The 126,969-nt window shown below is 39.7% G+C and overlaps 1 protein-coding gene across 1 annotated transcript; it reads left to right on the top strand.

Annotated features, from left to right (window-relative positions):
* Window positions 1-56,877: 56,877 nt before the first annotated feature.
* On the top strand, window positions 56,878-125,026 carry LOC135462797 (uncharacterized). The gene is made up of 4 exons (XM_064740063.1): window positions 56,878-58,042; window positions 104,112-104,219; window positions 122,049-122,106; window positions 123,830-125,026. The coding sequence occupies exons 1-4, from the start codon at window positions 57,991-57,993 to the stop codon at window positions 123,933-123,935; spliced, it is 324 nt and encodes a 107-aa protein (XP_064596133.1). The 5' UTR covers window positions 56,878-57,990; the 3' UTR covers window positions 123,936-125,026.
* The last annotated feature ends 1,943 nt before the right edge of the window (window positions 125,027-126,969 follow it).

Here is a 126,969-nt window from a genome sequence, read left to right as displayed (position 1 = left end):
AGGCCACAAAGTACCGGTACTTTGATACTGTTTGATTACTGAATCTGTGGTGATTCTCAGGTGTATGTGTACCTGAAGGCCAGAAAGTACCGGTACTTTGATCCTGTTTGATTGCTGAATTTGTGATGATTCTCAAGTGTATGTGTACCTGAAGGCCAGAAAGTACCGGTACTTTGACACTGTTTGATTGCTGGATCTGTGATGATTCTGAGGTTTATGTGTACCTGAAGGCCACAAAGTACTGGTACTTTGACACTGTTTGATTGCTGAATCTGTGATGATTCTGAGGTGTATGTGTACGTGAAGGCCACAAAGTACCGATACTTCGATCCTGTTTGATTGCTGAATCTGTGATGATTCTCAGGTGTATGTGTACCTGAAGGCCACAAAGTACCGGTACTTTGATACTGTTTGATTTGCTGAAGTTGTGTTGATTCTGAGGTTTATGTGTACCTGAAGGCCACAAAGTACCGGTACTTTGATACTGTTTGATTGCTGAATCTGTGTTGATTCTCAGGTGTATGTGTACCTGAAGGCCACAAAGTACTGATACTTTGACACTGTTTGATTGCTGAATCTGTGTTGATTCTGAGGTTTATATGTACCTGAAGGCCACAAAGTACCGATACTTTGATACTGTTTGATTGCTGAATCTGTGATGATTCTCAGGTGTATGTGTACCTGAAGGCCACAAAGTACCAGTCCTTTGACACTGTTTGATTGCTGAATCTGTGTTGATTCTGAGGTTTATGTGTACCTGAAGACCACAAAGTACCGGTACTTTGACACTGTTTGATTGCTGAATCTGTGATGATTCTGAGGTGTATGTGTACATGAAGGCCACAAAGTACCGATACTTTGACACTGTTTGATTGCTGAACCTGTGATGATTCTCAGGTGTATGTGTACCTGAAGGCCACAAAGTACCGGTACTTTGACACTGTTTGATTGCTGAATCTGTGTTGATTCTGAGGTTTATGTGTACCTGAAGGCCACAAAGTACTGGTACTTTGACACTGTTTGATTGCTGAATCTGTGATGATTCTGAGGTGTATGTGTACCTGAAGGCCACAAAGTACCGGTACTTTGACACTGTTTGATTGCTGAATCTGTGTTGATTCTGAGGTGTATGTGTACATGAAGGCCACAAATTACCGATACTTTGATCCTGTTTGATTGCTGATACTGTAATGATTCTGAGGTGTATGTGTACCTGAAGGCCACAAAGTAGCAGTACTTTGACACTGTTTAATTACTGAATCTGTGATGATTCTGAGGTTTATGTGTACCTAAAGGCCACAAATTACCGGTACTTTGACACTGTTTGATTGCTGAATCTGTGTTGATTCTGAGGTTTATGTGTACGTGAAGGCCACAAAGTACCGATACTTTGATCCTGTTTGATTGCTGAATCTGTAATGATTCTCAGGTGTATGTGTACCTGAAGGCCACAAAGTAGCAGTACTTTGACACTGTTTAATTACTGAATCTGTGTTGATTCTGAGGTTTATGTGTACCTAAAGGCCACAAATTACTGATACTTTGACACTGTTTGATTGCTGAATCTGTGATGATTCTGAGGTTTATGTGTACCTAAAGGCCACAATGTACTGATACTTTGACACTGTTTGATTGCTGAATCTGTTTGTATTCTGAGGTTTATGTGTACGTGAAGGCCACAAAGTACCGATACTTTGATCCTGTTTGATTGCTGAATCTGTAATGATTCTCAGGTGTATGTGTACCTGAAGGCCACAAAGTAGCAGTACTTTGACACTGTTTAATTACTGAATCTGTGTTGGGTCTGAGGTTTATGTGTACCTAAAGGCCACAAATTACCGATACTTTGACACTGTTTGATTCCTGAATCTGTGTTGATTCTGAGGTTTACGTGTACGTGAAAGCCACAAAGTACCGATACTTTGATCCTGTTTGATTGCTGAATCTGTAATGATTCTGAGGTGTATGTGTACCTGAAGGCCACAAAGTAGCAGTACTTTGACACTGTTTAATTACTGAATCTGTGTTGATTCTGAGGTTTATGTGTACCTAAAGGCCACAAATTACTGATACTTTGACACTGTTTGATTGCTGAATCTGTTTGTATTCTGAGGTTTATGTGTACGTGAAGGCCACAAAGTACCGGTACTTTGACACTGTTTGATTGCTGAATCTGTGATGATTCTGAGGTTTATGTGTACCTAAAGGCCACAAAGTACTGATACTTTGACACTGTTTGATTGCTGAATCTGTTTGTATTCTGAGGTTTATGTGTACATGAAGGCCACAAAGTACCGGTACTTTGACACTGTTTGATTGCTGAATCTGTGATGATTCTGAGGTGTATGTGTACCTGAAGGCCACAAAGTACCAGTACTTTGATCCTGTTTGATTGCTGAATCTGTGATGATTCTCAGGTGTATGTGTACGTGAAGGCCACAAAGTAGCAGTACTTTGATACTGTTTAATTACTGTATCTGTGATGATTCTCAAGTGTATGTGTACCTGAAGGCCAGAAAGTACCGGTACTTTGACACTGTTTGATTGCTGAATCTGTGTTGATTCTCAGGTGTATGTGTACCTAAAGGCCACAAAGTACCGGTACTTTGATACTGTTTGATTGCTGAATCTGTGTTGATTCTGAGGTTTATGTGTACGTGAAGGCCACAAAGTACCGGTACTTTGACACTGTTTGATTGCTGAATCTGTGTTGATTCTGAGGTTTATGTGTACGTGAAGGCCACAAAGTACCAGTACTTTGATACTGTTTAATTGCTGAATCTGTGATGATTCTCAAGTGTATGTGTACCTGAAGGCCAGAAAGTACCGGTACTTTGACACTGTTTGATTGCTGGATCTGTGATGATTCTGAGGTTTATGTGTACCTAAAGGCCACAAAGTACCGGTACTTTGACACTGTGTGATTGCTGAATCTGTGTTGATTCTGAGGTTTATGTGTACGTGACGGCAACAAAGTACCAGTACTTTGACACTGTTTAATTGCTGAATCTGTGTTGATTCTGAGGTGTATATGTTTTTTATGAGTTATACATGATTTTTTCATGTATTATTTTATATGTCAAGTTATACAAAACAGATAATCATTTTATAACAAGGGAACAAAACAAGGTCATGACTGTGCAAGTCACCAGGATACAACTTTTCATACATATATTATACTTGTACAAAATACCAGTGGAAAAGTTGAAAATGCTGTTTGAAGTGCAAAAATTAGCAGAAAATGCTGTTTAAAGTGCAAAAGATAGCAGAAAATGCTGTTTGAAGTGCAAAAGTTAGCAGAAAGTGCTGTTTGAAGTGCAAAAGTTAGCAGAAAATGCTGTTTGAAGTGCTGTTTGCAGTGCAGAAGTTAGCGGAAATGTTGTTTGAAGTGCAACAGTTAGCAGAAAATGCTGTTTGAAGTGCAAAAGTTAGCAAAAAGTGCTGTTTGAAGTGCAAAAGATTACTGCAATTTACAGTATGTGATATAACTTGCAGGTGAAATTTTGTTTTTACGTTGATTTTTGGTTTACCTTGTCATACTTACTGAGCTCTATCATGAAATATAATGTGTACATTAATGCTAATTTAAAGACACAAGAAGTTGTAGAGAATTGTCTTTTTTTATTTTAACTGATCATTCCAGCAACTACTGTATTAATTAATATTATTTATTACGTTTTCAAAAAAATCTTGATGGATTTAGAAATGACTATAGCAGAACAGATTTTTAAACAGATTTCAGTGAAGAAAGTTTGTAAATCTTTGCTGATTGTATATATTAAGAAAAGTGTTGCATTGTTTGTTTAATTGTTAAGAGTAATACATGCCAAATTATATTATTGATTAATTGTATTACTGTGAACAGAATCAATGGTGTTTTTGTTTACAATTTACAGGCTAATTTTTGTTTTACAAAGTTAAAACCTTGCAACATATGTATGTCTATATAAACCTGATGAAAATGGGGCATTTTAGTTATAATTTTGAAAAACGAAACTGTCTGAAATTGTTGAATATTGTTTTTTGTTCAGTCTTACAAATATAGTGCTTTTTTTTTTAAAGATTCTATTGTTTGAGGATGTTATTAAATAGGCTCTCAATGGAACCGGTTTTTCTGCGTAAATCTTCATGATAAAACTGATCAAAATATGTGTGAAAAGCATTCTGTGGAAGTCTTTTTTGTTGTAGGTCCAAACCTGGCCGAAAGTGCTCATTGGAGCACTTCATTTGAGTGACTCAACGCCCACTGGTGTGATCATATCTTACTTGAGTGACCCAATCCTTACGCTGGTATGATCACATCTTACTTGAGTGACCCAATCCTCACACTGGTGTGATCACATCTTACTTGAGTAACCCAATCCTCACTCTGGTATGATCACATCTTACTTGAGTGACCCAATCCTCACACTGGTGTGATCACATCTTACTTGAGTGACCCAATCCTCACACTGGTATGATCACATCTTACTTGAGTGACCCAATCCTTACCCTGGTATGATCACATCTTACTTGAGTAACCCAATCCTTACGCTGGTATGATCACATCTCACTTCACTGACCCAATCCTCACACTGGTATGATCACATCTTACTTGATTGACCCAATCGTCACTGTGGTATGATCACATCTTACTTGATTGACCCAATCCTCACGCTGGTATGATCACATCTTACTTGATTGACCCAATCCTCACGCTGGTATGATCACATCTTACTTGAGTGACCCAATCCTTCTGCTGGTATGATCACATCTTACTTGAGTAACCCAATCCTTATGCTGGTATGATCACATCTCACTTCACTGACCCAATCCTCATTCTAGTATGATCACATCTTACTTGATTGACCCAATCCTCACACTGGTATGATCACATCTTACTTGAGTAACCCAATCCTCACACTGGTATGATCACATCTTACTTGAGTGACCCAATCCTTACGCTGGTATGATCACATCTTACTTGAGTAACCCAATCTTTACACTGGTATGATCACATCGTACTTGATTGACCCAATCCTCACTCTGGTATGATCACATCTTACTTGATTGACCCAATCCTCACTCTGGTGTGATCACATCTTATATGATTGACCCAATCCTCACACTGGTATGATCACATCTTACTTGAGTAACCCAATTCTCACTCTGGTATGATCACATCTCACTTCACTGACCCAATCCTCATGCTGGTATGATCACATCTTGCTTGATTGACCCAATCCTCACTCTGGTGTGATCACATCTTACTTGAGTAACCCAATCCTCATGCTGGTATGATCACATATTACTTGAGTGACCCAATCCTTGCTCTGGTATGATCACATATTACTTGATTGACCCAATCCTCACTCTGGTATGATCACATCTTACTTGAGTGACCCAATCCTCACACTGGTATGATCACATATTACTTGAGCGACCCAGTCCTCATGCTGGTATGATCACATCTTACTTAAGTGACCCAATCCTCACTCTGGTATGATCACATCTTACTTGAGTGGCCCGATCCTCACTCTGGTGTGATCACATCTTACTCGAGTGACCCAATCCTTGTGCTGGTATGATCACATCTTACTTGATTGACCCAATCCTTACGCTTGTATTATCACATCTTACTTGAGTGGCCCAATCCTCGCACTGGTATGATCACATATTACTTGAGTGACCTAGCCCTCATGCTGGTATGATCACATCTTACTTGAGTGGCCCAATCCTCACACTGGTATGATCACATCTTACTTGAGTGGCCCAATCCTCACACTGGTATGATCACATCTTACTTGAATGACTCAATCGTCACTGTGGTATGATCACATCTTGCTTGAGTGGCCCAATCCTCATGGTGGTATGATCACATCTTACTCGAGTGACCCAATCCTCGTGCTGGTATGATCACATCTTACTTGATTGACCCAATCCTTACGCTTGTATTATCACATCTTACTTGAGTGACCCAATCCTCGCACTGGTATGATCACATCGTACTTCAGTGACCCAATCCTCATGCTGGTATGATCACATCTTACTTGAGTGACCCAATTCTCAAGCTGATATGATCACATATTACTTGAGTGACCCAGTCCTCATCCTGTTATGATCACATCTTACTTGAGTGACACAATCCTCACACTGGTATGATCACATCTTACTTGATTGACCCAATCGTCACTGTGGTATGATCACATCTTACTTGATTGACCCAATCCTCACGCTGGTATGATCACATCTTACTTGAGTGACCCAATCCTCATGCTGGTATGATCACATCTTACTTGATTGACCCAATCGTCACTGTGGTATGATCACATCTTACTTGAGTGACCCAATCCTTACGCTGGTATGATTATATCATACTTGGGTGAGCCAATCCTTATGCTGGTATGATCACATCTTACTTGAGTGACCCAATCCTTTTGCTGGTATGATCACATCTTACTTGAGTGACTCAATCCTCACACTGTTATGATCCTATCTTATGTGAATGACCCAATCCTTACGCTGGGATGATCACATCTTATTTGAGTGACCCAATCCTCACTCTGGTATGATTACATCTTACTTGAGTGACCCAATCCTCACACTGGTATGATCACATCTTGCTTGAGTGACCCAATCCTTATGCTGGTATGATCACATCTTTCTTGAGTGACCCAATCCTCATGCTGGTATGATCACATCTTACTTGATTGACCCAATCGTCACTGTGGTATGATCACATCTTACTTGAGTGACCCAATCCTTACGCTGGTATGATTATATCATACTTGGGTGAGCCAATCCTTATGCTGGTATGATCACATCTTACTTGAGTGACCCAATCCTTTTGCTGGTATGATCACATCTTACTTGAGTGACTCAATCCTCACACTGTTATGATCCTATCTTATGTGAATGACCCATTCCTTACGCTGGGATGATCACATCTTATTTGAGTGACCCAATCCTCACTCTGGTATGATTACATCTTACTTGAGTGACCCAATCCTCACACTGGTATGATCACATCTTGCTTGAGTGACCCAATCCTTACGCTGGTATGATCACATCTTTCTTGAGTGACCCAATCCTCACGCTTGTATGATCACATCTTACTTGATTGACCCAATCCTTACGCTTGTATTATCACATCTTACTTGAGTGGCCCAATCATCGCACTGGTATGATCACATCTTACTTGAGTGACCCAATCCTTATGCTTGTATTATCACATCTTACTTGAGTACCCAATCCTCACACTGGTATGATCACATCTTACTTGAGTGACCCAATCCTTACGCTTGTATTATCACATCTTACTTGAGTACCCAATCCTCGCACTGGTATGATCACATCTTACTTGAGTGACCCAATCCTTACGCTTGTATTATCACATCTTACTTGAGTACCCAATCCTCGCATTGGTATGATCACATCTTACTTAAGTGACCCAATCCTTACACTGGTATGATCACATCTTACTTGAGTGAGCCAATCCTCATGCTGGTATGATCACATCTTACTTGATTGACCCAATCGTCACTGTGGTATGATCACATCTTACTTGAGTACCCAATCCTCGCACAGGTATGATCACATATTACTTGAGTGACCCAGTCCTCATGCTGGGATGATCACATCTTACTTGAGTGACCCAATCCTTACTCTGGTATGATCACATCTTACTTGAGTGGCCCAATCCTTACTCTGGTGTGATCACATCTTACTTGATTGACCCAATCATCACTGTGGTATGACCACATCTTACTTGAGTGACCCAATCCTCACTCTGGTATGATCACATCTTACTTGATTGACCCAATCGTCACTGTGGTATGATCACATCTTACTTGAGTGACCCAATCCTTACGCTGGTATGATCACATCATACTTGGGTGAGCCAATCCTTATGCTGGTATGATCACATCTTACTTGAGTGACCCAATCCTTTTGCTGGTATGATCACATCTTACTTGAGTGACTCAATCCTCACACTGTTATGATCCTATCTTATGTGAATGACCCAATCCTTACACTGGGATGATCACATCTTATTTGAGTGACCTAATCCTCACTCTGGTATGATTACATCTTACTTGAGTGACCCAATCCTCACACTGGTATGATCACATCTTGCTTGAGTGACCCAATCCTTACGCTGGTATGATCACATCTTTCTTGAGTGACCCAATCCTCACGCTTGTATGATCACATCTTACTTGATTGACCCAATCCTTACGCATGTATTATCACATCTTACTTGAGTGGCCCAATCCTCGTACTGGTATGATCACATCTTACTTGAGTGACCCAATCCTTATGCTTGTATTATCACATCTTACTTGAGTACCCAATCCTCGCACTGGTATGATCACATCTTACTTGAGTGACCCAATCCTTACGCTTGTATTATCACATCTTACTTGAGTACCCAATCCTCGCACTGGTATGATCACATCTTACTTGAGTGACCCAATCCTTATGCTTGTATTATCACATCTTACTTGAGTACCCAATCCTCGCATTGGTATGATCACATCTTACCTTAGTGACCCAATCCTTACACTGGTATGATCACATCTTACTTGAGTGAGCCAATCCTCATGCTGGTATGATCACATCTTATTTGATTGACCCAATCGTCACTGTGGTATGATCACATCTTACTTGAGTACCCAATCCTCGCACAGATATGATCACATATTACTTGAGTGACCCAGTCCTCATGCTGGGATGATCACATCTTACTTGAGTGACCCAATCCTTACTCTGGTATGATCACATCTTACTTGAGTGGCCCAATTCTTACTCTGGTGTGATCACATCTTACTTGATTGACCCAATAGTCACTGTGGTATGACCACATTTTACTTGAGTGACCCAATCCTCACTCTGGTATGATCACATCTTACTTGAGTGACCCAATCCTCACTCTGTTATGATCACATCTTACTTGAGTGACCCAATCCTTATGCTGGTATGATCACATCATACTTGGGTGAGCCAATCCTTATGCTGGTATGATCACATCTTACTTGATTGACCCAATCCTTCTGCTGGTATGATCACATCTTACTTGAGTGACCCAATCCTCACACTGTTATGATCCTATCTTATGTGAGTGACCCAATCCTTACACTGGGATGATCACATCTTACTTGAGTGACCCAATCCTCACTCTGGTATGATTACATTTTACTTGAGTGACCCAGTCCTCATGCTGGGATGATCACATCTTACTTGAGTGACCCAATCCTTACTCTGGTATGATCACATCTTACTTGAGTAGCCCAATCCTTACTCTGGTATGATCACATCTTACTTGATTGACCCAATTGTCACTGTGGTACGACCACATCTTACTTGAGTGACCCAATCCTCACTCTGGTATGATCACATCTTACTTGATTGACCCAATCGTCACTGTGGTATGATCACATTTTACTTGAGTGACCCAATCCTTACGCTGGTATGATCACATCATACTTGGGTGAGCCAATCCTTATGCTGGTATGATCACATCTTACTTGAGTGACCCAATCCTTTTGCTGGTATGATCACATCTTACTTGAGTGACTCAATCCTCACACTGTTATGATTCTATCTTATGTGAATGACCCAATCCTTACACTGGGATGATCACATCTTATTTGAGTGACCCAATCCTCACTCTGGTATGATTACATCTTACTTGAGTGACCCAATCCTCACACTGGTATGATCACATCTTGCTTGAGTGACCCAATCCTCGCACTGGTGTGATCACATCTTACTTGAGTGACCCAATCCTTACACTTGTATTATCACATCTTACTTGAGTACCCAATCCTCGCACTGGTATGATCACATCTTACTTGAGTGACCCAATCCTTCTGCTGGTATGATCACATATTACTTGAGTGACCCAGTCCTCATGCTGGTATGATCACATCTTACTTAAGTGACCCAATCCTCACTCTGGTATGATCACATCTTACTTGAGTGGCCCAATCCTCACTCTGGTGTGATCACATCTTACTCGAGTGACCCAATCCTCGCACTGGTATGATCACATCTTACTTGATTGACCCAATCCTTACGCTTGTATTATCACATCTTACTTGAATGACTCAATCGTCGCTGTGGTATGATCATATCTTTCTTAAGTGGCCCAATCCTCATGCTGGTATGATCACATCTTACTCGAGTGACCCAATCCTCGTGCTGGTATGATCACATCTTACTTGATTGACCCAATCCTCACTCTGGTATGATCACATCTTACTTGAATGGCCCAATCCTGGCACTGGTATGATTACATCGTACTTCAGTGACCCAATCCTCATGCTGGTATGATCACATCTTACTTGAGTGACTCAATCCTCAAGCTGATATGATCACATATTACTTGAGTGACCCAGTCCTCATGCTGGTATGATCACATCTTACTTGAGTGGCCCAATCCTCACACTGGTGTGATCACATCTTACTTGATTGACCCAATCGTCACTGGTATGATCACATCTTACTTGAGTGACCCAATCCTCACACTGGTATGATCACATCTTACTTGATTGACTGAATCCTCATGCTGGTATGATCACATCTTACTTGATTGACCCAATTATCACTGTGGTATGATCACATCTTTCTTGAGTGACCCAATCCTTACGCTGGTATGATCACATCCTACTTGGGTGAGCCAATCCTTATGCTGGTATGATCACATCTTTCTTGGGTGAGCCAATCCTTATGCTGGTATGATCACATCTTACTTGAGTGACCCAATCCTTCTGCTGGTATGATCACATCTTACTTGAGTGACCCAATCCTCATACTGTTATGATCCTATCTTTCGTGAATGAACCAATCCTTACACTGGGATGATCACATCTTATTTGAGTGACCCAATCCTCACTCTGGTATGATTACATCTTACTTGAGTGACCCAATCCTCTCACTGGTATGATCACATCTTGCTTGAGTGACCCAATCCTTACGCTTGTATGATTACATCTTACTTGATTAACCTAATCCTTACACTTGTATTATCACATCTTACTTGAGTACCCAATCCTCGCACTGGTATGATCACATCTTACTTGAGTGACCCAATCCTCGCACTGGTATGATCACATCTTACTTGAATGACTCAATCGTCACTGTGGTATGATCACATCTTGCTTGAGTGGCCCAATCCTCATGCTGGTATGATCACATCTTATTTGAGTGACCCAATCCTTATGCTTGTATTATCACATCTTACTTGAGTACCCAATCCTCGCACTGGTATGATCACATCTTACTTGAGTGACCCAATCCTTACACTTGTATTATCACATCTTACTTGAGTACCCAGTCCTCGCACTGGTATGATCACATCTTACTTGAGTGACCCAATCCTTACGCTTGTATTATCACATCTTACTTGAGTGACCCAATCCTTGCATTGGTATGATCACATCTTACTTCAGTGACCCAATCCTCACACTGGTATGATCACATCTTATTTGAGTGACCCAATCCTCATGCTGGTATGATCACATCTTACTTGATTGACCCAGTCGTCACTGTTGTATGATCACATCTTACTTGAGTGACCCAATCCTTACGCTTGTATTATCACATCTTACTTGAGTACCCAATCCTCGCACAGGTATGATCACATATTACTTGAGTGACCCAGTCCTCATGCTGGTATGATCACATCTTACTTGAGTGGCCCAATCCTTACTCTGGTATGGTCACATCTTACTTGAGTGGCCCAATCCTCACTTTGGTGTGATCACATCTTACTTGATTGACCCAATCCTCACTCTGTTATGATCACATCTTACTTGAGTGACCCAATCCTTGCGCTGGTATGATCACATCATTCTTGGGTGAGCCAATCCTTATGCTGGTATGATCACATCTTACTTGGGTGAGCCAATCCTTGTGCTGGTATGATCACATCTTACTTGAGTGACCCAATCCTTCTGCTGGTATGATCACATCTTACTTGAGTGACCCAATCCTCACACTGTTATGATTCTATCTTATGTGAGTGACCCAATCCTTACACTGGGATGATCACATCTTTTTTGAGTGACCCAATCCTCACACTGGTATGATCACATCTTGCTTGAGTGACCCAATCCTCAAGCTGGTATGATCACATCTTACTTGAGTGACCCAATCCTCACGCTGGTATGATTACATCTTACATGAATGACCCAGTCCTTACGCTTGTATGATCACATCTTACTTGATTGACCCAATCCTTACGCTGGTATTATCACATCTTACTTGAGTACCCAATCCTCGCACTGGTATGATCACATCTTACTTGAGTGACCCAATCCTTACACTTGTATTATCACATCTTACTTGAGTACCCAATCCTTGCACTGGTATGATCACATCTTACTTGAGTGACCCAATCCTTATGCTTGTATTATTACATCTTACTTGAGTACCCAATCCTCGCATTGGTATGATCACATCTTACTTCAGTGACCCAATCCTCACACTGGTATGATGACATCTTACTTGAGTGACCCAATCCTCATGCTGGTATGATCACATCTTACTTGACTGACCCAATCGTCACTGTTGTATGATCACATCTTTCTTGAGTGACCCAATCCTTTTGCTTGTATTATCACATCTTACTTGAGTACCCAATCCTCGCACAGGTATGATCACATCTTACTTGAGTGACCCAGTCCTCATGCTCGTATGATCACATCTTACTTGAGTGGCCCAATCCTCACTCTGGTATGATCACATCTTACTTGAGTGGCCCAATCCTCACTCTGGTGTGATCACATCTTACTTGATTGACCCAATCCTCACTCTGTTATGATCACATCTTACTTGAGTGACCCAATCCTTACGCTGGTATGATCACATCATTCTTGGGTGAGCCACTCCTTATGCTGGTATGATCACATCTTACTTGGGTGAGCCAATCCTTATGCTGGTATGATCACATCTTACTTGAGTGACCCAATCCTTCTGCTGGTATGATCACATCTTACTTGAGTGACCCAATCCTCACACTGTTATGATCCTATCTTATGTGAGTGACCCAATCCTTACACTGGGATGATCACATCTTACTTGAGTGACCCAATCCTCACTCTGGTATGATTACATCTTACTTGAGTGACCCAATCCTCACACTGGTATGATCACATCTTGCTTGAGTGACCTAATCCTCAAGCTGGTATGATCACATCTTTCTTGAGTGACCCAATCCTCACGCTGGTATGATTACATCTGACATGAATGACCCAGTCCTTACGCTTGTATGATCACATCTTACTTGATTGACCCAATCCTTATGCTTGTATTATCACATCTTACTTGAGTGGCCCAATCCTCGCACTGGTATGATCACATCTTACTTGAGTGACCCAATCCTTACACTTGTATAACATCTTACTTGAGTACCCAATCCTCGCACTGGTATGATCACATCTTATTTGAGTGACCCAATCCTTACGCTTGTATGATCACATCTTACTTGAGTACCCAATCCTTATGCTTGTATTATCACATCTTACTTGAGTACCCAATCCTCGCACTGGTATGATCACATCATACTTGAGTACCCAATCCTCGCACCGGTATGATCACATCTTACTTGAGTGAGAGCTGTATTGCGAGATTTCACCTGAAGGAATCTCCAACAAATCCATTGTGTTGCCTGAAAGTACTAGTCAGTCCTTTGCGAATTCATCACCTCACACTGCGCCAGTGTCCATCTTTTCAGCATGAACTGGACTTATAGCGACCACATTTGTAAGAGACTCTTGGGCCATTGTCCTGCACCAGCACGTTAACCATTGGGCCACGGATGATCTGTTCGATATGAAGGAAGAAGGGACACAACTCACATTTGGATAAAACATGAGTTATCTTTCTTTACTAGGAGAATCGGCATGACTTCCACAATTTTCTTCGAGATACATTTCGCTTCCTTTACCCAAAAGTTGAATTTTAACTACAAATTATCTGTTAACATTTGGATGATCTGGAACTCCTTAACATGTAGTTGGTAACAATGCTAAACCTCTACAAGGGTCGTACTTTACACCCTGTTGACGTGTCCAGCGTTACTGAAATGGCAAGTAAGTCTCACGTCGGACTTCTGCCGATACCCCATTATAAAAGACAACAGCACAGAGCGTAAAACTAAGGCAGTGACGAACAATGATCACTCGTAACCGGTGAAGTACGGCCTCCTGTCACTTTATTCTAAATGTTCACGCAAATTCTTAAATAGCAATTCAGACAGGCAAGAAATACAGTAATGCTATTTACAGTCTATTAGACCGTCACTGCTGTGGGATTGTTTTATTGTTGTCATGGCTGAAATATTGCCAATGACGTTAAGCCATAATCATTTATTCTTCCTGACAGGGGAGTTTCGACTTCGAACTCTTTTATTGTTTGAGGTAGAAAGAGTCCAACTGTATCATGTGACCTGTCAAAAATCTTAGGCAACTATATTTGATCACATTTGCTAAAATATGGACGTTTGAAAAAGTCTCATAAAAAGTACTTTAGAGTGGAGGAATGATAGGGAAGATTGAGAATCTGAATGTTTGTGATTTTGAGAAGTTGCTATAGGAAAGAGGCGTCATTGAGAAACTGGAAAAGATGTCAACAAAGGTTACCTAACATTTTTCACCATTCCCATGACGCAGTAGGACTGTTTTTACCTGTGATGACAAAAGAGTTCCAATTCGAAACTCCCTGTTGTTGTCTGGCCGGGGTGGGTAGTGTACCACCGGGGCGCTAGGTGCCCTCGCTAATGCAGTCGCTGCCGAGTTCAAGTTCAGCTCATACTGGCTTTCTCCACATAATGCCACCATAATGCTGACCGACGTTGCATAAGTGAAATATTCTTGAGCACAGCGCAAAACATCAATCAAATTGATAAATAAGCAAATAAATTGTTGAAAGCTCTGAACAAAACCTGTTGGAATGTGTCTATAAACCCCTCTCCCGGTTAAGTTTTTGTTAACATGTATGTAATCTGGGCGTCAAAATAAACAGCCTTCAACTAAAATGACCGGCCCGGATAGCACAGTTGGTAGAGCGTCCGCTTCGGGACCGGTAGATCCAGGATCAATCCTTGATCGAGTCACACCTAAGACTTTAAAAGAGGAAGTTGTAACTTCCTCGCTTGGCGTTCAGCATGAAGGGGATAGTGCAACGACTGGTTGACCCGTATCAGTATAATGGCTCGGGCGGGGCAGCTTACTTGCCTTCGGTAAGTCGTCTCAGTGAAGCAGTACTAAATAAAAGAGCGGTGGAAATCCGTCCTGCAACAAGGAGGCACATTATACGTACATGCACCCTAATGATTCCTTCGTCGTCATATGACTGAAAAATTGTTGAGTACGACGTTAAAGCCCAAGCACTCACTCACTCACTCAACTAAAATGGATATTCCCGGTCTAGAATTTTAAGGCCAATTCCCAAGCGAAGGTTCAACCCAAACCACCAAAGAACTAAAAAAGTATATAAAGTACGGAATTAAAACAAATTCATGCAAAGAGAACCACTCAACAGTTTTCAGTGATGTTGGAAAGACGCAAGGAATATTCTAGGCGAATGAATGAAATCAATATCCAAATATTGTACCACGCATGCGCCTAATACATGAGTTGTGGATAATCAAAGTATGTATCACGGTGGTGCTTTGATTGCAACTGTTCATATATCAAATCTAATTCAACACGACGAATGAAGGGCCCTAGCTCCAGGATAAGCGGAATTAAACGCAGCTATGGATCAGAAATTTTGGAAGCTCTTTCCATATTTACATACAAGAGAAGTTTTACTCATTGCAAAACTTAAGAAACTTAAGAGTGAAGACGTTTGGTGAAATTTTCTTGCCACACCACTTTTTGCGGAAATAACTTGTGAGGTTGATTGAAATCGTCACGTGTCACACAGGATTGACAAGACAGGATATGTACACGCCATATGCGCCGCCTGTGGGTATATTGCTATTCAAGTAAGTCTGATTTACAGTGTCACCGCGGGAAACGGTTTTGATCTTTGCACAAACCCAAAAGTAGAACAGGTGTACTCTCTGCAGAGTCTGTCCAGCGAAGGCGAATATATATATATATATGTCCTTTGCTATCTGTGGGTTGTTTGAAGATAGCAAGTCATCAATATATACTGTTCAGTACCCCGTTAAACCCTAAGCACTCAGTTAGTCGCTAGTGAATGAGAAAGGTCTAGCCTGAGGGATTTTTTAAAAAAAATTGCTGCATGTATTCGTACAGATTCTTGACCTCACAATAAAGCATGCAGTAAGTTGTTGTCTCTCCGTGTGATAGGATTTATGTATTTGATATTTCACTTAATGAAAACTTAATTTTTATAATTGCAAGCATTATGGTGGGGGCAGAGCCACGTCCATCCGCAGGTTGCTGCAGGACCTTCCCACTTAAGAAAGTGGAGAGAAAGCCAGCATGAGCGACTCACAGCGACCGTATTGGTGAGAGACTCCTGTGGAATTACGCTGCCCTAGCGCGCTAACCAACTGAGCCACGGAGGCCCCTGGTGTGATAGGAGCTTACAGATAAACTCCATTCCTTGAGAAAGCACTGATGTTTTTTCGAATAGCTTCTCAGGTGTGCATGTCGTTGGAGATTACATTAGCGTTGTGACAGTTGTTGGAGTGATATTTAGCTCCTGTACAAGAACTTGATAGTTATAATTCCTGCAGACAAATATAATATTGTGAGGCGCTTTGTCTGCAGGAATAATAACATATTCTATCTGAAGGTCATACAGTACCTTTTGAATGGTAGGTTCCTTCAGAGCGTGTTTGGCTGTTACATAAGCATTAGTATTTATATGGTAGAATACAATACAGTCCTATGTCTTTACTACCTCAAGCAAAGTGTCAAGCAAGGTATATACTGCCTTTTCCTGCTGTGATCATTTCTTTCCCAAGTTTTCAAGAGCTGAAAGCACAATTTTCTTATTAGCTCTCATACGTATATTTCTCCATACTTCGGACCTCTCACAAGCAGATTTCGCAAATCATGCCTTTTTTTTGCAATATTAAGGTTACCAGTCATCACATGTTTACACAGATGGTAAGTGCAGTCTTAGGATTTACAGCCACAGCTACAAATATCCACCAGAAGTGTATTCTGACATCTCAAAATCTTCAACTGCTGTTCGTAATTACAGATTTCTTTTGCTTCAAATCTGGCATAGCACGGGGAATTCGTAGATTTTCCACCATGACATGTGTTTCGCCGTAAGTGGTAAGGTCTGCTAGCAACCTGCCGATGATCGTGGCCCTGCCCGGTTTCCACCCACCATAATGCTGGCCGCCGTCGTATTAGTGAAATATTCTTGAGTACGGCGTAAAACACCAATGAAATAAATAAATAGATAAATAAATGACATGTGTTTCAGTGTACACATCAGTCCGGATAGTGCATTTTGGCCACAATACTGTGGAAGAAAAGAATACAAGGCACCCCAGTTCAACTTTTAAATTTCCACACTGCAGTCAAAGGTGCGATATATACTCTGCATTTGTGTCCTGTCTGCAGATGATGAGTAATGGGTTAAAACATTCCTGGATCCGGATCCTGATTACCACAAAACAGAAATGGATTGTTTCTTGTGCCAAAGGCGTTCTGCTGTAGATTTTCTGACAATATTATTCTCAGTTAATTTATGAGAATTAGTCGTGAAGTATAAAGGATATGTCAAGCTAAACGGGATGTATAAAGCATCCAGTTACACGACATATAAAGCCCGCTAAAGCGTTGTTCTCATCGAGCGCTGATCAGGATCGGATCCAGGTCTCGCTGGTTGGGCTATGACTTTCATTCACGATATTTGTCAGTTATTCCAGACTAATGACAGAACCGCATTCTGGGTATAGTTTCTGTCCCTTCCACGCATAAACCTGGACGACAGCGTATAGTTGAAACAGTTTTGATTATGGCGTTGAACACCAATCAAATGAATGACATAAAAGGATGGGGATTAGTAATCAACATGATTTATTTATTTATTTATTTGATTGGTGTTTTACACCGTACTCAAGAAAATTTCACTTATACGACGGCTGCCAGCATTATGGTGGGTGGAAACCGGGCAGAGCCCGGGAAAAATCCACGACCATCCGCAGGTTGCTGCAGACCTTCCCACGTACGGCTGGAGAGGAAGCCAACATGAGCTGGACTTGAACTCACACTTCAACTCACTCGCATTGGAGAGAGACTCCTGGGTCATTACGCTGTGCTAGCGCGCTAACCGAAGTAATCGACATGAAGACACCACCAATAAAAGGAAAACTCCCTCCCGACTCAATGCGGTCCAAATATATATATATATATATCTTGCTGCGGAAACCCATGTGCTTTTGTTACAGTGTGGCTGGTCAGTTTCTCTTGTGAAATGTGTTACATTTTCCACTACTGCACTGCCATTCTTGTCGACGTAGGGCAGTTTATCTTGGTAACTTCGTAACATTTGTTTTGTTGTTGACATTGTAAATGTTGTTCTCTTTTTAGTAGCTTGGATATGGGAGGAATCGTTCCTGGGAAAGCAAAACAGAACCTTTCAGTTGACCTCAGACGGTTAGTTCTACGGAAGGATGTTGTTCACTGATTTTGTTCAAGGCGATGCTCCTTTTATTCTTGATTGTGGGCTGCATATATGATTTATGCGCATGCGTCATAGTTTGTGACCATACATCGGTCGTTTATCGCCAGAAGAACTAGAAAGGAACTAGCTTATCTCGGGGAAAACTCAGATCTTATAAGGCATAAATAACCGACCTTTGGCAAGTTACTGACGAACTTTCCTACGTGTGACGTAAAGATATTTGCACGCCGTAGTGCTGGCAAATGTGCGCTTGGCGAAATGATAGGAGCTGGGCAGCCGGTCTCACGAGCACCATCGACCGACCAGTGCCACAGAGGAAATCTACAAATTCAAGTTTTCTAAGGCGGGGATTGAACCCCTGACTCATGTCCATCGTGGTTAGGAGTCGCGCACTTTAATCACTGATCAACCTTCCGCCCCCGAATATATTCAATAATACTTCTAACATGATGCAAAATGCATTTACACTGAAGTAATCGCCGTACCATAATTGCACAGCAGTACACCGCTTAATGTAAAAGAAAAAAAACCCAACAAGCCTTTTATCTTGTAAGAACAAATCGCCTTTATAGCTTTTACTGCGAGAGTCAATTACTGGATATATCCAATTACGATCTAATCTCGATTCAATCCATACTACATTCTGAGCAATATCCTGTGCATGGGATCAAACACAACAGTATATTTATTTACAGTTATACAAGTCCAATGATCCGCAGGGTAAACACTTATACATGTATACTTCAAAAGTTATAGAGAATTTAGAAAAAAACATAAGTCTTACTGTATTAAATGTGATTAATTTTTTCCCTCACATGTGGATCTCAAATGTCATGCTGCATTCTGTCCGCGTTATGTTTTGGAATGTTTGTTTTACCATGGTGAATGGCGACATAATTTGTTACATTATGTAAGAAATTTATCAAATTGTTTACGGTTAACCAGCTAGACGTTTTGTTCTCCACAGGCCCGCGGGATGGCCCTGTTTCCATTCATCCATGATTTAAAATAGCCTTACATAAGTGATGTGTTCTTCATAGTTCTGCAAAACACAAATGTAACATAACGCTAATGGAGCCTATTTATGTATTGCTTGCAGCGTCTTCTCTAGATTCGATGCTCGCTTGATTGCTTTCTACTGTTTAAAAGCATTTTAAAAAAGAAACATACAGAGGTTTATTTCATTCATAGTCACAGTTTAACATTTTTCCTCTTACATTTTGATGATCGCATTCATACTCAATTTTAAAAGTTCCATGCAGACAAAAACACACAAGAAAATACCACCGGCAAGAAAACGTTGTTGTGCCATTAATAAATTTATAATGCTATACACTGAATAAAAGCTAAGAAAACGTTTGAAATTATATTTTTGTTCAATAAAAATGAATTCCAGTTTAATTTTCTATTATTTAACAATAGTAGTAGAGTTCCTATAAATATCCTCATTAGTTGCCAATCAGAAAACGAAGCCCTTCCAAAATGAGGTGGTACCATTTGGAGTCAATATGAGTTAATCAAAGAAACAGCACATATAAAATGAGGTGGTGTCATTTGGCGTCAATATGAGGTAGTCAAAGAAACAGCACATATAAAATGAGGTGGGGTCATTTGACGTCATTATGGTCAGAATAACACTTTATGTAAAACGAGCTGGAGTCATTTTGGCCTCATCATTATTTTTATTTAAAATTAGGTGTCAACCCTGGAAACACTTCATGCAGAGTGAGGTGGTGTCACTGAACGTCGTTATGTGTCAACCATTTATGTAAAATTAGAAGTTGACGTATCATTAAGGGCCAACAAGTGTACAATTTTGTTTTTGGTTATCTGATCAGTTGTCTAACGCCAAAATGTCTATACAATGTCTATATAATTGTCTTTACTTTCGTTTTTTTCTTTTGCAGGCTTTATAATTCGTTATGGATAAAATATAAGGTTAACATAGGTAGATTATCAATTCACCTTCAAGAGGTTAGCAATTCCCTATTAGAAGGTTTTGAATTCAGCTTAAAATTGCGAAATCGCCTTAGGTCGTCATGTCATCTTTAGTGGGTTCAAATTTTGCTTTTATACAGGGTTTTCAATTCACCTTAATTAGGTTATCCGTTTAAAATGCATCTGTCTACGTAGGTATATTCTCTACCTTAAAACTGAACAGATTTGGCCCTGTCTCCTTACAGGTCAGGAAGTGCACTCTGTGACATCTATTTTTAAGGAAGATATAAGGTTTATTTTGTTTCCTATAGTACATTCCCTGCTTCTTGACACGCGAAGTCTAACGTCCTGTTTTGATAGCCCACAATCTATCCTTTGCCAGTCACGTAATGTGGTTTGTTATTAATTGGAAAGGGCAGCACTTTGTCTATCATTTATGCGTTTCGTCAGATGCCTGACGTAGTGTAGGACTTTATCGCTGGCGCATCTCATTTAAGCCGAGGCGGGGAGCGTTTCCTTACTGGAGTCATTCCGCTGAATGATTGAACAATGGTGCAGCCTTTTATCACCACCAGACAAAGCGAACGCTAACCACATGTTCAAAGCATTCACCTTCATCACTCACAAAAATACAAGAAAACGTTAAATCAATTCGCCGTAAAACAGAAAAAATAAGTAGAAAGATGACAGCCAAGCTTGACCTTATCATTGTGTGTAGGGATATTAACTGGTTACGAGAAGCAGTGGAGCACGATCGCGTGGGGGTTAACGCTGTCTAACATTTGTTGACAATCACTTGTCTTCCACCAATATGGTGAGTTTATTTCACGGAAGGAAAATAACCAAAACCAATCGCTGAATCAGTTAATCTATCAGTCTTGATATCTAATCAAAGGCTATAGGGGATTTTTTCTTGTTTGAGGTTTTGTTCCGACTGTTCATGACAAAGTACTCCAGAATTCTTCACGTGTACAAGGGCGGTCAGGTTGATGGGTGGGGGCCACATGAGTGCTCGTAGTAGACTACCGCCTTTCTTAAGATATCTGAGAATCCTACTGAATTAAAACCGCAGACGAGACAGCGAGAGCTGGATTCGAACAACCGCTAAAGGCCGGACAGCCTTATTACCTGAACTAGTGAGGGAGAGGGATATCCGTGGCCTCGTGGCGAGCGCGATAGAGCAACGTAATGACCCAGGAGCCTTTCCCCAGTGCGATGACTGTGAACTCCTCTCCGGGCATTCACCGGACATCTGCTAACAGCCTGCTGGTTGTACCTCGGGTTCTGTCCGGTTTCCTGCCACCATAATGTTGTAAAAGTAAAATATGATTGAGTACAGCGTAAAACACGATCAAATAAATAACTACATAAACCCGGGAGGGACCCAGATATGACACTGACGTGAGAAATGTTTCTTTGGTGTAGGTTAAGTGTATGAAACGAATCCTTGCCAGACACAAATGATATATACATGGCAACGCAGTAGGAAACCAAAGACATAAATAAAACTAATAAATAATAATTTTGTGTTTTGGTATTCCAGAAAAATTGTTTTTCTAAGGTGCAATTACATCTACAACACGATTACCCGCGTTCTAACTAAAAATATCTTAACTTGTCTCTTTAGTTTTTTTCGTTTTGTCGTTTTAGGATTTTCCAAAAGTGATATTAATTTATTGTATGACCAATTGTATTGTCTAAAAGAGAGACACAGACATGTAAATTAACGGTTTCGGTGAGAAAAGTTGACAACTAAAAGAAGAGAAACAATAAAACTAACGGCATATGTCATGTGGTGTCTAGCGGTGTGATGTAAATCGTGACAAAGTCACACAGAGAAAAAGAACGTCTGTTTCGCCATGCTCACACGACAGGCAGATTTAAAAAAACATGGCATTTAGCTCAGTGAATCTCCAGATAACACACTTCCGACAAGTTGATTGAGCGGAGCTCGCCAGATCTGAAAAGCAATGCCCATCACGTCGTAATCCGAGTTAAGTCTAGGCGTGAATGACCTGTAACATACATTCTCATGAAGGTAGTTATTTCTAGAAAAGGTTCGAAGCATATATCATTTTATTGGAAGACTTTCACGCCCTTATTTTAAATTTAAGATGATGAATTTTTATAATTCTCACATTTAGTGAATATGGATATGTATGATTTCAAACAAACCGAGATTTTATTATAAACCGAGATAGGCATTTCAGGATTTGCGGTAGTTCAGGAAGGTTGAGCTGAGACCAATGGGGGCTCTCGCGAACTAACGCGATTAAAAGGCGTGATTTTACGGCAGCTGCAACGGCGCCGGTGGGCGGACAGACCCGGCTTTGCGACATGTGTATTCAGTGTAATAAGCACCGTAAAATCTCCTCGTTTAGCTGCGTTAGTTTATGAGAGCCCCTATCCTGTCTCGTCCATATCTGCGTGAACTCGTTGGACTTGGCTTATGAGAGTGCCGAATCTGCTTATTAGAGTGCCAAGTCGGCTTACCGGTATTAGAGTGCTTGTGGATATGTTTTAATCAAATAAGTGGGTGAACAGTGTTCCGTCATCAGGTGTCTCTGTATTATTGGTAAACTGATTATCTTAATAAAGATATCGAATATTAGTCATGGAAGCGTGCCTGCTTGTATTTCTATCTATGGTACACTGCATGGTGGTGCTGGGCTCTCGAGATCTCACTGCTTGCCGGGCCTTGGTGATTACAAGAGGTCAGCGTTGCTCGTTTTGCCTTTGTGCAGTCTAACGTTCATTGAGGACCACTTGTCTTCCATCAATAACATGCATGTCACATACAGGTGGTAAAGCTCGTCAGAATCTTGCTAAAGGTCGGTGGACTACCCCGAACGTTCGGGTTTTCTCCACCCGTAAAAATCGATGGCAAATGTATAAGACGAACATTCTTAAGTGTGGCCTTAAAGAAACATTTAATAAATAAATAAATAAATAAATAAATAAATAAATAAATAATAGCTTTGGAAAGAGAGCGGCTTTCCATTCAGGTTGTATGGTTTGTCGTTAACGGTGTTCCCAAGAATAACGGCAATTATAGGAAAGAGCCTTGCGTGTTTCTAAACTGTGCCCTGTTAGAATGTGTATCAGTAGTCGTGTTAGTTATGAGTGTGACGGAATCGAGTCCTCCGCACCTGCGCAGTGTGCACATATGAAAAGTTGCCATTCAAGCGTGATTGATATGCATCCATTTCTGGTTGTGTCTGGATAGGTTTGTAGAGGACGCGCTGGTTATGTCTGTCTAGGTTTGTAGCGGGCACGCTAGTTATGCCTTGATAGGTTTGTAGAGGGCGTGCTGGTTATGCCTTGATAGGTTTGTATGGGGCGCGCTGATTATGCCTGGATAGGTTTGTAGGGGATGCGCTGGTTATGTCTTGATAGGTTTGTAGGGGTCACGCTGGTTTTACCTGGAAAGGTTTGTAGGGGGCAAGCTGGTTATGCATACATTGGTATGTATGGGACGCGCTGGTTATTTCTGGATAGGTATGTAGGGGGCGCGGTGGTTATTCTTGTGGTCATTACGCTGGACGATTACTTTGTTTTAACTATTTTGTTTGGTTATTTTCGAGCTGCAATTTTCGGACATACTTCTAAACTCAACATAAATGCAATAACAGAACCTCTTTGTGGGTACATTTCTGTCCCTTCCACGTTTAATCATGAAGGGCAGCTATTGTTGAAACATTTTTGATGATGGCGTTAAACACGAATCAAGTCAATAAGAAAAAAGCATATGGATTAGTAATCGACAAAAACACGCCGCCAATGAAAGCAAATTTCGACCAAAGCTATACACAGCTTTCTCTTGGTTGTTCTTCCTTGTATTTTGTCAGACTTTTGGTGCACGTGTGTTCATATATCACTTGGGCAGTACACGAGCACTGCAGTCTTACTTCAGAAACTGATGTATTTTTTGCTGCATTGCGTGGCTGGTCAGTTTTTCTTGTGCCACTGTTACATCTCCCGCTGTGGCACAGCTATTCTTGTCAAAGTGGGGCAGCTTTTCTTAGTAACTTGGTAATATTGTTTTATTCATTCTCGACACTGTAAATGTTGTTTTATTTTTTAGCGGGTCGGATATGGGAGAATTCGCACCTAGAAAACAAAACACAGCTTTTCAGTTTTACCTAAGGCTGTTAGTTCTACGGAAGGACGGTGTTGCTGATGTTGTTGAAGGCGATGTTCTTCTTGTTCTTGGTTGTGGACTGCATTTATGCTTTATGCACAGGAGTCATAGTTAGTGACCACACATCGGTTGTTACGACCCAAAAACCTAGAAATATCGAGAAATTAACTTTTTTGGGAAAGCTCCAATCTTATAAGGCATAAACAACTGACGTTTGGCAAGTTACTAACAAGCTTTCCTACGTGTGACGTAAAGACATTTACACGCCATACTGATGGCACACAAGTGGCCTTGAGGAAATGATAGCGGCTGGGCAACCGTTTCCATGAGCGTGAGCGCCACTGGGAAATTTCACCCTTTTTAAGGCGGGGATCGAGCCCCTGACTCATGTCCATCGTGGTTAGGAATCGCGCACTTTTATCACTGATCAACTTCCCGCTTTAGAATATATTTAAATTACCTATAAGATAATGTAAAATGCATTTCCACTGAGCCACTGAGTGGAATATAATTGGCCTGTCTGTATTAATCAGAATATCAACATATATACTTATATAGTAGTACACCGCTAAATGTCAAAAACAAGCCTTTTATCTTGTAAGAACAAATCGCCTTTATAGCTTTTTCTGCGAGAGTCAATTACTGGATATATCCAATTACGATCTAATCTCGATTCAATCCATACTACATTCTGAGCAATATCCTGTGCATGGGATCAAACACAATAGAATATTTATTTACAGTTATACAAGTCCAATGATCCGCAGGGTAAACACTTATACATGTATACTTCAAAAGTTATAGAGAATTTAGAAAACCACATAAGTCTTACTGTATTAAATGTAATTAATTTTCCCCTCACATGTGGATCTCAAATGTCATGCTGCATTCTGTCCGCGTTATGTTTTGTAATGTTTGTTTTACCATGGTGAATGGCGACATAATTTGTTACATTATGTAAGAAAATTATCAAATTGTTTACGGTTAACCAGCTAGACGTTTTGTTCTCCACAGGCCCGCGGGATGGTCCTGTTTCCATTCATCTATGATTTAAAATAGCCTTACGTAAGTGATGTGTTCTTCATAGTTCTGCAAAACACAAATGTAACATAACGCTAATGGAGCCTATTTATGTATTGCTTGCAGCGTCTTCTCTAGATTCGATGCTCGCTTGATTGCTTTCTACTGTTTAAAAGCATTTAAAAAAGAAACATACAGAGGTTTATTTCATTCATAGTCACAGTTTAACATTTTTCCTCTTACATTTTGATGATCGCATTCATACTCAATTTTAAAAGTTCCATGCAGACAAAAACACACAAGAAAATACCACCGGCAAGAAAACGTTGTTGTGCCATTATTAAATTTATAATGCTATACACTGAATAAAAGCTAAGAAAACGTTTGAAATTATATTTTTGTTCAATAAAAATGAATTCCAGTTTAATTTTCTATTATTTAACAATAGTAGTAGAGTTCCTATAAATATCCTCATTAGTTGCCAATCAGAAAACGAAGCCCTTCCAAAATGAGGTGGTACCATTTGGAGTCAATATGAGTTAATCAAAGAAACAGCACATATAAAATGAGGTGGTGTCATTTGGCGTCAATATGAGGTAGTCAAAGAAACAGCACATATAAAATGAGGTGGGGTCATTTGACGTCATTATGGTCAGAATAACACTTTATGTAAAACGAGCTGGAGTCATTTTGGCCTCATCATTATTTTTATTTAAAATTAGGTGTCAACCCTGGAAACACTTCATGCAGAGTGAGGTGGTGTCACTGAACGTCGTTATGTGTCAACCATTTATGTAAAATTAGAAGTTGACGTATCATTAAGGGCCAACAAGTGTACAATTTTGTTTTTGGTTATCTGATCAGTTGTCTAACGCCAAAATGTCTATACAATGTCTATATAATTGTCTTTACTTTCGTTTTTTTCTTTTGCAGGCTTTATAATTCGTTATGGATAAAATATAAGGTTAACATAGGTAGATTATCAATTCACCTTCAAGAGGTTAGCAATTCCCTATTAGAAGGTATTGAATTCAGCTTAAAATTGCTAAATCGCCTTAGGTCGTCATGTCATCTTTAGTGGGTTCAAATTTTGCTTTTATACAGGGTTTTCAATTCACCTTAATTAGGTTAGCCATTTAAAACTGCATCTGTCTACGTAGGTATATTCTTTACTTTAAAACTGAACAGATTTGGCTCTGTCTACTTACAGGTCAGGAAGTGCACTCTGTGACATCTATTTTTAAGGAAGATATAAGGTTTATTTGTTTCCTATAGTACATTCCCTGCGTCTTGACACGCGAAGTCTAACGTTCTGTTTTGATAGCCCACAATCGGTCCTTTGCCAGTCACGTAATGTGGTTTGTTATTGATTGGAAAGGGCAGCACTTTGTCTATCATTTATGCGTTTCGTCAGATGCCTGACGTAGTGTAGGACTTTATCGCTGACGCATCTCATTTAAGCCGAGGCGGGGAGCGTTTCCTTACTGGAGTCATTCCGCTGAATGATTGAACAATGGTGAAGCCTTTTATCACCGCCAGACAAAGCGAACGCTAACCACATGTTCAAAGCATTCACCTTCATCACTCACAAAAGGACAAGAAAACGTTAAATCAATTCGCCGTAAAACAGAAAAAAATAAGTAGAAAGATGACAGCCAAGCTTCACCTTATCATTGTGTGTAGGGATATTAACTGGTTACGAGAAGCAGTGGAGCACGATCGCGTGGCGGTTAGCGCTGTCTAACGTTTGTTGACAATCACTTGTCTTCCACCAATATGTCGTCGTCATATGACTGAAAAATTGTTGAGTACGACGTTAAACCCCAAGCACTCACTCACTCACTCCACCAATATGGTGAGTTTATTTCACGGAAGGAAAATAACCAAAACCAATCGCTGAATCAGTTAATCTATCAGTCTTGATATCTAATCAGAGGCTATAGGGGATTTTTCCTTGTTTGAGGTTTTGTTCCGACTGTTCATGACAAAGTACTCCAGAATTCTTCACGTGTACAAGGGCGGTCAGGTTGATGGGTGGGGGCCACATGAGTGCTCGTAGTAGACTACCGCCTTTCTTAAGATATCTGAGAATCCTACTGAATTAAAACCGCAGACGAGACAGCGAGAGCTGGATTCGAACAACCGCTAAAGGCCGGACAGCCTTATTACCTGAACTAGTGAGGGAGAGGGATATCCGTGGCCTCGTGGCGAGCGCGATAGAGCAACGTAATGACCCAGGAGCCTTTCCCCAGTGCGATGACTGTGAACTCTTCTCCGGGCATTCACCGGACATCTGCTAACAGCCTGCTGGTTGTACCTCGGGTTCTGTCCGGTTTCCTGCCACTATAATGTTGTAAAAGTAAAATATGATTGAGTACAGCGTAAAACACGATCAAATAAATAACTACATAAACCCGGGAGGGACCCAGATATGACACTGACGTGAGAAATGTTTCTTTGCTGTAGGTTAAGTGTATGAAACTAATCCTTGCCAGATACAAATGATATATACATGGCAACGCAGTAGGAAACCAAAGACATAAATAAAACTAATAAATAATAATTTTATGTTTTGGTATTCCAGAAAAATTGTTTTTCTAAGGTGCAATTACATCTACAACACGATTACCCACGTTCTAACTAAAAATATCTTAACTTGTCTCTTTAGTTTTTTTCGTTTTGTCGTTTTAGGATTTTCCAAAAGTGATATTAATTTATTGTATGACCAATTGTATTGTCTGAAAGAGAGACACAGACATGTAAATTAACGGTTTCGGTGAGAAAAGTTGACAACTAAAAGAAGAGAAACAATAAAACTAACGGCATATGTCATGTGGTGTCTAGCGGTGTGATGTAAATCGTGACAAAGTCACACAGAGAAAAAGAACGTCTGTTTCGCCATGCTCACACGACAGGCAGATTTAAAAAAACATGGCATTTAGCTCAGTGAATCTCCAGATAACACACTTCCGACAAGTTGACTGAGCGGAGCTCGCCAGATCTGAAAAGCAATGCCCATCACGTCGTAATACGAGTTAAGTCTAGGCGTGAATGACCTGTAACATACATTCTCATGAAGGTGGTTATTTCTAGAAAAGGTTCGAAGCATATATCATTTTATTGGAAGACTTCCACGCCCTTATTTTAAATTTAAGATGATGAATTTTTATAATTCTCACATTTAGTGAATATGGATATGTATGATTTCAAACAAACCGAGATTTTATTATAAACCGAGATAGGCATTTCAGGATTTGCGGTAGTTCAGGAAGGTTGAGCTGAGACCAATGGAGGCTCTCGCGAACTAACGCGATTAAAAGGCGTGATTTTACGGCAGCTGCAACGGCGCCGGTGGGCGGACAGACCCGGCTTTGGGACATGTGTATTCAGTGTAGTAAGCACCGTAAAATCTCCTCGTTTAGCTGCGTTAGTTCATGAGAGCCCTTATCCTGTCTCGTCCATATCTGCGTGAACTTGTGGGACTCGGCTTATGAGAGTGCCGACTCAGCTTATTACAGTGCCAAGTCGACTTACCGGTATTAGAGTGCTTATGGATATGTTTTAATCGAGTAAGTGGTTGAACAGTGTTCCGTCATCAGGTGTCTCTGTATTATTGGTAAACTGATTATCTTAAGAAAGATATCGAATATTAGTCATGGAAGCGTGCCTGCTTGTATTTGTATCTCTGGTACACTGCATTGGGGTGCTGGGCTCTCGAGATCTTACTGCTTGCTGGCCATGGTGATTACAAGAGGTCAGCGTTGCTCGTTTGGCCTTTGTCTCCCAGCAATAACATGTATGTCACATACAAGTGGTAAAGCTCGTCAGAATCTTGCTAAAGGTCGGTGGACTACCCCGAGCATTCGGGTTTTCTGCATCCGTAAAAACCGATGGCAAATGTATAAGACGAACATTCTTAAGTGTGGCCTTAAAGAAATATCTAATAAATAAATAAATAAATAAATAAATAAATAAATAAATAAATAAATAAATAATAGCTTTGGAAAAAGAGCGGCTTTCCATTCAAGTTGTATGGTTTGTCGTTAACGGTGTTCCCAAGAATAACGGCAATTATAGGAAAGAGCCTTGCGTGTTTCTAAACTGTGCCCTGTTAGAATGTGTATCAGTAGTCGTGTTAGTTATGAGTGTGACGGAATCGAGTCCTCCGCACCTGCGCAGTGTGCACATATGAACAGTTGCCATTCAAGCGTGCTTGATATGCATCCATTTCTGGTTGTGTCTGGATAGGTCTGTAGGGGGCGCGCTGGTTATGTCTGTCTAGGTTTGTAGGGGGCGCGCTGGTTATGTCTGAATAGGTTTGTAGGGGGCGCTCGCTGGTTTTGCCTGGATAGGTTTGTAGCGGGCACGCTGGTTATGCCTTGATAGGTTAGTAGAGGGCGTGCTGGTTATGCCTGGATAGGTTTGTATGGGGCGCGCTGATTATGCCTGGATAGGTTTGTAGGGGTCGCGCTGATTATGCCTGGATAGGTTTGTAGGGGATGCGCTGGTTATGTCTTGATAGGTTTGTAGGGGTTTGCTGGCTATTTTTTTTGGTCATTAACCTGGACGATTAATTTGTATTAACTACTTTATCTTCATTTTTTCTTCTTTTTTGTCCAGCTTTCAACAGCTGCAATTTCGGACATACTTCCAAACTGTACACAATGCAATTTTCTGCCTCACCTCCATACCCAACATAGTGGAGGGTTCTTTTTCTGTATAGTTATAATTTTTGGCTAGATTTTTATACTCCCAGCAGTGCAGATTTTTCCTGTCCAAGATTGGGCGACACTTGTATTCCGCACACCTCGGTGAAAGTCGCTTGTCTTTTTTTTTTCTGTAGCCTAACCAGGTCGAGCTTATCAGTGCAAGATCTCCGTGGCGGAGTGATTAGCACGCTAAAGCAGCGTCTCACCAATGGGTTTGCTGTGAGTTCAAGTCCAGCTCATGCTGGCTTCCTCTCCGATCGTACGTGATATGGTCTGGGCAGTAATCTGCCCATGGTTGTGGCATTTTCCCCGGGCTCTACCCGGTTTACTCCGATCACAGTGCTGATCGCCGCGGTAAGGGAAATATTTTTCAGTAGGACATAAGACATCAATCCCGTATACAAAGTAGTGAATGTTCAAATAGGTAAATCGACATAGATGTGTTGAGAGACCGATTGGTTTGTTTCAGTGGCATTTTGTTCACTGTTGTACAACAGTGAGAGCTGACTGGCAACAAATAATCACCTAGCTTGGTTCATTAAACGTAGGCCTATCAAAGAACTGTATGAGTGACTCGCTCGTGAACTACAACATGTGCAAGTTGTACACTGAAGTCAGCAATTTGCTAAGCTGTTCACAGGCTGTTATTCAACTTTGAGTTGAAGGCCATTACCATACCAAACTATTGATAGTGGTAAACATCTTGTCTTCAAACAGCAGTACTTTCCGCTATTATCCAATGATATCAACCAATAAGCGTCACTTAGCTCAGCGTGCTGCGTGCTTGATGGCTGGAGTTATGTCACGAACGCAGCACGCGAATGACGTTAAACTGTGACGTGGTGACACGCGGTGACAGGTAATTGACAACACTGAAATGAACACGCTTGGTGTCGGATTCTCTTGTCGCTTTCATAGCGAGCGGGATCTTGCTTTTTCGCAGGAAAAATGAGACCCAAACTTGACAAACCTTTCAGCGAAATTGACACAAGGTACCAGGAGATATGGACATTTCCACCCCCATTTTCAAGTTCAAGACGCCACGTTTGAGTGCAGTGTGGTTAAAGAGTTTATAGGCCTACATGTGTCTCATTTTGACTTCGGGTCATAGTTTGGTAGATATGAGCGTCATCTGTTAAGAGAGAGGACCACAGCCTTTGGCCTATACGTTAACTTTTCCTCTGCTGAAAAAAAGTCACAAATCTTGATAGGGTGACGTAAACCTTAGCTATTTAACTTCATCAAGTCTGACCAATAGAAACTAGCGTGCTGTCTTTTCAGCATGGAAAAATAACTTTTCCTTTCAGAATACCTCATCTGTAATACATCCCGTCCTGCGTCACCCAAGGACGGTTGAATTCTCGATCCGCGCGGGGACGATATGTTCTCATCCGTCTTCCATACTGTAGAGATTGTTTCTACAGGTGAAGAGCTATACGTTTCACCTGCATTTATCACAAACAATATTTATAAAAGACTGTTAAATACATGTCGACTTCCAATGCGATCAATGAAAATATGTACTCTTTGCTCAGGCTTTTGGCTGGTGAAAAACGTTATTTGCTAACACTGATTAGCCCACAGGATATCATACAAGAGGAATTATGTTCTTTTGTGGGACTATTACATTACCGTTAGGAGACTCGATAAGGATGTTCGACCCCGGCATTGGGCAGGAATTTGTGGGACAATAACCGGAAGAGGACAATGTATGATGTGGCCGTTAACGCGGTTTGGCGAACTTTGACCCCTTGTCGCCTACTAATGAGACAGCCTGTACGTCACATGCGGGAAAGTTTGTCAGTAGCTGCCAGTGGTCGATGGTTTACCCCAGGTAGCCCTGTATATGTAAATGTATGAGTATCGCGTTCAACAGCGATCAAATAAATAGATGGATAAATAAATATAGAAATAAATTCCAGGATGCAATGCTGGAGAATATCACTGGGAAGAGTTATTCACGCTGAGACACGAAATCTTCCACTGGTCATAGGGAACTCTATTCTAATTAGATGACATCATTGGTCCAAAACTGTAAATATTCCACGGGAATGAAAAGCGATTAGTTATTGGCTTAAAATAAAAGGCCTATTCCAAGAGTTCCCTTTAAATGAACAATAGGCTGCAGACCAGTTATGACAGCCACTTTTATCTAAGCATCTTTTATTTGTTATGGAAACCATGGGCGATAACAACGAGCCACTGAACAAAGCTCGCGCGTAACGATCGTGGGAAGCCTGCAGATGTTCGGACAATTCCGTAAAACCCGATAACTACCGAGTCTGTTTTCTTAACAGTTCTCGAGTTGGACTCGTAGCCCATTAAAGCCGCCGAAGGATCTGAGTTAACTATTGTTCTTCTGCGGACCAGCGCATAATACAGTGATCTCGACAAAGGAGAAATATTCTATATGAATAAATCATGATGAAAATGACGTATCAGTCGAAACTCAAGACAGATGAAGTCGTTCAGAACGTATAGGTGAAAGCAAATGGTGACTATTTATAGCGTCCTTACCATTTTCTCCTACGAAGTGTTGTTTTGTTTTTAGATTATGTGTGCGATGATTATGATGTCTCGAAACGACTTGAAAATGACATAAATTAACACAGTTATTTGCGCTCTCGCATGTACTCGCAATGAAGTTTATCCATAGAGTATTGTTAATGGTTGGACGTGGCCAAATTTGACTTCTGTTCTTCATGGGAATATGCATGACTTAGGATTTATCTTCATGGTTGGGGCGGGGGGGGGGGGGGGGGGGGGCTCCTTGTGTCAGTTGGTTAGCGCGCTATCGCAGCGTAATGACCCAGGAGTCAATGCGATCGATGTGAGTACAAGTCCAGCTCATGCTTGCGTCCTTTCCCGCCGTAAGTGGGAAGGTCTGTCAGCTGGTCTTCCCCAGGGTCTGCCCGGTTTCCTCCCACCATAATGCTTGCCGCCGTTGTATAAGTGAAATATTCTTGAATACGGCGTAAAACACCAATCAAGTAAATAAGTTATACAATACATTAAACAATTTAAAAAAATCTTGACTTAGGTTGACCTTCATTTTTTGACTTTCCTGTGCTAGCAGCTGTGATCACGGTACTTAACAACGTCAAGGGGACGTTACTCGAATTCTCATCACAACTTCATAGTTTGTAACCTCTCGCCAAGAATTTCAAACTTTCATCAATGAAAGTTAAGACCTACCCAAAGTTGAATCTATGCGTCGAAACAGACATTCGTACACCGGCCGTTAGCCAGTATGGACGTTCCAGGTCTTTTCATTTTTCCCCCACTAACGTGGGCCTGTACTCCAAAAATGACTGTCCATGAGCAAACAGAGACTTTAATTATACTTCAAAATACACAGAATTTAATTGTTCAAATAGCGGAAGTGATAGTACAGTCCTGATTCTTATCAATCCTGCTGATATCTTGGGGTGGCACTTTCGCATGCGCAGTTCAGATAATTATGTATGAGTAATTTGGAGGTATATAAAAACACTTTTTATATTACAGATCTCGTCAAAAAATAAACTAAAAAAATGTCGAGCTGTAATTAATCAGTAGCTAAAATTATTCTAACCATTGTAGTATTTCGTTATTAACCTCATATATTCATGAATAGCATGTGTCGGAATTAAACAAAGATGAATGACTTGGTAATTGCTAGGGCTTTTTTAAAACGAATTTCACGTCTTTACTGGTCTTATACGCATTCCCTTTTCCTCAGATTACTCATGTTAGCATGGCCCCCATCACCACGGATAAAGCGATGGCGAGGTCAATATGTGACGCAGACCGAACGTTCCTTAATCTAGAACGTAATTAAAGTCGACTCTCGTGACCAAAATCTAAGAAATTCAAATTAAGGTAGTTTTTTTTACGAGGCGTCCTGCGGACACCTATGTGGGGTTTTTAATAAAAAAAGGTCATTAAAGATCTCGATAATCAGAAGTAATTTTTAGCAACAGTTAATCAAAATATCTTGCCAGCAATGTAAGTGTGCAATAGATCCAGTTTCTATACCTAGGTAATGATTTTAACCATTTTAATGCGTGTCTGAAACCAAATTGTCGTTCCGATTCCATTTGAATTACAATGGTATATAATTTGTCTGCAAAAAATATCGAAATACCAATATTAAATTAGGTATGTGCTATTGGACACCGTATAAGTACCATGCAAGGTGGTAAGGTGAAAATTATCTCTCCTAAATCAGAAATGCCTGGTTACACGCCCAGGCGTGGTGATTACGCCCAATTAGTTAGAGGATGTCGTCGCTTTAGCGACTTGCACGCAATTAGCTGTACTATTAACTTACTTTCTGATTGGTGTTCTACGCCGTTCTCAAAATTAACTCCTTTACATGCGAAGTTGGTCAAGGTTATTGGGCCACTTAAAGACGATAAAAAGTAGCCCAAAGCCAGGGCACTTTTTCGAAATGAAAATAATGTTCAAGATATCCCAAACGCCCTTAATGCCATGCACGCAAAAAGAAGCATTATTTTTTTATGCAGGTTACCTACAGCACATTTGCTTAGCTACCAATTTAGAGGACTTATCATTTACTTCCGACAAATGTTTTTCATGTTTAATAATTAAACAGGAATCGCTCTTTTCCGGTGGCTTCAGGTATGACGTCACTAATTCTTGTGCTTGTCATCTTCTTTTGTACGATGCCCATGGAAAGCACGCAAAGTAGTGACGTCGTGCCAGAGTCCAGAGGAAAAGAACAGCTGCTCTATACGAAAACATTTATAGATAAGAAATGCTGTGAGGATAAGAACATCGTACTTATTTTAAATTAAGCAGCTAACACCTGTGGATATATTAGTTTTATTACTGCTCTGTCCAGTTTTTGTTAGCAATAAACATGGCTCTAACCGCGTCATTTATATATTCTTGTAATACACCGGTCAAATATGTACATGTCCAGTTATTGACTTGGTTAATTGAGGAAAAATGAAATAAAAGGAATTCCGTTTTCCGTGCACATGTAGACCCAATGCTCTGCAGTCTTAAGAGGGCGGAACTCTTCACCAAATAATTACGGTTGCTGGATAGACGTTCTACTAACATTCGACTCCATAACAGGAGTTTTACGGTACACCAGAAAACGTTATCTATTTTTTTAAATTTAATATTTTAGTATAAAGAAAATGTTTATTTCATGTTTTTTTTATGTTTGGGCTTGTGATGGTTTAATTTTAACTTCACGGGTGTAAGCAGTTTTAAGGTTGGAAATTTGTAAGCCGGAACAGAGCCCGATATAAAGGCGGTAGGCCTACATCCGCATTTGAACTCACTATTTTACTGGCTTCATATGAACGTTTACTTACTTAGTCTGGTCGGTATATTTGAGGGATTTTTTTTTCAGTAAACTTGACACTCTACTTAATTTCAAGACGGACACAACATTTCGTTTCACTGCATGGTAACTCTATACACCTGTACATTCCGATTGGTTCACCTAGAAAAACATCCTGTACAGCTCGTAACCTACTTCCGTATACGAGTGCGAAAACACGCTGTTTACTATTTACCGTAAACTGTTCGTCATGCGAGCTCTTGGCCACTTACTGACTACTTTGCGGAAACAACGCAACAACGGCTACGTCATAAAAAGTGGTTACGTCATCAGCTCACAAGAGGCCCTGCTTCCAAACACGTGGACATATTTTCTTACAATGCCACACGATGGAATCCATTTAGTCCGACAAATCACTCGTCGGCTGATGGGCATGGAGACCAGAAAACCCGGATATTGCTTTAGGTAATCAATGAGGGGTATAAGACCTATACAAAACGTGATGATTTAGACAAGACTTGTCGGGTTGTTCCGATGTAGCCACTTCAGGTTTGGTATCATTTCCTATGGGTTTTAAGGTTGGCCGTCTTAAGCGATGTCGGGGCTAACATGTTTACAATGATTAGTTTCGGACACAAGGCTGCAAATTCAGATCTTGGGACTCTGTGGCTAAGGTACTGAAAGTGACTAATGTGCACCATTGTTAACAAAACAAGTAAATGGCTTTGTATGATGTTCATGAGGCAGTCATGATGGACAAAAATTCCACTAAATCGTCCCATATAAATATATCTCCAAACTGGCTGTAAACCTTTGCAGTTTGGGCGGTCCATGTAGATGAACAACTCTCGTGTGAGTCAATTTGCAGCCTGTTGCAACCAAAAAAAAAACAAAAACAAAAAACAAACAAACAAAAAAAAAGCAACAAAAAAAACAAAAAAACAAAACAAAAAACAAAAGATATTGTTTTTTTTTTCACAGCGAAACTGCTGGAAAGGTACAAAGACCAATCAAATACACATCAATACCATGTGAAACTACAGCTTCAGTGAGTGTATATAACTTCACGCGAAGTCATGTGACTGTATCTTTATGAAGAGTAGATAAATAAATATGCTTATTTTATGTATTTTGTTTATTTGATTGTTGTCTAACGCCACAACAATTTTTCACTTATATATAAGATGGCGGTCAGTTTTACATGGGGGAAAGAAAACGAAGTGTCTGGGGGTAAACCACCGACCTATGGCAAGTTACTGACGAACTTTCCAAAATCTGGTAGAAGAGAAGTGGATAGACTACTCTAAGGGCAACGCGAGCGTTGGATTGGGAACGTAGAGGTTATGCCGGTTCTTGTTACCAGCGCTGTAAGAGTAAGCGTATATAGCTAAGCTCTGAACTGAGCCTGAACTGTGTAACTGTTTTTACACGCTGTACCGTCTACACCATGTCAGTCACAGACCAGGCAAAAAGGTTTCTGTTGATTCAACCAGTATTGCTTCTCTGCTCATTAAAGTCCAATTTCCGATCTGATTTCGACTCCGCAATTTAGACAACCGCCCACTTTCCGGCAGGCATGCCGGTGATAGTGAAGAAAATACCTAACCATGCAACGATAATTGGGGAAGAAAAGTCCGTTTCCATTCCCAACTCCCTCTGTTGTAATTTTGCATGTAATCTGGGTGAGTAGATTTCCGGTTTTTATTTTTTAAGTACAACCGATCAAAGACAACAATGCTGGTATCCAATGAGCGACATAGAAGTACATGATTTCGATTGGTGAGATTTTCCTTTAACTGTCATTTCCGCAGAGCTAGTTAGAAACCGTTAGTTTCATATTTTATTCTCTGATAATACAAGAAACAGTCTCATGAAAAAATTACTTTCTTTCTCATATATGTTTAAAACTTTTAATAAGGCAGATCATATTTTTTTAATTTACTGTCTCTTCAACAGAATGAAACCACTATTTGTTGTTACTTCTTTTTTATTTTTTCCCTTTTTCTGAGTTATTTCCCAACAGGCGACTGCCCTTTATATACCACTTAAAGATTCTGGGGACTAAAATAAATTGTTATCGTAAACATGCCAAACTCAAGGTGTAAAAACGTGGAAAATATAGAAACAAAATAAGAATTTTCGGATTGCGTCAAGGTGATAACTTTAAGAGCAACCCTATATCTCTGTTTATCAAGCTATGACCTAAACAGGCACACAGTATTATATTGTATGTACAGGGTTTGTACTTTTGCACTACACTACCACTGGACCTCCCCCCCCCCCATTTTTATTGATCCCGTTTTCGTTTTGGATATGCTTCCCAACTACACCAGCATACCAGTAAAGTGCAATAGATACTTACATTATGGTGGAAGGATAATTGCCAAGGAAAAGTCCGTTTTCAATCCCCATTCCTTAGGTCGCAATTTTCCTAAATCTCGGCGAGCGGGTTTCCCCTTTTTAACTTCATCCAAAATGTAGTTAGATAGCCAACATGTTGAAGAAATGTAGGACTTTTAGATTGGCTAAGTTATGTTGTACATGTTCTGCTTGTTATATTTGTACACTATTTCCTGGTACACGAAGCCTTTTTTTTTCTTATTTCTATTTAGGTTTGATCTCGAAAATTCTAAGTGACAGACACAGTTTCACGAGAAAACGACTTCATTCTTCATTCATGCGATTAACTTGCATGTAATGTTGTCGTTCAGCGTTAATTTCTAGCAAGCTCAAGGACAGGTTAAAATGTCTGTAGTGGTCTGAAAACAAGTCAGTTAAATTCCTTGCTTAAGCTTTTGCGGGAATTGTTTCCTAACACACAATAATCTGCATATTTAGCAATTATTAAAGTGAAAGAAAGTTAACATATGAAGTAAGGTTTATCATACAGGCAAATGAAATCTATGCGTAGGAATACTTTCATTAGTTCTTTGAAGATTTTTGAAAAGCGTTGAAAGGCATTCAAATATTTAAATACTATGGTGGGCTTTATGAGCCATACTGAAGGTATCTCAGACGTCTCATCATTTTTCCTGTTTCTCTGATTTTCACCAGAAGGAAGGAAGTCTTGGTAACATTTGTCATGTTGCTTGATTGAAGAACAACAGAGATGATCGAGTTAGAGCACAACAAAAAGCCTGCCATCTGTATTGAGGATCGTGATCGTTATCATGGCGCATGGCAGAATGGTTATCATTAAAAACCTAACTTACACAAAACATGGATGACGATATTACATCTCTCCCCTCTATAACTGAAAACTTGGTTGTGCTGCGACTTTTCTGTTCACAATAAAATGGTAGTAAGAAGCAATGAGCATTGCCTTTGACAACTGTCCATGGAATGTCTGCATTCTTACAACTTAAAATAAGGTTCGAGAACGTTGGATTTCAATTAAGCTAAATGATCATACAGTTTATATCTTGTAACTAACGCTAGTAACTTCAAATCAGTTAGACTTCACATCCATATGGTTTCAGTGTCACCTTTCCTTTGATTTTGTCAAAGTCAGTTTCGTCCATTAGGTTTACACTAGCTCCTGTGTCGACCGGAAATGTAAAGGGCGTTTGTTGTACCATCAGCTGTACCTTGGGATGCTTGGGGCGAGGTGCGACCACACTGTAGACATCTGAAGACGAGGTTGCTCTGACGTTCTCAGCAGTTACTTATTTGACGGTTTTCCTCGATAAACAGATCGGGAACAATGGTGCAGTTTGGAGTAGTTATTACAACGTTGACCATATGCAGGACATGGTTTCCAACCTTTGTTATGGGGAAAATGTCCTCTGCAAATACGACAAATGTTGTTTGAATTATCCGATTTTGACTGTTTGTCCTTGCATGAGAAATTGTCTGCTTTCTTTCCATGTTTGTGTCATTTTCTGCCTTTAATGTTTGACATCCAACTGATTGATTCAGCCACTGATTCCATAGTTGTCTCTATTTCCTTGGCCTGCTGTTCAGCAATTTCCATGGACCTGCCGAGGTTAAGTAGATCAGTTAAACTTACCTCTAGTGGTCGGAGAGCACGACGGCTCAGTTTAGAAGATGAGCATTTCTGGATAATCCGTGATTTGATGTCACTAATGACTGATGCGAATTCACAGTTAAGTGCGAGAGTTCGTAGCCGGGAGTGAAACGAATCCAGGTTTTCATCTGTTTGTTGTTCGACCTGTCTAAATACATATCTCGCGTATTCAGTGTTTTTCTTCAATTGGAAATATTGAGGTAGCTTGCTAACAGCAGTATCATAATCACCTTCATTGCCAGTGTCTGAATATGTGTCAAAAATGTCTTGCACTTATTCGCCTGAATAGTACAACAACGCACGTTTTCGCAGTGTAAGCCTATCGTCGTCGTCGACAGCGAGCGCGATTAAAAACGTTTTAAACCGCTGTCACCACTTTGACCACCTGGTAGATACTGCATTGAGGTCAGAAACACAAGCCCATGAAAGTTCAGTACAGCGTTGGTTGCACAGTGTCGTTGTTGTTTAGATGGAAACAAATGTGATACAACGCACGTTACCACAGTAGTATCGACTCCTATGTCGTTAATTAGGCCTGTAGGCTGTACGTGTAACATTCTCGTCGCCAAATGTCATGTTGCTTGATTGAAGAACAACAGAGATGATCGAGTTAGAGCTCAAAAGGCCTGGAATCTGTATTGATGATCGTGATCGTTATCATGGCGCATGGCTGAATGGTTATCATGAAAAATCTAACTTACACAAAACATGGATGACGATATTACAACATTATGTTAGTAATATTTTACACATGGGTGAAAGAGCTATTTCGACAATCAGTGTCGTGATTACAGTTGGAAAAACTTCCTGTGATGTCAGAGTTTCTAAACTCTGGTGGTATGGTTCATAAAGCCCACCTTAGAATTCAGATGTTTTAAACCCCTATAATTCTTTTCACAAAAATCTAAAAAAGTAAATAAAAGTATATTTATACATAGTTTTAAGTGATCTATTAAGTGATGCCTTCTATGGTTTTCAGAGGCCTTTTCCTTTAACATTTTAACTGCAACAACACTGGCTCTTGTAAACTTCGACGAGCATCTCTAGATCTGGAGAACGGAGTTGATTTCATTGTTATAGATAAAATGAATGCAAAAATGTATAATGTTCCATTTATTCTGGGGGTTGGGGCCAGCAACCCGGGGAGCCCGTTTACCGACCACCATAATGCTGACCACCGTGGTATAAGTAAAATATTCTTGAGTATGGCGTAAATCTCCAATTAAATAAATAACTTTATTTAATGTATGTACTTCGGGTGATCTGGTTACCTTCACCTACAAACCTAACTCTGTTTGTAGGGACACGCTGTGTATGTGTCCGTAGTGTAATAAAATCGTGTAATGTAATCATCATTACACAATGGGCAGCACATGTTACCCGTAATGTAACACTATTTCAAAGTGCTACCCGTAATGTAACTTCATTTCGAAGCGCTACTCGTAATGTAACATTATTTTATCATAGGTATCAAGTGTTGCCCGTAGTGTAACATTATTACAAAAAGGGTAGCACTTGCTACCCATAGTTTAATACTTAATACATTTTGGGTAACCTTCGCCGAATGCAGTCTGTCATTTATATGTAATCTGTGTTGCGCTATATGGGTAAGCCTGACCCATGGATGTTTAAGGGGAATGCACCGAAGTGCCAATAATGTAACATACCTACATGCCTGTATTGTCTTCACAAATCTATAGTTCGCCTCTTTCCACCCAGTTTATCAAAGAGGACTGTGCCCGCTTCAGTTTGAGCAATTTCCAATTTCAAGAAGAAAAGCTCCCGGATACCCGTAGTAAAATACATGAATCATCTGTTATTTCTGTGTAAAAAATATATGGTTGGGGAAATTGGGCGTACTCCGAGGGGACCAAAGCACTTCGGCAGGTACCAGACAAACTAATGTAAAGCCTCGACTGAATCCGCCGAAGCTGGGAATGGGCCTCACAGGTTTGTGATCCACACATGGACGGCCCACACCTTAGACAATAGAACCAGAGACAGCCCAACCTACGCCGAATATTATCTTATGTCATACCAACTGCAGATTCTGCCATGAACTGGTACTTACTTATGCGTAAACAGAATTCTTTTTTTTACGCGAATATATCAGTGTAGGGGCGAATAAATGTTATTACATGCATAATGGGAGCAAAATGAGTAATTACCCATCGTAATTAATAATAATAATAATATTTGCTATACCCATAATGTAATAATGCTACATTACGCAAATGCTACCAATATATTGTAATGATTATTACATTACCGGAACAGGATCGTACTATCTATGTATGCTAAGGGTTTTTCGTCGTATCAGCAATATTTCAGCCCAGGATTTTATTGCACCAGGAGCATCTATGTTGATGACAATACGGAGTCGACGAAGTTCTTGCCGTGTAGTCTAACGTTCGTTGAAGACCACTCATCTGCAGTAAATAATCCCGAAAAATGGTCTGCATATCTATATGTCATAAGTGAGAAAGTTGAGCAAGAAAGCCCTTGTCCAATGAGATCAAATGTTCAATCCCAATTCTCGCTGTTCCGCTTTTGGCAATAGGATTCCTAAATTACTAGAAGGTCGGTATTTTACCCTTCCACAAAACTGACCGCCATCATATAAATGAAAATTCTTTCAACAGCAGTCAAATAAATTTGACACGTACCGCCGGAGAGGAAGCCAACATGAGCTGGACTTGAACTCACAGCGAACAATCAGAAAACAGATCAGTACAATGTTGGACAATGTTCTCATTAAATTGCTTTATGTACACAATTCTATCAAAACCTTGTCTACCTTTACAACCACAGCGGATTTTGACATTGGGCAGTTGACCAGTGAGAGATGAATAATAGTCAAGACAGCTTTTACTGAAGAAACCAACCTTTGGACTTCAAATATGCTCTAACGCAGACAACATAGTATTACTGTTGTTGTTGTTGTTAACGGGTAAAAGCAGACAATGTACTAGAGGAGATACTTATAGGCCTAACGGTCCACTCCATATCAGAATGGTCAGTCTGGAGGAGGCGTGGAGGGGACAGTCTTCACTTGAGACAAATGTACATCTCTTCACAAGCGTCTCGTGATCAGTAGCTAGTGTATTAGCAATGGCGGGAAATGCCATCCGCCATTTTGTTCATAGGTCAGAACGTCTAGGTGCGGTACATTTAAAACGCCGAAGTACCATATTAAGAGCTGGTTTCTGTTTATAGCAGAGTTTTGAATCTTGTCAAAGTAATGGATTCTGTCGTTTCATGAGCCTGTCAAGCACTCTCACCACTAGGTGGAACGAGTGTGCAATTTGCAAGTTACATGTACAATTCTGGACACTAGCCTCACTTGCTCGTGGAGTAGCTTCCACCATGCAAAGGAAAGTCGGGTCCAAGCTGGAATGGCCTATGGTCTCCTGTAATAGATGACTACCAGTTACTAGTATAATATATTTATATGTAGTTTGGCCAGAAATCCTCATCGCAAAGGCATGACTGAACAGCAGACTACACGGCTTTGGCCCCAAATAGCGTCAGGGCAGGAAAGTCTTCTCATTATCAAAACATGGTAAAAATGTGAGACGGTGATCAGGAGTGTGATATATCAGGTGTGTGATATATCAGGTGTGTGATATGCCAGGTGTGTGATACATCAGGTGATACACTGTGGGCATGATAATCTGGTGTGTGATACACCAGGGAAATGATACATCAAGTCTGTGATACATCAGGTGTGTGATACACCAGGTGTGTGATACTTTAAATGAGTGTGATACATCGGGTGTGTGATACGTCGTTATGTGTGTGATAAGTACGACGTTAAACCCTAAGCACTCACTCACTCGATCGAGCAATAGTCCTACCCGTCCATTGCATGGATCTGTGGGAACGATCGGTTCATCGACCCTCGACCCATCGCGTGGCTTGATCACCCCATCTGTCCACTGCATTGCTCCATCAGTTCTCCCATTGCTCGATCGCTCTGTCCCTCCATCAGTGTATTGCATTGCTCGATCGCTCCGTCCATTGCTCCATCACTCAGTACCTCCATCAGTGTATTGCATTGCTCGATTAGTCCGCCCATTGCTCTATCACTCAGTCCCTCCATCAGTGTATTGCATTTCTCGATCGCTCCGTCCATTGCTCCATCGCTCAGTCCTTCCATCAGTGTATTGGATCGCTCAATCGCTCCATGCAATGATCCATCGCTGAATTGCTCCATTTCTTGCTTCACCGCTCGATCGCCTTATCAGTCCATCGCATCGCTCTGTCATTTCATCGCTCCATCGTGTTTAAAGCAAAGTAAACATCTCTAAAAATTAATCAAATACATGTACAAACGTGTACAAAATAATGCATACAAACTATGATAAAAAAATAATGTTTTGGTGGATGTGTGAAGAACAAATAAACACACCAAAATGAAAATAAAAGACACTCTTTGAAATTTGATTCCTTAAATGTTAAGAAGAATGTATTTATGTGTTTCCTTCCTGTTTTGTCAAATTACTGTTTGTGCGCAGACCTGGGTTACTTATACTATTTTCCTCCGTGCCAAAATTATATTTTGCAAACGCAGTTTCAGTACACAAATATATATATTTGAAAGAAAAAATGGAGAATTAAATAGACTGTGGGGTTTTATTTATCACGATGTGATATCCACACCGGAATCTACACGGAGTCAAAAATACAGTCGAGCACGAAACAGCGGGGAAAAATCGTTTTTCTAATTGACCACAATATCCTGGCCTGGTTGACATACAGATTTTATCGAAGCAAATTACCCTGTATTCCCTTCATCTAATTACAAGCGTTCATAGAACTGACCATGTAACGCCCACTTACAATACCTGGTCTATTCAAAACATTCTATGTAATAATGACAAAAACTATATGTTCTGGGGTACCGAGTCTTAGAAAATTATAGAGGGAACTTTATGAGGGCGCGAACCTAATAGAAGACCAGGGAACTGCGTCGTCTGTTGGGAGATGAAGCAATAATTTGTTATGTCAGATTGTCAACTATAGTGGCTTGAGTCTTTATCGTGACTTAGGGTAATTTGTTGAAATAGGGTAAGTACATTTAGTTTGGTTAATACAAGGTGTAGTGTGGTGGTGGGAGGGGAGAGGTGAGGGAGAGGGGCGGGATTATTACTGGTGAATAACAACTCCTTAGGTGACGACGCCAACCAAGACAGTGAACAGAAAAAAAACAACACAAGCTAACAATGAACACCACGTTTAAAAAAAATCTTTTTGAATTAAAGGTCTAAGCAATAGTTCTGTACAAATATATGTGATGACTTCCTAGTGTGTAAAAGCATTGCTTTGAGAATTGCTGTGCAATAGAAAATGTGCGTAACATTAGGAGAATACAATTCCAAATAGAAGTCCGATTTTCCATGGTCTTGTCTGGGCTGGTTTGGGGAGTTCAGCAGTGGTAAAACAGGGGGTAACAGCTTTCTTTATTACCCCCTCCCCGGGCACGCGAGCCTCTGATCTTTACGCAGAATTCCCCACCGCACCCAAGATACTATGTCAGTATTGTTCATAACATGTTTGATTTCGTGTGGGGTTTGTTTAGATTTGAGCGAAGAAAAGGATTTACCCAAGAGACCTGTATCTTCAAATGAAATAGGTAAAAGTGAAAGTTGAGCAATAACACACAAACTTAAGAATTCTCATACAATTTTATTCGCCTACTGTATACTTTTCTCTGGTACTCTATCTACAATCTATCTACAGTTTACGCAATTTGCACACAGCTTACACAGTTTGCTCACAGTTTACTGAGGCTGCTCACAGTTGACTCAGTTTGCCTGCAGTTTATGTGGGTCACCATTGCTCTGTGGCGCCAAGTGACGTCACTAATACCCACACTCTGACTCTCTGACCAAAAATGTACGCCATTAGGATTAGAAACCAGCTCTTGCTGGCTCGATCGAGGCTTTGGGACATGTGATTTGCCAGGTGCCTGCTGGCGAGGGGCGGTGTCAGTTCTGGAGCGTCATTTTACTCCACTTATAAACCATACCGCTTTAGCGTGTAAGAGAAAAAAAATTTTTTTTTAAGGCGTAAGGCGTTAAACTACAACTCGTAAAGATAAAGGAACAAATAAAATGCATCCATTGTAAGCGAAACTCCTTGGAAAAATCCCTTGATTCTGTGTAGGCTAAGCATATTGTTATTGATAGAATTAAAGTTTTGGGATCATAGATATGAAGGGGCTAAAAAAAGAAAAAAAAAGAAGAATCTTGTCCAGGAAGGCAAATCTAATTCGACAAATCGATGTCTGTTTTTCTCAGACGTCACTGTTTCGGAATGTCAGTACAAGCAGTACGGTAATATGTCTATAAACGGTGGCACGACCTGAATCATAAGTTTCCAGCGGAACAAACCCAATAATGGAGGCGATATCTGATCTTGGTATTTTGGATCGTTTCTTATGCCGCCGGTTCAAAATAGAGCGAAGTCACGAAAGATAGAGCTATAGGCTGAGAGGGGCTAGACAGTTCTTCCCATGTCTATATAGACAGATTCTGCGCAGTCCGTTCCGGACGATGAGACCACTGAGGAATGTTTTAGAACACACCCAGTCATTTTATCCCTTGATTTCAGATATTATAGTTCCCCGTGGCTTATCAGGAAGTATTTCCAGACGGCTTAGTGATTTCCCGCTCAAGGACCAAAAAAGTTGCCAGATACAATAAACATTTCATCTCTCAAAGCGCCCCCTAACGTGCAATTTTCCGCAATTTTTCCCTGTCTGATATGGAGTCCGGGTCGAGAAATCAGACTGAAGATAGTGCTGCTTTCTAATTACATTAACGAAGTTTCGCTGGCAATCGTCTTCTGTTTGGTGATTTAACTTTCGTTTTCTCGATGGAAATTGGCAAGAAATTACATTATCCGTAAGTATTTCGGGCCAATTCATTAATCTTGTCCCTCGACCTCTGTTTCCCAATTGTATTCCCGTGAGACTGATTTGTCTCAACGTCTGTGTGAGTCAACTAAATCTCGTATACAAATGGCAGCCATTCTTGCGCAGTTGCCTTGCATCAGCTATTTTGGTGCAATGGACATGTGCGATTCGAAGACATAATCATTGGATAATGTGCTACTTGTTTAAAGACAGGGCTAAAACATGTTGCAATTGATCAGGTGATTACAGAACCATATTCCAATATAATGACTTAAAGAACTGAAGAATTAGTTGAAAAGAAAGACAGCAAAGAAAAAAGACATTCATAGTCACCATACGCTACTGAACACTGTCGTCAAAATACCTTCATTTAAAAACTTGTTTTTGACAGAAAAAAATGCAATCAAGTATTTGACTCTTAAGATGGGCGTTTTTGAACCATACTGATGGTACTGAAAACCTATCACATATGCATCCTTACTGGTGGATGGCAAATGGTCTTCAATGAGCGTTAGCATAGGCGAACAGCCCGAAGTAAAACATGCATATAGTGTTAGGTAGAATTATAGCATATAATGATGTAATAAACAAGGTATAAACATTTTATTATTGTTTTCTGTAAGTTATGGCTATGGCTAGTGTTAAATCTTTGCGCATACCGTCATCAAACACCTTGATCCTTTCAGTGCTTGTACGTACATAAACGTGTTTCGTATATTTCTTTGTTATTAGAAGCTGTACCACTTGATATAACCCTTATATTATTGACTGCATTAACAGTTAACAGGTTTACATAGTATCCCGTTTGTGTCAAGGTTAGTGTGCCTTGTTTATATTTGTTTGTTGGCTGGAGTTTTTGGCATAACTTAACTGATGTCGGTCACATCGAAATGAAGAAGCTTTGAACATTATATGGATATGTATAGTGACGCCTCACTGAAACGTCACCCTCAAGACACCAGAAATGATACCCTACTCAGCAAGAGTGTCGATACCGGGCTATTCGCTTTTCCTTGGATGCCCCAATGCTCCATGCCTCGCGAAGGCTACCAAGACAAATACACCAAACATGGCACCCCCTAACCAATGCTCCAATGTTCCAATGCTGTCTCACTAATATATTACATGTGTCAAAGGCACTAGACATGGCGCCCCACCCAATATGAGTATACCACCAAGAGGGCCTCCATCTTTAGCTGGATGTACCAATGCTAAGTGATGGGCTAGCAAATACTACCAAACACCCCACATCAAACTACCCCACTCAGTCAGTGTATATCGAGACCCTTCGTCTTCAGTCGGATGCTCCAATGCTGTCTGACTGAAGCACAATGCTAAGGACACTATATATGACTTGTCACCCACCAACTTATTGACAGCACTTTGATTAATTACTTTTGTTTACAAAAAACCAATGGTAGGCATAATCACAACCCCAATCGGTGACATCTACATTCTATAACAGAAGTATTTGTTCTTGTTTTGGTAGTCATTCCTATTCGTTTTCAGCTTGCGTAATATCAACTGATATTGGATGCTTGCATAATTTATTTTATTTACGGATTAGCGTGTTGTCCACTGCTGTCGGAAATCAGCTTTGCAAACATACCAATTCACTTCCTCCCGAACAACATTTCTCTAGCGAGACATTATTGCTATGAAAACACATTCTGGTGTAATTCGCCTCCATATTGTTGAAAGCTAGTTATCGTTGCTCTGGTCGAAAAGAGTGTAACACCTATGACCAAGATGGCTCCTTTTTCTACCTGAGACATGAATTCGCAGTGAGTCTGCGTAGAAGCCAGTCTCCTATGGAGATTGTACAAAAAGACATCATGTCTCCAATCTGGCCAAGGTTTCCGGCTGCAGATGGGAATATTAGTTGAGCAAACAAAGATGACTTTAATAACAATGCGATCGTATTGCCTATTATCTGCAGATGTCTCTGTTTGAATCAATACTGACAACATCTAAAAAAACTGACCACTTTTTTCTGAGCCCTTGTGATCGTATTTGCTGTGATTATTTAAACACAAATTTGTGTTAGTTAGTTTTGCACTACAATAGCTTATGACGTCTGCCTTCTCCACAAAATGGCAGGGGCCTCAGGCGTCTGGGCAAGTTAGAATTATCGTAAAAGTCGACTAACCTGTAGCTGTCCAGTGTAGATCTGGTGAGCAGAATAGGTCCTTCTCTCTTTATTTAATATAACTGTGTCTTAGGCGATGCTTCGCACCTCCCACCCTCCCTGTCTTCCACGGTTTGACCACGTTGCTGGCGATGCTGTTGAAATATTTTTGGTAATAAAAAGATCAATGTAAATCCAATCGAAGTTTTGTTATTATTTTGGATTAGCCCAAATCCGATATTTTCCCAGAGACAATAATTTGAGTTATTGTTGGCAAATACATACAGATTTGATTAATGAAACGTACTTTTTGTCAAAAAACTCCGGTGTACCCTCTTTAAAAAATCTTTTATTCAATTGGCCTGACTCTTTATAGTTGATTTTAAAAGCGTCTTATTTCTGTTTCTTCTGATTTTGGAGGTTTTCATATTCAAGTTTTAAAAAAAGGCTATTTCCTGGTTCTAACCACAACCTGGCTGAATTACTGCCATATTATTAATTCAATCATTCATTCATTCAAACCACAAAATTATTTAGCGTCCAGTGCCCTCTGGAATTTGGGCCCAGTTGATCAAAAACGACTTAAACCGGTATTAACTAATACACTTCTGAGAAACCTGCATTAACTAATACACTTCTGAGGAACCTGCATTAACTAATACACTTCTGAGAAACCGGTATTAACTAATACACTTTTGAGAAACCTGTATTAACTAATACACTTCTGAGAAACCTGTATTAACTAATACACTTCTGAGAAACATGCATTAACTAATACACTTCTGAGAAACCTGCATTAACTAATACACTTCTGAGAAACCGGTATTAACTAATACAATTTTGAGAAACCTGCATTAACTAATACACTTCTGAGAAACCTGTATTAACTAATACACTTCTGAGAAACCTGTATTAACTAATACACTTCTGAGAAACATGCATTAACTAACACACTTCTGAGAAACCTGCATTAACTAATACACTTCTGAGAAACCGGTATTAACTAATACAATTTTGAGAAACCTGCATTAACTAATACACTTTTGAGAAACCGGTATTAACTAATACACTTCTGAGAAACCGGTATTAACTAATACAATTTTGAGAAACCTGCATTAACTAATACACTTCTGAGAAACCTGCATTAACTAATACACTTCTGAGAAACCGGTATTAACTAATACAATTTTGAGAGACCTGCATTAACTAATACACTTTTGAGAAACCTGTATTAACTAATACACTTCTGAGAAACCTGGCCTTGATGTCAATAAGGGGGCGGACATCGCCCGTTTAGATTCCTTATGGAATTTACGCTGGAAAAAGGCACCAAAATGCACCAAACGTTTGATAAATCGAAACTCAAGCATATAAAAATATAACTCTGTGTGGTAGAATGTTAGCATTATAGTTCTTCAGAGAAGCCTATTTTTCAACACGGTGTTTCGAGATTACCTTAATTCTTCTGAACCCTGAGACAGATATTAGTGGTATTGAAAGCAGAAATTACATTTCTTTACCAGCTTTTTGGAAAAGTAAAGATATGAATATGTTGTTCATTAGATGGTCCAACCATGTGGGGAAAAAGACACTCAATACTCCAGCTAGAATCACATATATACTGGCTAAAGTGAGTTAATTATGTGTCCCAAATTTTAGAAGAAATAGGCTAGACGTTACGATAACGTGACGTGACGTCGACGCCTTACCACACAGTGAAGCAAATCAGTGAATATATACAATAATGTATAATGTATGCAAATTACCAACAAAAGATGATTTCAATTTCTGACAGGCCTTACACATCCAGTAAAATAAATATTTAAAGAAATGAAAATCCACCAATCATGGATAAATCAATTAATAAATAAGGATTTACTTTTGTGACTGGTTGTGCAGTCTAACATTCGATGGAGAGCACTTGTCTTCCACTAGTATAGTGTCTTTATGCACCTTGTGGGAAAGATCGCCACGTACTTACTAAAGGAAGTGGTTTACTTCCAATACTCCTGCTTCTTCCTCACTGACTAAATCCTAAGTTAGAAATTCTCTGGCACCATTTTGAAAGAAAAACACACAAAAAATACAAAATGAAATAGTAAAAGCAAATATCATTCTCGTATTCATTTGGGAACATCAGTCACAGTTTTGGTGTATTGAAATAAATAGATGTAAGCTGTCGTGAGTGTTATTTCATTGTGAAAACAGGGCTTAAAATTGCTTTAGAATAGTTGATGACTATTTCAGCTATTTTCCTATAAGCACATCAGTTATTTATCACATCGCTTTAAAACACACAGCCATGGGTATCCTGCCTTAAAGATTTGCAAAATAAATGTAATTTACACCTTGGCCTAAGGCATGGTCGTCTGTCTGTCTCGTGATGTCTATCTCCCGCGTTACCAGACCTGTGCTTTGGCTGTTTTCTTGCTTTTAGGTGGCGAAGGGAGAGAGGTATTGTTTTTTGAGGATTCGTGCATGGCCTAGATTGTTTTGAGGGGATGTTGGAGGTATTGTTTTTTGGGGGGATCGGTGCATGACCTGGATTGTTTTGAGGGGCTGTTGGATATACTGAATTTTGTGGGGTTTGTGCATGGTCAGAATTGTTTTTGCGGCGTTGATACATGGTCAGAATTGTTTTACAGAACAGGGAAGAATGTTCAGAATTTTGAGTAAATGAGAAGCATGGTTAGAATTGTTTTTGCGGAAGAGAGTATTGAGCTAACAGGGTCGAAATCCACTTCGCAGTGACGATTTACGTTGCGAGCTTTGTCATATATCTGGTGCAAGAATGTGGTTGGCAGAGGGTTTTGTCCGTTTTTCCCTCGCCCGAGTGGGTTATGCCCGGTTTGCCCTTACCCGAGTGGGTTCTGCCCGGTTTGCCGTCAGCCCAGAGGGTTCTGCCCGGTTTGCTTCTAGCCCAGTGTGTTCTGCCCGGTTTGCCCTCACCCCACTGGGTTCTGCCCGGTTTGCCCTCAACATTAGTCATACTGTTATACACGTGAAATATTTTTGGGTATCGTGTAAAGCTTAATTAGGCGCAGGTCATAACTAAATTACACACAGATAGACAAATATTTAAGCTTATTGATTTGTGCAAAAGTTATTTATGCCACTTCAGTATTTGTCTAAGAATTTACAATTGCTATGTTTTAACCAAAGATGACAATTTGATAAAGACAATTTAATCATTTTAAACGACTGGTAAATTTAGTGTACAACGCCGCTGCGTACAGAATCGAACTACTATCAGTCAGTACATTTGCTGTGCGGACATTCCATTCCCACTCATAAATGTCGCAATGGTCACACTTCCCAGACTGTGTATCTGTATTTTAGAAGGTGACAGTCTACCTCATGCTGGCTTACTCTCCGGACGTACGTGGGAGGTCTGCCATCAACCTGCGGATGGTCGTGGGTTTCTACCAAGTTCTGCACGACTTCCTCTCACCACAATGCTAACCGACGTCGTATTAGCAAAATATTTTTGAATACGGCGTAAAACACTGATGTAATAAATAAAAAGCCGACAGTTAAGTGATAGTACTCCAGACAACAATGTGCACGATATCGTTCTCTTTATCTCGTATCTCGTACCTGCAAGAAACCGTTCCAAACTGAGGACTGAGGCCAGTAATAAAACCTCCCGAAAATATCAGCACCTCTACTCTCATCGTCACACAAGATACAATAAAAATTTAACTTAACACTGGACATGGCAAAAAGATCGGTGTATTTTTGTTTAGCTAATTTTCTAATGTGTGGCCATTTTCTAACCATCACATTGCTCTAGTTAAACCCTCTAAGAAATATTTTGTTGCAAATGAAAAATCTTACCAACCTATTCGGGCGAAAGTCTATCAAAAACCGATCTCAATATAAATACCACTGTTACCAGAATAAGAACAACCCGCCTGAGAGATGAACACATTTCGCAAACCCTGTAAGTTAGGAATTCTAAACACAGCACAGCAGTTTTAACTGTCGGGGCATCTGGACGCATCTGTGCAAACCATCAAACGTGAAAACCAAGTTATACACATGTAATAAAAAAAAACATAAACGAGAGAGTTCCGGAGTGCCAGATGTTCTTATCGTATTTCACGCGTCCAAACATGCAAGAGTTTTCTTAATTGCCAAGAAGGAAAAGATGGTATACATTCATGTTCAACCGTTTTAAAGTTCACGTCAACATCGCCAACATGATATCCCAAACAGGGATACTGAAAGAGGATGAGAGCTTGCCAACGTAGAGGAAGTCATAATAAGGTGTGAGCAAATCTACAGATGAGCTTGGAGAAAATCGCCGAGTTCTGAGCGTCCGCCTGATGGCATACAGGCAATTCGCCACACGACACCTACAGTACTTAAAGCGGTGCCTTTGAGTACATCAGTATATTACATTGTACGTGCGCCGTGAAAATTTTTATTTTTGATCCAAATTGTTGGTATAATCTACTTTTAATCTCAGATGAATAAAGATGCAAGTAGGCGTTCCTGGAAAGTAATATTTTGCAATTTAGTTCGCTTCATTTAATTATGACAACCGAGTATAAGACCATCGCTTATTGGTGCCATGATACAAAACGCCATATAGCAAAGCGTCGAAGCCAAACAACAAAATAATGCTGGTAAAATGTGCACAAGTTTCGGTTAAAATAAAGCAAAATAAAGCAGCATTATCGTAAATTTGAGAAACGTAAAATTAAACAGATGGAAGAATGGCCTGGCTTGAAACATGTCTGAAGTTGCGATTTCCAAACACTTGTAAAGTTTTAAATTTATTTTGCGAATAACATTTCACGCAGATGTAACATTAAAGTTAACATAAGCGTTACTAAAATTCATTCCATTCTTCAATAGCTCAATTGTTCAATCACCCCATCCCCGTTATCGCTGTCATCGCCCCATCGCCCTCATCGCATCTATCAGTCCATCGTTACCATCGCCCCTTGACCTCATCACCCCAGTCACTCTATCGTCTCATTACACTATCACCCCATCGCCCCTATCGTCATCACCGCACCCCTGCTCCATCGACCTACCACCTCCACAGGAGTACGGCCCCATGTCGCTAAAAGCTGATCCTTAAATTTCACACAATTTCATTGTGTTTTCTGGATGAAAGTATCATAGATTACGTTAGGGCAACTTAACATTATGTCATCGACAAAAAATACCCCTCTACACCATCGATGGGATTTCGCTAAAATGCAAGAACGTTTTTTACACATCAGTTTGCAGCAATGTCACAATGTACCCGTATTCTGCCATAATTAAAAAAAAGGACAGCATTCTGTTTATTTAAAAGAAACGTTTGTAGGCCAGAATGTGGAGATAATTCATCTTCCACCAATATCCCGTTAGTTTGTTCTACGGCTGACAATCGGTGCGCCGCAGGTGGAAAAACTTGTCAGTTACTTAGCGAGTGTTGATGGTTTTTTCCCTCCCCCCCCACCCCCACAAAATGACTGCCGTCGATTAAGAATTTTTGAGTACGGCGTTAAAAATCAAATAAATAAATAAATAAATAAATAAATAGGGGCCTAAGTGGCTCAGTTGGTTAGCGCACTAGCTCATGCTGGCTTCCTCTCCGGCCGAAAGTGGGAAGGTCTTCCAGCAACCTGCGGATGGTCGTGGGTTTTCCCCGGGCTGTGCCCGGTTTCCACCCACCATAATGCTGGCCGCCGTCGTATAAGTGAAATATTCTTGAATACGGCGTAAAACGCCAATCAAATCAAATAAATAAATAAATAAATAAATAAATAATACTGCTGTGATTTCAAAAACTTACTGCTAAGAGCACACATTAGGTTTTTAGCGCAGAGGATCTTGCATAACTGTAGTTACAGAAAAGAATATAGACGGAAAATATGGTGAATATAACTATGCATAAGGCTGTAAAATGCTATAGTTTCTCATCCTCCCGGTGAGAGATTCGATGTTGGTGACAAGGTACTTAGGGCCTGTGGATTGTGGCATTTTGATAGGTGGAAATAAAAGATCTGGTAAAAATCCTTATTTTAGATCGATAATTCATTTATAATGAAAACTGATGAACTGAGAGTGTTCTATAAAAAGCAAATTGCTTATTCGAAAGATGACAACGTTCAAATAAATTGCACTTATTTCAAAGTAGTGACACAAATTAGTGTTACAAAGGTTCATGGCAAAGAATACCGTATATAAGCGAGGGTCAGCTTAGAAATTCGACATACAAAGAACACTGTTAAGAGAATGGCACGGTTGTAAATAGCTTTAATATCCGCCAGTTTCATTTCAAGTGCATTATATATAAATGTATTGGGTAAGAAATTAGAGAAAGGCATGAATACTTCAGTATAGAGTGGTTTTTATTGCAATCACATGCGAAAGAACGAAACATTGCACTCCATGAAGTCCATTGTGTTAATGTCAGACCTTAAAACTTTTCGAACCTTAAAAAGCACAGAATACAAATATCCCCGTTTTTATTTGCAGTGTAGTTGTTCTTCTTTTCCTTCTTTATTCAGTGCTAATTATAATTATACATTTTAATTGTTTGGTATCTTAACGTGTAACGTCGATTTCATGTTTTTTTCTCAGTTCTTCCAAGGTCGCTAAATGATGATTTAACTAAGTTTTCTTGAGCGTTTGTCGATACTGACATGTTGCCATATTATCGATAACACAACAAAACAAATTCGAAAATTACAAGTTAAACAGAACACGCCTGTCATACCCAACATATATGAAATTCTTTGCAGTAACAAAATGAACTATTATGTCATAAAAATAGTATTCCTTCAGTTAAACAGATAAATATGCCTGGGGTTTTACGACCTACTTTTTACTTCCCAATTTTTCAGTTATTTGACGTTATAAGAGTTACTAGGTGTGTGTACCTATACTGTGTCTTCTTGTGGCAGGGTAAGCCCATGCCCCCAACGTGCTGACGCGACTGAAGTATCACCCCGAAGACACCAGACATGACACCCCACCCAGTCACATAATACTGACACTAGCCTCTCGGTGCTGAACGCCAAGCAAAGCGGCAACAAGTACCATTTTTAATGTCTTTGGTATAACCTGATGCGGGTTCGATCCCAGGCCTCTCCAACATCAAAGAGAGGATTAGAGACTCGTATTTGGGCGACGAGTAATGAATGACGTCCCCGTTATTTGTGACATTATGACAAATTGCGCCACTGGAATCTTTACGAAGTTTTAAGGACTACGGGCCTTTACGATGATTATAGGGATGGTGTCATACGAGTTGCTTAATCTATCTACCCTCATATCTTGGTGTGGGTGTCAAATGCATTTACTTTCTTTATTTGATTGTCGTTTAACAACACTCTCAAGAATATTTCACCTATACCATGGAGACACATGTAAACATGTGACGTGCATTTGTACTCATCTGAAGCAATTATGTTACATGACAGAGAAAAGTCACTTGGATCGGAACAGCCATTTTGTAGGCGGAAGACGCCGTAAATTGTCGAGAAATATCATGGATCGGATGTAAAAAGTGAAATTGAGGCTATTAGATTCCAAAAATTGGCTACGATGTAAAATAATTTTACACTTCATCAGATATATACCAGAGCTAGGCAAAAAAGCAAAATATCGCTTGGTGTTGATCTTCCTTTTTGTTTTTCTTGTTTTTTACTACCAAGACATTAAAATCGCCTTTTGTTTTTCAAAACAAAAGTCGTTTCCTAAAAAAGGAACATACAGAAATGAGGTAACAACCGAATAACAGTGGTGCACGGCAACACATCGGGATCCTTATACCCTTTCATAACGGATGTCGAAAACAATGCAATATGATTACATATTTCCTACCTCCGGCTTTCAAACTTTTAAAACTTAGCAAAACTTTGCTTTTCGAAAATTCCCTCCCAATCGGAGAAATCCGCTTACAAAAATACTGCTCATCACTTACAGCCAATCAGAGTAGAGCCTTTTCGTGGTTAAGGGGTTCACCCATGCAAGCTATAGGAGGGAGGGGGGGGGGACAGCTAATTAAAGTTGATCATATAGAACTGGGGTGAATTTGCGCAGTCCACTTCTCGAGGTATAATAGCTGCACGCAGTACATCGTCTATAGCTAAAGCCGGCGGAGTGCTTCGCTTTCATAAAGCTGTGTCTATACGGTGCGTTAACAAGCCGGTCTCGTAGAGTGAACGCTTAGAGAGCAGTCACCGCTCTACACACAGCTTCGAGTGTTACAGAAATCGAAGGAGTCCGATCCCACTAGCGGCTCTCTACAAGGAGCTTGTTTCACCGTGTGGCTATTAAAACGCTCTTACTTCCCAATCGATCAGGGATATCTAGCCAGCGATTCTAGTAAAAGGGACCACAGAGTATCTGAACAACACCGTATCATCGTATCCTCTATTGATTTATTGAGCTAGTCATTCGATTGGCTGAAGAGCTTGGTCGGCATGGAGGCACGTGGTGGGCGTCATAGTGCTATATGAGAGCCAGGGTCCTTTTTATTCGGATGTCGACAACAGGGCGACGGGAAGACTTCGACAAAGACAGGTTGGAATAGATCTGAATTAATTTTATATCCACTGGAAAAGTTCCTCAAAAAGAGTTTTCGGCCCCTAGGACGGTGGACGTTAAAAGGTGTCCGGTTTAACGTCTTGAAACTGTTTTTGTCGCCCAAAAGGAGACGGCAAGGCGAGGAGTGAGCATTGGTATCGGACGCTATCGGGACGAAATTAAGTAACAGGATCCAAAACTTCTGCGGGACACGCCAAAAACCGGACGGTAAAAGTAGGAGGGTCAGAAAGCGGATCGTCTGTCATTAACACCGTCTAGTCCCATTTCGTTACTTATCTGGATTCGGCGCTCACAGAAACACCGGCTAATTGTATCGCTATTGTTCCATCAGCGCCCGAACGTTCATATTTTGGAAGTTTTCCAAACCGTTTTGCATTTAACGTTCGCCTGACACCGTCGGTGTTAGAGAAAGTCCTCTACCCAGCGAACTGTGTGGACTACGATAATCTGCTGAGGGAAAAACAGGGCAAGGAAGGCAAACACAAACCCAGACTGTCGCTCTAGGCAACTTCACCACCTATCAAGCGGGTTCTGCTTTAAGGCCCGGAAAAAGTTTTCATCGCTTTTTGTAAACTCAGTTGTTTTTCCTCTTTTTTTTTGTAAATTTAAATTCCAGTTTTCGGAATTTCTCAAGAACTCACATCAACATGAAGATTCTCATATCCATAGTGCTTTGCAACGCCATATTTGCTGTGCATGGTAAGTATATAATTTTCTTTGATTATTATTTCAGACCATTTTAAAGAACGCCACATGTAAACGGGTTTCTTTAGCAGATTCTCACGGAAGGTTCCAGCTGAGACACCCGATCCTCCTCTCTCCATGCCGGAATCATTTCTAGACGTACTTGGTCTGATGCATTCACATAGTTCTTTAAGGGCATGTTGCACTCTAGCTTTTCAAAGATTTAAAGAAAACGACATTTTGACAGTGGTCAGTTGTCCGATGTCTTTATTCGATGTTCCTAACTTTATTTTGATATGCGGCACCATGCGTTATACATGCTGTGTACATTTTGCAGTTTCGTAGAGAGATTTATTTTTTCATTTGACTGGAATTTTCACGCCATACTCAATATTATTTCACTTATACAACGATGGCCTGCATTATGGTGGGAGGAAACCGGACAGAGCTCTTGGGAAACCCACGACCATCCGTAGGTTGATGGGAAACCATCCCACGTATAACTGGAGTGCGAGCCAGCAGGAACGGGACTTGAACTCACAGCAATGACCTTGGTGACAGGCCCCTGGGTCATTCCGTTAGTACATTAACCATTAAGCCTTCATAGAAAGGTTTTTTACGAGTGAAGTTTAACCTCCTCTTTTGGATTGCAAATTCCCATCATCTTACTAGAGACTGTTTTTGGAACTATTGCTCATCTCGTACTAACCAAGTTACGCTTTTCATTAGAATCAGCGCCCGTGTAATAATGTGATTACGTTATAGAACATTCATGGGTCGATAGTACAACATTTTTGCACACTTATAGACCGAGTTCAATGGGTAAGTGAATTGTTTTTATCTGTTAGAAGAACTATAGATTTCCTCTCGCTGAATCGTAGTGATTAAACCTTACCGAGGAAAGAAAACTCAATTGAATTAGAGGTAAAAAGAAACTGTCAGCTTTGGTAGACTTCAAAGTTTGAAAAAAAGCAATGTTCTTCGCCATAAATTTGACAGCACGGGACAAAGAATATAGAACACCGGAAATGTTTTGAAATTCTGTTTTTTTACAAAACTTGACTCATTTCTGCCAAATTACGGGTGAAAGGCTTCTCATAAAAGAAAAGATATGCAGACATTCAAGCGGTCTATTTCAGCGTGTATTGTGCATCAAGGCTACAAGTATCTCGTTGTTCTTAATATTTACTGAGCTTTTCATGCAGTCAAATGTCGGACGTGCGACAAGCGTTAGCGCTTCAACAATAAGGTTTCTGTACATGGTTTGTTTGTGTGGAATATACTGGAGCGAATCTTTCTTTCACTGCGCTGTAAAACCTCATTAACCCGATGTTCTTGTATGAGAGTATGGCTTTTGTTTTGTAACTCCATTTTGCCCATTAGGAGACCTTTTCGGTGGCTTTTTCATTCTGTAAACCTAAAAAAAAAATGCTTTTGAAAATTTATCTAGTTTCTGTATAACGCCGTCGAAACAATTAAATGTTAGCTTCCGTGGTTTCATCCTAACAGTACCAATTATTAATAAAGTTAATGCGAAATGAATCGTACCTTGTTTGAACCTTTCCTTGCTAGCGCTATCCTCGTATTGTAACATATGGCTACATGTATATCTAAATGATCGGTGTATATCTAAATGATCGGTGTATAAAAACATCGGTCCTTACGCCACATTTCTCTCCTTGTCGCACCGCTCTCTTTTTTAAGACACTCAAAATCAGATTCTATATTCCACCTATAAAGGCATTTTAGGTATTGACTGTATTTTATTTACTGAAGCACTTTCAAGTCACTCTACTAACGGGCGTGCCCATTGTTACAATTAAGTGTTGGCATAAAAACTTGGAATCGCGCCCTGACTGAAATAAAACTGTCAAGAGGCCTTGTTATTACATGGGTCATACGAAACCAGATACCAGTGATAATGTCCTCGTGCATCGCTGTATAACTTAACTCAATTCAGCTTAAGCTATTCTGTTTCAAGACGCACAGCTATACATTTTAGTTAAATCTCACACAGCCAAGTCCAAAATACTAAGTTATGACGTTAAGCCTTTAAGTGTAGCACTATTTCTGTGTTTACACACAGCAGCTTGTATATGTATATATGACGGGTTATACAGCAAGGCGAGTTCAGAAGTGCTCGGGAAAGCCTAGAAATGACCCGGTTTTCTGCCAGATTTCCTTAACTTAAGTGGACGGATGTTGTCGAGCGAAATCTCAGAGCGCGCCTGTTCCACTTTTATTTATTTCACCGTGACCCCGTGTAACAGTTCAGGTTTTGGTGTAACCAGATTTATCCTCCACTCGCGACCTAGTCTGCGTTTTGGCCGAGTGTCTGGCGCTATTGTTTTAGATTTGGCGATGGATTAGAATATTGCCAGAAATGTGATTAGAACATTCGTCACTCGTCGTGTGAACCGAAGACGATGTTAAATAAAAGTCGCCTAAAGATGTATTTTTGGCTTTGAATTGTATGAAATAATATCACGTTGGATATATATTTGAACATTTGAAATCAACGATCAACTAATGCACAAATATCGATTAATAACAACTAATATTACTAGTATGCCGATACTAACTAGATTAGATACTAATTAATTTTAAACGCCTACAATTAACATTCCTTGCGTCTTTCGGGAATCATTAAAACCTGTTGACTGTTAGTCTTTACCTGAATCCGTCGTAATTTCTTACTTTCTATACTTTCTCAATTCTTTGTTTGCTTGTGCAGGACGTTGGTTCGGAATCTAACGATTAATGGGCAGTAAAAGCAATGAAAAATTGATTTAGAAAGTGGGCTCAGTATCAATATTTAGACGGGGGAGCAAAAACGTAGATTCCTAAGAAACTGAAACAAATCTCTCATCGAGATATATTCAGCTTCGTAGGCCTAATAGCAGGGTGTATGCAATGCTGCTGCGCCTGTTGGGACCATCTATCCGATGTGGTCAATAAGCGTGCAGTCTTGTATTATCCTTGAGCAGTTATCACATTCGTTATGCTCTGTGTAGAGGAGCACACGTTCTACCGTTATTATAGTTAGGAATAGTGTGCGTTTGCTCAACTTTGGCAGCTATGACGACATACTGTGACGTTTGTGATGACGTAGTTATGACCACGTCCTTAATACATGTACCACTGAATTCGAAGCTTTTCTTAAGGCGGCATTTCACCTTGCCTCTTTCTTATCTCAGTGCTACTTGTAGCAATACATCCATCGTTTATGGTTATACGGCTTATGCTTTCACCTTTCATGTTTATGCACGTGTGTATTGAACGGATCGAACTTTCTGACCACTTTAACTGCAAGCTTGTTAGATTGGGGTGCGATTTCGTCTTTATCTGTACGATTTAGCCTACAAAAGAAAAGTAACTGGGAGATTAACAAATATGTTCTGATAGGATGAGATGTTTCTGAGTTTAGCTATCTGAAAAAAAAAAAATAACGCAGGGCTGGATTGGAACTTGGTATCATTTATAGTTCTGTTCTGTCTGCGAAAATGTACATATACATAAGTTTACAATATTTTTCTCTGGTACCTTGGCGGTCATTTTTATGAGTGGAGCAAACCGAAGTGCCGGTGATAAACCACCGCAATTTAGCAAGTTACTGACGAACTTTTTCATTTGTGACATACAGACATGAACACAGTATCGGTGGAAAATATTTGGTTTTCAGTAAACGTTAGAGTGCTTAATCGGCCCCATCGTTCGAAGGCCCCCCCCGAACATTGAGAGCTGGGAAATCTACAACTTCTCTGCCGCAGGACGGGATTGAACCCACGCCCCAGGCTCATGTTCTTGCTATTGAAATTCAAACAGGTTAATTACGCAACCATGCTCCACTACCAAATATGAAATATATGCCTTAGAAATATGGAAAATTAGTACGGTTCATGTACTGGGATATTGTCAAAAAACACGCTCAAGTTAGATGGGCCTGTCCGCCCAGGTCAAAGGCCCATTGTTTATGACAAGATTTTGCCCCGCATCCCTGTATATCAGGCATGATGACATATGGTCTTTGCCACATGATCCGTTATTATATACTTTAACACAAGATAATTATCATATTTAACGCAACCCGAGGCTGTTATCCGCTAATTAGTCTGAATACAACATATATACACGCATAAAGTTTCTAATTTTTGGCCCTCAGAATTAAAAAAAACAGCAAAACCCTAACCTCTTCTCATTTCACGTTCGCAAAGCATTGCTTAAATTGTAAATTTCTTCGCGAGCCAAAACGAGGCCTTGTTCTTTAAAAAAAAAATAAAAAGAAGATATTTGATACGGTTAGACCTAATGCAGTTGCAAGGTAGCATAAAATTACTCAATTTGATGCTAGAACTTGAGCCACAGAAAAAAAATCAGAAAAAAAATCTAAACAGTAACAGCTTTCTGCTTTGGTTAGATCGCGGATTGATTTACAAAGTGTTCAAGAATACGTAAAATGATTTGACAGAATTGGCTGTTAATCCAAACGCAGCCAGACACCGACAGGATTGAATGGGGAACTCGTCTTAGGAAACCTTATGCAGTCTTTTCCTTTCCTTGAATCGCGAACGTTAAACGAGTATTGAATTCCCCTTAAAACCGATGTTAGCTTTTGTTAACGATTCAAACTTTAAAATTTTTGGGTATCGTTTTACCAGTACTTATCTTACATCTTATGTTTACCCAGACGCAAATGTTACCTAACGATGTAATAGCGTAATGACTGAGTGTTCAAGGCTTTAAATATAAATTTTTCTTTTAGCCATAGTCTCTATCAATCTGTCAGTTAGGAAGACACTTGATCAGTCATTCTGTTACCCAGTCAGTCAGTGAGACTGTCATTCATTCATTCAACCCCCATTCATTCATTCAGACCCCGTTCAGCCAATCTCTCAGATATTCAATCAGTCTGTCAGTCAGGGTGTCATTCATTCATTCAGTCATTTAGTCACTCAGCTAATCTGTCTAAGTCAGTCACTCACTAATTCAGTCATATATTCAGGCAATCAGTCAGTCAGTCGGTCATTCAGCCAGTCTGTCTGTCTATAATCCAGTCAATTTTCTTGCCAAATCCGTGATTAACTTTGAACTGGAACAAATGATCAGAGAGTATAAGGTAAAACACCGTCTACACTAATGACCCTGTAGCGCAGAAGAACTGACGTGCGTTTTAACACCCATCCAATCTGACACGGCAGCCGCAACATTGGCCATCCATCTTACTGTATCTCGCACTAACTCACACCTCACGGTACACCGTGTCATCAGTTATGTCTTCATGTGACACGTACACGTGAGTAGATGTGGGATGGTCATTTGAGAATGCTGTTGTGAAAAGGATACAGAGTTCCAAAATGGCGCTGTATTGTGTGCATTCAATTACAGCAGTTTATCATAACATTATTTCTTGTGTTCCATTCCTTAAAGTACATTTTCAGTTATCCTCTGATGTTGAAGCGTCACCATAGCCTTTACTGAAAAAAAACCGTTTAGCGGGAAAGTGTTTTATGTTCAATTATCACATGGATGTTTTACGGTGTATTAAAAGTTATTTCACTTCACGGTTTATGGACGAAAGTAAACAAATTCAGAGGGTTTGTGGCTTTATGGCCACAGGAAACAAAGTGAATACAGAGGGTTTGTGGATACAGGAACGAAGTGGATACGAAGGGATTATGGGTAAAGGAACGGAATGAAGTGGAGGGAACCAAGTAGATTGAGTGGCTAATGGGTGGGAAAAAAACAAGTAGGTTGCTGGAGTTATGTGCTTGAATGGGTGGAGGAAACCAGTAGATTCTGAGGGTTATGGGCTTAAATGGGTGGAGGAAACCAGTAGATTCTGAGGGTTATGTGCTTGAATGGGTGGAGGAAACCAGTAGATTCTGAGGGTTATGTGCTTGAATGGGTGGAGGAAACCAGTAGATTCTGAGGGTTATGTGCTTGAATGGGTGGAGGAAACCAGTGAATTCCTAGGGTTATGGGCTTAAATGGGTGGAGTAAAACAGTAGATTCCGAGGGAATTAAAGTATAGGATGGCCTTTTCCATGCGATTTGTTTACTGACTTCTTGGATTTATTCTTTAACGCCTTATAGAAGTTGGAGGTCAGCTTTTTGGTGGAGGAATTCGGTGTAAGACCACCCCTCTTCGTCAGATATCTGGCAAACGACCTGACTTCAAGGCGCAGCCGCACTCTGTTTGATATGTATCACGTGCTGTGATTTAGTTACCATCTTAGTATATAACTAAGCTAGACGTCTCTAAAATTTGTATACCATATAAACAGGGATGATTCTACAGTTTTTGGCGATTCCTGTTTTAGCTGTAAACCTGAATACACATTTTGTTGGAAAGGATATCCCGCTGTTGGTTTCCCGCACATACAAAGCTATTAAGTTTACATACGTATACAGACTCTGCGTCTTTTCGACATGGATAGGCCAATAGTATAGTGTGTTATAGTCAGCATATATATGTAGTCTAGACTGAATGTATCACTGCAAGTCCGTGTCATCGCCCTTGAAAGCCATATACCAATTCATTATCATAAAAAAAACATCATTTATAACCGCTCATGTACGAACTTATTCTGCCCAAGATATATATGATTTGATTTGACTCGATCGATAGAGAATAAAGCTGTGCTTAGCCGTCTTTTGTTGAGGAATGACCTGACTGATTTCTGATATTGTGACATGTGACTCATCGGTCAGCGACATGAAGTTATAGTGAGCCAGTTGAATCGTACAGAATTAGTGACCCCGTAAATCAAGTCTGTCAGTCACATTCTCTCTTTAACCAGTCAGTTTTTCATACAACCAGTCAGCCAGCCTGAAACTCAGTGAGTGAGTCTGTGAGTGAGTCAGTCAAATTCTCCGAGTCAATTTGTCATTCAGTCGGCGAGTCAGTCTTTTGCGATGTCAATCAGTCACTCAATCCATCAGTGAGTGAGATATTCAATTAGTTGACCAGTGATGGTGATTTCCCACAAGCGAATCTTTCGTACGCACGTGATTTGGTCAGACGTTACCCATGCATTCAGTCTGTTGCGATGTCAATTAGTCGGTCAGTCAATCAGTGAGTCAGACATTAATATTTTTATCGTACCGTAACATTGCGAGTTGTAGAGACCTAAATTTATATTGGCTTCAGTGTGCTGTAAAATGTTGTTGTTATACAAAGAGCAAAAAAAAATGTGATTTCAGTACGCCGTGAAAATACTATCTGCAGAGAGTCAAATTAATATTGATTCAGTGTTCTGTAAAATACGATTTACGGATAGCAAAAGTAACATTGTTTTCAATACATGACGAGAAATACGATTTATGGAAAATATTTGTAATATTGGTGACAACGTAAACTGTGATTCACGCAGAGCGAAGTAATATTGCTATCAATTTTCCGTGTACAGCGAAAGTAACATGATTTCAATTCACCATTAAAGTACAATATACACACGGCAATGGAAATATTGTTGTCAAATACCATTAAAATGCAAACTTCACTCCACGAACGAAAGCAATGTTGATTTCAGTATGACGTAGAAATGTCCCCTACCGCTTCTCTGAAATGTTCGTAGTTGTGCTGAGTTCCCCCTCTAGACTATACGTGTCTTAAGTCACATGTTGATCTATTGAACAAAAGCGCTGGCTGGCGTACACCATAGAAGGCGATCGTTTGGGACCCAAACAAATATTATGACTCTATGAATAATTGACAAGGTGATTATAATGGAAGGTGTGTTCGGATTACAGTTAACGTACTGTCAACAACTCTGGTGATATTACACACCGGATCCTCCTCATTAGCCATGCGCGTGGCTCGACCAATAGAATTGTTTACTGGTCAACTGATGGGTTCGTTCGTGGTTAAAATAAGCGGACGTTAAGCCTTTTGAGTGGCCAGCGCTTTTTTGCGATGATCTCTCAAAAAATGTCGTTGAGTAATTAATGGGTCTCCATAATCGAGTTATTTTACTTTTGCGATCAATATAAAAGAGCAGAGTGGTGTTGTATTTCACCAAGATGATTACTGAAATGTATTATTTATCGTTTATTATATGTACACAAAACATTTCACAGAATACCTAAAATAACTAAAATGGGCATGACAAGCACTGTAAAGAGGGTATTTGGGACTTCTTGGCTTGACACCAATCATTTTAGTCAAACCGACCTTATCTGTCTCCATTCCAGAAGAGCTGGATGTCTTCCAATCGGTAAGTTATAAGACATGCGATTATTCCTGGGTTATTAATGGTTTTGACAATGGATGTTTCTGATAGCCATGCTTATCGTACCACTCTAGCTGTTAAGGAAGGATTCTGTCTGATACATCATTGCGACAAATTCGCCATTAACGGGTTTAGAGAGGAGATAATGCTCAATAAAAGATAGTGATACCCTACCGAGTATATCAGGATGACTAATACATACGCCATGTTATATTTCGTGGTTTCTTATACTGTATGAACGACATTGATAGATGAAGCAACGCCGCCACTGTTTTGGGGAAACTGAGAAATCCTCGACACGTATCTGTTGAAATCGGTATTAACCTTGAGTACAGCACTGTCATAAACAAGTCTACTAAACTGCTTGCTTGTGATCCTGAAGGAGAGTTTAAGGTTATGGCTAAAGCAAAGATAGCATGACAATGTACTCTCACTCAGTGCAAGCACGCTTGTGTCCGTTCAAGCAATCATATCATAATATACGGGCGTCCTCAATAAAACAAATAGCCTTAAAGCCGGGCTTGTCCTAAATACAAAGGCAAATGTATTTGCATCCTATTATGACTCTAGCCTTTATGCTGTTAATGCATACACAGTGCTACAGACATCTATTCTGTTCGGTTGGTCACATATATTTAATATTGTACGGATAGGCCTAATGCATGCTGTGGGGTGGGACATCAGGAATTGTCAGCTCGACAGAAGTGATAATTCATGTAACTTGTCAAGAACTGACAATTCCTGACATATGTTTCATTACACCGAAAGAACAGTACCTTTTCGAGCTGTACTTTAAATCGCCGAATTTGTACGTCGATGAGGGAGCTATAACCACCGTCCTGTTGTTTACTCTACGAACAAGCAGACGTCAGAGAGCTCTCAAAGGGAGATAACTGCTGTGGAATTAAATTCACTTGATCGTTGGATATTAGCACGAGATCGTTGGATATTGCCTAGTGAACGTGTGATAATACTTTGTGAGCATGACGTTGCATTCCTTGGGGCGCGAGATAGTTGTACATCATGTTTTGCGGAATATCATGTGACCGTCTCTCGACCAATGGAAATCGAGAATTGCCCTATGGGGTATAATAATTCTAGTTATCGGTTTTGCTAATTTCATAGTACATATTCTTTACATATTCATACTCTGCATATAATTAGATTGTATAATCCCAGCATTTCAATACAATAGGCAGTTCTGGTGATTCCAGTACTGCTACAATCGTACATAAGCTGTACTGGACATGAAGGAATCAAAAAGTAAATGTGGACTGTTCTGTCCGATGTTAACACATATGAGCATCACAGGCAGACAATTTGGTAACGAAGTTGAATTGTAGGTACACAAAAATGTGTATGCAAGTTCGACGCTAATGTTAAAGTGATTACAGCTCATGCTTCTCAGTGGAGCACATCCTGTGTAGCTTATTATTTGGAATTTCGAAATATATTCGGAAATTCCTTTCCACTATTATACGCGTGAGACTCCACGACGAGCTTTCAGAAATGATGCAAAACAAGTTCCCTTAGCATCATAACATTATAGCATCTGTCCTTGCGTCGGTGCTGAACATTAAATGACGTTCGCTGGGACCTCCGCTCGACCCCTAATCTCTCACCGCGGCCCCACCCGTTAAGATCAAGGAGTCTCTCTTAGTTTGACCTTCGCTGGATTTGTCTCAATTTTACCCCCTAATCATATCGCCTTTACGTCGCCCCGGGCGGCGCAGTCGTGTTTGAGACTAATATGGCACTCACTGGAGCAGAATTAATATTGATTATTATCTATAATAAATAAGGTGTAATTTTCGGCCTGAATCATTCGCAGATCCTCTGGCGCTCCTAAGCTAAGTCCTTTAGTCAGTGGGCCGAGTCCGTTTTCGTGTGTGGGGGCGTGGGTGCATGTAAGTCACGATATTGCAGTGTCTAAGATGGACGCGGCATTTTGACGACGTGACATCGTGATAACCGTCGATTACCTTTGTTTGGCCGATAAGGCTTGGTTGATATGGAGTTTGTACCTTATACAAAAGCAGATTCCAGATCTTGAAAGATCAGAAAATACCTAATTTTCTCGCTGGAAGTCACATTTGTCCTATTTGACACCGTTTGACTTTTGTCATACACCTTCGAGAACGCAAATTGTCAAAAAGAACAACTTGCACCTAAAGTGCTTTCAATCAGAAAGATTACAAATTTTGTATTCTGTTACGGCTACTTCTCTTTTGTAGTTGTTATTTTGAAAATTTCATTTATTGAACTGTGCATATTTACTCTTGTAAACTTGTCAACGACCAAGTTATTTCAAATACTTTTTTATTGTATGAAGCACTGATTTTACTGATTATGCCTTCAAAAATTGATTATGCAAACCATATCTACTATGCAACGGGTAAACTATGCCTAATCTGCAAACCATACCTGTTATGCAAACCATACTTGTTATGCAAATCATACTTGTGATGCAAACCATACTTGTTATGCAAACCATACTTGTTATGCAAACTATAAATATTATGCAGACCACATTTGTTACGCAAGCCACACGTGTTCTGCAAAATATAGTTACTGTGCAGAACATATTTCCATGTCAAACCATGCTGGTTACGTACCCATACTTATTATGCAGTATATAATTGCTGTGCACACTATACTTCAGGATGCCACAAAATTTGTAATGCAAAGTATACATATAATAAAAACCCGAAGCTGTTATACTCATATCATAATTGTTTGACAAAACACCCTTGAGGTCTCAGTTCTGTACACACTGCGGACAGGAGAGAGCGTTGTTGGCAACAATGTTACGAAAAGAACGTCGGCTGCAATGTAGATTCATGTTCGCATTCCCAAGGCTAATAACCATCACCCCCGCATGCATGCCTGAATATTTAGATTAAGACTATCCCACATTAGTCACGCAAAAAAGCATACCACAGTTAATAACACCAGGGTTGCTATCATTTCGTGTACGCAACTCACATATCTTGCTGGATGATGTGTTCATTAATTCATTAATGCGGAATTATATAAATGAGTGTTAGAAACTCCGCCTGGAGAATGTGGGTGACCAGGTCACATGTCTTACACGGAAAGGACGAAAGGTACGAGTGTGACCGCACCTGTCGGCGATGCAGTTCTGGCTCATAATGTCCTGAGTTGGGGGCATGGGGCACATACCGTACACTCGAATGCGCCGAAGCTTACACTAGGGATGGACTACAACATGTGCATGACAATTCCTGAATTTATGAACTTGCTTTGTTTTTCGAGAAACTGCAATCTGCCGATTGACAGACACATTTCTGACTTGAGTCAAAATTTCAAATGTGATTTTAGGGTTTATTGTCTTGTCTAGAAATCACAATTTGTAATTGTTATCTTAGACCAAATGGTTCAAAATGTCAACTTCTGGTTCTAAAAAAGTGAGCATTATGGTGAGGTTTTTAATTTGGGCTTATGTGCGGACTAATGTGAAGAAATTGTAAGTTTCATTATTAATTTCATCGCCGTAAATAAATAAGTGAACACAGCTTGTTTTCGTCCCACAAAAATTCAGTCTGACCAGAGAACCTCGGTTGTGATTTTACATTTTAAGACATTTTTTAAAAACAGCAGAATTTTTCATATACTTTGTATGGTCAGGCAGCAAAAAAAAAAAAGAATACACTCGCCAGTTAAACAGACTTAATGGCTCCTGTAGCTATTCGCACTAGCTAGATATATAAGGCTTCTCTTCAGTACTATCTCAAAGGTTCCAGGTATACATGTTTTAGCCGCTAAGTAAAGAATTGTTTGTTTGTTTATATTTGGCTAAAGCTTCTTTCCTAATTAAGAGTTTCTCTCTGTATTGAAGCAACATGAAGCTACATGGAATTAACCAATACACTAATCAGTCAATCAATAACCAATAGCTGATCAATACAGTTTGTGTACAACAATTCTTAAGCATGTTAGAATCGATCTTTCAATAAACTTTTATAGAATTTGTAAGAGAAGGGTTATATAAGCTGTAGAACTTGCTACTCAATCCAGCGATTATTTGTTCATATACTAATCAATCCATCAATCAATCCATCAATCAATCCATCAATCAATCCATCCATCAATCAATCAACCCATCCATCCATCCATCCATCCATCCATCCATCCATCCATCCATCAATCAATCAATCAATCAATCCATCCATCCATCCATCCATCCATCCATCCATCCATCCATCCATCCATCCATCAATCAATCAATCAATCAATCAATCCATCAATCGATCAATCAATCATTCAACCAATCTTTAGTAGTTTGATAGGTACAATTTAATCAATCTTAATCAATTAATTAAATCAATCATTCAGGCAATCAATAATTCAATCAATACATATCTGGCTGATCAATCATTCAACGATTCAGGGCCTAGTTGTTCGAAAGTGTAGGCCCTATTAGCTAATACCGGTATTAAGTCAGATTTTATATTTAAAATTTTATCCAAACTCTGCAGCCAATGCATTTCTCCAAAGTATAACAGCAGCAGTTTTAGTTCACGTTCAATATACTGGTATACTATTTTTGTTACACTAAGTACAAAATTGAAGACTTGGCTTAAATTTAAATCTGGTATTAGGTCTTAAACCAGTTTTGAACAACTGCGCCCAGTTCGTTAATTTACCACACATTTTAAACAGCATTCTTTGATCTGGTCATGAGATTAAACCCTCGTCTTCCAGATCTCAGATCATACGCCTTCGACAGGAATTACATAGCGCTTAAGCAGAAATGGCGACAAAAGCCATGTTCAAACATCAAATCGCTTTTGACTGTCGAAACCTTTTACATCGGGTACGTCTAATAGCCGGACCTATTCAGAGTGCGGAAAGTCCGATTCCGCGAGGAGCGGGATTACGCCCGCGGGCTATCGCTGACATCGCTCTGGAGCTGTGAGGAACTGACAAAAGCCGACGAGTGCCAATTGAGACTAAATATTTGGAGAGGTCTTCCAGAGCAGATGGAGCCTCATCTCTGGATAGGACAAGGGCTCGCTTTTAGCCATAGTCCGTGCCCACAAGGCATTATGTTGCCATATTTACTAGAAATGTTTATTCGCCGACTTGTGGTTTATTCCAATCATTCATTGAGCAGAGTGCATCGTAGTTCAGACACGTGCCGATGACCGGTCAAGACGCTAAACAACGCATGCCAATAAACCCGGAAATTCTGCTGTAGGTCCGCAGCTACTAATTTACTCTCGCCTAACTGGTTAAAATTTCAACTTTGACAAACAAACTAATGAATTTTCTCTGCGTGTTATTTTTTGGACATTGACTATAGTTCGTGATTACAGTTTCTAACCCTGGATTAACAACGTCTCTCACAACAGCCCTCTGGACAAACTGTGACATTAAGTCCATTTACCAAATTACGTTAAAGGGAAACTAGGTTAACCATATCGGTCGGCGGAGAGTCTTTCTCCAAAATAAGTGTGAGGGTAAGTTTAAAGTACTGCATGCGACTCTCGATATCACCAAATGATCAAAATCATTTTAATGTAAACGTTTGCTCCGGTCATACATGAGGTAAATACATGTAGTATTAGGTATGTCATTTACAAAGTGGTTTGAGTAACAGTGTTACATGGTTATTTTGAATTGTGCTTGATGATTGTAGGATATCCTATATGACATGAAAATAGGGTTAATCTTCACTATACCGCTTAATCTGAGGACCGCTTCTGTCTTCAGTTTTTCCAGTTCTATTTAAAATTTGTAAACTATTTCTTACATATTCCATTTGGAACTGGTGCTGTAAATTGTTTTCCCATTAAAAGAAAGCAACAAATATTTTAATCTCCACCTTCAGGTCAAAACTCTAGTTTCACATTTATTGCCTGGGAAAATGAGTTCCTCAGTTTTTGCATTACAAAGGGATAAAATTCATTACGGCTGAACGCGTGCACTAACATAGGTATTTAACAGGACAGGAAATGAGATGTGAAATATGGTATAGCAGTTCTGTTCTTGGGTGTTCGTGCAACTTCACCCCCAAACGTAAAGCATTTATTTGCCATTCAAGATGGTATAATTCAGCTGTAATTGAGAGGGCATTTTCCGGATAGCATGTTTGCATTATTTTAAATACATGTATGTGGTTGTCTGTTTGGCTTGATTGCTTAGCTACGGCGGAAAGGCGAGTAGCAATTAGTTGTAATCTGTTTCACTACAAATACCATATAATATTACTACCATATAATAAAAGTTTTAACCAAAGTGGTTCACCCTGGGGACCTTCACTAAATCACGGCTGTGCAGAGGTTTCAGAAATACAGCGTTGTGCTCAGTGATGGATACACTACTTGCTTGACACGTGCTCTATCTCTAGATGAAAACAGAGGAAAACATGAACATGATCATACGAAAGTCTCTCAAAATTGCGTTGTAAATATGATATACAATATGTTTTTTCGATGATAGATGTAAGTTTGAAAATAATTGTTGTATATAGGTCGAGTACGTGGGATCAACACCTCATACTATAATTAAAATCGGCTAGGTTAAATATGACCTAAAATGAAGATGTGATGCATGCGTAATTTATTTGTTTGTTTATTTGATTTATGTTTTACACCGTTCTCAAGAATGTTTCACTTATACGACGGCGGCCACCGTTATGGTGGAAGGAAATCGTGCAGAACCCAGGGGAAACCCACGACCATCCCCAGGTTGGTTGCTGCAAGACCTTCCCACGTAAGACCGGAGAGGATGCATGTGTAATAAATGCATTTGTCCTTGAATGTGGTCTAAGGTTTAGCAGCCTTGTGGAGATTTTTCCTCCGTTAACGCCAAGGGTTGTTAGTTCGTGTGAAGGTATTTTTCAGTTTCAATTATATGGTGCGTTTATTGTTGACCTATGTTTACCCCAGGTTTTATGACCTTATCTTTCACGACACATTCATTGCTTTTATAGCGGGTAATTAATTGTTAAAGACAATGCCCATACGTGACACAAAAATGTTTGGCTTGATGCCAAGTGCGTAGTAACTCTACTAGTATCACGGTATTTTGACACCGCTGTAATGTGGTCAAAATTAACAGTTTATTTTCAAAACGGTCTATTTTCCAAAATTGACATTTACTTCAGTTGGTATTTTACACTGTATTCAAGACGTACTCCTCTATATGGCGGTTCATAGGGTGTGATATTGGTGCCGGAAGTGAAAACGACCCAAATATTTCAAACTGCGACCAATTCATCGCTAGCTTGATTCGATTTATTTTAATTATTTGATTGGTGTTTCACCCCGTGCTCAAGAATATTTCACTTATACGACAGTCGACCTGCATTATGGTGGGAGGAAACCGGGCGGAGCCCAGGGGGAACCCACGACCATCCGCAAGTTGCTGACAAACCTTCCCACGAACGGCAGCTGGATTGGAACCTTGCCTAATTAGTAGAGGACTATTAAGGTAATATTAACTTAGTCATTGACGAACCCTGCAAAATATAAAGTTTTCAAAGGAAAGTAGAAGAGCATTTCCGTAGCACACATATTTATCCCAAAAAGTAGCCTACTATCCTACTCAAATATTTAAAAACAGACAGCCGTTTCAGGCAGAATTAATCTTTTATGAAAGCTGACCATGGTTTGTGGTGAGTGTGAGTGACCGACGGATCAAGTCTGAATACGTATAACCATCAATGTTCCCCGGAAACGTTTCCAATCTCTGGCACTATACAGAAATATTGCTGAGGTGAGGTATAAAACTGACTCAGTCATCCATCATATAATTCGCTGGTATCACGCAGACTGGCGCCATTTTGAGGGGTATCCGGGCGTCTAGTACATTACACAGGTTGTATGGGGAAATCTAATATATCTGTGAACGCTGTGTCGCAGATATAAGCGCCTCAAGCACTGACCTGATCCTCGATCCTTAGAAACAATGATTAGCTTGCATTGTTTCTGGATAATTGGTTATACAAGTATAAGCAACGTATGTTACGGGTAGTGTGATTCACTGGCGTTGGATTTTAAGTTCAGACATGCGCACTGCCAAAGAGAGACACAGCACTGTGTTACGTACGCCCATGCGTACGTAAGTTTCAGGCGAAGCTCGGTAGTTTACACAGGACAATCCGGTTTACTCCATACCTGATGACCATCAAAGTTCTTTTGCACGACGTTAGCTACTCATTCAGTCAGTCAACGGTCATCTCACTGATTGTGTTTGCCAAAATGTGCTCTGTGGATGACTTTTATGTTGCATATTCCTCGACAGAGCAAAGTACGTTGGTTCTGACGATAGTGAAAGTGTTCCCGACGGTATTAGCATTCGTGGGGTAGTCTTACGTGATGTTTGCGTGACGCAATTTGTGCCACACATGGAAAAGTTCGTCAATAGCTGACCAAACTCCGATGGTTTATTCCAGACTTTCCGGTTTCCTATTAATCTGATCCCCGTCGTATGACTGGAAAGTTTAGTCAGCACAGTCTGAAACACAAACACAGATAATAAATAGAAAGAAGCATGTTTAATAAAATAGTAACGGTGAATAGGCGTGGAATACTATGGAAAATGTACTTCATACTTCACAGGCGATACCCTCTCAGACAAAACATTTGGGTTTAAAACTCCAAACCTGATCGTCCGAACAGAGGTAAAGACAAACCGAGCTATAAGACTTCGCATTATACTGTTTTCTTTCCAGCAAAACCCGGAAGTATAATAGCACTCTGCACGTGTGTATTCATGACAAGTTGGTTGTTAGCCACAGAATGTGTAAAAAAAGAATCATTTGCTTACAAAAATAAAAGTTCCTGGTTTTGCAAAGCCCCCTTATTCCTAACACGAAGTGAGTTAGACAAGGGCAACTTTTTGACAAGTGTGTCGTTAAGACGTAAAGAAATCAGAGTCCATGTGTCGGTCCATTATCTTATTAAGCCAAAATAAACTTATGCTACAGTAAGTTTAACGATGAAAAAAAGCATAACAGTGAAAGGAAAAATACAAAAAAGTATAAAGAAATATCCGACAGAAACAAAGCATTTTTTTTACTTGCACACGTTTTCCACCCTGCGGGCTATTGCTGTTTTCTGAGTGTTCCCTCCAAAGCATTTGGGTTGAAACGTGTTTTTTAGAACGGAATTTCCTCTTCGAAATCCCTTATGATTCATTAAATGAAACCGTAAAAGGAATCTAAAAAATATTGCAGCCTAAATGTTCTAATGGAGTCGGCAATGATGATCACTTGTGGATGTTTGCGCATGTCTTTAGACAAGTTTAAGTCATCGCCTCATTGAATTCTAATTTTAAATGTATTTTTTTGCACCTGCTTCAGTGATACTTGTGAGTGGTATGGCGTCCGGGCGTTTGACTTTCTTGCTGCTTCTGACGCCATTATTGTGACGAAAAATCTTTACAGTTTTAAAAATTTCTGTTCTTTTACTCTTTCCTTTGTCATATTTCGTTCGGGACTATTTTATTCAGGCGTAATGTTTGTCAGCTACAAAATTGCGCTTAGTCCAAACCGGAAGTCCCTGCTCTTCAGTTTATTAGCTCACTTTAAGCTCTGAAACCTTTGTAAGAAATGCTTTCAACGTCGTATCTCGCTTCAGGCTATTTCATAACTTTTTGATACTTGCATGTGTCTGAATTTAAAGTCAAAACTCCTTAAACAAAATGAACTATAATAAAAAAGTCCATCGGCTATCGACCACTGTGCACCACGTGTACTTCCGCGCACGGGAAGTTTTACTGACCCCAGCGTAACAGTCAGGAGTTATAATTAGCGCCGTTCCCAACGATTTTAGTCCGGTTCAGTTGTTAATCTCTCGCTTCACCTGATCGTCCCACTCATTTTAAACTCCTTCCGAAAACCTGAATAACATTCGATTATTTTTTTTAAACTATACACTAATACGGTGTACCATGGTCAACCCCGACACCTGCTGAGAAGCGTTTGTCTAGTTCTGTGTCCTGATCATTTTGTGGTCTCATCTGAGGATAAGTGGACTTATTTACCCCACGGTCACTGCTGTGTACTAGTACTACCGTGCATTGCATGAAAGCAAGCGGAACAGCACAGCCATTATGAACTCTCTTTGTGGTGCACTAACAAAAATTTACCTCTGTCGTTTAACACGAACTATAGTACACAGTACTGTACCTAACCGTATGTTGTGAAAAGCATGGTAATTGTAGTGATAATAACCCTTATATGATGTGTACTAAAATAATATCTCCGGCTAAGGCTTACGCTGACCAAACAAACAGGCTGATGTCCAGGCTCTTGATGTCATGGGCCATCGCCACTGTTGTCTAATATGCAAAAGGGAGAAAAGGTTTATTTGGTATTGAGTTTTATATAGGACGTATAAGTTGAAAGGTGGGGAACAGTTTGATTTTAAGCATGGAATTCATGTAAGGCGACCTCAAACTTTAAAGCGAGATTTGCATGTTATCATATGGACTCATGTTCACGTTTCTACTTACAAAGATTCAGGGTGACCGATTCAAATGTTTGCCACAGGACACCCATCATGTTTCACTCATGTGTCTGCTCAAAGAAAATTATTTTCACTCTAATCTTTAAACTCTGAGACCTGCGCTTTGTCCACCGAAAAATGGAAGTTTAGTTCTTCAAATCGGCCATTGAAACACATCGCATTGCCTTGACGCAAATCATTCAATGGAATGGAGTCGCCATGTAAACAAATTTATGTATGCGTGTTCACGTGCCAGTTGTACCATTTTAAAGTAAAGCTAAGAAGCGTGATTTAACTTTACATAAATATATCCCAAATTTTTTCCGATTTGTTGATAAGTCAAAGTTTTTAAAGGAAAATCCAAACGTGCGATTCTCCTACAATTTTATCTCTCGGCATACGATAGCGCTGGATGCCCTGCGCAAAGTAGCGTTCGCCATGGCTTGTGTGCCATACGATGAAATAGATAGTCACGGGACTTAGGTTTCCGACGTGCAAATCCAGCGCATGGCACAACCCACTCTGGTTGGCATGTCCTTAGAACCCGTCGCCAGCCACGTCTGGGAGACGAGGAACTAAGCATTGTTTTTATCCCAATGGAATTATACAAGGCCCGAGGCAGAAATTAAGCGAATATGATTGGCTTCATTCCACGATGGCCTCGCGCATTACCGCCGCCAGAGGGCAGCTGGGAATTAACGCCACCTTGCGGACATAGACCAGAATTTTGTGAGTTTCCCCGAGAGAAAACTGTACAGCAGCGCACGTATTACCAACTGTCTTTATTGGATTGCCACAACTGACCAAATGGTATATATTAATGTAATGAGGGTAACTGCGTTTAACTTGTAAAGCGGTGGGTGGGTCAGAATTGTACTGTATGTCTCAGTGTTTCTCTTTTAGGAGACTTTTTATATGTCAGCCATGACGCTTTTGTCTGTTTCTTTATTCCTTTGTCTCATTTGTCAGTTTTTATTATTATTTTTTAAAGGAAACAATGTGTATGTCAGTGCAATTCCCTGGTCAGCAACCAGATCAAGTTATTCTTTAGTCTGTGAATATATCAGTCAGCTATTCACAGAGAGCTCCCTAGGCTGCTTTGCGAATGTAATATAAACGACTACAGCATAGGGTAAAACCAGGACAGACATTTGGAAAATGGTCATACGTAAATGGTGAAATATTTCCTTTTATCACTTTATCTCAGGTACAGTTTCAATCTAACTCTTCACGTAAACGCCTGACTTAACCCCCTCCCCTCACCCATGACTTAAGCAGAATCAAGTAAGAAAAGGCAGTCATTATGATAATCGCAATTCATTAGACGTCAAGAAAACCAAATCATGAGGGTATCCAGACACAGTGTATATTTACGGATAATGCAACATATTATTATTATTATCATTATTATTATTATTATTGTAATTATTCTTATTATAAGTATTTACAAGCACGAATTTCAATACTGGTTTGTACATTATGCTTCAGTAGCTAAATAGTATACAACTACTTCCACTGCTAATACATGCAGTAACAATGCCACTTAGTAGGGCATTGGGTGCTCCAAGCTACATAGTGACAATACTGAGGATGACGAATCCACAGGATCTCACCAGACAAATTTATAAATTCCTCGTGGATATTCAAGAGCTTCATGAATATTCATCATCATTTTTATCGGTTTGTAGTAATCCGAGTTCTCAGTCACATTTATAGTAACAACATATAGGCCTAGATAGTTGCTGCCTCTTTGTTGGCTAAACATGAATCAACTCCTCGTTTTTGATGTGTGACCTAAAAAGTAGTTCCCATTACTAAACACTCTGCAGCGCATTACCACGTTCTCTCGTCTTGCTTGATTCAAAAGCCTCGCAAAAGCACGTACGTCCCAATACGTCTGCGTTTACATAAACACTGAAGACAAGTTATCTCATATTAAGCATACACGGGGCAGTATACTTACATGTAGCTCGGAACTAAATCGGCCAGGGCCAAAACACTTGAGAAATGTGACCCACTGGCTAATTCAGAACTTCGCCGGAAGTGTAAGATTCTTGACCTTACGCGCGCGTGCTGACCTTTCGCGGCCAGTTCCGGCTTATGTAGTGTCCTGCCTTGAAGCTCAAGTATAGTCTTTAGCTTTATCAGGTATGGAATCGGAGCTTCCGTGTTAAATATATCGGGTGTCAACCGGTGCGGGTTTTGTCATGGCGGCTTTGCGTTGTAGCTTGAACCCCACGCAGCTAACCCGATCAAGAAAGAGCATAGTACATAGTTGCATTTCAGATTCCTCTATTATACGTGTAATCGCTGTAATACATTTCCACATCACCCATCATTCACAAAAAGGAGTTGTTTTAAAAATCCAGTCTACAATATTCCTTTTTTCGGTCTTTCTCGAGGTTCAGGTTTTGATATGGATTGGAGTCACGTTCCATATGATGTAATCCCTATCAGGGTTTGCCTTACTACACGTGGATCAAGCTACTGGGTGTTTCTAGCGTCAACAGCTTAGCGACCATCATAAAGAGCATAACGCTAGGACACGCTATTCCCAAGGTGCGTTTTGGGCGACTGAAATCGTCTTATATTCGGAAAACGACTTTTAGACTTTTTTAAAACAATCATTAAATACTTAGCGTGAAGTTAAATTAGTTCATATAACACTTACATTATACATATTTACTACTTTGCAAAACATGTTATTGCAGCAAAAGTTCTTTTCCACAAAAGGTTAACAGGATAAGGTTTTTGAGTGTAGTCGACTACAATGCCCACATTATATTCCCTGTCTCTTAGCCAGTTATTATGCCCACTTTGAGTCAATAAGACCGTTAAGGAGATTATATTCAGCAATGCATCTCGATTGTTAAATACACTGCACGAAATTACGATCACCCAGGCAAATGTTCAAGTTGGGCTATTTCTTTGATCTTCAGCCATCGGGTTTATTACCACCCATAATTACTGACTAAACATTACTCGAATTTCTTTTCGTTTATCGCATTATTTGTTTAATGCCAGAGACAACAATACCGACTGATTTCATTGGCGATTATTTCTCGTCACCCGAGGGAGCAATTAGCTTGCAAGGGTCACTGGGTTCACGTCAGAATTTTGCGTTCTGTTACTCGCCAAGCGTCATTTTATAGTTTCTAGAGGGACAGATCTAAATTTAGTCCTTCATGAATATTCATTACTGCCGAGATGCTGTCCGAAACTTTTATTGGACAGTTATTACGCAATTGACACATCGTCACGAATTCTCGCACGCGACTTTTTGTTCCTGAAGGACAAAGTGAATACAAACGACTGTAGCAATAAATGACTATTGTTCGCAGACGAGAACAAAAATTGACAGCGTCATCCTAATTATTTACGATTTTTTTTTTACCGTTTGGCAATGATTGCTTGTCTCTTGCACGCTAGACCTACTTATCGATTGTCCCAGTACTACCAGATAACGTGTATCTCTGCTTTCCTATATCGTTTATCCCGTAAATCGATTACGTAGTCCACATGTTTTGCAGTGTCATACAATCGAGCGTTAACACTCCCAAATCCCAGCCAAATGACTGCTTGTTGAAGAAATTCCACTCAGTTATTGAAAGGCATCAAATCTAAGCATCTTAATAGATATTCATATACCAATCGTCAAACTTAATGGACTTTTAGCGTCAGTAATCACGAGACAAATTCCAAAACAACGTTGAACACAAACCGCAATAAAACTCAAATGTATTTCAAATAATAAATCAGGACGGATTCATGTAAGGCGAAGCCATCAACAGTTTTAAATTCGAGCAGAAAGACGCGCGGAATGGTCTAGGCGTGTTAAATGCAAGCTCATTCTTATACGGCGGAATACAATGTACAGGTGAAATGTTAGTTCTGTTGTCTCAGCAAAGGCTGTAAAGCCCATTCCATTTTAATGTGCGCCGAAGTGCAAAAGCTGGCAACCACAACAACGACTGAGAAATACTGTTTGGAGAATGCTCATCGGAAGCCAGCCAAAATGTAAATCGCCTGTTAAAATGGCGCATTCCAGTGGCATCTGTGTTTTCGGAAACACCCCCGTATTCCAGAAGCGTCCCCAGGAAATGGTCGACATTCTTAGTCTGCTCTCACTCCATGTGTGATCAGGTCCCGTTTTTTCCCTTCAGACTTCCTCCTCTAGAGACGAAAATAGAATAAATCAATTCAATATTTTGACGCGTGAAAAAGAAAAAGATGAAAAACAAAATGTCATAAAAACATGCATGCATATTTTACGATAGTATAGATGATTGCGCTCTCTATGATGATGAATTACAAGGCGTTTAACCTGTAGTCGTTTCCACAATAGAAAACCCGTTACACAAAACAATGTTGGTACACAACAGAACCATTTCATTGTTTTGAGCTTTTATTTTCTCTTGAGGTTCAGTGGGTTCGCGCGCTACCCGCAGCGTAATGACACAGGGGTCTCTCACCAGTGCGGTCGCTGTGAGTTCAAGTCCAGCTCATGCTGGCTTCCTCTCCGGCCGTAAGTGGAAAGGTCTGCAATGTGCGGATGGTCGTGGGTTTCCCCGTGCACTGCCCAGTTTCCTCCCACCATAAAGCTGACCGCCGTCGTGTAAGTGAAATATTCTTGAGTACAGCGTGAAACACCAATCAGAAAAATAAATAAATAAATAAATAAATAAATAAATAAATATTTGCTCTTGTCCAATGAGGTAACATGATTGAATCCAGCTTAAGTTGATAAAGTGTCCTTACTTATACATTTGCTCTCTCAAACTACATTGATTTCCGTGTATGTAGACCAGTTCAACCACCTGACCTGGCAATACGTAAAAAAATTAAATCTTTATGTAATATTTTCCTTGTACATGAAATAATTTAAGATGGCGTCTCTATCATGGATATCAATCTCAGGATTTCTTGACAGGCGTTTGTGGTTGCATGTGGAAATGTGATAAAATGTTGACGTATTGGATACCACACCTAAACGGATGATTCTTGTTAGGCATATATATATATATATATATATATATATTATATATATATATATATATATATATATATATATATATATATATATATATATATATATATATATATATGTGTGTGTGTGTGTGTGTGTGTGTGTGTGTGTGTGTGTGTGTGTGTGTGTGTGTGTGTGTGTGTGTGTGTGCGTGTGTGTGTGTGTGTGTGCGTGTGTGTGTGTGTGTGTGTGTGTGTGTGTGTATCCGGAGCCCAGTTGTGTCGTGCATGTGGTGAATCAAATGTTATAATAGTAAAACTCATCTTTTCTTGTCTGAAAAAAAGCTCCTTTACGCCTGTAAATCTTCTTAAGTGAACTGTTCCTAACTTTATCCGTAAATCACTTGAGCCTTATGGCAATATAACCTAGACAATGTCATTACGAAAAAGAAAATATTAACCTTTGTTAAAGCGGCTCTTATAGTCATTGGCTCGGAACGTCGATTTTGTTTGACGGTAGGTACACAAAATGTCTGTTTTCGGCGTCTAAATCCGGGCGTACAATTAAGCCGCTTTCGGATTGGAACTCGCAGCTTCATTCATCAGGGGCTATAGCTGTTTGAAAAAGCAGGAATCTAGCCAGCAAAAAGTAGGTCATTATCAGTCAGAGTGACAAAGTGCACAAAACGTTTCTGGCGAGCTTGTAACCTTGTTATCGATTAACATCTATCTACAGACTAATTATTATTAGTGGAAGGGTGAAGAGAAATCTTTTCATGTATGCCTGTCTTACACCGGATCAGATCAAAGAAAATATTTGACTGATCACGGATTGTTCTGACTGATAAGAATTCTGATTGATTAGAAATTTAGCCGTTCTGAGTGAATTCCTTCTTCAAGTGCGAGTTCCTGAGGTTGTGCAGACGTAACTGTTTTTGGTCAGATAGTTGCAAAAGCTGGATTTGAATGGTGCAGAAACGATTACAAAGTCAAAGGTTTGGACCAAAGTCAAAATTTCAAACTTCGTGGACCATTTGGTATGCCTAGGAATTGTTCAGTGGCCAATACTGTCACAATTGTAACCTGTAACCTCATTACATTTGGTATTTTTAACATCCTAATGGTCAGAAATTTTACACAGATAGATAATACAAAGCTTCTAACCACCTCATTAATCAATAACAGTGCTTTTGCGGTCTGTACGATGTCAAGTTGAAGATTCACGATGTCAAGTTGAAGCTGTTGAAGACGCATGATGTCAAGTTGAAGCGGTACAATGTCAAGTTGAAGCTGTACGATGTCAATTTGAAGCTGTAAGATGTCAAGCTGAAGCGTCGAAAGGCACAGAAATAAAATACTTTACTGGCTGAATGCCAGCTGTCTTGATCTCGGAGTATCCGTTGTAGATTAGAATGACATTTTGGCTCTCTAAAAGTTATCCTGGTAGAGATTAACCCTGAATGGGGTTTTACTAAGTTTAACTTTTGTCACGTTTCATGATTATTTTGAAAATATATCATGAAAAACCTGAAATAGATTATAATATATATATTCTCTTTTAATCGCAATCGAGAGTCAAAAGGCGCTGATTAAATCCCGAAGAGGATGAAACTTTTCCTGTAACTTTTGAATTTTTGGGCGAACATTATTAAAGCAACGCGCCAAAGTCAACTATGACAAGAGTTAGCTTTCTCCGTTCAAATTAATTTCATCTCGCAGACATGCACCTCAGTGTATCTTGGACGTCTAACTGTAGAGGGTTTAGGTTTTCTAGAACATAGTTGATCTTGGGATCGTCTGAAAGTAGTTTGGGTAGGAACACACCACTTAACAATTTAGCAAATATTTCAGTAAACTAATCCAATAAACCCTGTATTCCTGAGACGACGGTGTCCTTTGTCGTTGTAGTCATGTTAGGTGGCAGTCATTTGAAGGAATCGTTCTCATGAGGTTAGACAATTACCACTAGTATATACCGATGTGAAATACCAGTTATTCCAGAGTTGTTTGGAAATTGAATATGGATTTTGAGACTTGTGCGTTAACTCTGTCTTGTATGGTAACTCTGTTTTGCACAGTAACTCTGTTTTGCATGGTAACTCTGTCTTGTATGTTAACTCTGTCTTGTATGGTAACTCTGTCTTGTATGTTAACTCTGTCTTGTATGGTAACTCTGTCTTTTATGGTAATTCTGTCTTGTATGGTAACTCTGTTTTGCATGGTAACACTGTCTTGTATGGTAACTCTGTTTTGCATGGTAACTCTGTCTTGTATGGTAACTCTGTTTTGCATGGTAACTCTGTCTTGTATGGTAACTCTGTCTTGTATGTTAACTCTGTCTTGTATGGTAACTCTGTCTTTTATGGTAATTCTGTCTTGTACGGTAGCTCTGTCTTATGTGGTAACTCTGTCTTGTACGGTAGCTCTGTCTTGCATGGTAACTCTGTCTTGTACGGTAGCTCTGTCTTGCATGGTAACTCTGTCTTGTACGGTAGCTCTGTCTTGCATGGTAACTCTGTCTTGTACGGTAGCTCTGTCTTGTTTACGCCACTTTGCAAGTACAACTTTGAAGCGATAGTATCACACTGACACAGTGCTCTTTAAGACCATGCTCATGAATTTTTCTCTTATGCGATAGAGGTCATTTTCATAGGCGTGGAAAACCGGAGCGCCCGGGCTAAACCTGCGAGCTTTAGCATGTTACTACCGTGTATAAACTTGCATATGTCAATCGTGATAGACGAAGTAAGACGGATCAAACGATCTTTCGAGCACAGCGCTAATTGTCACTATAGCGAGAGCGGAAGAATGTATGAATTCACTGACCAAGGCTGAGGGTTGAATATATATTGTGTATATATTATACAATGATTTACCGTTTTTTTATATAATGGTTAGCAGTACTATATGGAAGGAAAAGCAGAGCCCTTTATGAATCCCCTGTACATTTTGTTAGTTGCTGCCTTATTGGCAAACTCTGTATAACATTTAACGTTTAACAAAGTTGGCCTGACAAAGACTTTGACAAAAAATATCACTGCCGTATGTCCGAGAGGTGGATTTGAACTCGGACGTATAATGGTGGTTTCGAAGGTGATAGTATAAACATACCCATCGTCCCGTCATGGTTGCGTGATTTGACGTAAGGTATTATACTGGAGTACCAAATCTAGTTATGAACTTCGTGCTCATGTACATATTTTACAAGTATTCCTGTACTCAGACAGTATATTTTTAAGCCTGTTGGAATTGTAGTTAAATTTAATAATATTTGCAAAATATCCCGTAAATTCATCATAACACTAATCGAGTGGGAGCAAATCGAGTCGAAGTAAACCGTGAAATACACCCAACTGCATTAAACGAGAAACCGCATTCATCAATGCCGTGGATTGCATTCCTGTAGAATACAACACCTATAAATCACGTTTCTTCTCCTCTAGCCTAGCACGTATATAAGCCAGTAATCTGCGATGATTTCGATGTATAAGCCATGTGTTACGCTGACCCCACCGCACTTGGGCGTTACCTTACTGTAATACACGACTGAATTCGGTGTGGTGTTTAATGGTGATTGCTTCACGGTACATCGACTTTCTGCATATGGAAGCTCATCAAATATTCATATTGTATCACACCCTTGTGCTGTCTGCGGGCAGATTGGGTGTGCGTGACATGGAGCGTTAATAGGTCCTGTCATCGCATATTATCGGCGCATGCGTCAGCTGTGTGTTAAAACATTTAATACGGGTGTCAAAAGTGCTCTGATTATGTCATGTTTTTTTTTTTGTTTGAGATAAAAAAGTTTTTACCCGATATTTGTTTACCAGTTGCTAAAACCATGGAAGGGAACATTCACCGTATGAATTCAAATATGTAAGAGTGAAAAAAGATATCAAATTGCATCAGCTTGCATCTGTTTGCTTAAATTAACTAACAAATGCATTCTTTTAGCTTCAATATCAGTAAACCGTTGGACACACGAGGTACTTGTTGAATTGAACGGGGGCCTCCGTGGCTCAGTTGATTAGCGCGCTAGCGCAGTGTTATGACCCAGGAATCTCTCACCAATGCGGTCACTGTGAGTTCAAGTCCAGCTTATGCTGGCTTCCTCTCCGGCCTTAAGTGGGAAGGTCTGCCAGCAACCTGCGGATGGTCGTGGATTTCCCCCGGGCTTTGCCCCGTTTCCACCCACCGTAATGCTGGCCGCCGTCGTATAAATGAAATATTCTGAAGTACGGCGTAAAACACCAATAAAATAAATAAATAAATTGAATTGAACGCTAATATTGGCGGGTTTAATTGATGTTCATAGGACATCAATTTCCATTCCTGAATACTGAACTGGAAGGTGAAAATGTGTCCGCAGCATATAGGAAAGTTTGTTAGTTACTTGCCAAATGCTGGTGCTTTCTCCAGACATTTTGATTTCCCCAACCCAAGGAATTCACCAGAGTTGTAGCCTATAAGCGAGATGTTCACCGGAGTTGCAGCCTATGAGCGATGTGTTCTTGAGGACGTCGTCAAATCAGTTTAGTATCCGCAGTCCATCGCGTCAAATGTTTCACGAAGATTTAATTAGACAGCGACATTATAAGGAAAGGCGAGGGAAACTAGGGAGCGTTGTTGTTACATTGTTCTATGTTATCGTGCTCCCTTTTACTTAACCGTTTGATTCAATGAACATATCTTACGCGGGGTATTTTTGAAATTATATTAATATTTATAGTGCGATTTCAGTAGGATAGAGATTTGACAAAGCACAGTATTAACGTATTGACAGAAGTAAGTGCGCGATGCGTGCTCTTGATTGGAATATAAAGTTATGTTGAAAATTGCATTACGGTATTTGCAATGTTTGATATTAGCCAAAGTATAGTGCATTGTATAATGTTAATTAAAAGATCAATAACTCAATGGATTATAAATAGCATTCACGCAATGTTTTGCACTGCTCCTACATTTGTGGCAATTTGGGACTGCCCAAGGAAAGCTAATGTTGCTATACAGTTGACCTACAGGCATGCTTACATTTTTTGGCGGCAGTAATCAAATCCCATCTTTCACTAAGTGAAAAACTATGCAGTTATTCCATTTGTATTGCTGATTAGATTGATTAATACAGTACCAGAGGCAAATAATAATAATTCTATAGAAAGCAAAAACCAATGCTTACTGCGGAAATTTGTTTTACTGTCCCTAGATGAAGGGCAAATCACAAAGAAGAATATGTACTTGTGTTTTAGCTGCCTGATGGATTCGTGCCGAAAGGGCATTTAGTTTGTGAAGTTTCTAGTACCAGAGCGAAGCTGGACTGTATTAATCGCCATCTTTATATCCCTAAGATTTTAGTGGCAGGAATTCCTACTACATGTAACTTTTGTTTTAATTCATAGCTGTTTGTTTTTTGTTTCAACATGCTATAGATAAAAGAATGGTGCACCTGATATCCTTCGATAGTTTGCAGTTGCATCTGGATCAGTCAATCAAATGCTGCGTAATCAGCTTTAAATTTGATGCTACTTTAATTTTGCTACTTATTTCGGGGCAAGCAATGTTATATGTGATACAATATTAGCGTCAGTATCTGAAAGAAGTCGACCCTGGCTGGGGATGTGTGTATTTGAAGAATAAATTCCCAGGTTAGTGCGGAACTGACGTCACGCCTACCAACCAAAACTCTGTGGCAATGAGAATTTGATAGACTCTTGTGACTGAGATCAAAAAGACAGAGGTTTTCTTTGTTCACTGAAAACATGGATGAGAAAAATCCTATTCACCACACTCTCTGGGATATGAGGCTGCAAGACCTTGTGCATTACAGAGATGAACCGTCACTCATCTTACACTTAATTCTCCGCTCATGTCCTTTCCAACCAGCACCTTTGAAAGGAGATGCAGCACAAACAGTTCGCTTTTCTGTAACCGAAAGAGGGCTACTTGAGCAAGAGGAAGCGGATTATTTGCCTTTCACTCGCTTGTGTGTCAGTACTGGATCTTGACGACCCCAGCCCTCTCAGGGTTGATTCTGAAACTCGTATCTTGTGAAAAAAGTTGATATTTCTACGAAGGCTTAAGTGGCCTTCTTTGAACGCAATATTGTTGTGGGAGACTAACGAAAGCAATTCTCGATGTATCAAGGATATTTTTGCCTGAAATTTTATTTTCCGCTGCTGCAAGTAGTGTCCAAATGATTGGTGTAACGGTTCAGTGTTAATAAAATACCTGCGATTGGCATGGTCAACCACTGGGGAGCAAAAATATGTGTAGAAAAGTGGGTTTCCTGAGTGCAGAAAGAGTTATCGGTCTTCATTTTGGGATGACTCGAGTTATTGGTAATACAGTAACATGAACAACCGTTGTATTGCATCAGTGCAATACCATTTTCCATAAAAAATGCACTTATTATAATTCTTTTGACACTGTGCATTGCTATCTGTAACTGTGAGCTGCAGTCAACATACAAATTCTGTATAGTCTTCATGAGAGCCTATCAAAAATATTATTCATGCAGTCCAAGTAAAAGAGCAGGCCAGTGATCGATGGAACATTACAAAGCCCTTAAATTATCCGAATCTTATTTGTTCGGATTTATTTACAGTTCAGTTTTTTGATACTTCTCTTGACGTTTTGACAAAGACTGTTCGCTTGTTTGCGAATAAAAAGTTGTTTAATTAATTATGATTGATATCCAGTGTACCGGTTACCTGCTCGTTTCATATTTTTGACACTCCCGGGGGACAGCAAAGGACTACGTGTTGATCAAATGAAGAGGCAATTTCTACTGACAGAGTTGTCCTCGAGGATTTGACGGCTGCAGTTGATGTCTATAGGCAGATTCTACCGGCCGCCATGGTAACATTTGGAAGATGTTAACAAATTTCTGGATGGTGTTTTAAGCCATTTCCAAAAAAACAAAAAAACAAAAAAAAAAAAAAAAAAACAAAAAAAAAAAAACAAAAACAGAAAAACAGAAAAAAACCCAAAAAAACATTTCAATTGGACGCAGAAGTTAATCTCCTCATTAACCACTCTCAAACATACGACTAAATTTCTGATGGTTTGAATAGGGAAATTGTGTCTTCGCCCTCGACAATGCTCGTGTGCTTGTTTTGCAGAATGTCACGTTCGATCAAGACGACTTGTCCTCCGGCAGTAACTGGGCGAAAGCGGGTGGCTTACCGCAGGTCTACAGTTTCTTCCTACCACAATCCTAAGCGATTTTATATAACTGAGAAAGTCTTTAGCCTGGTGTTAGACAATCAATAGCTAACTACACTATTGAACATCTGCATGGGCCTTGATGGTCTATACGAATACAATATAAAGACTCTAAGTAGACCCTTTCCCGCCTAAAGTATAATTCGGACCAAAGCTACGTTGCTTATCATTCATTTCTGCCTTAGCCATGACAATTTGTAATCAAACTAATAACGTAGTACTGTTGTGTTACAAGGGAACATTGGCCAATACAGCTGGGACGCGAGTCGCCATTAAGGGTTGAAATTTTTCTCATTAAACTCTCATGTCTATAATGGACATTTCCCCACCATAGATTAGTATGAGAGCAATGTTCGTGTACCGAAGCCCTGATCTTTAAACGTCTTCAAGTCAACCATACCCAATACCCCGTCTTTCCTGACTTTCTGTCACTCATCTGTCAAGCACTGAAATGATGACCTCTAGAGAATGCACAGTTTTCCTGTCGATAAAAGGATGAAAAGAATCCTTATAAAACAGCCAGACACATATGTTGTGAGCCTATATCGCGTTCTAGTGACCATTAGTATGTCCCTAAAACACACATACTTACAAACGGCCAACGATGTTTTTCTACGTCGCCTGGGATATTTGAGTCTTGTGTAGCCAGGCGCGACCCTAGCGAGACAAAACGATACAAGACACGCCAATTATCGCCATGAAGATCAAAAGAGCTCCACGGGTCCGTTTATCGCATTCAACAAGCACTTATATGTCGTTTTTATGTTTTCATACACACTCATTAATTGTTCCATATTTTCCACCTATGTTATCGGTGAATGTTTTTGACACACCCCTGCTTCGCGCCACATTTGTTACTTCCTGTTGGTTAGGTGCCATCTGTTTGAAATGCGACTCTTTAACCAGAACATAAACGACACTTGTTACAGATCCGAGATGTTTTTGTAGACACGTACAAAGAGGAAAGTTTTGACCTACACTTTTAGATAATGTTTGATCACGTTTGATTACGCCCTGTCGTGTGGCGCATGCTTGACTAGACAACAGTTATCATCTGATGTTTGTTGAACGCAATTTGTTTTCTTTGTTTCTCCGGCCGACTCGGTTTCTCAGTACAAAAGTTTGGACGTCGTCACGAATAGCACATTAGACTAAATGTTGCTTTGTTGTCTCATTCTGTTTTATTCTTTTCTTGTATAATGTCTTGCACAATCATCACGGCTTAAATACTGAACTCCGTGGACCTTGTAGCATGTTGTCTTGACTCAAGGCTCTACAACCGCGGAGAGGCTTTACACCCGCTGACAGACTTCACACCCGCGGACAGACTCAACACCCGCGGACAGACTTTACACCCACGGACAGGCTTTACACCCGCGGACAGCCTTCGAGAACTTCTGTACTAGCATACTACATGATCTAAATACCGATTTCACTCATTCGCCTAAAACATACCTTGCGCCTTTCCAACATCTTTTCCGTCGTAATTTCGTACTTTATATACTTTCTTCGTTCTTTCGTCGTTGATAAACTTCTTTTTGGAAATTGGCCTTGCGATTATTTGCCTGGAACATTCTTATTGTTTGACGGCTGTTTTGACGCATAGATTCTTGCAAAGTTGGCAAAATCTCGTGGGGGCCTCCGTGGCTCAGTTGGTTAGCGCGCTAGCGCAGCGTAATGATCCAGGATGTCTCACCAATGCGGTCGCTGTGAGTTCAAGTCCAGCTCATGCTGGCTTCCTCTCCGGCCGTATGTGGGAAGGTCTGCCAGCAACCTGCGGATGGTCGTGGGTTTCTCCCGGGCTATGCCCGGTTTCCTCCCACCATAATGCTGGCCGTGGTCGTATAAGTGAAATATTCTTGAGTACGGTGTAAAACACCAAATAAATAAATAAATAAATCAAAATCTCGTAAAATGAACATTCCTGATCGCCAGCTCTACCAGGATATCCTAGGCCTAGTTGATTGTGACAATATATCTTTAATGTCCATCACCATAATAGTTACAGGCACTGAACACAGCTTTGTGGAACGGCGTCAAGAGAAGATTTAAATTTTATTTCAATGTGTTATAGGGCATAAACTGAATATTGGTGACGCCCTAACGATGTAAAAGCTTTAACCTTCCTTTCCACCGCCGTTGAGGGCTGGTTTGAAAGCAAGGGTATTCATATTACGTAGGGCTGTGGCATAAAAGTGATTACAATTAACCTGCTACTAAGACGTCGTGCGTAAATTTTATTCTTACGCATTTAATAGATCAGCATGAATGGTTTCGAATACCGCCAGCTCTCATATTCTCGATGAGACACGTATTAATAGTTAGCCCAATCGACGCGACATTTTCATAGGAGTTCGGTCAATTTGTCCTAACAAACAGGGCTCGCATCGATCGCCATACAGTGTGGGTGGGTACAAATTAAGGACTTGCTTCAACTGCGGAGACATTGTGTTGTTTGCGAGGTGATTTGTCGATATTCTGTTTCTTTTGTTGATGTTTTGTTTTCCTTTGTGGAGGCGACAATACATACGAGTTTGATCGTGTCATTTGGCCGGGTCAAAAAGAAAACATCTGTTTCCTTCAACAGTTTTCTTTACAGCCAATCAACTTGCTAATCTTGAACGCGGACCTTAACGGGCTCCGACGTTCTCTGCCAATCAACTCTTTTATACCTGTGTCAGGTAAAGGGGCAATGTCTCGACCCATGTCTCAATACTGGTGCCAGTTTAGCCTTGTTGTAATAGAAAAAATCCATTTCACTGTTCTATGCATTTTATATTTTAACAAACGGTTGCTTTTGGAAAAGAGAAAGTGATGTTCAACGGAGAAATAAAAGTATCCCAATGGCGCTATTCCCTTATTATGTTTTACACCTGGCTATCTATATTGTTGTCTAAGTGGCCAGAGTTCTAGTCTAAGACCAATAGCCCTTGGTCAGTGAGGCCTTACGTGACCGAGGGTGGGTGGAGGTGATCAATGAGGCCGTACGTGGGTGGGGGTGGGTGGTTAATGAGGCCGTACGTGGATCGGGGTGGGTGGTTAATGAGGTATATGTAGGGTATGCTGGGGATTTATTTCCAAAAATTTGGAAAACTTAATTTAAATAAAATATTCCTGAGAAGGTGTAAAAGAAGTTGAATGATATTACTATATCTATATGGTACGCTGGGGATTTATTTCCAGCCAAAAATTTGGAAGACTTAATTTAAATAAAATATTCCTGAGAAGGTGTAAAAAAGTTGAATAATATTATTCAAGTAAATGTTACATACAATAGTAAATAATCACATATTCCATAGAATGAAGTCTGTCAATCAGTCAGCTTATTACCGTTACCTATTTTCATGATTTGCCCGAAACTTGAACGGCGTCGTATCTCTGAAATATATGGTTTAAAACAAAAAAGATTGGGCGAACAGCAACACAAGCATGTTAAACGCATATTCCTCAAGACCATGTGGACAGTAAGATTCGGTAAAAGTAATCTGTTTATTGTAACTATTGTTTTCTTTTCCATACCATCGGTGTTTGACTTCTATACTGCGTGTTAACACTCGTCGCCTGAGTCTAATTGCACTTTCTAGTTTGCTTGTATATATATATATATATATATATATATATATATATATATATATATATATATATATATATATATATATATACTACAGCGGCCAGGTGAAATCAAATGACATATGATACGGGGGCAATTAAGTGTAATTATGAGTGCAATGGTGAAGAGGACGCGATGCAGTGTCCACTCAAAGCGCTACACTGAAGAGAACTTTGAAGACATTGTCTTTGGTAAATGACAGTTATAGAGATTCAATGCCTCCTCCAATGAAAAGGCTATTTAGAACGCTCAAAAACCCTTTACAGACTCGCTAATTGATTTTAGACGTATAGTTCTGTATACTTTGTATCAAAGCGAGAGAACCAGTAGCTGTATGGGCACCATATGAATACGGGTGGGGGTGGGGGTCGGGGACAGGGATTGTTTAGCGATACTTGAAGAACACGTAGAAAACCTGTCCCACCCATCTGGTGCAAGGACTAAATGACTCTGCACTACACCGATATATGCCAAGCCCTTCAGGGCTCGTCTATTCTCCGTTCTCAGCGCTAGGCAGCACATGTGCCGCTTTGGTTAAGCAACCGATCGATGCAGCTTTTCCTTACATACTAAAGCTGGACACAGATTCAACACCGCCGCTACTATAAAAGAGACATTCACGGTAATTTGGGTGGCAGTCAGTTCACATCGGTGTGCATATATACTCTCACTGTGCGCCTTAGTACCGTGGCGCTGCCCTGGCGAATTTTGTTGAGAAACAAGAGCCAGTCTGTAGTTACCTCTTTACCTCCTAGCCACTTTGCCCATAGAGGTGCTCTTTCTATTAATAGTACAAATTGTTTCCCGTTCTGAATGAAAATTACGTACCGCTACGTTTTTGAGATACTACGTTTATATTGTGAACGCAATATGTAATATGGAGCAGTTTTTGCATATAGGTGTCACATAATGAACAATAATGTAAAAATTAATAATATCGCTTTTCATTGCTGATATGTAAGTGGAACATTCTTGAGTATAGACTTTCAGGCATTTAAGAAATCCCGCGAGTTCACGCAGGTTGAGACAAGACAGGGCGGGGGCTCACGCGAACTAACGCGGCTAAAAGGAGTGATTTTACGTCAGCTGCTAACGCGCCGTTGGGCCGATAGACCAGGCTATGTGAGATGTGAGATACTCTTTCTATTATCATGTTCATTCGCTCTGGTGTTATTGCAAACTACATTTGTAAAGTCTTGCTTCAAGTGGTACTCAACTTGAATAAAGAAACAGAGAGAGAGGGGTAAGGCTACATCGTGGGAGGGTATATCGACGATGCTCTTTCTCTTCACACTGAGTGATATTTAAGTTAAGAATTTCAGACTGCGCATCAACACCATGCAGCACTTAATATCTCAGCGGCGAAAGCCATTCATTTTGACTTACTGCTCCCCCTAATCAAATAATTACCTCCGCGGCAGGAGATGGCGCAAAAGGGAAATAACAACCTGACTTCCTGGAGCAGAAAATTATCCGGTGAAAGACTCGCCGGCACTGCTAACAATCAATTACTATTACTTATACACGATTACTTGAGTGTTTCGTAATTGACTCTGCCTGAAATCTAAGACAAGCGCGTATACATAGGTAAAGCTAAAAGGCTTCCAGCTGTTCTGTTCGTCACCAAAGTCATTTGTGTGCAGCTTTCAGGCGAAGATGATAAAGAGATCATTTTGAAGCTTGCAGTAAGTTGCCATCCGCTTTCCGCGTCGCTGTCACTATTTGTAAGATTTTTTTCCTTTCATTTTATAATATTTTTTTGGATTCGCCGGAAGTTGATCAACTGACCTAGATTTTAACACTAATGGCAAGGCTGGGTTGGTGGAGGCATAAGTGGTGTGGCTGACAGCTATAGATTAACATTCTTAAAGACAGATGCTTATATAAGCTCTATGCCAAAGTGCTTAGCCGCTGGAGAGCTCTGGATGCTCTGTGTCATTGTTTTTGCGCCTAACTGTTCATTTAAGCACAATTCTAGTGTAGTAAACACGCAGTAGTAGTATTATATGAACTAAACCAGTGCAGCCACAACAGTGTGATAACTGATAATTGGTCACACGTAATCGGTGAATTCCTCCGAGCTCTGTCCGTGGTTTCCTCCCACCATGATGCTGGCTACTGTTGTATAAGTAAAATATTCTTAAGTACGGCGTAAAACATGAATCAAATAAATAAATAAGAAATCGGTGAATTACAGCCTCTTGTCAATTTACCTCAGTTAGAGTTTTATTCTGGGTGTTGATGTAAATGCTTAAATAGCAGCAAAGTACAGCCCCTTACAAATCACTCTGCCAGTATTATCATCAGTACATGTTTATGTATACACTACGACAATGTAATAAGCTTTGTGCGTCCATAAAACATTTTGCCAATGTTATTATCACTGAGTGTAATTTTATACGAACTATGACAATGTACTGGAAAATCCATGTGAGTTCATACAGCATGCTGTCTGTAATACTGATACAAGTAATAAACACTTGTATAAAGGAGGCCGATCCCATTTCAACATCCAAGCATAATTACTCTAGTGTTGAACCAATAACTCTGTAATAGACACTGTGGATGTCTGGTATATGTAAGCGTTGAGAATGAATTGGTCCATGCTGGCAGCGCATTTACCATTCTTTTGCTTAAATAACAGTGATAAAAAGATAGATGAATATGACAATGCCCCCAATGTGAAAACTTTACGTTTTAGAAATTGCTAGTAGACCTATTGTTTGTTTCTGTGTTTTGCTGTTTGATTTGTAAATTTGTCAATTCAAACGGTGTTCTCCTAACTCAGCCGACCGAACTCATTTATTTGTGCTTCAAACTTATCGCATTTGGTAGAATATCTCTTGTCCATACTTCGCCAAAGCACAAAAGCACAAAAGCACGAGGTTTACTGTACAAATTTGTCAATGGTATAGCCGAGCTTGTAAAGCAGATAACTCACAAAAAGCAACAACAACGACGTGTTAACTGTATCCACACTTTAGATACATTAAAAAACGAGAAATTCGATTCGGCTGTCTCTTTGGTGTGAGTAATACGGAAAACAATGAGCAAATAAATAAATAAATAGATAAATAAATAAATAATTAAATATCAAAACTTCCAACTGGCTACAAGTCATTATGGAATAATCAATCTAACGAATCGGAAGGACGAGAAATTGTTGCGACAGTTTTATCGGCACATTGGTGTATCCATTTCCCCATAATGACTCACCCGCGGGATTACAACTGGTCGCTGCGTAAACACTGTACGTACAGCTGTAATCCAAGACCCCAGCTTATCGTAAAGAACACAAAATTTGTCATAGCTGTCATTTAAATTACAAATAGGCGCCGTGTTATAAAACCCAAGAGCTTTTTTCTTCTGACAGCCTGTATCTGTAAGCGGGATTGTAACCAGCTCTGCCAAATGTGACCTTAAATCGCCATTATATACTACTGCAATGCCATAATACGATTAGCATTGATTCCCTCTCCAGTGGGTAATTGCACAAAGTGGCTACAAATGCCCTGCGATGAAGATCCCATAAGGTTTTATTGGCTCGTACCTGACTCTCCACTCAGTGGTATTAGATTTCTCTCTGATCCCGATGAAATATCAGTGTTTCTGATGAATGAAAGGCCATATTAGGGCTGAGAACTTGCGACTTTCGGGTCACGCGATTGGTCAATACTGCTTATCTTATCGGATCAGTGTCCGCGGATATTTGCTGTAGGTTTTATGATTGGTGGATATTGTCTTTGACTGCTGTCCTTACAAACTGACCTGCGTAGGATGGAAATGTCTTTGTGAAGCTAACGAAGCTTGAGAAATCTCCATTGATATGCGGAAGTTTCCATGACTCATTTTTATCTCGGTTGTAAAACTGCTGCGCATTCATCCGTGAGCCAAACTTATCTCACAGCTCGGTTTGCCTAGTCCGTTCTGGTTCTACTCAACTCGAGTTAACGTAGTTAGCAAGTTAAGATATTTGCTTTGCCCCAGCCACAGCAAATTTGACATATCACGCTGACATTCACAAAGAATTAACCAGACATTGATTGGTTGATGCCTACAAGGTCATAAAGGTCTACCGGGTAGTTATTCGCTAGGCAGATTAGTAACAAAGGATCATACGACACATCTTTATACCAGAGCTCAGATCTGCGTGTTCTAAGTGTACTGAAGATTTTGAGCACATCGATCCACACAAACACAATCAAATTTGTGCTGTTATTTTAGAATAGCCTACTAGCTGAATATCGATAATAAAGTTCCTAAAATTTGTAATAAAAATATTGATTTAACCTATTTGAGTTATTTTCATAAATACTGAAAATTTGATTTAATTAGCGAATGAGGATTTTTGCCAAAAATCTCCGGTGTATATGGTTTGGTCATGGCGTTCAGGCATAGAAAATTTAATGTTTGCATTTGCAGTATTGTTAAAGAATTAATGTTTTAATGTTCTATAATATATTTTCATACATAAATGACTGGTAAATATAACTAATTAACTAACTCATCAATAAATAATTAAATAAGTAGATAAAAATAGTTCAACAAAATGCAAATTAACTGGATGATGGGGTGTTTTTCACTATTGATTTGCATATGTTCCACCTTTTCTTGTTAAATCGTCTCCTACAGGTTATACACGTTGGACGACTTCATCTGTATTCGTTTCTAATTAGACACGCTAAGTATTGTTTTTCTCTATCAAGTTACAATCTGACATTCTTATCACCAGAGCATGGCATCATGTCTGGAACATCAATGTCCCGTTAAGAATACAAAATTCGATCCTGGAAAGAAACTTATCCCAAATTGCTTTTGAAACCAGAACCAAAACCAAGGCCATAATGTTTAATTAAACGGATGTTGATTGGCTAGATTAAATTACAAGGTCAAACCAATGTAATGTGATTGACGATGTGATTAGCCCCACTGGCTTCTTGGATCTCCGTTAGAATACTAGGACACTTAGTCAAACCTCGGTGACCCTCGGGCATTTCCGGTCGGTGTGTGTAGGAAACTGCGCAAATTAAGCTGGAAAGCCCGGATGGATTGATACCATAGAGAACATTATGGTAACAATCTGTATTCTCTATTAACTTTACGTGAATGTTATACAAGCTGTATTCCGTAGACTGTGTTTAACTGAACATTATACAAGTTGTATTGTCTACATGCTGATTAACTGAACTTTATACAAGCTGTATCGTCTACACGTTGATTAACTGTACATTACACAAGCTGTATTGTCCACATGTTGATTAACTGAACATTATACAAGCTGTATCGTCTACAGGTTGATCAACTGAACATTATACAAGATGTATTGTCTACACGTTGATTAACTGAACTTTATACAAGCTGTATCGTCTACACGTTGATTAACTGAACATTATACAAGCTGTATCGTCTACACGTTGATTAACTGAACATTATACAAGCTGTATCGTCTACACGTTGATTAACTGAACATTATACAAGCTGAATTGTCTACACGCAGATTAATTGAATATTATACAAGCTGTATTGCCTACAACTCAGCATAGGTTGTATATTACAACTATAAATGCGACCTCTACTTCTGGCATATAATGAACATAACTCTTTTGGGACGACTCGGGATTTTCCTCAAGCATTTGGCATAGATGCAAAGATATACTATTGCAAGTTTGCTGCGCTAAGAATGACTTTGCCCCTTGACCATGGAATATTCTGACAGACAGACCAACTGATTTCAAGTATTTATTCCTCCACGTTTTATATGGGAAAATAATCATTGCCAATAAATCAGAATGCTATTGGATAAATCAATAAATCATTGGATAAATATGTGGAAAATAATTCAGTCAATCATTGAGGATTAAATGACAGTCAAGCAAATTTCAAGATTACTAATCCATTAAAACACTTCAATGTACGAATACAAGTCCTCTAGAAAATTATGGACAAATCAATCAGTCAATCAGTCAGTTAAATGATCAATCAAATATTTTCGCCGTAAGCTTTTCTATTGTGTAGATTGACAATTTTCCATTCGGGAACACATGCGTCGTTTTGGCTGCGCCAATCAAGGCTTCTGCTATGCAGCGGAACTATCCCAAACCGGATATTTAACATATCACGTGATTTTGAAATCAGACGTCAATGGCTTACGGAATAGAGGTGGCAATAAGCCTCACCTAGTCCGCTTCACATCCGTGCAGTTCCGACGCGTCACTTAGAGAAAACACACCATTCACAGGAAATTTCATTACCAGACTTTCATTCGTGTGCAAAATCCCAAGGCGCTTTTGTTTGCAAAACGGTTTTCTATTTTGCCGTCTGGATACGTCAAGTAACGAGAGAAGGGAGTACGAAACTGTGGCCGAATGGATTTTGATAGCTTTGCTACTCGTAAGCTCTCCAGACGATTTTGGCTCAATTACGTCTGAAGCCCGAAGACATAAAAAAAATGACTTCCGCCGAAAACAAGATTATCGGATTTCTTTAACGTTCGCGCCTATCCAGCGGAATTTGTTCTCTCCGGGGAAAAAGCAGGTCCGCCGCAAATAAAAATGCCACCTGTGATTGGATGCTGAATATTATGTGAGGCTGTGACAGATGAACAGAAACTTCCTCTATCACTGCATTTCATTTTCACCGTAGCATGTTACAGACTGGATAAAATACTTTTGTCAAAAATTTACAGTCTGCTTGTTTTTTGCACTTTTGGTGAATATTGTACTGCTTGTATAGCGTTCTTATTTGAACAACATTGAAAAGCTTAAAATATAATCATCCCCGGCGTCAAATTGTACAAATGGTATAGGACACAAATAGTGTATATTTTATATGATAAATTTTCTGTAAATAAACAGCACCTAGCTGTACGTTTACAGCCAGTTGCGTACTAACAATAATCAAGACGCTGTAAAAACATCGCCTCGTATTTTTTCATAGACAAAATCTTGTGAAGGAACACACTAATATAATAAAAGATTTTACGGCATGCGGTGTAAACCAGAGCAGCGAGGACAGTGTGACAATTTGGCAATGTTGTTACACGTAACCGGTGAATTACTGCTTCTTGTCAAACATCAGTCAGATATACACCAACATGATACAAAGTTTCTGTCGAAACGAGTGTATGTGACTCGATCGGAAGTCAATAACTGAGGCACACATCTATAAAGTGTTTGTATATGTACAGTACTTTCTGTATATCTGCTCGATTTGTCGTAGTAAGCTACTTACTGTACTTTCCCGGTCGTAATGTACAAAAACATTGTGTCTATATGCAGATAAACTTCACAGCCCCTTGTGTTAAACATCACGATACTTTTTCTCTCGAGTGAGCAAGGGATCCTTAGCTGAAAATCAAAATGTCATCTGAATTCTTGTGAGCTCGCTTGGATTTCACAATCTATGCGCAATACTTTGACCGATTGCTAAGATTTGTACAGGACCAAGGTATCACAACTACCAATCGCTGATACCACCTACTACTAATGTGACCAATCATCTACCATAGTGGACAAAACGTTGTCGAGTACTGGCTGTTTATGACGTCGTCAATACACACTGGACACCGTAATCCGTTCGCGGCACTAACTAAATCCCTGTTTATGTTTCATTTACGATGACAGGGAGTGCGGACCTCAGTGAGGACCAGCGCTCTAGTGGGTTGTAAGTATAAGGATAAAAGGAATAAATTTGATCGCACAGCCTTACACTGACCGTCTAAGAATGACTGATTACGGTTTAACGCCACATTTTTGGGTATTTCAGCCATATCGTTAAAACGTACATCTTCTAGGAGTTGTAATGAACAGTACCATTACAAGCAATGGTACATGGCCGTGATGTTTTCTGTCAGTCAGCTGGACGGGAATTTAGGAAAACAGTTCACATCTAAACCTTGACCATTACCCTGACCATTCTCGTACAAATGTAACATTCTTGATTGCAAAAATCAAACTTCATAAAAATTAATAAATAAATGTTGGCCAAACCAGATTATTAGTTCAGAAAGTATTTATTAAAATTATACAATACAACATATTGCATTTTGGTATTATTATAAGTTGGGACATATTTTTAAAATCGGACGTGAGAGTGAACGATTAGTCTCACAATATGCGTTGTCATTACCATTCTGAGACAGGAAATCTTCAAGACTCCACTTCTTCCATTGTTTGCTGTGTGTTTGTGACAATAGGCGTTAGAGAGTGCTCGCTCGTGTAGTGCATGAAATTCGCCGAAGACCAATTGCATTCCAACCAGGTGACAAGTCACGTGTGGAAAAAATTGCCGTGCAGAACACGTGCGGGATGATTGTAGATCACTGGGTGAACGTTCTGTTTGACTGGTAACCATATGTATTGACCGCATGCATTGACCACGGATTTACGTTTACATCTACAGCAGGTGAACGCCACCTGGACATTAGTGGGATACCAGAAACCTGACACAAGTAAGCTGCTGGTGAGCTTATGGCGCGCTTTTGAGATAATTGATATCACTTAGAAAGAGTACCTGTTGATTTGTGACCATGCATGTATATATGAAGACTAATTGAACAGCGGAAAGCTAGAAACCTACCACAAGCATGCTGCTGGCGGGTTAGTGGCGCGCCACTGAGACACTTTGGCCTTACTGGCGTTATAAGTTCCTTGAGCCAGTTACCAAATGTTGACCATCATACGAGTGGATATGAGTTATAGGAAGAAAGGAAATGTCTGTGACCCAATAGATACGCTCACTGCGCGAAATCTCGCACAGTAACTGGGGCGTGCAACGATGCTTTTAACATCGCTCTGCATGTTGTCTAATTTGCTAACGTCTAAGATCTGTTCTTATTAAGTGATCGGAATGCATGTTAAGAGCACTGAAAATCACTCCCTCCACTAATCGAAGGCTCTGCAGACTGCGTTTGAGCCGGAAAATACGAAATAAATACGGCACTGCGCTGAAATTTTCACGAAGGCCCATATTAAATTACAATGGTAGTGAAAGCCAACTGCGTCAGCCATGGAGTCCGGTTTCATTATTTCTTCCCAGGAAACGATTCCTGAACACGCTTCGCAATTTCACTCTACCTTAGGATATTAATTTCAGTGGTATTTAACCACGCGACTAATAGTACGTCACTCCTAAATCACCAAGATTAATCGCCATGTATTGAACTCTCGGGTCAGCGCACCATTAATATTGCATGTACAAAAATCTTAACCTGTCACAGGACCGGAAAGGGAACACCGATGTTGTACGACTGAATTATTCACATGTCGGCTCTGAAGGTAAAGACAAACTACATGTTTGTTATCAAACGGAAGAAAAATCCGTAAAGTTATCTCTCAATATTATATCAATGGAATTCGTTTTCGCAAAGTATATATTTCTACAGTATAACTGTTTTACTTTACAGTATAATTTTATTTAATTCTACTTTCAACAAAACAGACGAAAACAGTAGAAATAAGAATATAAGACAGACTCAACGTGGGTGTTATTTTGTCTTCGTATCTGAAAAAATGTCCAGCAGAGAATATATTTTTCAGAATTTCAACAAAATTTACGAACAGACCTATCGTTTTTCACAAGTCAACATTATTCACAAGCCAACGTTATTCACAAGCCAACGTTATTCACAAGCCAACGTTATTCACAAGCCAACGTTATTCACAAGCCACCATTATTCACAAGCCAACATTATTCACAAGCCAACATTTCTTCCCAACAAAATGTATGGTGAAAATTTCGATTAACTGAATATGTATATATATGCTGGACTTTACGTACCGTATCTCCCCAGTTATCACGTTTGAGAAGAACAGTGGGAAAAAATGAAATGTCAGTAGAAGTACTTCCGAAAGCTGCTATTATACTGCCATTATTTGGTTTTTTTTAAAGATTTGTTTCACTTAATTAAATGCAGTCAGCTCTTTGAATGCTTCCTAACTCTTTCACCGAAAACCCTTTTTTTAAATGTTGAAGAGGTCAAATTCGTCACTGGGTAATCCTTAGGCTTGTAGGAAAAAAAGTTTCTCAAGAATGTCTTATTAAGATGAAAATAAATAAATTAATAAATTCAATCACTGACATGCCAAATTATCAGGTAGCAAAGAACACCCAGCCTTACAATTGAAACTTTTGGCATTATTTCAGAGTGTAAGAAAACGAAGAAAGTAATAAGTACACGTGATTTCAGACGTAGTTTCTAATGGCCTTTCTTCAGCTTCTTGCATTATATTATTATTTCTTTCATTTTAAAATCGTTGTTAATATTAGAGTGTGAAAATTGAGGTATTTATAACAGTGTAAATGGTACATGAGGCCTAGGCCTGTTCTGTTCTCCAAACTTGAAATCTTAAATGTAGAGATTGGAAGTGCAATAGAACTGTCTAGGAAATTACTCCCTGGATGTGGTATTGATTTCTCTCCACAAAGTAGTTCCCCGCGCAACGTCTTCCTGTCTTGTGAACTTCTAAGCCGCATCACAGTAGACAGCCCAATCATATTGTTGTCAATCATTTACCAGAAAAGACGCCTATTGCTCGTGCTGAAGAGCGGCCAAATTGAGCGCTCAACGAGTGGTGACAGAAAAAACGCCATAAGAAAAACACCCAGTCGTGGACTCGGTATAATAATTCACAAATGATGTCTTGATAATAGAAAGTAGAGAGATCGTACAGCTGCGTTGGAGAAAAGAAAGACGTCCGACGGGTTTATAGGCCTCATCAGAGAGTGGCATAAAAACCGTCTGACAAAGAGTTAAAGAAAAAATAACGAACCAAGACTATAATCTGTGTGTTTGGGCCGGTGGAAATCGTGTCTGGGTGACTGAAATGTGGCCTATCATTGTATCGATCTTAAAAATGCACAATTTTAAAAAGGCTTATAAAAAGATTTTCTTTTATTGACCTTTTTGTTGTAATTAAACGATATCAGACAGGCTTGAGACTTCAGGTTTCGTGAAAGCGGAAATATGCATATCGCAACAATTTGTGAGAATCACGCCTGAAGTAGCGTCATTTTACGTAGTTTCAGTGTATCGGATTCAGCTTATTTACACTTGATCAGTTTCTTCAGCGGTCTTAACCCTTTTTGAAACATTAATTCGATGGGTTGTTATACTGGCCTTCGCCAAGATTTACACCTACAAGACACACAACCGGTGACGGTGTGTGTTGGGAAGAGGAGAGGATACGAGGTGGAATTGTCAACCAAAAGTCTTCAAAACTTTTGCACATTACAATGCTATGACGACACAAAAAATCAGTACTTTTGCCCCCTCATAAACAGTGGTGACATCTAGCGGATTGAGGGAATTACTCCTGCTCGAACATTTCCAGCAGATGCTAAGACGTGTTATACAGATGATATGATGTCATTGATGCTTGGACATTTTCTGTCAAACATCCCGTAACATTTCCATTCATTAGATAAACTGTTTGCATCTTTTTCGAATCTTGGCATAATAAATAAAAAAGAAACCGTTTTACATATTTTTTGTCTTTTACATTTTTTGTGTGCTTATGTAACGCGATTCACGTCTTCTTTAGCTGTATATTCAATTTCGTTTTTTCTTTTCTCGCTTTCAGCATTACCCACACAAATGTCACGTGCTGACATAGAGCAGAGCTTGAAGACAAAGTTGTTAGCCGCCATTTGCTCTCTCAAGGGGAAAGCCGCTGAATCCTGTATTCACGGTAAGTGAAAGTCTTCATGTTATAGACTATACAGAATTTGTGGCTACTCACAGCCGAGTACTTGCCACGCCCCATCAAGTTCGCCTCTGACAATCTTTAGTAACAAAGTACCATTGTCGCCCGATACACGGGGAAGAATCCTTGAGAATAAAGATCTGTTTGACGACGTTATGACAATAACAACATGTATACAATTTGCTGACTTCTTGATGTGAATATGTTCTTAAGAACGGTCAGATTTCCATCATACTATGCTCTACCCAATGGATACCTAATGGATGACGGATTGCATTTCCATCAATCTAACGTAGTAATGAATTCATTATTAGGAACGGATAAATCACTGAGTACCCTTCCGTAGAAATTCCATGTTACGACTGTCACGTTTAACCCATTTCACGCTGTCAAATATTTCTTCAGAATATGCAGGGTGTATACCGCTTTATTTCTGAAGTAGCTATGGAGCTCTGTTTCGGTGTTCACAAAGCCTTCGATCCACTTCTTAGCGCAGTGATGGGTTGTTGCAATGGGCATTCAGTTAAAATGTTTTTGCTGGTATTGTAACAAACCGTGCACTTAGTTGTAAAGACTGCAACTTATGATGGGCATCTGCCTTACATGTGTATACAAGTTACATTCTCATTTACGAGAAATACTGGCCCCGATAGCACACTTGGTAAAGCGCCCCCTTCCGGAGTGATAGATCCAGGGTCAACCCTGGGTCGTCACAGCATTGAAGCATGAAGGGTATAGTGCAACGACTGGTTGACTCGTATCAGTATAATGGCTCGGGCGGGGTGGCTTATTTGCCTGCGGTAAGTCGGCTTTGGGAGTGGTATATCCAGGGTCAATTCTGGGTCGTCACACCTAAGACCTTAAAAGAGGAAGTTATAACTTCCGAACGGTAAGTCGTCTCAGTGAAGCAGCACTGGATAAAAGAGCGGTGGAAATTCGTCCTGCAACAGGGAGGCACATTACATGCACTCTAAGATTTCCCGCGTCGTCACATCAATGAAAAATTAAGTACGACGTTAAATCCCAAGCACTCACTCATTCTTTTACCAACACAAGTTGGCCATTTCCCATTTACAAATACAAGGAAACTTGGGTCACTAGTTCCGAACTGAATTGGTGAGCATGGAAGAATACGTCGCCGTGACGTCAGTTTGACGTCAATGAATGTAAAGTGAAAAACGTCTGTGTGATGTCAGTGAATAAATATCGTTAAAAGAACACTAATTCGGCATGGTATCAGTGAATAGACAAAAAAGTCGAATTCGACATTTTCACGTCTTCAAATATATACAGGCTAGAACGACGCACTGTTGATAATACGTGTATCTTCAGTCTAAGAAGACTTTCTCTTACACATTTCTTCCTTCGGCTGAGAAAGAGAAATGGTTAAGAACCCTTTGGCTAAAAATCAGTCCAATTTAAATTACATGACGCAGGATGAAAAATATGTGAGAGTATAATATCTGTATCAATATAAGGTATTGAGAGCCTGTGACTGTCAATCGATTCAAACGGATTCTTGCTTAGAGGTGATCTGACTTCAGGTTCAGACAGTATCAGGTTTCAATAATAGTTCATTGCTACATTTTTTAATTCTGTCAATTATTATTTAGAATTTTCATGACTTTTCTGGGTTTAAGAACTTCAGTCTTGGCATCGGAACGGGTTTTCTGAAGACAATGAACAACCACACAATTTCCGTTAGTTCTTCAAATGTAAACCGTTGATGTACATTCGCACAGTTGACCCGTCGTGTGCAGAGAAATTACGATTTTTTGTCTTCAGCAGAAAATGTTATTTAAGTCCAATCAGCACTATAGAATATCTTTAGGTCATCTTTTGAGTTTGTGGTAAACCACACATAAAAGTACAAGTGCGTGTACTGGATGTCGCCCATCCATAAATTACCCCTTGCTCATTTTTATCTTGAAATGAGAAGTCAAGAGAAGTTAATATTGCCCGTTCTTCGCTGAGCACAATAAAACGATAGACAATGTACGAGTCACTAAGCTCTGTGTGCTTGCAATTATTTCCTGAAACCGTCAAACGTTCTTTTGGCCCGTCAGACAAAGATGGCTCCCCATTTGAGTGGTTTATATTTGCTATTATACTCCGCTCAAAGTCTTATTGTCAAGACTGAGAACGACCGAGAGGCCAAACGAATGTAAATTGCTTGTCACGATTTTTATTTCTTAGACAGATTTTCGTCGACAGAATTGCCATGGTGCGTAGCATTCATTGGCAGACGACAAAAATTGCTGGCGGCCATTTTGTGAGTAATGGACACAGAGAAAAGATTGTTCAATTACCACGTATTATCTCACGAAACCTCGTAAATCGCGACAGAGTCTTCAATTACTGGCTATTATTTCCACATGCCTTGTGCAGAGAAATGATCAAACTTTTCCCTTGTAGGGGTTGGCTAAGGAATGAAAAAAAATATAGACCAAATATTCATGTATAAAAATGGATATAAGCAGAAATTAGATAATACTTGTGGGTGAAAAAAACCTGTCAGTTACCATTACAACGCAGTTGCTTTAGAACTTCCACTTAGCTGCCTTGACCTCCGGCAAGTATAAAATATCAAAAGGAAAACTCAACCGAAATTATTACTGCTTTGTGGTCTATAGATGTGTATGTACTACGTATGTGGTTCCTTTCGCGTGAGTGGGGTTCGTTTCCATTTAGTTCAAAGTTTATTTGGAAAGCCAGGGCGGTTTTTAATTCTAGCTTAATAATTTGATGTATTTAATCTTTATGTTAATTAATATGACTGAAACATTCAGTGCTGTTCGTGAAGGCTTAATGCTTGAAACAGATCTCACATGGAATTGAGTTCGATCCAGCATAACATGTTATAGACGATGGAATGCGACATAGCTCAGTATCTTCCGCCATCACTATACTTAGGACCATGGTGACTATTATCAGTCTACAACGCTCGTGCCTAACACTCGCTATCTGTACGATGTATGTGGATCGGTTCGTCAGTAACTTGCCAAAGGTCGGTGGTTTAACTAGGGCACTCAGTTTTCCTCCGTCCATAAAAGTTACCAACATAGAATTTAAGTGAAAAATTCTTGAGTATGGCGTTAAACAACAATCAAACAAACAAACAAGCAAAAAATAAAAAAAAATATTATGGGTAGGTATATACACATACCTCCATTGGCTTGTAACGCACATTAAAACTTGTGCCAAGGATTAACGTTTTTCGTATTCAAAATTGCACTTTCTTAGCCCTAAACAACCATGAACACAGGTTTCCGAATAAATATGTAGCAAAATGCTTGTTATATAAATATAAAAATTCATTTAACGGAAATATCTAAATAATCATAAATACAAGCATATGGGCTCTAAACATTGCTTAATCCCGCGTGTATGAATGAGTTGTCCGCCCTTGATGTCTTCTTCGCACGTTGAATCAGTTTGTTACCGGGAATAATTGCGATCACTCCAGCCTTTTTGTTTCATTCGACTTGTGTTTATCTTGGCCCGAGACTAGCTCTCAGCCAAATGCGTTTTGTGCCTGTACACACGCAAGCTTTATTAAATCCGTTTCATGATTTTGGAGAGGCTAATTTAGTGATATATTTAGAAGAAATCATTTCCCAGTGCGCGTGATAGTTTCGTAGTTACTATGGTAACAAAGATGGCAGCCAAGGTCTCCCAGGGATTTCTGGTATGTTGGTTACAGTTTATTTCTGGAATTCCAACATTTTCGCCACGGGTTCATTTAAACATGATTTGCCTCGTCGTAAATTAATTTCGTCTCTGCTCTGCCACGAGTAAAGTGCATTTGCAGGTTTGGCAGGAGAACTGGTGAAAAAAAATCGCTAAAGTCCACACCGGAGCTACCCGGGGAAGTCACGTTCGTAGAAAAACTTTCAGTTGCCGTGTGGGAATTGACAGGCCGTGTGCAAGTCCTTCGAGGTTCGTGAAAACACGAGACTTGACCATAAATGTCACAGTCAATTCGCAATTACTGTCTTGCGCAAGCACGCAGTATTATGACGTGATTGCCTTCACTTTGACGAGGACCGCATAACTTGTTGCTCGTTCCTTATCTAAGCTATGATTTTCTTTGTTCATTTGCTCATTATCTGAAGACTGATGTGAATAAGTTTCATCTGCATGTAACTCTCTAAAATCAAAAAGCACACAGAGCAAGAGACAACATAGTTATTCTGTTTCTCACCCGGAATTGAGAAATCGGCAAGCTTATTAAGCGAAGTAATTCATCACGGACGTCAGTAAAAATTTACTTTCTTAAAATTTTTGAAACAATGTTGATTTGAATATCAGAATTCTGTTCTGTTGAATATAAAAATACTATATTCTATGTAATTTACCAACCTTTTTGTACTCTTCATTCGATTCTGATGATATCAAAGTGAAAATTGGCTGAGATAATTCTGGGTTTCGAACCAGAATCTCATTTCTGAAGCAGGCCGGATTTAAATTTGCAATGTACTGGTGATCATAAGAAGCGAGACTGCATGTCCACAGAGAGAAGCGAGACTGCAAGTTCACAGAGAGAAACGAAACTGCATGTTCACACAGAGAAACGAGACTGCATGTTCACAGATATTTGCGAGACTTCATGTTCACACTGAGAAGCGAGACTGCATGTTCACAGAGAGAAGCGAGACTGCATGTTCACACTGAGAAGCGAGACTTCATGTTCACAATGAGAAGCGAGACTGCATGTTTACAGAGAGAAGCGAGACTGCATGTTCACAGATAAAAGCCAGACTTCATGTTCACAGTGAGAAGCGAGACTGCATGTTCACACAGAGAAGCGAGACTGTATGTTTACAGAGAGAAGCGAGGCTGCATGTTTACAGAGAGAAGCGAGACTGCATGTCCACAGAGAGAAGCGAGACTGCAAGTTCACAGAGAGAAACGAAACTGCATGTTCACACAGAGAAGCGAGACTGCATGTTTACAGAGAGAAGCGAGACTTCATGTTCACAGAGAGAAGCGAGACTGCATGTTCACGGAGAGAAGCGAGACTGCATGTTTACACAGAGAACCAAGACTGCATGTTCACAGAGAAGCGAGACTGCATGTTTACAGAGAGAAGCGAGACTGCATGTTCACAGAGAGAAGCGAGACTGCATGTTCACACTGAGAAGCGAGACTTCATGTTCACAATGAGAAGCGAGACTGCATGTTTACAGAGAGAAGCGAGACTGCATGTTCACAGATAAAAGCCAGACTTCATGTTCACAGTGAGAAGCGAGACTGCATGTTCACACAGAGAAGCGAGACTGTATGTTTACAGAGAGAAGCGAGGCTGCATGTTCACAGATAAAAGCCACACTGCATGTTCACAGAGAGAAGCGAGACTGCATGTTCACAGAGAGAAGCGAGACTTCATGTTCACAGAGAGAAGCGAGACTGCATGTTCACAGAGAGAAGCGAGACTGCATGTTCACAGATATTTGCGACAAAAAACCCTATCTTTAACCTGTACACGAAATCTGCAATGGCTAATCGCCTCACTTGATTACCCTGCTATCTCTTCTTGAAATATTCTTGAAATAATGAAACAGATGGCGTGCAGTTAGTCCTTCATTTCCTAATCTTTTTTTCTTTACAAGCTTGTCTTAAATGAACAAAATAAAAAAAAAATCGTTTGTTTATCTAATTTGGTCTACTGGCATTTTAGCCGTCTTTCACTCAAGGTAAATATGTTAGGATACCATAGTGTTACTTCATGTGCTTTGACATTTAATAAGAGCATATTTGCGTCGTGAAGCTTAAACGTCTGTTGCAGATTATACAACAGAAGGTGCCTTTTTAAGGCTACTTAATTATCGCTTTTGTACGTCTGACCTTGGCTAGGCAAACATGTGTTATTACTCGGTGAGGCATGACTAATCGATAAAAGACCTGAGAAACACGACCGGTCATCTGCGAGGCTAGGCAAAGACAAAGAGCTGCTGCATGATTGTGCTTCGAATACCATCGTGAAAAATTAATAACTCCTCTTCCTGAACATGTGGCGTTATAACGCACAGAAAAGGTTTGGAGACGGACGGTATTCATCCGCGATACGACGAGCAGGCAAATTGATACAAGCCCATTAACTGCCTTTCGTAGAAACCCTTACACGCAATAAAATAAATCTGTTCGACGAAAGCTACTGATCAGTCGATTTTATTACTGTTATAAATAACTAGAAATTAGGCCAGTACCCTTCTAAAGTCAAGGGCCAATTTCCATTTTGTTACTATAAATGCCGATGATCTGGTGATTCTTGCATCGCGTTCACGTGCCCAAGTTCACAGCTGTTCGGTTTAAACTGAACATAAAATCTATGGCTGGTGGAGTAAAGATTAGCCTCACAAGGCTTTTCTTTTCGTCGTTTTAGGTATATGTCGAGACTTCGATACCTATTGACACCAATTTGCGTTCCAGCAGAAAAACCAGTCTTTTAACAAAAAGAAGATAGAGTGAGTGAGTGCTTGGGGTTTAACATCGCAGTTAATAATTTTTCAGTCATATGACGACGAAAAGAAGATAGAGGTTATAATAATGATGCATGAATGGGGCTGAACGACACATAGGCACGGTAGCATGTCAGAAAAACTAATGGATAAATAATAGTCAAAACAAAGTATATTAACACAAAAATTCTTTCGAGTTGTTCCAAATCAACCCCAAAATATATAGTTTTCGGGGGTGTGGTGGGGTGGGGGGATTTTTTCTACAAAATATTGAATTTTTGTGTGCACGAAAGTTTTAAATTTCTAGGTCGTGCTCCACGCGTGTACAGTAAATCAACTGATTACTGATTGTTCTTATCAGGAAAATCCGTACTATATCTTTATGACATTCAAAGCACTATAATCAGGTGGGTGGGAGCAGCACGGCTGAGATGCGTGTTTCTGGATGGTTGAACCTATCAGAACTCACTAGAAGTTTGAACCAGCTGTGACAATTTGGAAGTCTAAATCAGCATTCTTCATCGATACAAATGATCGTAAAAATATTATGCAGCCAATATCAGTCACGAACCCCTCAACTCAACATATGTTAAACATTTATTTCATTTTGCGAAGGAAAGACTCGTTTCTTACGGTAATGGAGATCTTTATATCGAAGGTTGCGATCCGTGAGCTGGCAAATGATGGACTGTTACTTTGACTTTTATAATTCGATGGAGTGTCAGATAAGCACGAAACATTGCACATAGTCCGTGTCCACTAATTCTGTAATCTAATTCCACATTTTGGCAGTGAGTCAAATGGTAATCTCGCAAATCTAAAACTTTCCTGAGAGTTCGGTCAATTGACTCTCGGTGAGCAAAACATAATTGGCTAACGTTGCGCACCACTGAGATCGTCGGGTAAATAAAAAAGTATAACTTAGAACAGAAAAGGAGAAGGATCTACAATGACTATCAGGGAAAAGACGCCTCTGCGGTCGTTCCGGACAAAGTTAAAAAAATAATAGCAATTAGGACTCGAAGTTCGATGTCAGAATAAATCGTTGCGAACAATTTCGCCACAAAATGAAACATCCGGTCTTTTTTACGCCCCGTGATGCAAAATAATTTGCGTTTATTTCGAACGAATAGTCCTACTTTAGGTGGACAAATAGTAAAAGCTACCACAACAAAGAGGGTGATGATGGCTGTCAGCTAGAAGAGTCGAGCGATTCGAGAACCAAGTATCGCCGATAGCGCCTGTAAGCAGTCCACACGAAAAATTAGCTTTATTCAAATGACACTGGCTTGTTGCCAGCATGTCATGTGTTATTGGTGGGACAATTTCTTGTGCGTGACAAGGAATGGGATTCGTGGAACGGGTCATCGCTTACTAAATGTTGCGTTTATATGAACAGAACGAGAGAAAAAAAGTACCAAATCAAAAGCTTTCGGCGAATCTCCACCATGATACTACGGCCCAATCACAGAATAGGCCTGACTGATGAAATAAATACCCTGCGCGATATTTGGCCTCGAGGTTCACACTCAATCCAAGTCATCATTGATAGTCGATCGTTTTATCCGCAACTTCTGAGGAAAATAAGTCACTGAAAAAATACATCAGTGAAAAAAACACACACACACATACTTACAAGAATGAACGAAATTGTTCGGAAATTTATTGACCAATTTGTAAAGATTGTATTTCATTTCGGAATCCATTGCATTTTATGGCATCGCTCAATACACAATGTCGAAAATTTGCAAGAAAATCTTTAATAGATGTCAAATTGTTATTATGTAGGAAAGTTTTAGGCCTGTTTTTAATGTTATGATAAATGATAATTCCTTCTCAGGTCGCCGTTACTTGGCTTTGCTTTAAGACTCACAGAGCGCATGAGCTCTTTAATAAATGGCAAAATGACTGTTTTTGCACGAAATCAAAAAGGCTGTTATGTTCAGCTCTTGCATTCCCTTGCAAGACGTATATAGATAGCAAAGGGGAACATCTTTATTGGGAATTCAATGCTGAATAAAAGTTCATAATGACGTAATAAGGTGTCAGCGGTTGAAAGTGATTCTTGGAACATCATTTTTTTAGGGTACACATTTCTTCATACATAAGATGGAGAATGATCGAAAAAGTTGTCTTTATTAAATAAAAACACTACCTATTTTAACAAATTAGTGAAAAAAACTAATAGAGTTATATTGTACGTTTTAATCTAGAGTGTAGAAGTAGGTTAGTAATTATGTCAACGATTATATCCAGGTGAACACCAGATAAATGAGTCATAGGACGCAAAAGAACTGGTGCCTCATTTAATTCCACATGCACAGTTCGTCGAATTGACTTAATTTCGGATGTTGCGTTTCGTATTCTAAATGTTCAAAATCTTGAACAGTTGCTTACATTTGACATCATTTGACACGTTGTATCATTTCAACACATAGAAACTTGTTGACATTTTATCTTTTGCGTTATCAGAGAGTATCAACCCATGATTTCACTTCCCTAAGAAAGAGTTAAACAAAATAGATGTGATACTATGTTAAACTTCTGAAATATCTTTTTCCCGCACAATGAGGATAGTGTTCCAAACTGACTTAACCATTGTTTTTTTTTCGCAATGAATGAAAACCAGATTACCAGTTTACCCTCTAAACCTTATGGCAAAGACAGGAATGCACTTCACACCCAAGGGCTGAGCTACCCTTGGAAGAGACTCCACCAGCTCCTGTACCCTAAAACAATATATTTATAACGGGTCCATGTTAAGAAGACGCACTGCTCTCGGCCGAAACGCTGCAGTCTTTTTGTAGCTTACATAGTGACGTATCGAATTTCCAATACAACGTCACAGAAAATGTGAAGTAGTAAAGAGCTACATGCCACAGAATGCCCCAGGCTTGTGAACCGATGTACAGACGGGGCCAATTTCCTTCGGACAAGGTCTCGTCGTTTTGATGTTACCCCTTAATCCTTCTTGCGGGCATCGGGTGCATTAGCAGCCTTGTAGGTAACTACCTATAAAACAAAACATGCATATCCATTACCAGTAACACACTGCGTTATCGCCACAGGCTACAGATTCCATATTTACCGGTCTCCATGTTCTCCTAACACTGTTATGGGCAGCTGTACCTTTGGTCATGTTTATAGTACCTTTGCTTGATATAAATTAATTCTTTCCTTTACTTTGTGGACATTATTGCCCGAGAGCAATTAGAAAAAGGAGTATGGTACGTATGTTTAATGTTTTGGTTGATGTATACGTTTATATATTAGTATACAGGATATGGCGGTTGATTACATTGCAATTGGTTGAGCCATGTTTGCCTTTAGGGCCAGTGCAGTGCTACCACTTACACAGGCAGGATCAATCTTTGTCTGAACTGATACCGGTTATGTGAGACCAGTTACTAACAGGGGAGTTTCAAGTTCGTACTGTTTTATCGCTAGACATAGAAAAAATCCTACTGTACCTGTTACCTGTCAAAAAAAAATTAAGCAACTATTTTTTGGTCATGTGGGTGTCTGAAAAAAGTTTGGCAAAAAGTACTTTAAAGTGGATGAGGGATGGAGAAAATTGAGGAGCTGAGCATTTGTGACCTTGAGAAGTTTCTAACAAAAAAGGGCTGTCATTTGTGGACCTATAACACGGTGAGCCAGGTGATCGGTAAATTAACATACACTAATGTTGCCTAACATTTTCATAAGTCACATGATCCAGTACGACTGTTTTTTACCCTTAACGACAAAAGAGTTCGTACTCGAAACTCTCCTGTTGTCACACTTTTTGGGCTGCTTTGCCAAACTCTCCACTGGTTTTCTCTCAAATTTATGATTGTCAGGTAAATATTAAATTTATAATGGAACGCCACATCCAACTGGATTTATTTATGTATTAGATAGGTGTTTTACGCCATACACAAGAATATTTCACTCAGCGTTACGGGCAGCGTTATGGCAGGAGAAAACGGAGGCATTTAGCTAGATTGAAATTTATTGTTTTTATTCATTTATACAGCTCTCAGTATAGTTACTATTCCACTGAAAGGGCTCAAATTTGGCGCGATTGAAAATCTCCTATTCTCTGTAGTATTAACGCAGACAAATTATTTGTTCACTGGGCCCAGCTGTTCAAAACCGGCTTAAGACATAATAACAGATTTAACTTTAAGCCAAATCTTTAATCTAGTACTTAGCCTAAAAAAATTGTATACAAGTATATTAAATATGAACTAAAACTGCTACTGTTATACTTTGACTTTGAAGAACTGTATAGGTTGCTTAATTTTAGATACAAAATATGACGTCCTACCAGTATCAGCCAATACATTTTCGAACAACTGGGCCCAGAAGGCTATGTGGCGATATCAGTACCCGTCTTAAGGACCCGTCATTAACGGGTTTTTGCCCACGTATAAAACTTTTAACGTACTATCACTTTGTAGAGGTTCGTGAACTTTATTAGTATTGCTGACGCCAGCCGTCATCTCTCATTATCGATACAATTGTTATTGTAGTAAGCGGTCCGGATTAAAAAAAGTAATCTTTTTCCCCCAAATTTTGGGTTTAATGGGTAGTGTCTCCCCCCTGTTGGATGCGTAACCGTAGAATCTTGTCATATGTTAGCGCACATTAGTCAAAATAGCGTTGATGCACGTTATTTACGTGACCTATCGTTATGATTTTATTCTTTCCGCAGTAACTGTCAAAGTCATAAAAACTCTCCTACACACTCTATTATTGACCTTTAACAATGTTGATCTTTGGTAAACAACAAACGGCTTGTCGACCTCAAACACACAGGAAATAGGGCAAGTTTTTCTTTATACTCTGTCGTTGCTATGGTTATTTCTAATACAGCCTATAAACGGGATACTTATGCTGTACAGCTGACATAAAGTACTCGTAGAAGGATAAAATACCGCATTATTTAAATCCAAGTGTGAATGATGCGTTATACCACATCCTTATTAACCAACAGAGGTTAATAATATAAGAGACTTTGACACAGAATGCAAAACCATAGCAACGACAGCGGTGGATATTTAACTTATGATCAGATGGAGCCGGAGATTTCCGGTCTTAAATTTACCATCCCCAACACACACATATCTTTGTTAAAAATACAGGGAAATAACTGTGGGTGAGGTATAAGTTACCACGCTTACCGTGCTCATATAAATACATATACAATTGCATTTATGTATTCATTTGATTGGTGCTTTACGAGTATTTCACTTATACGACGGCGGCCAGCATTATGATGGGAGAAATATGGCAGAACTAGGGCGATACTAACGACTATCCGCAGGTTGCTGGAAGACGCTCCCACGTACAACTGGACATGAAGCCAGCACGAGTTGAAGTGTGAACCACCGTTTTGGTGAGCGGCTCGTGGGTCATTGCGCCGCGCTGGCACACTAACTCCTCGGCCGCTACAAGTGAATTCGCTTGTACGTAAAAAAAAAATCCCAGCATGTGTACTCTTATACGACCCGTGCTGTGTTTTCATGTTTCACAGCAGTAGTTGCCCGAGTATACTCAATGGGAATCTTTATAAAGTTAGGACGCAAAAGTTAATTACCACTTAAGATACGGGTGTTGAATCAAAACTTAACAAAATAAAATGAATGATATAAAATAATCGTTACACACAGAGCTAACAATGTAGTACGACAGCTACCTAGTGCTATTGTCCGTAAACTGTCATGTGCTCTCTTAAGTTTTGGCAGTCAAACTTTCCTGTTCCGGTTGGAGATCCCGATGTTACGGGAATGTTTTCGGAAAAGGGATGCCCGTGACCTTTCACACTCTTGAAGGTCAAACGACGGGCGGACAGGCGCCATTTTTGAAAGGAGGTGAAGTGGTTGATGTGCTATCGTGGAATCTCGTACCGTGAATGCGAGATCGCCATCAACAAATTGGTCTCGTCCTGTCCTTCTTCAAGATCCCGTACCGACAGGAAGCTGTCAGAATGAGGCTCGTATTAATCAGGTCTCAGTAGAGATACAAAGATTTCTTTATAAGCTAACCCAATGCATATTTAGTCCTTTTGCCAACTGCGTATCCAGGAGGAATAAAATGAATTCAAAATGTATTGGGTGACTTACAGGCCAGTTTGATGTAGGCGACGTTTTGTTTGTGCACTGGTGTAACACCCCAAAATCACAATGATTAGCCTTTATCTGGGTTTGGTTCTTCGTGGGTAAGAAAACACAATTTTGGCAATTTGCTGTATCCTTAAATTTTGGTTTGCCTGATTTAAGGTAAAACATGAAGACTACCGTAAATAAATGGGACTAACTGTAGTTTGGTCTGGTATCCTTTACTTGGGACAGTGTCATGTGAGGTCTCATGCTAGGTGTCTAGTTTTAGATTATCGTAGAGTATGATGAAATGGTCAGAGATATGCCAAATTACGTAGTCATGATATTTTCGGAAAGTGTCTAAAATTGTCAGAACTAACCCGGACATACAAACACGGTCTGTGAAGAAATTTTTCCAACTTGGAACAGTTTGAATCGACGTCCAGTGGATGGAAAGGGCTTTTGCCGGCAACAAGTAACATAATACTTTTTTTTCACCGTTGTCAAGAGTTGGCACGTGTAGTTAAAAATGTAGCCTGGATTTTTCAAATTATTTATTTTTCTATCATTTTATTTTTTGCCTACAAAGTTGTCTAAACATGATAGGAAATGTAAACCTATTTAAAGAAATTCCATGAAATTTTAAAATACACACCACCTGTATTAATGATGTACAAATGTACACTTAATATAGCGCGTGGCCTTCCGTCTTGACGTTTCGGGCTATCTGCACGCCTACATTTGTAACTAGGTGGAATAAAAGACCAGCCTTCATCTCATATCGTTGCCTTCATCATGAAAAAAAAAATAAAATAAAAAATTTCCGAAATGATTAGGCTTATATCACGTGAGAAGCGACCTCTCTCCAAATAAACCTCGTGTAACGTTTGGCATGGCAACTTTGGCACGAGTGCACCTTTGGATTGTGTTAATATCAGGATCTGTGTGAAGCCCTAGAGATTTTATCATAAAACGAAAAGGAAGCAAACTAAGTCGAAATTGCTTCAGTAAATTACACGAGGCCACTTCAGTGGTAATCCACTTCCACTTGCTGATAACTTATTTTAATTTGTGGTAAGCAAGAAATCAAGTACTGGGTGGTTAAAAAAAACAGATTCAGCATATGTATTTGAGTGGAAAGTATATCCTACATCAGAAGAATTTCCGGATCGGTTTTCGCGCCGCATCCTGAAAGTTGCGCAGATTGAAGTAAGTGATGAAATAAACAGGACCAAGTAAAAGAACAATTTTCTAATATCGCGTGGAACATCACGAGGTCAACAAAATGGCATATTACCATGACGACACGTGCCACGGTGTACATGTGTACGTGGGCTGATATAACATTAGTCTCTGTCCTAAAGTAAGCGGTAATTTCACGATGCACTGTCTTGCACAACCGAAGTGTTTTATTGCTTGCAACGACTATATTGCAACGAAAACACTGGAGCTGTAATGTCACTATAGAAGAACTAGCATTTCGAAGTCAAACAACAGTGTCAGGAAATTTTACGTCACGAAAACGATTTGTTTTAACAATCCAAGAATTCGTGTTTAATTTAATAAACATTCTTTTTGGACATTTTCAATGTAGTTATGTAAAATGTATATCATGGCGGTCAGTTGTGTAGAGATAGGGGTAAACCACCGACCTTTGGCAAATTACTGACGAAATGGCGCATGTTTCATTGGTGGAAAATCCTGGAGCTTGCCCAGTTCATTAGTTGAAGACAAGTGGTCTTCGTCCATTGTGGAATAGCCACCTGAGGGAGGTTCATAGCTTATTGTCATCTAGAAATTCCCTGTACAAAATCGGAATTGAACCTACACCTAGTTCTTCAGCCGCATGGTTAGAGTTTTGCGTCTTACCACTGAGCCACGTAGCTTATCCATCACATGTAGATGAGGTCCATATAACATATCAACTAAATCAAGCACCGAACACATTCATATCGATTTATATTTAACTGTTTCGGGTGTCAGTTTAATGTGCATAAGAAGGTCAAACTGCGAGTCATTCAGAATCAGGAGAGTTCAGTATCAGATGAAGGCATAGGGCTTAGTGTGCTATTCCTAACTGTGTATTTCCTCTGGCAGATCAGCTCCAGTTCGGCAACGTGAATTAGGTATATTTATCATTGCCGGCCAAATAGTTAGCCCAAACCATGTTCCAATATATTCATATAGGCATTTATTGTGTTTTATCGCCCAAAACGATAAGGACATGATTGGGGTTACGCTTATTCCAAGTAAAAGTAACTGACTTTTTTTAACGGAAGCGCACTGTTGCAGACATAAAGTCCCAGTTCGTTGATGAGCCTAACTTATTGTTTTTGACACAGCCGAATTGTGCGGTGACATTTCCTTGTGAACGTTTCTGCGCATCCGTTCAACCTCTATCTCGAAAAATAACACGTTAGTCCCGTCCTCCTAGCGGCAATAAAGCTGCTTAAACTGTCTGGTGGGCGCGTGGGTCTAAGGTTAACCATCATTACCGAGTAGTTAAATTACTACGGCTGACCAGAAGCGCCACCTTCACTTGACGTCGTAAATTAAAATGGCGGCACTTTTACAGACTGTTGGAATTGGCAAGCGATCGCGTTTCTCAAACCGATCAGACCTTTGCCGATCCGAGCAAACAACAGTACATAATTCTCAGCGATGTCCCTTCATTCCTTCTACGTTTTGTCAATTTCTCTTCATTACATCGATTTTTTTTTACCTCAGTTCAGAGTAGTTCAATTCGCTTTTATCGGTTCCGTTTGCTCCCTATCGAACTAATTTTCTCAAACTACAGCCTTATCTCCTCGGCAGCAGATCATTGTGTTCAGCCACTCCTGTCTTTACTAACACGTCTTCGAACCGTCAGAAATTATAGACTTTTTCTCTTTATTTAGTACTCGGAGTATAACGAAGGACCTCCACGGATAAACGCCAGGGTAGGCCTATTATCATCGTACAAATGACCGACTTACAATACGGTATAGAAGGGAATGTTCAATACAATCGATTCTTGGATCAATAGTCTTTATTGTTTCCAGAGGATTATAAAATTAATCCTTCAGCCTTCTTTTCAACTTTATGCTTGACGCCTACATGAGTGTTTATCCTAATAAACCAATAGAGACAAAATAGACAAAGTATCACTTAGCCTAACTCACACAGAGCCTGCTTCGTTATACTAATCCGTAATAAGCCGTTTGTGTCCTACTTAAAGTTATAGCTATCCGTAACAAATTACCAGTTATTTGGATACATTAATTCTTCTCTCTATATGCCCCCATGATATGATGAAAAAAGAAAAACAAATGTCTGTAAGAGAAGTTTTAATCAGCAATGCCTTCGACTACTCTTTATAAACTGGTCAATCTCTTTAACGTGTTATCCCGAAGCTCAGATACTGTCCTTGAGCATTAAGGTAGAAGGTTCGAATCCAACTTACAGCTCTAAGTTAGGAGATATATTATGTGCCTGGCAAGGTGCGGCCATGCGCAAACTTGACCACACTTATATAAGTGTCAAATATCTGGAGTACATGTATATCCCGTAAATAAATAAATTTGATTGATTTATTTATTTGATTGGTGTTTTATGCTGTAGTCAAAAATATTTCACTTATACGACGGCTGAAGGATATTGGTGGGAGGAAACCGGGCAGAGCCCGGGGGATACCCACGACCATCCGCATGTTGATGGCAGACCTTCCCACCAGGAAGCCAGCGTGAGCTGGACTTGAACTCACAGCGACCGCATTGGTGAGAGGCTTCTGGGTCATTACCCTGCGTTAGAGTGCTAACCAACTGAGCCACGGAGGCCCCAATAAATAAATAAATAAACAAATAATAGCGCATTCCACTTCTGACAGCCACACACGTGGTTAATGTTTTCATACTTCTCCGTTTTCCTTGTCTTCTTTTGAATGCTCTATCTTTGACCGACTTACAATATTTCTTCCATAAATTAAGTTATTCATTAAAAAAGTAGAATTTTATAGACTTTAGAAAGTTGTTTTGAGGTTTGTTTAGAAGGTAGGGTGATATTTTATGATCCTTTCTTCGTTCCTTTATGCCATTTTAAGCGAATTTATATGGCAAATACGACATTATTGATGTTGTTTTATTTTAGCTTATACATAAGGCACTGGTGATAAGTATCCGATGTGCCAAAGACTTGCGTATAAGCTAACACAAAACACCATCAATAATGAATACCTGTGAAGAGGCCTACCTTAGCTTTCACGGTTAAGGCGCTGATACATTTATTTTGACATTTCGTACCTGTTTATTCTTGCCAGCCCTCCCTGAACTTGTTACACCCGTCAATCAACAATACCATGTTACCGTTTCCATCTGATAAACAAAGTACCCGCGGAAACAACACCTTTTTTCTCTAATTTGAAAATACAGCACGGAGACAAAATAACCAAGCCTTAAATTCATTTAAATCGTAATGATATCCCGGAAAATCGTAATGATATCCCGGAAAATCCTGATGATATCCAGGAAAATTGCGGCTCGCAAAAAGGCACGGTTTGATTAAGAACCTCTATTAATTGCGCATATCTCTCCAGTCAGTGGCAGTTGTTCACCGTGGCTTCTTTTAATGGCAATTAAATGTAAATTGTAAGAAATATATTTTGAGGCAATCAAGAGAATCTTTTTAACATATATTACAGGATATTTCCAGTTTCCCCTGAATAGGAATTGCTTAACTATAACAGAGGATAACAGGAATATCAGACAATTTCTGTCATTCAGCCTTTAGTGTGAGTTTAATAAGAGCGATTAGAAAAAGAAACGGATGAATGGTCATTATGGCTTAACGTGAAGTGAACATTAATCTAGCAGTGTTTTGGAGAAAAATATTTTCCAAAAGTTTAGGAAAGCTATAGAATCCCATCACGAATATTTCAAAATTTGTCCACACGCAAGTATGTGCGGAAGCTTTATTTTGAGTTGTTTTTGGAAGATAACCAATTTAAGTGATGTGACAGGACACTTTAATGAATGGTTGGTTGATAATTCCAAACTTTTTATCCTGTTCTGAGTTGGCCACAAATTGAGCAATTCTAAATGTTTGTTTTCACTGATTAAGCATCTGAGCAACGATGGACATGAATTTGGAATCCTGGCCATGGCACTTATTTATTAGTTTATCCCCTTTTCTTATTTTGTCGTCTTCATAATTTGCTTCATCTTAACCATCATCATTGACCTCATCGTTTGTCCTCTTCTCCAAGTAATAGAGGTTTCACATTTTTATTGTTTCAGATGTCAGGATGCAGAACGGGCTTCAACAGATCATCGACATAGCAAGACAAGAAGGAAGGTGTGTATTTATCCATTGATTGATTGATTGATTGATTGATTGATTGATTTCATTATTGTTGACGCCGTATTCAGTAGCATTTTACTCACATACCGGTAATCTTGATTACTTGAGTCCTGTCAGAGTTCGAGTGAAACGGCCAGACTTTGTTATGCACTAGACACGCGGCCTGAAACAAAGCCACAGTCCAACCAGCAAGAGCCGGATTTGAACTCACGGCCTCATTTGTTCCCTGGCGAAGGAAGCCACTTGCACGCAGGATGATGAGCACAGCATGAAATGTAGCTTGGATAGTCTCTGTGCAACTACAAGCCAAACCATATCAGTGACTATATACAAAATCCAGCCCCTGCGGCACTGATGGCTTGCTCGGCACTCGGATTTTATTGGTGGGATGTCATGTCCGGTGTCATGTCTGCTGTCTTCGGTTACAATATTCCAGTGGGGCAGCATACAGCATGACTTAAATAATGTTGAAAATAAATAAATAAAGAGTACAGCCGATAGAGTAAAATAAGAGCACTAATGACGGTTGATCAAATAGTTTGCCGGTGAAATCTGGCCGCTTGTCAGTTTACCTCAATAATGGTTTGATCAGAACTGTTCGCCCAAATGCTTGAACAGTAGCAACTTAAAAGCCCCTAGCACCATGGCTTATACCACTAACACCAAACCCGGAGTAATCAAACAATCTATCTTGACTTGACCTATAACAGTCACAATCACAACTACAGCTGTACTCTCTTTAAAAAACTGAAATGTATAACATTGATCATGTTAAATCTAACACTTTGGCCCTGTTAGAGGAAGGATATGTTACTTGTGCGTTAAAGGCTTGTTGTGACGTACAGAAACCGTAATTTCGCCCTCAGGAAAGGGTACGGCACCCGTATTCTCCAACATTTGTCTGGCTGACCAGGTCCCACTGGCACGAAGCCCGCTTGACGTTAACAGCACGTAACTACTATGGCGACGTAATGTCTACAATGATGGTTGTCATGGTAGTTACGCGCTCTCAACGTTAACCAGGCTTCGTGCAAGTGGGCCCAGGTTGGTTATGTAAGCCTAGCGGTCAAGGAAATATTTTAATCACCTGCATCTGAATTGTCCAGCTAGGCATATCTTGGCCATGTTGCCATACATAAAAAAATTAGAACTAAAACATAGCCCCAGTGCTTTCTATGCAGTTCGTATCCCACTCCCTCTCACCGCTAAAGACAAAAGTCATTTGTTATGTACCACTAATGTAACCGTTTAAGTGGGAGAAAGACTTCGTAATTGTGTATTCCTTAATCACACAGTCTTCAGAGCGTCGCACCTCTTACTTTCTTATCCAGGAATGTACATTTACTCGGCCTTTCTCCACACAGTAACTCTTTAAATAATACTTACAAAGTGTTCCAACCTAACACTAAACTTATGTCTAATAACTCTCTCCTAGGTGTAGTGTTTTAATGTAACATTGTGCTAGGCACAGTGTTTAGTTTTAATGTAAGATTGTGCTACAACTGACAAACAGTCGTGACTCTGCATAACATGTTAAAATGTTTGCACTCTAATGATTTAACATGTATCATTCACGCTTTAAGAAAGTATTAACATTGTTGTCATTTCTGTTATGAAGCATTACACAACTAAGTGCGAAACTGTTTTAAACTGCGACATGGCTTTCATGTCAGTTATTGGATGTGTGTTTCAAGCGGTGTATTTTGCTTCCTTCCAGACTGAGTCGGGCAAGAAACAATGCCGATGGAGTGACGTCAAGTTTGTTGGGTCATCTGATTTCACAAAAACAGCGGCGGCAGTCGAGTTTCTATAGCAACTGGTGAAACTTGACTGACCAGTCAGATTGCAGAAAACCAGGCAGTCAATGACCGGATGTAGCGATGTGCAGCTCCGCACCAAACAGACGTAACTTCCGGTGTGACTCTGGCTTTTTTGTAAAATAATCTGATCACCCCATATGACACGGAACAGATTTTATACGACAAGCGAAGGAAGCCACTTTTATTTCTTCTTTCGACTCAGTTGGTATCCATGGATACCAGACGTCATGTCCAAGATGTACATCTTTTCGTTTCTCTGTAGTTGATTGGTCTAGATGTTTACCTTCGATTTGTTTCCACCCGCACAGGATTTTCACTTTCATTTGTGTTACTACTGCTCATGTCGACGACTGTGCGTTAAAAAAAAAAACAAAAAACAATAAAATTTCATCCCTCGCATGTTCTTTTATAATGGAGGCGATATTAGTGTGGAAAGAGGATGTCGATTACTACCATTTCCAAAGAAGAGTTCTTGGAAAGGGGGAACAACTACTGAACATCTATTTCTTTGAGAACTCTTGACTGTTGTTTCCTTTATGGTGGATAAATGTGACAAAATGTGCGGACAGTCATGCTCCGCAGTCGCGGGCCGAGGACTTGAAATCGGAATCCTTAAGAAAGCAGATTTATATCGCACCAAGTTGATGACAATGTTGTTTCCTGCTGCGGAAATGGAACAAACATCACAGTGACAGTTTTGTGCAGATATATTTTGCGTCTAATGCACAGTTAGTTCAGTGGAAATTTTTGATAGTTTCACCTGATAATTTGACTTTCTTTGTGTATTTTATTTATCATATCTGTGAGTCTCTATTACTCACTATTATCAATACTCTATTTGCGTGACCGCTTGTCTTGTATAGTGTATATCTTACATATTCTGTATACCATTTATATTGATGTGAGAAGAGAAAAACTTGCCCATTGCACAAACTAAATAATGCAGACAAAAATAGCAGAAAATAAACAAAAAAGCTCTGTTTTATATACCATGATTCAAACTTAAATGTAGCCAAATCCTTTGTTTTCTTAACAATAAATAAATAACAACAACAGCCATATGCTTCTGCCAAAGCAGAAATGTGTCAAAGCTTCTGATCGGTGACAAACACCAACAGCAAAGATCATTACCTAATCTTTCTTTGAATTTGTAAACTTTATTACAGAACTTTTCCTGAACATCGAGGGTCAAAGGGCATGCTCTGTGTTTAACAGTCACAGTATAACTGAAGACACGAATTAATTACGTCATAAAACTAATAACGGCGGTTTCAAAATTTCGCAGATTTATATCCGATTGATAGTATTATAATAAACTATATTTGGACAGATAAGTAGAAATAAAATATTTTGAAAACAAGAGGAATGTTTCAATTCGCTATTTTGTATCGCCAAAACTTTTCATTGTAAAACAACATGTACTCTATATTTATTGTGATTGTACTTGTAGTATATTTCACGCACTATTCACTTTCAAGTATACTTGACTTAACCTCATGCAGGTACACTTTAAATATACTTAACCTACACTTCAGGCATACTTCAAGTACACTTCAAGTATATACCTAGTTTTGCTTTTCGCAAACAGCGCAGTGAAATTCTTAATACAAGAACTGATCCCACAAATTACAGTTTATATTATGTAACTATTTTACAAGAATTATTTTCCTGGTGTAATAAATTTGAAAGCAATCGACGTAGTGTCATCAAATATCTTGGAGTTTTGTGTTGTTTTGCTAAGGTTGGACTCCACATGGTAACAGCAGTATTAAGAGTCAGAATTGTCTGTTATATGCTACGGCGGTTGTATAGCTTACTTAAAGTGTAAGTTGAACAGGTAAAAACGTTCATACGTGGGTTGTTCTCACTCACTATTCGTGGGGCAGTGATGACAATAAGAGCGGGTGTGGCTGTTTGGACAGTCTAATATTGCAGATCATTTGCCTTTCCTCATGTCGGCCACGCGTAAGAAAGTTTTTCTGTAACTTGCCAAACATCTGTGGTTTACGACGAGCACTCCGGTTTCCTCCCATAAAATTGATCGCGATATATTCTCCTTACAGTGCATGTGCCGATCTCGCTTCACAATACAGATATTTTGTAAATTTTTCTATAGAAATCTTAACCAATACTGACCGGCAATGATGGCGATGGATGTCTGTGTATGTATGCTTTGGGTTTAACGGTCATATGACGAGGAGGGGTCATTAGGTCTGTGTACATATACTGTGTCTTCTTGTGGCAGGGTGAGTCCATGCCGCCAAACTGCTGCTGCCAGAAGTATCATGCCGAAGACACCAGACATGACACCCCACCAAGTCACATTATACAGTGCTGAGCGCCAAGCGAGGTAGCAGCAAGTACCATTTTTAAAAGTCTTTGTTATGGCTCGACCCAGGTTTGACCCTAGGGTCTACCAACTTCGACGCGGACACTATAGCCATTACGCCACCAAGTGGTCTTTGATAGAGTTCAAGTGAACAATTCTTGAGTATGCGTTAAACAATATTCAGATAAGTAAATATACGCCTAAAACGTTGTCAGTAAAAGATGTATTTTCCACCCATGAGATTACGTGTTCTGATCTATCGTTGGCGCTTCAGGATCTTTATCAGTTGCTTTGAACGGAGCTCTCCGGTTTCCTCCATTCATAAAGTTGATACGGTTATGTACATGAGGACAAAGAAGAGATACATGATGACAAAGAACAGATTCATGATGACAAAGAACAGATTCATGAGGACAAAGAACAGATACACGAGGACAAAGAACAAATACACGAGGACAAAGAACAGATAAATTATGACAAAGAACAGATACATGATGACAAAGAACAGATTCATGATGACATAGAACAGATACATGAGGACAAAGAACAGATACATGAGGACAAAGAACAGATACATGATGACAAAGAACAGATACATGATGACAAAGAACAGATTCATGATGACAAAGAACAGATTCATGAGGACAAAGAACAGATACATGAGGACAAAGAACAAATACACGAGGACAAAGGACAGACACATGATGA

The sequence above is a fragment of the Liolophura sinensis genome, chromosome 2 (assembly GCF_032854445.1).
Source record: "Liolophura sinensis isolate JHLJ2023 chromosome 2, CUHK_Ljap_v2, whole genome shotgun sequence".
Taxonomy (NCBI): Eukaryota; Metazoa; Mollusca; class Polyplacophora; order Chitonida; family Chitonidae; genus Liolophura; species Liolophura sinensis.
The sequence above is the reverse complement of the archived record's forward strand: the minus strand, read 5'-3'. Positions and strand labels throughout refer to the sequence as shown.

What these genes read in the sequence shown, in the direction of transcription:
- LOC135462797 (XM_064740063.1), top strand. Translation starts at nt 57,991, where the DNA reads ATGAAGATTCTCATATCCATAGTGCTTTGCAACGCCATATTTGCTGTG. An exon ending in CGCCATATTTGCTGTGCATG is followed by an intron (nt 58,043 to 104,111) that starts GTAAGTATATAA and finishes TCTCGCTTTCAG; the next exon opens with CATTACCCACACAAATGTCA. An exon ending in CGCTGAATCCTGTATTCACG is followed by an intron (nt 104,220 to 122,048) that starts GTAAGTGAAAGT and finishes TTATTGTTTCAG; the next exon opens with ATGTCAGGATGCAGAACGGG.